The sequence below is a fragment of the Leopardus geoffroyi genome, chromosome E2, assembly GCF_018350155.1.
Source record: "Leopardus geoffroyi isolate Oge1 chromosome E2, O.geoffroyi_Oge1_pat1.0, whole genome shotgun sequence".
In the NCBI taxonomy this organism is placed as follows: Eukaryota; Metazoa; Chordata; class Mammalia; order Carnivora; family Felidae; genus Leopardus; species Leopardus geoffroyi.
This window is the reverse complement of record NC_059335.1, coordinates 5,014,066-5,153,998: the sequence shown is the minus strand read 5'-3', so window position 1 is coordinate 5,153,998 and position 139,933 is coordinate 5,014,066. Positions and strand designations below refer to the sequence as shown.

The following is a 139,933-nucleotide window of genomic DNA, read 5'->3' as shown; positions in this document are numbered from 1 at the left end:
TGCAATCCTTTTCAAAATAGTCCAGTTGATAAGGATAGCCAGTACTTTTTACCTTCAGTTGGGAGGAATGGCAATACACCTGTTGAGTAATGCCTCAGGGTTCCACAGAGGGTCCATTCTATATATGACAACCTTAAATGTTATACTACATGACAGTAAGTTTTCTGCAGGCTCTCCTTTGTTATAGTATGACATAATTTCATTCTCTGCTCCCCTTCTCAAGGTCTTTGCATGACACCAGCATACACTTGTGAAAACTTCTGGCTTTAAAGAGACATAAGGTGCCCAAAGAAAAATTGCAGTTGGCTCAAAACCAGCTTAGATATTTAAGTCACCTGCTGTCAGAACAAGGACTAGATTTCAAGACATCCTGGAAATCAAAAATCTGAAACTAAGTACCAATTCTGAGACTCTCTGGGACTGTTTGTTCATTTCTGAAGTTTGATTCCAAACTTCTCTCTTACAGTTGAAAGTGCATATGCTTTATTAAAACAGGACAAACCTTACTCAATTATTTGAAAAGAGGGGGATAACACAGTAAGTGAGACTTGAATGAAAAGTCTAAATCTATAAAAGCTTCTCAAAGTCAACACCCACAAATCAAGCAACCCAGGTAAGAAATGGGCAAAAGACATGAATAGACAGTTTTTGAGAGAAGATAGCCAGAATGCTAACCGACACATGTAAAGATGATCAACATCCCTCATCATCATGGCAACACAAATCAAAACGCGGACGAGATACCACTTCTCACCTGCCAAAATGGGTAAAATTAACAACAAAAGAAACCATGGGTGTTGGTGAGGATGAGGAGAAGGGGAACCCTGTTGCACTGTAGGTGGGAAAACAAAGTGGTGCAGCAGCCATTCAGGAGAACAGTATGAGGTTTTAAAATAACTAAAACTGGAATTAGAGGTGCTTGGGTGCCTCAGTTGGAAGAGGGTCTAACTCTTGATTTTTCTCAGGTCTTGGTCTCATGGGCAAGGCTCAAGCCCCACATGGGGCTCCAAAGTGAGCATGGAGCCTCTCTTCCTTTCTCTGCTACTCCCCCATTCACACTTGCTTACAATCTCCCTCAAATAAATAAACATTAAAAACAAAGAACAACTTAGTTTCAATCCATGGTGGCCAAAGGAAGATATTTGTATGATTTAACTCTTCCTACATTTCTTAAGACTTTTTTTTTTTTTGCAGGCTTGCACATCATCCATACTGGATGATGATCCTTATACTTCATATATTTTGTGTTTAGGACTCATTTATGGTTTCCATGCTTTGTGCATGCACAAGCTGAGGGGCCAACCTATTGATAGGAAGTAATCACAAGTAGATAGTGTCCTGAGATAACAGCTACCCCAAACATCCTTGTCCTAGGGAGCATCTTTGCAACTTTCTATACCCTGTCTTCCATCATTACAATTTTTCTCTTTTTCCGTAGGCCACCTGGAAGGAAGTAAACAACTGGGGCTTAATCAAGGCATTTTTCCCAACTCTCAGGACATTTATCCTGAGTGACAATCACTACGTGTTCACGCTCTTCTCTGTAGCCTGGAGAAATTACAAAACCTCCCATCTCATGAGAAAAATGTAGTCTGTTGTTCTTCCTGTCAACCATTTATATATTCATGCTTCCAAGAGTGTAATGGCCAATTACACATCAGTGACCTTGTAAGAAAAATTGTGACTAAAGTAATCTATTCTAGGGACGTTTGGGTGGCACAAGTCAGTTCAGCCTCAGAGTCTTGATCTTGGCTAAGGTCCTGTTTTCATGGTTTGAGTTCCAGCCCCGATCAGGCTGTGTGCTAAAGGCATGGGATTCTGTCTTCCCTTCCCTGCTCCTCCCCTTCTTGTGCTCTCTTTCTCACATACACACACACAAAATAAATTAGTTAATAAACTAACCAAAATATATCTATTCTAGTAATAAATAATAAATTACAGGCATAAAATGAACCCTTTTATAATTATCATATAAATAGCTGTTCAAATATGTTGTTAATGGCCCCAGCAAACAGGCCAGAATCTCATCAGTAATATAAGAATTTGTCCTGTAATATTGAAGACATACTTTAAATTATCTTTGAATGTGTATCTTTCAATATGAGAGATTATAGTTGTCCAACATATATCTGGGCATGAGGTTTGAAGACTGTTGCACAAAGACAGTTCAAAGGTCCTTCAAGAAATAGGGGTAAGGGAAACTGTTTCTGAATTTTAATGTGATTGACCACAGGTGAAGATGTAGGGAAAGCTAGGTTTTAGGGCATGCAGGCATTCGAGACCAAGTGTTGAACATTGTGCCTTGTGTCCTAGGAGAAATGTTGACGTCTTGATAGATGAAATGCTCAAGGAAATCCAAGAGCATATTTAAGTGTTTTCAGTCATAAGTGTAAGAGTGAACTGCCTGGGACAGAAGAAAATGCAGGTGGATGTGTCCGCTGATACATATAAAAAGAATGCTTGTAGGTAGTCAATAATGAATAGACATTTCCAGGCTGAGGCACTGAAATAGATAGATGTGCTGAAGTTCACTTGGTCTATATTGAGCTTCGATGTCAATTGATTCTTTTGTAAAGAAACAGGTTACAAGGATAGTCTTTGCCAGTCTCGATATTCTTAAAAATATTAGTTTATTGATTTTGAGAGAGAGAGAATTGGAAACTGAAAGAGAGAGAGAGAGCGAGAGAGCAAGTGAGAACCAGGGAGGGGCAGAGAGAGAGGGACAAAGAGAATCCCAAACAGGCTCTGCGCTGTCAGAGCGGAGCCTGATGTGCGGCTTGATCTCACAATCCCTGATCTCACAAACAAAACCAAGAGATGCTCAACCAACTGAGCCACCCAGTCTCATGTCAACTTCTTAGTTCAGCCTGAACATCCAGAAAGGGACAGGAGTTCTGACACCCCCAAAAGGGGATAGGACATTCTTGCTCCATGGGAGTTTCAGGAGCCAACCCATTCATCACCCTGTTTTCCATTTCTGAACATCTAGAGGTCAGTCAAGTGTTAAAAAGTAAACATACATAGACTTTGTGAAATGGAAAGAGGACCCGGCAATGCCTTCAAGTGTCTCTCTTTTGACGTTTGTCTGTACTTTCTAGCTGATTCCATTCCTCTTTCCAGGTCAGCATTTAGCTCAGGAAGAAGCCCCAGCAGGCAAAGCATCCCAGGATGGGAAAGGAAACTACCCCCTCCAGCAACAGGCACTGCCCTGAGCCAGCAAGACCCCACATGACTGACAGCAGTGCAGTGATTGGCCTGACCTTCACCACTTTCATGCACCACCACCCTTCGTCCTACATTTTCTTTATATAATCCTGGAAGAATTTTCAGCAGGTTGGGGACAGTGTTTGAGATGTTGGTCACCTCTCTTCTCAGTGTTGGCCTCCGTGAAGAAAATCTCCTTCTTGTTTTATCACCATTCATCTCGCTGGTGTTCTTGCCGACTCCGGGGGTCCCACACAGACCGGGTTTGGCCAGTTACCACTGACAAAATCCAAAGGCAGAGAGATGAGAGCTGGCGAAACAGGAGAGGAAGTTATTTCAGGGAGGCTGACACTGCAAAGATGGCTGAATAACGTCTCAAGGACTGTCTCTAAAGTGCTGGATACACTTCCAGGTGTATGGAAGGGAAAAGGGGAGAGGTGGGTGGAGGGGCAAAAGGAGTCAGGACCTGCAGGTAGACAGTGAAGTCTGTCATTGTCTAGGAGTCAGTCTAGGGTGGGGTCTTTCTGGCTCAGGGCAGTCTTTGAGGCGTGAGGGGTAGTTCCAGTTCCCCTGAGGGATACTTTGTCCTCAGGGTCTTCCTCCTGAGCCAGGAGACAAGCTGGAAGGAACCCAATGAGCAAGTTTGATGTCAACATTGAGGCAGCAAAAGTCCTCTGTCTTGCCCTTGGATTTGGTCAGCCATGAGTGGCAGAACTGGGTCTGTCTGGGGCCACTGGAACCAGGTGCTCCTGTACCCTTGGGTCCTGCTTACAAAGTCATTACCACAATCTATCCAATAAACATGTCCCTCATCTCCCATTGTTAATATGTGTGTGTGTACGCGTGTGTCTTGAGAACACTTCCGATAGCCTCTCTTAGCAAATCTCAAGGGTACAATACATTAGTATTAAGCACACTCACCGAGGTGTAAACATTCACTGCTCACACATCCTGCATTAGTAGTGCTTTTTGCCGTTTGACCAACATCTAAACATTTCCCCCATCCTCAGCCCCTGGCAACAAACTTGCTAATCTTTAATAATTTTGCCATTTTTAAGATTTGCGTGTATGTGATTTCATACAGTATATATTTTTCTGCATGTGGTTTGTTTAACTTAACAAAATATCCTCTAGCAACCTCTAAGTTGCTGGCAATGGAAAAATGTCCTTCTTTCCTGAGGCTGATACATATACCAAGAATAAATTAGATGAGGAACCTCTACTAGGAAGGAGTTAATAACAGAGATGAACATTTAATTTTTATTTTATTTTTTTATAGTTTATTGATTTATTCCAGAGAAACAAAGAGAGAATGACCAGGGGTGGAGCAGATAGGGAGACAGAGGATCTGAAGTGGGCTCTGTGCTGACAGCAGAGAGCCCGATGTGGGGCTCAAACTAACCAACTGCTAGTTCATGACCTAAGCCAAGGAGGGACACTTAACTGACTGAGCCATTCAGGTGCGCCTAGCGATGACCCATTTATAAAGAGTTATCTGCGTGGCAGTTAATGTTTGATAAACATTTGCTCTTTCCTTTTTCATTGAATGTAGATATAGTTCCTCCTTCTTGAGTTGTAAAGCCCCACCCCCTTCTCCTTCATTCCAAATGGCATATAAGCATTGATTGCCTGTCTTTGAGCCTCAAATCTATGAGGTTCCCATCATCAAGAAATTCTTTTTTTTTCTCTTTTGAACCTGCCTGATGTCAGTTTCATCGTTAGACTGGCCAAAGAATAGAGCACAGAGAAAGGAAAATGTTTCCTTCGCGTACACATTCATTCTGTTGTTGAAAACTGACGTCTGTTCTTCAGAGCTAAAATAGAATGTGAAGACAGAGTTTGGGCAAAAGAGGAATAAGAGCTTTATTGTTTTCCCAGGCAGAAGAGGCTGAAGCAGGTTAAGGCCTTCAACATTGCAAGCCCACCCAGAGGAAGGGGCTGGGGGTTTTTATAGGGAAAAACAGGATCCATCTTGTTTTGACAAGAATTGTTTTTGTGCTACAAACATTGGTCATCATATTTCCAGTTTGGTACTCTTTGGTTAAAAGAAAAAGGGGGGGTGGTGGTTAAGAAGGAATGATGGGAGGTTTCCCCCAGAGAAAAAAGGTTAGTAAGTTTAATAGGAAGCCTTGTTGATGTTTTAATGCCACCATTTTGAATTGCTCAACTTTATGCTTTTAAGTGGTTTCAGTTTCAGGCAGCAGCCCAACTGTCTTAGATCACTCTATATTTTACTGTGAGAAACCACTCAATATTTTCTAGAATGGCCAAAATAAGGAAAAGAGGATAACACCAAATTTCAGTGAAAATAATGAGGAATTAGAAATCTCAAATATTCCTGGAAGGAGTTAAAAAATGCATTCAGTTGGGAAACCTGTTTAGCGGTGACTTAGGAAAGTAAACTTTGCTACTGAATGGGAGCATTTTACCATTCCAAAATGTGTCTCTTTGGCATAAGGATTACTTTAAAGGAGCAGACAAAGGATAAGGTCTGAAACCCTTTTGAAAGAGGCATTTGCATGTAGAAGGGAAAGCTCCCTGGGGAAGGGTGTCTCCCACTGCATAGAAGAAAGAGGGGGGATGTGTAAATCTCCAGAAACTCTGATCAGTGGAGGAGTCATGGATTTAAGTCTGGACAACAAACATAGCTATGATCGTGCCTTTTGTCTGGTCACCTTCCCAAATACTTCCCAAATGGATCACTTGTGGAATTTCAAAAAATGATCATATCGCCCCCTCCCCCCCCCCCACCAGATTCTGTCAATCGGTGTTTGTTGAAACAATGGTGTTGTTTTAATTAAGCACTCCAGGTGATTCTAAGGGAATCCAGGATAAAGCACAAAGGTTTCCCAATAATTTAGGAAGGGTGAGTGCAGGCTTTGGCTCTAGGAGAGGTACCAGGGTCTCCTCTATAGGAGTTGGAGAGGATCAAGGCCGTATAACAAAGTGTGCCTATGGTGTAGCAGCATTTGCGGGGTGTAGTGGCATCTGTGGGAGGAGAAGCATCTGTGGAAAGGAGAAGAGGAAAACTCAGAGGTTGGCATCCAATTAGGAGCTCAAAAGGTTCTGAATAGCTTTTTACACAAAGGAGTAGGAAGTTGGGCCTTTTCTACATTTCAAAGTCTGGCCTGCAGGTGATCAGTTTACAGGTGTAGAGGCTGTGTTAGTGGCTTGGAAGACATTTTCTGCTGATGCAGCTGTGAGATCTCCAGCAAAATCTTGAGAGAAGAAACCCAGGGGACCAGGTGAAAGAAGAAATGGCCAGCTCTCAGGTAAGCTGTGCATTTGAGGGCAGAGACCGTGCCCTCTTTTTCTCTTGAAGGCCCATGCAAACTGAAATCACAAGTGTTGGTTTTTCTAGTTCTGAGATTTCTGCTTTATTTTTTCACCCAATTTTTTACCTTTTCGGATCATACTCAAGATTAGGTTTGTAGAACACTCTTCCCTTGTATCGCTGAGCCTTCTCCCCCTTCTCCAACTCCAAATTAAAGTTCTGGAAGTATTGAAAATATTCCCTTTGTGAACGATCCACAGGGGAAGGCGTTGAGTCCAAGATTCCTGTTGCTGGTGGAGTCTGGTCCTGCATAGCATTCAAGGAAAACAGTTCCCATTTAGGTCAGATCTGGATGCTTAATCACCTCTCTGGAGACCAGGATGAAGAAAATGCACAAATACACAGGATGGATATGAGGCCCAGATTAACTCCAAAGTTGTCAGATAAAAGGAAGACTCTTGCTGCTTAGAATGTTAAAAAGATACCCCATTTTCAGGTTGTTTCATTACAATTTCATTTCAATTTATTTCATTAGGTAGATTTACCGAGTGATATGCAGAAACCATCCCATTTCAACTGGAACAATCTTTCTTCTGGCAAAGTTTCTCTTTGCCTGTAGTTTCTGATGAAAGGAACAGAGGCAAAAGAAAAGTCGATAGGATTAAATTTTCTTACAGTTTGCCACCCATTGATAAACACTAGATATAGGCAGAGTATGACATTGCTCAAGGAATTCACAATTGCCTTCATGTGAATGCTTTGCCAGAGGCAAAAGGGAAGCTCAGCTTGAGGAGAGCCAGAATGCCAGTATCCTGTAAGTCTTCTTGACTATCTGAAAATGCTTTAGAAACTTCTTTTATCTCTATGCCTCCAACTTAAAGCATACCATAAAGCATATCATCGCAGAGCCCAATGTAGGGCGCATACACAGGAGCCTGGAGATCACAATCTCAGTCAAAATCAAAAGTCAGATGCTTAACTAACTGAGCCACCCAGGTGGTCCTCCACTCTATCACTTTTAATATGTATATAACTGCTTTCTAAATGTATGGGTGTGTGCATGAAGTGTAAAACAGGAGATCAATTTTGTGTGGACACTTTCTGGTTTCCATCATTCTTTTCAGCTTTCACACGTGTTACTAACGTTGCTTTAGGGTCCTGTCTGGATATTGACCACTGTGTCGTTTTAGATCAACTCTAGGTCAGATAACCCGGGTTAAAACGGAATCTCTTCCCTGTACTGGATGCTTGACAAAATATCCACAGAGAAATAGAATAACCTGTTTGCTCTCATAGATGATAATTGTTTATAATTATGATTGTTATTCATTTTCCATTAATTTATGAAAAATGAGTAGATGCTATCTACTAAGTAGGAAATGTTCAGAAAGGCTCCTTGTTGCCTTTTTTGCTATTCTAGTAGAACCTGTGGTTGTTATAAAACCCATGTAGTTCCAAATACTCCATGAGTTCCTGCCTTTGAATTCTGCTCTTTGTTATTCAAATATCTATTCCCTGGCCAATAGGCAGGCTAATGTCTTGTCAGCAATGCAGAATCTGGGGGCACTTGGGTGGCTCAGTCAGTTAAGCATCTGACTCTTGATTTCAGCTTAGGTCAGTAGCTCATAGTTCCTGAGATGGAGCCCCAAGTCAGGCTCTGCACTGTCAATGGGAAGTCTCCTTGGGATTCTCTCTCTCTCACTCTCTCTACCCCTCCCCCACTTGCTCTCTCTCTCACTCTCTCAAAATAAGCATATAAACTTAAAAAAAAATAAAGCTCGGGGCTCCTGGGTGGCGCAGTCGGTTAAGCGTCTGACTTCAGCCAGGTCACGATCTCGCGGTCCGTGAGTTGGAGCCCGGCGTCGGGCTCTGGGCTAATGGCTCAGAGCCTGGAGCCCGTTGCCGATTCTGTGTCTCCCTCTCTCTCTGCCCCTCCCCCGTTCATGCTCTGTCTCTCTCTGTCGCAAAAATAAATAAACGTTGAAAAAAAAATTAAAAAAAATAAATAAAGCTCTTCAATGCACCATTGTGAAATTGTAAATCATATTAGAATATGCTACGTACATTGTGACACACCCAGACTTTCCATCTAAGAAATAGACACCAGGGATACTACGTGATGTGAATATAGTATTTAAAAATGTGGATGCCTTTGTTGATGCCTTCACTTTATAAATTCGCTTGAATAAACACAATATTTACACTGGTTCTTACCTCAAAGTAAGAAAATAGATGAAAGCATATCATTGTGTTGAAAAAGGTCTTCCTGCAGAAAGCAGGAAACCCCTCTTAAGTCAGAACCAGTTTTCCTAAAGTACCTGAACAAACAGGAATTCACTTCTTGGTGAGTCACAGATAGAATCTATACCTGCTGGGGTTGTCACACAAAGGAAATGTGATTTTCAACAATTTAGGAGATCACAGGGAATCACTTCCAAAGCAGAGACCCCTGGAAGGGAAGGGTTTCATATATAGTCAGGGTGGAGAATTAGAGGGAGAGCCCATCACCTTATGTAGAGGTGCAGATCAGGTTACATTTGGGCCTGAAGAAAACAGTTGTATACAGGGGGGCCTGGGTGGCTCAGTTGGCTGAGCATCCAGCTTCAGCTCAGGTCATGATCATGCAGTCTGTGTGCTCGAGATCTTGCGGTTTGTGAGTTCGAGCTCTGCATTGGGCTCTGTGCTGGTAGCTCAGAGCCTGGAGCTGGCTTCCAATTCTGTCTCCCTCTGAAAAGAACAATCCAAATGACAGCCCTACCTTAGTTTAAAGCTAGGTTCTCTTTTCTGCTTATTACGGATCTTTGATAAGAAATACAATTGCTGAGAAGTCTGTTTTGCTTGCTGTTTGCTACGAGCATTGTGAGACCTTTCCTGAATGTAACCTGCTGTGTAGTAGAATGGGTTGTAAACCTTCCTAAATGTAGTCTGATATGTAATGGAATGAGTGATTGTACATAAATTAACCGGCATGTCTCGCTTCTGTAAACCTGCTTGCTTAGCACATTCCTCACCTACCCCCTTCCCCCTTTTTTTCCTCCTGCCACAAGTAAGGGACAAAGCCTTCCCGCCAAAGGACAGACAAAGGACGCCCAATCAGAGAACAACAAATGTCCTTACTTTAAAATCAACTAATCAGGCCCCTCATAATTTGAAACCTCCCCTGTGCTATTTGTCTCTGTCTATAAAAACGCTGTACCAACCCTGATCGTGGCCTCTTGCGTCACCAGCGACGAGTGCGCAGAGGACCAGGTTCGAACCTGCAATAAACGACCCTTGCCGCTTGGCTTTGACTTACGACTCTGGTGGACTTTTGTGGGAGGTTCCAGAACTTCGGGCATTACACCTCCCTGTCCTTCCCCTGCTCCTGCTCTGTCTCTCTCTCTCAAAGATAAATAAATACACATTGGAATGTTTACTTTTTGAAAGCAAGCAGTTCCATACCTACTCTGGATGTTACATAGTAAATGAGGTTTGTGCTTGCTCTTAGGTGGAGAGTTTAGTAGTATAATGAGGTCATGGTAACAATCCTCTCCCCGTGGTTGGCACCACTGTCTTCCTGCTTAGGACTGAGTCAGGGGATGAGCTCAGACTGGGTGGGTATAAGCTCTTTCTCAGATGACATACCTTTTGTTGTATACGTTCTGTTTCCATCACAAGAGACGATGGCCGTGGGCTGTTGTTGCCTGAAGTAACAGATAAGGTTGAAAGAAGAAGTGAAATAAAATGAGGGCCTAAGGGCAGTGGGTATCAACAAGTAAGCAGTGAAGGTCAGGTCTTGGGGTCCAGCTGGTGACATTAACTCCCTCCTGCATCTTAGGTACCATTACGAATGCTGCCTATGGCTACTTGGTAACTGTCGTATTTGTTGCAGGGACTGCTGACCTTCAGGGATGTGGCCATAGAATTCTCTCAGGAGGAATGGGGATGCTTGAACCAGAGTCAGCGAGAACTGTACAGCGATGTGATGTTAGAGACCTATGGACACCTCCTCTTCCTGGGTGAGGATAACTCCTACCAGACTTCCCAAACCACACTCGCGGGTTTGTTCCTTCCTTTGAAGACTGTCTCTTGGAAGCTTCCTCTTCCATGACTGGGATTCAGATCCCTGCAGTCAGAGAAAGCAGTAGTTTGTAGATATAGAGAAATATCTTCATGAGGTTTCCTTTCCAGCTGTAGATTCCCCTTGTTTACAGTGAGGTAAGAGCATCATCATCTGTAGATGAGTGGTAATTGTAAACATTGAGTGGCATAATATGGTACTGCACACTTAAGCTCCCAACTGCTACTCATTCCTGTAGTGGTAGTACTTGGATGTGAGGTCATGATGTGAACATTGGAAATTCCCTTCAAGTATACTAAAGGGGCTTTTGGGCAACAGCATTCAGAAATCATTTTCTGGAATTCTACAATGTCCTCTCTCGTGTACTGAGCACAGTATTGGGGTGAAAGAATCTGAGAAACAGGTATGTTCTGTTTTTTTTTTTCTTTTTTTTTCTGATAATCAGGCCTCATTGTGTCGAAACCACACCTGGTCATTTTTTTGGAACAAAAGAGGGAGCTCTGGGATGTGAAGAGAAAGAAGACGGTAGCCTCACCAGCAGGTAGGTGGACATGAACAAAACAAATGACAGTGGTGATATGCAAATATTTAAACTCTGGCTCAAGTAGCTCTCCTTGAATGGAAATTAGTTTGGAAGCCCAGTTTTATGTCTGTCCCACTCATAGCGGGACATCAGCTTTCCAACCCATCATGCCCTTACATTCTCGAAGGATTCTTTGTTCTGCTCCAGTGATGGTCCATCACATCCACAGTGAGTGCCAGGAGACTCCCCTTGCGCGTTGAGTATCTCCAAAGTCTGAAAGCTTCTCCTTTGCTTTGGAGGCCCTGGAGAATTCTCCATATTCTGAGAAACTCTATTGTAAGTCATTCCCAGTTTCTGTTTTCGTGAGAAGTGTGTCATAGTAGTGGTGGACAGAGTGGGTTTTGGTGTCCAAATCCCAGGAGCACTGGAGACAGGGATCACGTGATTCCTGGTTTATGCTTTCCAATGTTCCTGAGGGTATAATCTTTGTTTTTTATTTTAATGTTTCTTTTTGAGAGAGAGACAGAGTGGCAGACAGACAGAGCAATTGTGGGGGCGGGGCAGAGAGAGACAGAGTCATAGAATTTGAAGCAGCATCCAGGCTTTGAGCAGTCAGCACAGAGCTTGATGTCGGGTTCGAACTCAGAGACCACAAGATCATGACCTGAGCTGAAGTTGGATGGTCAACCAACTGAGCCACCCAGGCGGCCCACTGATGCTTTAGGCTTAATCATACAACACTGAGATTCAGTAATTCCCTCAGATAAAAAAGCATTTTCTAAAATGAGAAAATCTCATGCTCTATTTCACTTCAGAAGCTTATGTTTCTTACGAATGATAATAAGAAATTTCCAATTTATGTCTTCCATTCCTCAATGGTGAAATAATTTGTCCATGTGTATTCTAATACTCCTACCAACATTAATGCCACAGGGGAACTAGAACACTGAGAACATAGAACTCACAGCCTGTCATAAAGACTCAATGGGTACGTTATTTCTCAGTAACATCACAATTTTCATCTTTTTTCTTGTATAATAGAAACTCCTGTGCCTTTGCCATGAATGTTTTCACTTTCTGTGTGGCTCTTTATGAGATTCATTTCTGATTTATTAGATCAAAATTTTGACATGGCATGTGCATCATGAGGTATGAGGGAGATCATTTGGGTTGACGTGTTGGTGTTGCAGAGTTTTCCTGATATCATTTAGTTACCTGTTCTCTTCTTCCTCCATAAGTCTCTCTAAGATGATCATTTGAATTGTTTGCCATGGAATAGTGGCTTGATATTTGAATAAAATAGTTATTTTCCTTTTGGCTGTTAGACTGTGATTTACATATTTGTTCTGGACATTTATTTCACAGCTGTCGTTCTGTGTCCTTTGAAGAACATTAGCCACCTGATCCCAGTGTCACCCATTACAGGTTCCTTATTTCCTGTGTGCTCTCTGCTGGATCCCTCCACTAGAAGGTTGATATTTTTTCTCTGTTATCATTAAGTATCTTTATGGGAAGATGTGCACTAATCATCTCATTTATTCTGGAAGCTTCCTCCTTCATTTCACCTTGTTTGTTGTCTGCTTTGGAAAATGAAGGATTCCTCCTATGTTTGCTGTAGGAATTGCTGTTTAAAATAGAGATTGTGAATGAGAGTTCTGTCCTGTAAATTTCTATTTTATTCTGCCCCATGTCCCATAGATACTCTTCCTTATCTCTTTTCTGTTGCTGCAAATAAAATGTGTATCGCATTAGTTCAAATGCCTTAAAATTGTGAATGTAATCCAGCACAAAACATAAAGGAGACCTAGACTTTTAATGCTATAGAAGACTCAAAAACAATACCTATTGGTATTTCTTTTTTTTTTTTAATATGAAATTTATTGTCAACTTGGTTTCCATATAACACCCAGTGCTCATCCCAACAGGGGCCCTCCTCAGTACCCGTCACCCACCCTCCCCTCCCTCCCACCGCCCATCAACCCTCAGTTTATTCTCAGATTTAAGAGTCTCTTATGGTTTGCCTCTCTCCTTCTCTAACCTGTTTTTTATTTTCTTTCCCTCCCCCATGGTCCTAAGTTTCTCAGGATCCACATAAGAGTGAAAATACATGGTATCTGTCTTTCTCTGTATGACTTCTTTCACTTAGCCTAACACTCTCCAGTTCCATCCACGTTGCAACAAAAGGCCATATTTCATCCTTTCTCATTGCCAAGTAGTATTCCAGTGTGTATATAAGCCACAATTTCTTTATCCATTTGTCAGTTGATGGACATTTAGGCTCTTTCCATAATTTGGCTATAGTTGAGAGTGCTGCTGTAAACATTGGGGTACAAGTGCTCCTATGAATCAACACTCCTGTTTCCCTTGGGTAAAATCCTAACAGTGCTATCACTGAGTTATAGGGTAGCACTATTTTTAATTTTTTCAGGAATCTCCACACTGTTTTCCAGAGCGACTGCACCAGTTTGCATTCCCACGAACAGTGCAAGAAGGTTCCCGTTTCTCCACATCCTCGCCAGCATCTATAGTCTGATGTGTTCATTTTAGCCACTATGACTGGCGTGCGGTGGTATCTGAGTGTGGTTTTGATTTGTATGTCCCTGATGAGGAGCGACGTTGAGCATCTTTTCATGCGCCTGTTGGCCATCCGGATGCCTTCTTTAGAGAAGTGTCTATTCATGTTTTCTGCCCATTTCTTCACTGGATTTTTTGTTTTTCGGGTGTGGAGTTTGGGGAGTTCTTTATAGATTTTGGATACTAGCCCTTTGTCTCATATATCATTTGCAAATATCTTTTGCCATTCCGTTGGTTGCCTTTTCCTTTTGATTGTTTCCTTTGCTATGCAGAAGCTTTTTATCTTCATGAGGTCCCAATAGTTCATTTTTACTTTTAATTCCCTGGCCTTTGGGGATGTGTCAAGTAAGAAATTGCTGCGGCTGAGGTCAGAGAGGTTTTTCCCTGCTTTCTCCTCTAGGGTTTTGATGGTTTCCTGTCTCACATTCAGGTCCTTCATCCATTTTGAGTTTATTTTTGAGAATGGTGTAAGAAAGTGGTCTAGTTTCAATCTTCTGCATGTTGCTGTCCAGTTCTCCCAGCACCATTTGTCAAAGAACCGGTCTTTATTTCCATTGGATATTCTTTCCTGGTTTGTCAAAGATTAGCTGGCCATATTTTTGTGGGTCTAGTTCTGGGGTTTCCATTCTATTCCATTGGTCTAGGTGTCTGTTTTTGTGCCAATACCATGCTGTCTTGATGATGACAGCTTTGTAGTAGAGGCTAAAGTCTGGGATTGTGATGCCTCCGGCTTTGGTCTTCTTCTTCAATATTACTTTGGCTATTCGGGGTCTTTTGTGGTTCCATACAAATGTTAGGATTGCTTGTTCTAGCTTTGAGAAGAATGCTGGTGCAATTTTGATTGGGATTGCATTGAATGTGTAGATAGCTTTGGGCAGTATTGACATTTTGACAATATTTATTCTTCCAATCCATGAGCATGGAATGTTTTTCCATTTCTTCACATCTTCTTCAATTTCCTTCATAAGCTTTCTATAGTTTTCAGGATACAGATATTTTACATTTTGGTTAGGTTAATCCTAGGTATTTTATGCCTCTTGGTGCAATTGTGAATGGGATTAGTTTCTTTATTTGCCTTCTGTTGCTTCATTATTCGTGTATAAGAATGCAACTGATTTCTGTACATTGATTTTGTATCCTACGACTTTGCTGAATTCATGTATCAGGTCTAGTAGACTTTTGGTGGAGTCTATCACGGTTTTTCCATGTGTAGTATCATGTCATCTGCAAAAAATGAAAGCTTGACTTCATGTTTGTCAATGTTGATGCCTTCGATTTCCTCTTGTTTTCTGTGTGCTGATGCTAGCACTTCCAACACTATGTTAAAGAAGAGCGGTGAGAGTGGACATCCCTGTCGTGTTCCTGATCTCAGGGAGAAAGCTCTTAGTTTTTCCCCATTTTGGATGATATTAGCTGTGGGCTTTTCATAAGTGGCTTTTATGATGTTTAAGTGTGTTCTTTCTATCCTGATTTTCTCAAGGGTTTTTATTAAGAAAGGATGCTGAATTTTGTCTAATGCTTTTTCTGCCTCTATTGACAGGATCCTATGGTTCTTATTTTTTCTTTTACTAATGTGATGTATCACGTTGGTTGATTTGTGAATGCTGAACCAGCCCTGATGTTCAGGAATGAATCCTACTTGATCATGGTGAATAATTCTTTTTATATGCTGTTGAATTCGATTTGCTAGTATCTTATTGAGAATGTTTTCTTTCATATTCATCAGGGATATTGGGCTATAGTTCTCTTTTTTTACTGGGTCTTTGGTTTAGGAATCAATATAATGCTGGCCTCATAGAATGAGTCTGGAAGTGTTCCTTCCCTTTCTACTTTTTGGAGTAGCTTGAGAAAGATAGGTATTATCTCTGCTTTAAATGTCTGGTAGAATTCCCCTGGGAAGCCATCTGGCCCTGGACTCAATTTGTTGGGAGGTTTTTGATAACTGATTCGATTGCTTCGCTGGTTATGGGTCTGTTCAAGCTTTCAATTTCTTCCTCTTTGAGTTTGGAAGTGTGTGGGTGTTTAGGAATTTGTCCATTTCTTCCAGGTTGTCCAGTTTGTTGGCATTAGATTTTCATAGTATTCCCTGATAACTGCTTGTATTTCTGAGGGATTGGTAGTAATAAATCCATTTTCATTCATGATTTTATCTATTTGGGTCATTTCCCTTTTCTTTTTGAGAAGCCTGGCTAGAGGTTTATCAATTTTGTTTATTTTTTCAAAACACCAACTCTTGGTTTCATTGATCTGCACTACTGTTTTTTTAGATTCTATATTGTTTATTTCTGCTCTGATCTTTATTATTTGTCTTCTTCTCCTGGCTTTGGGGTGTCTTTGCTGTTCTGCTTCTGTTTCCTTTAGGTGTGCTGTTATATTTTTGGGGGGGAATTTTCTTGTTTCTTGAGATAGGTCTGGATTGCAATGTATTTTCCTCTGAGGACTGTGTTCGCTGCATCCCAGAGGGTTTGGATTGTTGTATTTTCATTTTCATTTGTTTCCATATATTTTTAAATTTCTTCTCTAATTGTCTGGTTGACCCATTCATTCTTTAGTAGGGTGTTCTTTAACCTCCATGGTTTTGGAGGTTTTCCAGACTTTTTCCTGTGGTTGATTTCAAGCTTCATAGCATTGTGGTCTGAAAGTAGGCATGGTATGATCTCAATTCTTGTATACTTATGAAGGGTACAGTGTTTAATTTAAAGTCTAGTTTGTCTGATATAAGTATGGCTACTGCAGCTTTCTTTTGAGTTCCAGTAGCATGATAGATAGTTCTCCGTCTCCTCACTTTCAGTCCCGAAGGTGTCCTTCGGTCTAAAATGAGTCTCTTGTAGATAGCAAATAGATGGGTCTTGTTTTGTTTTGTTTTATTTTGTTTTGTTTTGTTTTCCATTCTGTTACCCTATGTCTTTTGGTTGGAGCATTTAGTTCATTTACATTCAGTGTCATTATAAAAAGATATGGGTTTAGAGTCACTGTGATGTCTGTAGGTTTCATGCTTGTAGTGATGTCTCTGATACTTTCACAGGATCCCCCTTAGGATCTCTTGTAGGGCTGGTTTAGGGGTGATGATTTCCTTCAGTGTTTGTTTGTTTGGGAAGAACTTTATCTCCTTCTATTCTAAATGACAGACTTGGTGGATAGAGGATTCTCAGCTGCATATTTTTTCTGTTCACCACATTGAAGATTTCCTGCCATTTCTTTCCGGCCTGCCCAGTTTCAGTAGATAGATCCGTCACGAGTCTTATCGGTCTCCCTTTATATGTTAGAGCATGTTTATCCCTAGTTGCTTTCAGAAATCTCTCTTTATCCTTGTATTTTGCAGTTTCACTATGATGTCATGCAGAGGATCGATTTAAGTTACGTCTGAAGGGAGTTCTCTGTGCCTCTTGGATTTCAATGCCTTATTCCGTCCCCAGATCAGGGAAGTTTTCAACTATGATTTTCAAGTACACCTTCAGCACTTTTCCCTCTCTTCCTCCTCTGGAATCCCAATTATGCGTATATTATTGCGTTTCTTCATATCACTTAGTTCTGTAATTCTCCCTCATACTCCTGGATTTTTTTTTTTTTTATCTTTTTCTCAGCTTCATCTTTTTCCATAATTTTATCTGGTAGTTCACCTATTCTCTCCTCTGCCTCTTCAATCTGAGCTGTGTTCGCCTCAATTTTAATTTGCACCTCATTTATAGCATTTTTTAGCTCCTCCTGTTTCTTAGTCCCTTGATCTCTGTAGCGATAGATTCTCTGCTGTCCTCTATACTTTTTTCAAGCCCAACGATTAATTTTATGGCTATTATTTTATTTTATTTTATTTATTTATTTTTCAACGTTTATTTAATTTTTGAGATGGAGAGAGACACCATGAACGGGGGAGGGTCAGAGAGAGAGGGAGACACAGAATCTGAAACAGGCTCCAGGCTCTGAGCTGTCAGCATGGAGCCCACGTGGGGCTCGAACTCACAGACCCCGAGATCATGCCCTGAGCCTACGTCGCATGCTTAACCGACTGAGCCATGCAGGCACCCCTATTATTTTAAAAACATTTTCTATTATATTGCTTAAATCATTTTTGATCAGTTTGTTAGCTGTCACTACTTCCTGGCTTTTCTTTTGAGGAGAATTCTTCCGTTTTGTCATTTGGATTGTCCCTAGAGTGGCACAGAACTGAGCGCTCTTCCCCTGTGCTGTCTGGGGTAACTTGCGTTGGTGGGTGGGGTCGCAGTCAGACCCAATGTCTGCCCCCAGGCCACCGCTGGCCCACAGTCAGACTGGTGTGTACCTTATCTTCCCCTCTCCCAGGGGCAGGACTCACTGTGGAGTGGTGTGGCCCCTGTCTGGACTACTTCCACACTGCCAGGTTTGTGGTGCTTCCTCTGTGGGATCTGGCATATTAGCCAGGGTGGATCCGCCCGGTACACAAGGGCGGGAGGGGCAGGCTCAGCTCACCTGCCTTTGTGCTCCAAGGTCTGCTGCGGGAGGGGCCCTACAGCACTGGGAGGGAGGCCGACCCTTTGGAGGGATGGTTGCATAGAATCACAGTGTGGGTATTGTGCAGTTCAAGCAAGTTCTGTGATGTGAACTGGTTCCCTTTGGAATTTCAGCGGGTGGATGGGCGAGGGAGTTGGCGCTGGCCAGCACCTTTGTTCCCTGGTGAGCTGAGCTCTGTCCTCCAGGTTTCAACAACTCTTCCTCCCATTAACTTCTAGCCCTTCTGCTCTTCGAGCAGAGCTGTTGACTTATAACATTCCAGATGTTATGTCCCTCTTGGCTGTCAGAAAACACTCAGTACGGCCCCTCTGCATTTGCAAGTGAGACTGGGGGCTCTGCGTTGCAGGGCAGGCTACCCCTCCACTGCCCCGGCTCCCTCCCACCAGTCCATGTAGTGCGCACCGCCTCTCCGCCCTTCCTACCCTCTTCTGTGAGCTTCCTGTCTACACTTAGCTCCAGAGAGTCCATTCTGCTAGTCTTCTGGCAGTTTTCTGGGTTATTCAGGCAGATGTGGGTGGAATCTAAGTGATCAGCAGGACGTGGTGAGCCCAGCATCTCCTACACTGCCATCTTCCCCTCCTTCTGTCCTCCTCTGTATTTCTGAGTTTGTGTGTTTGTGGTGTATTTGCAAGTCACAAAAACCTTTCTCCACAAATAGATGTATAATCTGTATGTCACTGAAAACATTTTTTTTTTTTTTAAATTTTTTTTTCAACGTTTATTTATTTTTGGGACAGAGAGAGACAGAGCATGAACGGGGGAGGGGCAGAGAGAGAGGGAGACACAGAATCGGAAACAGGCTCCAGGCTCCGAGCCATCAGCCCAGAGCCCGACGCGGGGCTCGAACCCACGGACCGCGAGATCGTGACCTGGCTGAAGTCGGACGCTCAACCGACTGCGCCACCCAGGCGCCCCTGAAAACATTTCTTAGTTTCAGGGAGAGTAAACATTTTTCATTCTATCACTTTTATTCTTTTGCATTCAACTGGTAATTTTTGTATTTTATGTGGAATCTTCACTTTTCTCTTTATGTTACTCAGTTTCATGGTTTTAATATATTTGCATTACCTACACCACGTTGAAACTTTCGGTAAACTTATTTTTAGGATTGTCTCTGTCTAATGGTTGGTGTGTTCCTCGTAGATGAATTTAACGTCGGAAAATCTGGATAAAGACACATATTGTACTGTTATTGCAATTTTGCCATATATTCTTTTGGAAGATGAAAAACAACACTATTGTTCTCATAGGTTACTGGGATACATGGGTGAATTCATACAAAACTGTTAGAATGGTCTGTACTGTGTAGTAAGTGTTTAAGGAGAATGGTTGCTTCTGTTCATGATATGAGGCTTAGTAATTTCCTCATTATTCTTCAAGTTCAAGGTCCTCCATGATTTCTTCTTGTGTTTTTTTTTTTCTTGGAATATAGAAATGTGGCTCTTGAAGTGAAGATGTTGGCATGAGTTCCAGGTTTGTGAGAAATGTAGAAACTCAGACCCCACATAAAATTCGAAATCAGAATGTGAGTTTTAAGAAGATGCTCTGTTCGTTTTCACACGTCACACTGACAATGTCACATTGACATTGAAGTGCACGCATAGCTCACCATCACTTTTATTATTCTGTGTCTGTTTTCTTCTGTAGTACATTATTTTGACAGCTGATTTTGTCGTCTGTTGTAAATTAGGAAGATTGGTTCCACCAGAATACTCTTTATGTTTCAAGATTATTGTGGGTATATATTATCCTGCCATACCCATGCGAATGTTCCATTTGGTTGTGATCTTTCTGCCAAAAATGTCATTGGGAATTTGATGGAGGTCGCATGAAATCAGTAGATCACTTTGAGTATAGTGACAGTTGGATAATTTGAAGTATTCCAATGTAAGAACACGGATGTGTTTTCACTTACTTCTTCTTTTCAGTTCCTTCACAATATTTTATAGTTTTCTCTGCACCAGTTTTGACCTCTAGCATTATGTTGAGTCTTAAGTAGTTTATTCTTTTTGATGCTACTGTAACTGTAATTATATTTTGCGGGGGATTGTTCTTTGTCATGCATAAACCATGAATTCTTATTTGTTGGGTTTGTGATCTCCAATTTTGTAAAATTTGCTTGAGTTTTAGCAGGTTTTTCAAAATGAGGATTCTTTAGGGGCACTTGGGTGGCTGAGTTGGTGGAGTGTCTGACTGTTGATCTTGGCTCAGGTCATGATCCCAGGTCATGGGATCAAGACCTGCCTCAGGCTCCACACCTAACATGCAGCGTGCTTGAGAGTCTCTGCCTCCCTGTGCCCCTAACCTACTTGCACACAATCTCTGTCTCGAAAGATAATAATTTAAAATTAAAAAAAAAAATAGGGATTCTTCAGAGAAGAAGATAGTATCATGACAGACTAGGAGTACCCTACCCTCATCACATCCCACAGACACATCCAGCTAACCACCAACCCATCCTACATATCCCAAAAAGCAACGTTAAGACTGACAGAGGAATTACCCAGCTGATGAGAGAGAAGAGGCACATCGAAGATTGTAGGAAGTATAGAGATTTGGCTGGGGGAGCAACAGATTATAGTGCTGCTGAAAGTAGGGAACTGTGGTTGTGGAGAAGGATGACAGAGAGTGGAGCCCAAAGAAGAATGCACAAGGAGAACATTTCCCTAATATCATTGTCTTGGAAAAGGAGAAGGCCTGCATTTTGTGCTTTCTTACAAACAGTGTGGCTTCAAGCCTTGAGTTTTGATGCCGGCGGGCTTAGCTTGGAAAGATCCAGGAGGGTACTGCACTGTCCTAGACAGAAGGTAGGTTCACAACCTGGGGGTAGACAGCATGGAAACAGCGATGTGAAGAGCATTTGGGGTACAGATGAGTGAGATTATTTGATATTCTAGGGGCCCTTCAAGGAGGTGTATGATGGGGAACAAAGGAGCTGACTGGTTCCATTTCCTTCCCACGTTCCTCAGCATGAACACAGAGCACCCTGAGAGAAAGTGCTCAGCGGGGACACTGGCTGCCTGCCTTGCTTACAACAAGCCCCAAGCCCCTATGCTCTGGTGGAACTGCCCTTCTCAGTCAAGCCTGACTCAATCCCAGCAAGGTTGGCCCCTACCTCAGGGGACCTGCATAATCTGCTGCCCACACCACATGTGACCACACAGTTCTGCATGGCCTCAGTTCTGGTGGAGTTGATGTCCGGTCTCATCTCACAAGCAGACCACCGCATAACCAGTCAAAACTCGCCCCATTGAGGACAGGGTCCAAACACTGGCAGGAGAGCTTCTGTAGACCACTGGCGTCAAAGATAGAGCAGGAGACATAAGTGGCTATTTTAACATACAGAGGGTGGTGGAGATGTAGACAAAATGCCAAGATGGAAGAATTTATCCAAAATGAAGCAACAAGATATGGCCGTGGCCAGAGATTTCACTGAAACACCGTATCAGTAACATTCCAAATGGAAAATTGAAGGCAACTATCAAAAGGGATACTCACTGATCTTCTGAAAAGAAGACAGCAGTGAGGCTCTTACTACAGAGATAAGAGGCTTAGCAAAGGAAGAGTGACGTAAAATGCAATAAATGAGATGAGAAATGCACTTGACTCAATGAACAGCATGTTGGAAGAATGAGAGCAGCAAATTGGTGGCCTTAAAGACAAAATAATGGAAAATAGTGAAACTTAAGGAAGCGAGAGACAGAGAGACAGAGTAGAACTATGCAACATGAAATAGCCTTAGGAAATCAGGGACTCCCTCAAAAGTGATAAGATTTATATTACAGGGGTCACAGAACAAGATGAGAAAGGGGATCAGAAAAGTTACTTCAGGGAATAAGAGAAGAAAGCATCCCTAATCAGTTGAAGGAAACAGACCTGCAGATTCAGGAGGCACAGAACTCCATCGAAATCACCAAAAGGAGGCCAACACCAAGACATCTTGGAATCCAATTAGCAAACTATGGTGATAATGACAAAATCTTAAAAGCAGCAACACAGAGGAAGTATTTCACCCATCCTGAACAGCATAGGGTCAGCTCAAGATTTCTCAACAGAAACTTGGCAACCCTGAGGGAGGGACATGATAGATTCAAAATACTGAATGGGGAAAATAGGCAGCCAAGAACAGTCTATCCAGGGAGACTATCATTCAGACGAGAGGAGAGAGAGAGATTTCCAGTCAAACAGAAACTAAAGAAGTTTGTGACCACTGGAACAGCCCTCCAAGACATGTTTAAGGATAGCCTTTGACTTCAGAGGAGAGACCAAAAGTGAGAAAGACAAGAAAGTACCAGAAAAAAATCTCCAGAAACAATGCCAAAAGTAATAATAAAATGGCAGCAAATAGGTATCTAGGCAATAATTCCTTTGAAGGGAAATGTACTATGCACTCCAATCAAAACACATAGGGTGTCTGAATGGATTAAAAAAAAACCAAACCGATTTGGATTAATTAACCCAAACCTACAAAAGACTCAATTTAGACCTGAAGTTGTCTGCCATTTGAAAGTGAGGGGCTAGAGAAACGTTATCATGCAAATGGATGTCAATAGAAGGCCAGTGTAGCAATATTTATATTCGACAAACTAGCCTTTTTTTGTTCTTGTATTGTGGTTATCTCCTCTTGGCTACCAGGGAAATGCCTGCCACTGAGAATGATTTTCAATGGGTTCCCTGTATTCTATTATTTGTAGAATTTTGATGAATTTTATCAGCAATTTCTTTTAAAAAATATATATATAATGTTCTCCATTACCTTTTTAATAACTATTTATTTTGAGAGGAGAGATAAGAAGGAAGAGGTAAGGAGAGATAGAGATAGAGAGCATCCCAAGAAGGGTGCCCACTATCAGTGCAGAGCCCAGTGTGGGGCTGGAACTCACAAAGTGAGATCATGACCTGAGCCAAAACCAACAGTTGCATGCTAAACCAACTGAGCCACCGGGGCATCCAAGGAATTACTTGTTTAAAAGTTTGGTCCATTGACCAGTGAAGGCATGTGGTCTTGGTCTTTTCCAAATTGTCTAATATGTTAGTGTATGTTTGCTTTAGGAATCTTTTATCACACTATATGTTTCTGTGTGTAACTGTTGCCTCGTTTTCTTTTCCATTTTTCTTTTTCTTTGGTGGGTTTTTTTTTTTTCACTGTAAATATATTTAAAGTATTGTCAAGTTTGTTTGTTGTATTGGAGAAACGGAATTACTTTCAATGTTATGTTATTGTTTATTTGGGTCTTCATGTTACTTCTTTCTTATTTTTCTTTAGCATTTCCTTTTACAGAATTTTAGCTAAATTTCTTCATTCTTTTGTTGATTGAGGTGTAATAAAAGAAAAAGGTGAAATACAATAATTAACTCAATCATTTATAGCATAAAAATTTGAAAGTGGAGGGTCTAGTAGAAAAATTAGGAAAAAATGAATAATAATGATTACAAAAAAAAAAAAAGTTTCCTTGGATTTTGTATAGATAATGTCATCCTCTAACAGCGATAATTTTGCTTTTTCTCTTCAAATTTGTTTCCATTTTAGAATTGTGTTAAGTTTATTTATTTTGAGAGAGTGGGAGTCGGGAGAAGAAGAGAGAAAGGGAGAGAGAGAGAGACAGAGTGAACCCCAACAGGCTCTGTGCTGTCAGCATGGAGCCTGATGTGGGGCTCAAACTCACATAGTGCCAGGTTGAAAACCAAGAGTCAATTAAGTGAGCACACCTAGCGCGCCAATTTGGTTTCCTTTTATGTATTTTTTTCCTAATTGTTCTGAATAGTGCCAGTACTGTGTGGAATGGACATGGGAAAGTTGCTTCAATATCTTATTTGTGATCCTATAGGAGGAGCTTTTGGCCTTCTCATCGATTATGTTGGATTTCAGCTTTACACACATACATGATCTTTATTAGGATGAAGTAGTTTCCTTGGATTCTTCTTTATTGAGTATCTTTAATCATGAAATTGTGTCCAATCTGCTCATTTCCTGTCCCGTATCAATTAAGATAATCCTCTCTTTGTGATCTTTAGTCTGTAATGTGCAGTCCCAACTCGATAGTTTTCCATATGGTGAAACATTCTTGAATTTCAGGAAAAAATCCCAGTTGGTTATGTCATAAAATGGTAAAATGTGCTTTTGATTCAGTTTGTTTTTCATTTGTTTATTTGTTTTGAGAGGGAGAGGAAGGAAGAGGACAATGGGAGGGGCAGAGAGTGAGGAGGAAAGAGGATCCCAAGCAGGTTTTTCAGTTTGTGATGAGCTGGACATGGGCCTGATCTCACGACTGAAGTCATGACCTGAGCTGAAGTTAAGGGTCGGGTGCTTCACCAACTTAGGCTCCCAGGCTCCCTTATTTGCTTAGTTTTATGGTGGACGTTGCATGAACATTTCCCACGATGGTAATTCATAGTCTTCTATACTTGTAGCATCTTCCTTCAGCTTTGATAACCTGTTAAGGCCGGTATGATCAAGGGTTTTCATAATCTCCGTTCTCTTCACTCCCTAGAAATGTCCGGGGAGATTTCAAGTACTTTGTCATGTGTGTCTATGAATTATTCTGTGAATTCATCTGGCATAAGAGTTTTCCTTGCTGGGAGTTTATTTTTTTTATTTATTTTTAATTAAAAAACATTTTTAATGTTTTTATTTATTTTTGAGACAGGGAGAGACAGAAAGAGACAGAGCATGAGCTGGGGAGGGGAGGAGAGAGAGGGAGACACAGAATCCGAAGCAGGCTCAAGGCTCTGACCTGTCAGCACAGAGCCTGATGAGGGGCTCGAACTCACGCACTGTGAGATCATGGCCTGAGCTGAAGTCTGATGCTTACCCAACTGAGCCACCCAGGCGTCCCATTGGGACTTTATTTATTACAGTGTTAATGTACTTAGTATTTTTAGATCTGTTGACTTTTTTCTTTTTCTTTTTTCTTTTTTTTTTTTTTGAGTGTGAGAGTCAGTGAGTGGGAGAGAAAGCAGAGGGAGAGAGAGAGAGAATCTTAAACAGACTTCGTGCTTAGGGTAGAGCCTGATACGGGTGTCCATCACATGACCCCAAGATCATGACCTGAGCCAAAATCAAGAGTTGGATGCTCAACCGACTAAGCCACCCAGGTTCCTCTTTCATTACATTTTTTTCTCCATGATGATGTCAGGTAGGTTATACCTTATTTGAAATAGGTACTTTTTTTTTTTTTTTTTTGGATACGTATTTGTTAGCATGTAATTATCCTTTTTCCCAATTATGATTACTTTTATTTCTATGATATCACATGTACTGTGTCTTGTTTTAGTTCTTCACTTCTGACTTTAGGTGAACTTCAATTTTTCATCCTTACTTGACGGTGTTATAGGCCTGTCAAATTTTTGGGTTACTTCTGAAAACAAACTCGTCCTGTTGTTTTATTCCTACTTTTGCTATATCGTATTTTCATAATTTCTGTTTGACTTTTAAATTAAATGTGCTTCCTTCTAAATTTTGGCTCATAGGGTAATTTCCTGATTCTTTGTGACACAGGAATATGATTTGTGCTACACCATTAAACAAGTACAGAAAGATCTATTAGGCTACGTTTTCACGTTGTGTGTAATCTTCTGTGTCAAGAAAGAATGAAGTCCTGATGAATCCTTCTCAACCATCTTCCTGACATTCTCAGACTGATTTGAAGGTTGTATATTAGAAGTTGTCAGTACCTTCATGTGAGAGTAGTAATTGGAATGATGTTCCTTTTTTTGTTATTTGCTATCTTTCAGCTATATTTTCCCATGGCAGCCAGAGCCTCCTGCCAAAGCCATGCATAGAAGCCTCTTCCCAAAATATGTCACTGGGTACATGGAAACATCATGCCCTTGAGAATTTACACTTAATGATAAACTGGGACAGTGGTGGAAAGAATGAAGCACATCAGAAGTTTCATGAAGGACGTAGTCCAATTCAGACAACTGCCCATAATAAGAACCTCATGGCCCCAAGTGATGAAGGACATAAAACATCTTGGAAAACCGCCCTTTTTACATCCACTATTTGTGCAAAGCAGTGTGCATCTGTAAGCAGAAGTTCCAATCAAACATGCAAACATACATATTTGTGCAAAGAAAATTTGGAACATTTGGAAAGTTACCTCATCCACACTGAAAACAATGCTGTGAACCATTGTGAAAGTGGGATTGGATTGACTTTTCAGTCAAATATTTCTAAAACTCAGAGATTCAAAAATGAAGATAAAAAGCCTAGGACGTCTCAATTTGGGAGGTGCTTCACAGAGGAGGTGACCCTGCAACATTTCCAGAGCATTTTCAGGGGAGCTACACTGGCTCAATACAGTGAATCTGAGACACAGTCTAACCAGGGCTCTCATGTTAGCAAACGTCTGAGGACTCTGCAAGAAAACCATTTTGAATCTAATAAAGGTGAGGAAGTCTTTTACCCAAACTCCAAATATACCAATAGTAAGAGTACACAGAGGGGAGAAATTACTTCTAAATATGATGAATGTGGGAAAGCTCTGAAGCAGTCCTCCAGTATTGCTGATCATCAGAGGATTCATGGGGGTGGAAACCCATACACATATAGTGAATCTGGGAACATGTTTAATCAATCATTAAGCCTAAATACGTATAAGACAAGTGGTACTGGAGAGAAAAGGTACATTGGCAAGGAATGTGGCAAAACCTTTGACAGGCACTCGACACTATCTCAACATCAGCAAACACATACTGCAAAGAAAATTGACAAGTGTGAAGAAGGTCGTCAAACCTTTAAGGATGGGTCATCACTCTATGCAGACAGGCGAATCTGTACTGCACAGAAACCTTACAAATGTCAAGAATGTGGCAAGGCCTATAAGCATCAATCATCCCTTACTAAGCATCACAGAATACATACTGGAGAGAAACCTTACCAATGTCAAGAATGTGGCAAGGCCTTTAGCCACCGATCATCCCTTCCTCAGCATCACAGAATACATAGTGGAGAGAAACCTTACAAATGTCAAGAATGTGGCAAGGCCTTTAGCCACCGATCATCCCTTCGTCAGCATCGTAGAATACATAGTGGAGAGAAACCTTACAAATGTCAAGAATGTGGCAAGGCCTTTAGCCACCGATCATCCCTTCCTCAGCATCACAGAATACATACTGGAGAGAAACCTTACAAATGTCAAGAATGTGGCAAGGTCTTTCCTCAGCAATCATCCCTTAGTCGACATCACAGAATTCATACTGGAGAGAAACCTTACAAATGTCAAGAATGTGGCAAGGCCTTTAACCACCCATCATCCCTTACTCAGCATCACAGAATCCATACTGGTGAGAAACCTTACCAATGTCAAGAATGTGGAAAAGCCTTTAACTGTTCCTCCCAACTTACTGAACATCACAGAATTCATACTGGAGAGAAACCCCACAAATGTAAAGAATGTGGCAAGGCCTTTAAAGCGTACTCACAGCTTACTCAACATCACATAATTCATACCGGAGAGAAACCTTACAAATGTAAAGAATGTGGCAAGGCCTTTAGCAGATACTCAACCCTTTTTCTACATCGCATAATTCATACCGGACAGAAACCTTACCAATGTAACAAATGCAGCAAAACCTTTAATTTACCTTCAAGGCTTACTCAGCATCACAGAATCCATACTGGAGAGAAACCTTACCAATGTCAAGAATGTGGTAGAGCCTTTATGCGGCCATCATCCCTTACTCGGCATCACAGAATGCATACGGGAGAGAAACCTTACAAATGTCAAGAATGTGGAAAGGTCTTTAGCCAGCGAAGAACACTTACTCAGCATCATGTAATTCATACTGGAGAGAAACCTTACAAATGTCAAGTATGTGGCAAGGACTTTAGCCAGCAAGCATCCCTTAGTCAGCATCAGAGAATTCATAGTGGAGAGAAACCTCACAAATGTCAACAATGTGGCAAGACCTTTAGGTTGAAGTCAAACCTTAACTACCATCACAGAATTCATACTGGAGAGAAACCTTTCCAATGTCAACAATGTGGCAAAGCCTTTAGGATTAAGTCAAATCTTAAAGTCCATCACAGAATTCACACTGGAGAGAAACCTTACCAATGTCAGATATGTGGCAAGGGCTTTACCAAATGCTCAGAACTTCATCAACATCACAGAATTCATACTTGAGCCACCCTTAACAATGCACTGTGTGCAAAAGGCTTTAATCACCAATCAGCCTTTATTCCAGATTACAGAAATCATCTTGGAGCAAATGTTCCAGAGTTGAAGACTGTGAAGGAATTTTTCCCCCACTTTTTAAAAAGTTTTTCTTCGATAGAATGAGTGGGAGGGTGCAGAGGGAGACACACACACTGAAAAGCAGTTTCCAGGCTCTGAGGTTTCGGCACAGACAGCTCAGGGCCTGATGCAGGGCTCGAACCCATAAACTGCTATATCACGACATGAGGTGAAGTTGGATGCTCCACCAACTGAGCCACCCAGGCACCCCAAGACTGTGAGAGAACTTTTAAGGAGGGCTCAACGCTACTCCACATCACAGAATCCACATTGAGGATTAACGATACCCAAGTAAACAATGTGGCAAGACTTTAACCAATGCTGATCCCTGATTTCTTGTCAGAGAATGTGTTATAGAGATGATTTTACACAAAAAAAAAAGAATCTGGGAAGCCCTTTCATGGTGCTCAAGCCTCATTCCACACCACCACATTCATACTTGAGAGACAACTTACAATTGTAGAGAATGTGGTGAAACGTTTCACTTGGTTCAAGCCTTACTCACCATCACATTGTTCATACATAGGAGGAACGTTGCAAATGTGATGAATATGGCACACCCCTAGGTGGAAGTCCTAACTTATTCAACATCATAATTCCCATATCAGAGGAAATCTCTAAAATGTGAATTGAATGACAAAGCTTTCAGCTGGAATTGAATCCTTATTCAATATCTCTAAATGCATTCTGAGTTGAAACCATACAAACCTAATGCATGAGGAAAGCCCTTCTTCATAAATACACCATTTGGAAAACATCAGAGAGTACCAAAAGGAAAGTAAGTTGAAAGAAAAGTACGTTTAAAAACATATGTAACTGAACATAAAATGGCAACACGTGTCACAGGATTCACAGCAGAAAGCAATAAGTCAGTGTATTCAGACATTACATCAAAATACTTATTAGAAGGAATAATACAAAGTTAAACATTTAGATAATGTATATGCTATTATGCTTTAAATGATAAAAGGGATGGATTTTTGCATAGGTATAATCTCAGTGTTTTTACATTAACCTTTTTAAGATTTGTGACTAGTAAACATGAATATACTTCTTATTCTCAAATCACTTCAGAAAATTCATTTATTCCTAGTGGGCATGTGAATGTACGTGGCTGAGTGTTGCTACATCAATGATATGAGTTCCCTTCTTTCTTAGGTGGGACTCATACATATGTAATTTTCAATGGAAGGTGAAGAAGAGTTGAATCAAATCTAAATGGAGATACTTTCTGTGCCTCTCACCTTGCTGTACTTATCATGAAAGAGGTGTTCAGGACACCATTGTCCATTTATTTCTACTAAAAGTGTGTATTACAAATAAAAAGTTGTACTAAATGGTCTTTAAGGGAAAGAGGGTCAGTCCACTGAAAAACGTGATGCAGGTTCATGATAGCAATAGTTACAAGTACAGAATATCAACTGATGTGATTGAAAGGAAAAAATGTTCACAGATATCAGAAAGAGAAGAGCAAAACCTTCCTAAAATGGCTAGGATTCTACATTCATATGTTTGGAGAATCACCTCAGGCCTGAAAGAATTTCAGTAGGCAAAATTAAGCTGTACATAATTTAAAATAGACTGTCATGTCTTCTGAGTCCTCATGGTAACCACCAAGCAAAACTGTTAATTGATACCCAAAAGATAAAGAGAGAAGAATCAAGGTTTACTATTCTTGAAAATCATCAGATCACAAAGGTAAAGAGAAAATGGAGAAGAAAGGGAGCAAGAATTCTAAAGTGGCCAGAAAACCATGAGAAGAATGACAACAGTAACTCCATGCCTGGATCAATACTTCCTTTAAATATAAAGGGACTAAATTCCCCAATCAAAAGATAGAGATTGGCTGAATGGAAAGAAATCCAAGACCCAATGCTATGCTGCCTTCATGGGACTCCCATCTGCTTTCAGAACACACTCAGCCTGAAAGTGCAAATATTCAAAACGATATTGCATGCCATTGGAAACCCAAAGAACTGGGGTAGCTATCCTTCAGACAAAATAGACTTGAATGCAAGGACTGTAATAAGACACGGCAAAGGTCAGTATTAAACAAACGGGTCAGTTTGTGCAGAGTTTTTAGTTAGTGTGCTGTTTGGCAGAATGGCAACAAAGTTTGCCCCCGTTTTGGTTTTGGAGGACAGTAATAGTATGGTTCTTTAACTCACGTACTGACACATTGAAAAGAAACACCTTTTTCCGTAAGTGTGGGTGGTGTTTGTGCAGATGCCTGAATTGTAGTTTGTGTTATGTTTCTGAACATCCGTATCTTATGACTCCTCGAAATGGCTACTTGATATTCAAAAACCGATTGCTACCTTTAGATGGCTGGGAAAAAAAAAAATGCTAAATGACAATGTGAGAAAGATTATTGCTTCCAGATTTTGAAGTGTGTGGGAAAATACTGTTGCAATGACAATCTTGGTAATTTACTGCAAAAGCAGCCAATAGTTCATCAAAACCAACTTGTACAGGCTAATACATCTTTCCCAGATTATTCACTTTTCAAACATCACGCTATTATATCTTGCAGTTTTTTTTTCACTCACATGTTATATGATTTTCATTGACATGTGCTCTTTTAAACCCATCAAGCAAGTTATTTTTTATTTCAAGCATAATACCTCTCAGTAAGATTTCTGATATTTCTGGGCAGTTCTGTGTATACATTTGCAATGATGGGTTTTTTATGGGTCACCGTGTCAATATAGCAGATTTATTTCAAGTTGAGTTCTTTCTGAAATGTACATCTTCCCATAAGCTAACCTTACATTCCACTTGGGTCCCACATTTTAGATTACATTACATGTGACTAAGGTTTTGATACATCATATGTCTATTTACTACATAGAAGACATTCACTCCTTTAATGTAGGAGAAAGGTAGCTATCCCATGTACTTAGGATTTCTTTGTGTTGCATTACAGCTGTAGGTTTGTAAATGTGTGTAGCATTTGTATTGAGAAATCATTTAGTGGTGTCTTGCTTTTTGTTCCACGAGTTACATAATCGTCTTATTGTGCATTGAATTGTTGTGTTGATCTGGTCACATTTGGATACATAGACATCACTTATTTTTAAATCAATTTTCTTTTATAGATATATAGTCCACTTTTCTAGTTTTTTGAAATAAATATAAGCTGCTTTGGCTAAGAACAAAACTCCAAAAATAAAGGAATGAATTCCACCAAAGGATAGAACTTGTATAAATATTTATCCCCCACCCCCACCCCCCCACATAAAAGCACCTGTGCATGTATACAACAGGACTTCAGCACTTCACTTTCAATAATGGATTGAGTATTCAGACACAACATCAATATGGAAACATCGGATTTCAAGGACATTCAGCAGACAGACTTACAACATTGCATCCAACAGCAACAGAAAACACATTCTTCCCACACAGACACAGAACATTCTCTAGTATAGATTATATGTTGGCACACAAAGCAAGTCTTAATAAACTTATGAGTGAAATCCCATCAAGCAGCTTTTCAACCACAATGCCATGAAACTAGAGTCAGGTAAAACGACAAAACTAAAAAACTCACAAATATGTAAAAAACTAAGCAACATGCCCCATTATTCATAATAACCAAGACATGAAAATAACTTGTGTCCATAGTCAGTTGTGTAGATAATATGCTGCATATATACAATATAGGCTGGCTAAAATGAGCGATGCCGCATTGGTCTCTTAGTCTAAGCACACTGCGGAATTACTGTCTCACAGTTCTGGAGGTTCTTGAAGTCGGAAGCGAGCAGGTGGCAGGGCCACACTGTACCTCAAGAAGTGAGACTTTGCTCTTTCTAACTCCTGGGGACTGCCAGCTGTCCCTGGCCTGGCTTGTCGATGTGTCTCACTCCACCACTGCCTTCATCATCACACCTTGTTCTGTGTGTGTCTTCATTTTTCTTTTCTTATAAGGATACCAGTCATTGGAGTAAAATTGACCCATATCTAGCATGACCTCATTTTAACGTAAAGCCAAGAGCTTACTGCCCAATAAGGGTACTATTACAGGTACTGAGGGTTAGCACTCGGGCATATTTATTTGACGCACACTGTGTAACCCTCACTAAGGCAAAAGGCGCTAGGTTGTGAAATATGACTGAGGGGTTAAGGTGCACTACCAGTTTGAGGCTGGGAGTAGAGTGTAGGCAGGGACAGTAAGGCTGGGCTATATGGGTAGAGAGAATGAGAGGGCAAAAGAAATCCTGGGAAGGAGGGGGATAATGGATGACAAATTCATTGGCTAAAGGCAGTGAAGTGGCAAGATTGGGTTGAGACCATACAAGTGTTTTCTGCCTATGAAGGGTTAAAGAACATAGGGATGGAAAGGAGGTAGTTGCCTGTGAATGGAGTCTGGAGAGAATTCAGTGCTCAACCAGAGAAAGAGTGGAAAGAAAAGATGATGCCTAGGAAACATCATGGGCACAGGGAGTTAGCATGGGTGAATGGGGACCTTGAGAGCTGGGAGAACGGCATCAGGAGGCTAGAGGGATCATGAGAAAGAGGAAGTGTACGGTTGGGGATAAGTGTAGGGTCATGAGGAAACTAAGGACTCCTGATAAATGTTGGCTGGCATACGAGAGCAGTGGACATAAAAGACACAAGAAGTGGGCTGACGTATTGGCATGGGGAAGGAGGAAAGAATGGAGTATTTAGGGTCAGTGGAAGGGGAGGAAATTCGGGATGAGGGCTCTGGGATCACGTGAAACGTTCTTTTTTGGTATAGAGGTCTAAATACACCTGATGGCATAGGGCTCGCTGCTGTCATGCAGAGCCAGCTATGGATCCCCTGCCGCTCTCTCCTTTTGCCTGTCCCTTGCTCATGCTTTTCTCAAAAGCAAATGAACATGTTATTTTGTTTTTTAAATGAGAAAGGAATATAGGTGCCGGGGTGCCTCAGTAGCTGGAGTGTCCAACATCGGCTCAGGTTTTGATCTAACAGTTCATGGGTTTGAACCCCACGTCAGGGCTGAGCCCACTTCAGATCCTCTGTCCCCCTCACTCTCTGCCCCTCCTCTGCTCAAACTTTCTCAAAATTAAATAAACATAGACAAATAAAAAAAAATGCATCTGATGGACTGAGAAGAGGAGTGAAGACTAACAGTGTCATTTGCAGAGAAAGAGTCAGGTTTCATGGATATCTAGAGACTCCAGGAGTGGAGAGATTGAGGTCACAATGTGGGACACAGAGGAGAAGAGGGGTGGAGCTGGGGGAGATGACAATTGCAGGGTCCCTTTGTACATCATGGATTCATTCTCATTAAGTCTCTGATTTGTATTGATTCACAATTGTGAGTGGTGTCTAAGTTCAGCCCACAAGGCAAAAAACTTACTTCTATAAAACACCCAGTAATCCTTTCAACTGAATAGACAATAAAGGACCACAGTTGAAATCTTGAGTAAACAGTGAGACTCAACACTTTTTCTCTTCTTCGGACATAACCATGCACAAGGTGTGCCCTTGGAGATCATGTGGAAACCATGGTAACAAAATGGATTCTGCCAACAACCTGAATGGTCTTGGGAGTGACTGTGCTTGTAGAGGTTCCCAAGTAGATCCAATGCCTCATGAACCTTGATTTTATTTTATATTTTTTTATTTTTATTTTTTTAATATATGAGATTTATTGTCAGATTGGTTTCCGTACAACACCCAGTGCTCATCCTAAAAGATGCCCTCTTCAATACCCATCACCCACCCTCCCCTCCCTCCCACCCCCCATCAACCCTCAGTTTTGAACCTTGATTTTAACATCAGAGTGCGCTCCACAGAAAGCTGAGCCAAGTCCACTGAATTTCAGACTTATTAACGACAGAATTATGTTTTTATAGTTCCTAAATGCATGCAATTGATTGTGGTAGTGGTACAACACAACTACACCTAGGCATGTCATTAATTGTAAAATGAAAATGATAAACTCATAAAATATTTAAATCAAGTAAAAATCTCCATTAATTACATACATCAATAATAGATCGATCTTCAAACATAACAGTATGTCAGGTTGAGGTGGATCCTGCCTACTATGCAGTTTCACAGTGTATGTAAATTGCATTTGCAATTGTTTAACACAAAGACACTAAAATAGTTTGCACTTGGTTCAATGTTTACATAAGTATTGTCACATCGACTTAATCCAATGCTTTCCTTAACCATGCTACATGAAGGTGACATTTTCACACAGGTAGAGATGGATCTACTGCAACACAGAAACACCTCATATCCCAAGGTAATTGTAAAGAAAACCTCCATGTGGAAACATTCTTTTTTATACAACTGCGTGGTTGAATGTATCTGTCTTCTGTTATCACACACATCTTGAAATGTGGATGTTTGGTTTGTATATATGAATTAATATACTCTGTTAGCACAGAGCCCCAAGCAGCGCCCAAAGCCACCAACTGCTAAATCATGACTTGAGTCAAAGACAGATACTCAACTGACTGAGTCACTCAGACCCCCTTATCATACCAAGAGTTTTTGGGTGGTTCTGGGACATGGGGTTGTTTGGTTTGTATATATGAATTAATTGGGTGGTTCTGGGACATGGGATTGTTGTACCATAAGAACCATTCTTTTTTTTTTTTTTTTTTTTTTTTTTTTAATTTTTTTTTTTTTCAACGTTTATTTATTTTTGGGACAGAGAGAGACAGAGCATGAACGGGGGAGGGGCACAGAGAGAGGGAGACACAGAATCGGAAACAGGCTCCAGGCTCTGAGCCATCAGCCCAGAGCCAGACGCGGGGCTCGAACTCCCGGACCGCGAGATCGTGACCTGGCTGAAGTCGGACGCTTAACCGACTGCGCCACCCAGGCGCCCCAGAACCATTCTTATAATGGGTGGACAATTGCTAAATCACACTGGCAAATGTATTAAAAAACAAACAAACAAACAAGGTGCCCTAGTGTTTCAGTCAGATGAAAAACTCATTGGAATTTGGAGCCCAGCTCATATTCCCAGGGTTGTGGGATCCAGCCGTGAGTTGGGCCCCACTCTGAGCATGGTGCCTGTTAAGACTTTCTCTATCCTCTGCCGCTCTTCCCCTGCTTGCACTATCTCTCTCTCTCAAAAAAAAAAAAAAAAAAAAAAAAGAAAAGAAAAGAAAGAAAGAAAGAAAACGAAAAAAGAAAAGAAAAACAAAAAAACACAATGACAGCAACAACAAAAAACATAAATCTGGTAGTATCCTACCAAATGTGTTTCCACTGTGAAGTAAATTAAATAGGGAAGCCATAACCTGAGGAGGCTCTAATGCCATGGCAGCCTCTGTAATGAAACCACAACTTAATTCTCAGTCATTGCACTTGAATGGAAAAAAAATATATATAAGCAAATAATTGCAGTCAATTAGGACTCCCAAAAAGAAGGGAAATGCTTAAGATATATCCAATCAACCACTGCCCTTGCTTTGTCTCCACATGGTCTCTGTAAAAACCTTAACTACCATTTCCTACAGATGGAGCATGTCTATCTATTTGCATACAAATAAGAAAGACAAATTAAATGGTCAAATTAAGTCTTGAAGATTGGAATGTACATCAGTTCATCTTTTAACCCTACACAGTACCCCTTTTCATTTTGATCACTTTCCCCACATGGCTTGAACCCCTTGCCCCCTTGCAACTTGGGCAGAAGACTCAGCATGACACCTTTCCCAGCCTCTCACCATCCTCTTTGCACATGCACCTAGGACACCAGTGTGACTATGCCCTCCCTGGCCCAGATTTCACCCTTGGGTACCTCCTGCACAGACGCACAGAGGATGGGTGGCACCAATAGATCCTCCAGGGCCAAAACCTGCATTCCTGTGCTCCTTTTCCCACCATCCCAGGTCTCCAGGCACTAGCCTTGAATCCCATCTCAACCAAGCCCACACACCTGAGTTCACATTTTTGATAAACTGACACCAGAGTCTATGTCCAGACCAGTCAGTCCTCCCTCTGAACAATGTTGTAACCACACCCAGAGTTTTTCTTCTTCTTCTGTTTAATGTTTATTTATTTTTGAGAGAGACAAAGACAGAGTGCACGTGGGTTAGGGGCAGAGAGACAAGGAGACACAGAATCCGAATCAGGCTCCAGACTCTGAGCTGTCAGCACAGAGCCCCAAGCAGCGCCCAAAGCCACAAACTGCTAAATCATGACTTGAGTCAAAGACGGATACTCAACTGACTGAGTCACCCAGACCCCCTTATCATACCAAGAGTTTTTGATGCCCTCTCCCAATTCTGTCTTTCCTGTTGCCAAAACTTCCCACATGTGCACAGAGAGAATGCAGGTGAAGCCCTCCAGGACCCGGATGAGGCCCTTCCCGCAATGCACAGGACCACAGAGAAGGATGGGGAGTGGGATCTGGTTACCCAGCACCACACTGTGTAGTAGAAACTCATAAGCCAACCATCAGTCCCACCTCTCCAGTGGAGCTTTTCACGTCCCCAGTTGCTGGTTTCATACTTCAGGCTTAATGTTGTGGGTACACAGCTCAGCTGCCCCAGAATATGAATTGGGAATAGTACCTCTGCCTACATGGGGCTTACAGACCCTAACAGAGACTTCTCCCTTCAGATTCTGTCAAAAATTACCTCTTACACCACAAAATATATGTTGCATCTCATCTTCTGGTTCTGGGCTGTCCATTGACAGTCACACATTCAAATTGACCAAATACACAAATGCAAATGATTGACCCATCAAATTTTCCTCAGAGCCTCTATTGCAGCCTTCTTTACTATCTCCCACTCTGCTGTGTATACTTGTGCCCTCACCTCCAATATTATTCTTAATATTATTTTTAAGATAATGCAAAAGAAGAGAAACAATCTCTACTCCCAGGAAGGCTCACCCAGCCACCAAACTCTCCTCGATAAATGAACATATCATACTCCTTTCCCAGGTTTTGGAAGGAAGAACTCACATAAATAAGATTACCAACCCAAGGTAAAAAAAATTACCTTAAATTCAAAAACCTGCTTGCTTCTCAAAGAGAATATAAACTCACCCACAAATAGGTAAAGACAAGCATACCATATGACAGCCTACCCAGGATGAAACAACCTTTGACAAATTACCATGAAAAGAAACAAACAGGGTATGTCATATACCAAAAATGTACATTTAATATTGACACAACAAATACACATATAATGTTATTGACAATTGACATCTGACTGATTCCTATTTGGATTAAAACTGATACAGTCTTCTGGGTGCCTGGGTAACTCAGTTGGTTAAGCATCCCAAGTCAGCTCAGGTCATGATCTTAGAGTGTGTGCATTTCAGATCCACACCTGCATGCATGCTGAGAGCTCAGAGTCTGGATCCTGCTTTGGATTCTGTGTCTCCCTCTCTCTCTCAAAAGTAAATAAACAACAACAACAAAAAAAACCCCTACAGTTTCTTCAAAAGCACTCAGTTGAAAATTGTTATCCAAAAGCATAAAAAATAGTTGAAATCTAAAAATACAATTAATTAGTGTAGTGGCTACTATCATTAAAAAGGAAGGTTTATAGACAGGATTTGACAAAATATAGCATCCTTTCTTGATAAAAACCTTCAAGAAAGTAGGGATAAAAGGAACATACTTCAACAATCAGAGAGGCCATATATGAAAGGCCCACAGATAACGTCATCCTTCTGCGGAAAATCTGAGAGCTTTTCCCCTAAGGTCAGGAACACAACAGGGATGTCTACTCTCACCACTTGTTCAACATAGTACTGGAAGTCCCAGCCTCAGAAATCAGACCACAAAGAGAAATACAAGCCATCCAAATTGGCATGAAAGAAGTGCAACTATCACTCTTCACAGAAGACGTGATATTCTATGTAGAAACCCCCAAGACTCCACCAAAAAACTACTGGAACAGATGCATGAATTCATCAAAGTTGTAAGAAATAAGGTCAAAACACAGAAATCATTTGCATGACTATACACCAGTAATGAAGCAGCAGAAGAAGAAACTAAGAAATCACACAGACCAATTTATGCATAAGATGGAGAGGGTTTGAGAGGGAGAGAGAGAATCCTAAGCAGGCTCTGTGCTGCCAGTGCCGAGCCCAACTGGGGCTCAAATGCATGAAACTGTGAGATCACGACCAGAAATGAAACCAAGACTCAGACTCTTAACTGACTGAGCCACCCAGCTGCCCCACAAAAGGTTAGCTTAAAATGACGGAGCCTATCAAAAAGTTACATTTGAGAAGACTATGAAGGAAAATGTGAAATGTCTCTTGACTATGGTGCTTTCATTTTGGAGTGAGAGAAATAAAGCATCTGGCTGGAAGGACTCCCTTGGTAAAGAACTTTTTTAATTACTTGGTTGTTGTTTCATCATCAACTCATTTTCCTGAGGACTAGTCCTCTTCTGTTTATAGCAGGTTTAAGAATCTGAAATGTTTTCTCGTTCTGGTTCTCTCTGTGTGTTGTTTCAGTTTCTTCTTGGCTAGCAATGGGGAAGTGTTGCTGATCTAGCTCTCCTTGTGCAGCCTGTGAGGCTGCATGTTACACAATTGACTGGTGTTCAATTAAGACCCTTCTAAAAGAAAGATGATTTTCCTTTGTAATAGTCCATGGCCACAATACACTTTACAATCAGGAAAAGCAAAGATTGCAGGTCTGTGGCAGAAATGACTTTTCCTTTTGGAACTTAACATTCTTCAAAGTGTTTCCAACATAAATGCTTGATGCATTCTGTAGATGAGATTCTGACTGAATCCAAAGACAAAGGGCATTAGCTCCATCATTAGACGGGGGCAGAGTCAACACTCTGCCCAATAGCCCAATAGCCATCCCACAAGGATTTCCATTCACAACACAAATAATTTAGTTGCACTCTCGCAGGAACAAGAGACGAAAGAGCCCTTTAACATACATAACGCTGTGAATTTAGGCTGGCTAAGTCCAGAAAAAACCAAGACACAAAATACAATCCACCAACTCCAGAATGGTACCTGAGGGAACAAGATCATTCACAGGTGAAAATCCTTAACTAGTGCTGAACATCTAATTCCACTAGGATTCAAAATAAACCATCACAATGGGGAAAAAGGATGGAAAACCACCTTCCAACAATCTGGTGGGACTCGTGTTTAACACACACGGAGGACATGTTTGCAAAAACCTAAATAAATAGAAAAGGATGCTAAGGATGATTTCAATGCTCAAGTGGCCTAAGTGAGGTCCCTTGAAATACTTAATCTGTGCACTCATGCAACCCACCTTCAGAGAGCCATCTAATCAGCTAGACAAATGGAGCTGGATACATATTTTGAGTGCTCCTTAGAAACTTTTAAGGAAAACACTGACAAGATAGTATCCACACAGGTATTAAATAAGGAATCTGCTGAAATAGTGACAAAAACTTTCTCAAAAATATCAACCCCTGTGGAAGTAATTTCTACTGCCCCAACATCTTTTTATACGTGAAATGGAATGACAGGAAATGAGGCACAAAGTCAAACCCTGTGTCAGAGAACAAGAATTCTTGTCTCCCCAAAGGTCCTTCTAGCTGGATGGGAAATCAAATGGACATGAGACAGATTGACAGGAGAAAATCAAATTTAATACACATGTGTACAGGAAATCCACACAAACATGGAAATTCCAAAGACTGTCCAGCAACGTCAGGGCCAAATATCATGGTGAACTAAGGAAAAAGGGGTGGGGGCCTGAAGCTTCAGAGGAAAGCAATGCACTTCACAGGGCGATGAGAAGAGCACATTCTTGGTAATTAGATGTTTGTTCTACCTTACAGATGGGTCACTGAGATAACTTTGGCTCTGTTAATAACTCTTTTTCTGGGAAGACTCCCCAATTTAGACTCTTCTGGGTGGTTAAGGGGGAAAAGCTTCTCCTGAACCAGCAGGTTCTCAAGTACCTTCATGTCAAAGTATCTGCATGACGAAATGGCCATCCTGGGGGTGAGGGGACTGGAAAGGCTGTCCTAAACCCCTTCCATTCCCCCATATGAAACTTCCCTGGAAGCTGCACATAGTAAAAGTTGACCTACATTGTTTCATGTCATTGATCTAGCATTTTAGTTCTGACGGCAGATTTGTTTAGTCAAACTCATTTTAGGAGGCCTTGATGCAGGTGCCTTTTCAAAGTTAGCCCTGTGGTTCATGTAATTTTATTCAATGAGGCATTTCTGTGAAAACCAAAGGAGACAACCATGCTTCATGATGACATCAACTCTTAAGCCAATTTCTGACTTCTCAGGGTAGCCAGAGGCACAGACGTCTAGATGTCAGACTTGAATCATCTTCAGATACAGTGAGGGCAAGTAGGAGCAACCCGAAGGATCTTCCTGGTTTATAGTTCGAATGCCTCTGGTAATCTTTTCAGTGGCCCATACAGCCACAGCACAAAGATTCTCTATACGTGAGCTAATATGACGATTTCTTTCCATCAAGTACTTATATGAAGTTTCCAGAGCTTCAGGACAGAAGGCAGTTTTGTCCTCAAATGATTCCAAGACAGAAAAGTAGGAGAAAAATCAAAATGTTATTTTAGGAGGGTGGCAGGCTCATGGGTGGCCGAGTCCATTAAGTGTCCGAATCTTGATTTTGACTTGGATCATCACTGCACAGTTGCAGGGATTGAGCCAGCTTTGGGCTTTGCCCTGACTGACAGCAGGGAGACTGCTTGGGATTCTCCCTTTCGCTCTCTCTCTGCCCCTCCCTCACTTGTGCACCCTAACTCTCTCTCTCTAATTCAACACAGATTTAATAAAATGTTCTTCTCAGTATTTGTAGCCAGGCATTGGAGGACACAAGAAGAAATCAGGATCTGGTACAATTTATGATGAATACTATTAAAGTCTAAATCTACAAAGATGTGTTATTGAAACATTTTTGTCTATAATCATCCTCAGTTTACCAAGTAGAGCCAAGTTAACAGTAATTGGATTGCAAACTCAGTGTATTTGGAGAAAAAAACTTGACCTCCTTATTTATATAAGTGCAGCCACAATAGAGGTTTGACCGATAGATTCTTTAAAACCAGCTTTCCTGGAATTTTTCATAGGAAGTCACTACATTAAACTTTCAATAGCCTCTCAAGGGCAGAAACGAAGCCAAATACTTGCCATCAGGTTTTGCCTGCAACACTTAAAGATTTGGGTGACTTCTCTATTCTTGAGGTCTCCAAAACATCCCAAGACTATTGAACCTATTAGGGAATAAAGTTCTTGATTCACCTGGGAATGCTTCCAGGGATTCTGTAAGCAAGGAATCATGCTCATACTTCCAAGGGGGCTTTATTGGGTCCACGAAGTCCACCAGAGATCCTTATAGCTGTCTCCTCATTTCTGAATCGATTTCAGATTTTCTCAGCTATGATATTCTAGTCAAAGTCTTGGTTACCTAACAGTGTTTCCAACTGCGTCTTGTCATACAGAGAAAAGATACTTATTGAAATTATGCAAACACATGTATTGGAATAAACATATAAGAATAGGCACCGAGAGTTTCTGAGATCTGGAAGAACCAGGTAGGGAGAAAAGATAAATGTTTCCATTTGTTTACCAAGTTATATTCTGTGCACTTGCTGAAGTCAGTTAACCTAAGAGGAAAAGGTTCCTCAATCAGTAAACAACAAAACACTTCCCAGAGGTTTTTCTTTAACTTCCAGGTAGTTAACATACAGTGTAACATTACTTTCCTGCGGACAATATACTGACTCAACAATTCCATACAACACCCAGGTCTCAACTCACAAGGGACCTCATTATTCCCCATCACTTATTTAACCCATCTGCCTACCCATCTCCACTCTGGTAACCATCAGTTTCCTGTCTATAGTTAAGTGTCTTTTTCTTGGTCTGCCTCTCCCTTTTGTTATTTTTCTTTCCCTTTGCTCACTTGTTTTGTTTCCTGATTTCCACATGTGAGTGAAATCATATAGGATTTGTCTTTCTCTGACTCTTTTCAATTAGCCTAACACTCTGTAACACGACCCACTCATACAAAAGGCAAGATTTCAGGGGTGCCTGGGTGGCTCAGTTGGTTGAGCTTCTGACTTCAGCTCAGGTCATGGTTTTGCACTTCATGAGTTCAAGCCCCGTGTTGGGCTCTGTGCTAACAAACAGCTCAGAGCCTGGAACTTGCTTTGGATTCTGTCTCTCTCTCTCTCCCCCTCCTCTACTCATGTTCTCTGTCTCTCAAAAATAAACAAATGTTAAAAAATGGCAAGGTTTCATACCTTTTTATGCCTACTAACATTCACATACACATCAAATATTTGTTCATTTAGTCAGTGAACAGTTGTGCTAGACTGTTGGAATCAGAAAAGCTCACTGCTTGTCACTGCTGAACTGCTGCTCCAACAAATCTGGGCCATGGACAGAGCAAGAGTACAGGCCTATACTCATCATGGTGCTGACTGACGACAGGAAGGTCCCTCACAACAATGAATTGTCTTTCTTGAAAGGTCACCCATCTACACTGGATCTCACTTTCATTGGAGTTATATCCTGGGATATTAGTGCTTGAACGACCACAGCACATGTCCCACTGATCCCATTACAGCATCTAGAAATCTTCCTCATCTCCAAAATCTACTTGCCATTTTAAAGCTACGCCCAAAACATTTGCATCATCTAATACCCTCCTCCATCCACTGCCTCTGATCTAGGCCTGGGCAAACCAGTAATCATTTTCATCTGACAGCTTCTGGGCCTCAGTAAGACAAAGGAATTCAGTGCAATCATGGAGACAAAGGAGGACATCCCCAATATTCAGAAATCCACCACTTTTGCCAATTCCTTATCTCCATGACACTTATTCATCCAATGACACCAGCAAGAGCTGCCTAGACCCTGGGTGACTAAAGGGAACCACCTCCAGGTACTTCCCTGCATTGGAAAGAGTCCTTCACATTTTCTTTTCATAGGTCTTATCTTTCTCTCTGAGGATGATGGCTTCATCATATTTTACTTCTATTCCCATCCCACATTCCAGTGCTACAGGTCTGAATATCCACGGCCTTAAATCTCTCTCATCTCAACTAAGCAGCTAGTGAGGACACTCTCACCACAACACAGGCACAGAAGAATGTTTGTGATGTCTACAAATCTGGCACCAAAAATGAACAAACATAGCACCGGAGATATGGAGACAAATGGAAAATAACACAAGTAGAAATTGTTTTTCTATATGCATTCTCAGTTGTGCAACCTGAGACAGGTGTTTCCTCCACACGTAGAATCCACTATGCTAATTCTTTACCTTGTATATTTTCTATGTCTCATCTGGGGCTACATTATCACTACTATTGGAATTTGTTTCTCCTACTTATGGAGTATCTATTACACACCCAGTACTAGCAGATGTCCATGTTTGCTTCATATGCACGTCAAAACAACACCCCCCCCGGCACATAGCTGTCTTAGCTGTTACAGAGGCATGCTTTAGACCCCCTCCCTAAGCCCAGATTTCACCATTCAGACTAAAACACGTTTAAGCAACCTCTGTGCCTTCTGTAGGGGACCCAGAGGGGAAAGCACTGGAAGAAATTAGACCCGGTTGCTCACAAAGGCAGATTAAAAACATCTTATCAAAAGTTACATTATCTTGTGAGTCTGTAGGGTGTTGTCTAGGGAATGTACTAGTGAGAGGGGCTGGTGTCAGTCAAGGCCCTGTAAAACTCCTGGCTAGGGGCACTTGGCTGGCTCAGTAGGTTAAGCATGTGGCTCTTGATTCCATAGTTAATGGGTCTGAAGCCTGTGTCTGGCTGTGGGCTGACAGCACAGCCTGCTTGGGATTCCCTCCCTACTACATTGCCCCTCCCATGCTTATACTCTCTGTCTTTCAGAATAAATAAATAAACTTAAAAACAAATGGACTGGCTGTGCAAAATGAATGCCAAATAGCGTTTCACGGGGGACCTTAGGTAAAAGGTCAGCAGTACCCCTCTAGACTCCATAATATATCCATAATAATATCACAGTATTCACAAAGAGGAGAAAAATGGTATAATGGATAACTGAGGGGAAAAATAATGACACATTATGTAAATCCTAAGACCGCGGACAAAACTGATTACTGGGCATGTTAGGCCTTTGTGTTAGGAAATGAGTTAATGATTCCATCAGTTACCTACAACCTTAAATACAAGATGATGGGCTAACATTGCTGGGGGGATCACAGTTCATTCACTACACATCCATGTTAACACATTAAAAACCATTATGTTTTATTAATTAAAATATATTAAGTTCACACAGAACAATTTATGCATTTCAAATCCACTCGACTCAAATCGTTGTTCAAAATATAGAATACAAGTGCTAAAAAACCACTTATTTGTTGACGTAATGACATGGAAATAGTGATTTCCATAAGTGTCAGGCCGGAGACAAGTGTTGAGAGATGTGGATGTACAATTTATGCCATTTGGGGGAAGAGTTAGCTAGGCTCTGGCTGCCATCTGTGAAGATGTCTTCATTGCAGCCACATCAACTCATGCTCTCTGACTATTGCTGTTATAAAGATCTATCAGTTCACTGGACTGCCACCTCTTTTGCCTTTAAGACCTTAATGTAAAACATTTTCTTTCTAATATTCAGGAATTTTTTAGAGTTAATAAATGGACAATGGTGTTCTCAACACCTGTCTCATGACAACTTACATCAGTGGTATAACCACAAACAGCATCTCCATTTAGATTTGTTTCAGATGTGCATCATACTGTCCTTTATCTACTGTGGAAAATTAGACATGCCTGGGTCCCATCTAATAAAGAAGGGTATCTCATACCTTTGATGCAACAACAGTCAGCCACATGGTTTCACACACCCACTAGGAATAAATGAATATTCTGAAGTGATTTGAGAGTAGGAATACATTAATACTTGCTACTTACAAATCCCAAATAGGGTCAATGTAAAAAAAAAAAAAAAAGCACATTTTGAAATTAAGTATACCTATGCAAAACCCGATCCACTAGATCTTTTGAACCAGAATAGCATATATGTTTTCCAAGTGTCTAACTCTGTATTATTCCTTAAGTATTTCGAAGCAATGTCTGAACAGAGTGACTGATGTACTCCTTTCTACTTGATTTCTGTAACATTGACATTTGATGTTCAATGAAATACTTTTGTAAATCTACCTTTCCAGTTACTTTCTTATATGCATCTCTTGTGTTTCCTAAAGTGTATATTTAAAGTGAGGGTCTTTGTTCATCCATTAAATTTCTAGGGTTTGCATCTAGGGTGCCTTTGTGATATCGAGCACAGATTGAATCCCAGGTAAAGGCATGGCCACTTTCCATTTCACACTTTGGTTCCTATGTGATAACTAGAATGTGGAGTAAGATGTGACTTGCAGGGAGAGCTTGCACATTCTTTACACTTGTATGGTTACTCTCCAATAGGAATCCTCTGATGTCCTGTAAGGTCTGGGCACCACGTATAGGCACCGACTTACATTCTTTTTACATTATCAGGTTTCTCTCCAGTGTGAATTCTGTGATGTTGAGTAAGGATTTAGGGCTGGGTAAAGGCCTTGCCACATTCCTTACATTGGTAAGGTTTCTCTCCAGTATGAATTCTGAGATGTAGAGTAAGGATTGAGTACCTGGTAAAGGCCTTGCCACATTCCTTACATTGGTAAGGTTTCTCTCCAGTATGAATTCTGAGACGGCGAATTGGAATTGAATGCCTGGTAAAGACCTTGCCACATTGTTGACATTTATCAAGTCTTTCTCTAATATGGATTTGCCCAGATCTATTGAGCAATGAGCAGTCCTTAAAGGCTTTACCACATTCTTTACATTTGTATGATTTTTTTCCAGCATGCATTTGTTGATGTTGAGTTGGTGTTGACTGCCAATGAAAGAGTATGCCACAGTCCTTACAAGTGTACGTTTTCTCTCCAGTACCAATTGTCTCATGTGTATTTAGTCTTGGTGACTGACTAAACACACTTCCAGATTTATAACATGTGTATGGGTTTCTCTCCTCACAAATCGTCTGATGATCACCATCAGAGGACTGCTTGAGATCTTTCCCACATTCATTATATTTATAAGGATTTTCTCTCATATGTGTAGTCTTCTGTATAATACGTTTAGATCTTTGAGACAAGACTTCCTTACCTCTATTACATTCAAAATGGTTGTCTGGCAAATGAGTACGCAGACATTTGTTAACATTTGAGCCCTGGTTAAATGTTTTCTCAGATTCACTGCAAGGAGCAATTCTATGTCCATTGAAAATACTCTCGTAGTTTTGTAGGGTTGTTTTCTTTGTGACGTGCCCCTCAAATTGACACCCCTTAACACTTTCTTCTTTATTTTTAAATCTATGGTTTTCAGAAACAGTTGACGGAAAGGTCATTCCAATCCTATTTTCAAATTGGTTCAAATACTTATTTTCTACCTGAATGAGGTAACTTTCCAGATTTTCCAAATTTTCTATCGACAAATATTTATGTTTGAATTTTTGACTTGAGTGTTTGGTTACTGAAACACACTGCTTTGTAGAAGTAGCTAACTTACAAGGGGAGGTTTTGCAAAATGCTTTATAGCCTTCACCATATGGGGCAGTGAGATTCTTCTCATGGGCAGATGTCTCCATTTGGAAATGTCCATCATGATATGTTTGATGCCCTTCATTCTCCCCATCGTTGTCCCAGTCTATCATTAAGTGTAAATTCTCATAGGTACTATATTCACCCACTGACACTTTTTGGAGAGAAGGTTCTAAGAACAGCTTTGGCAGGAAATTCTGGGTGCATTGTGAAGATACAGCTGAAAGATATCAAATAACAGAAAAGTAAAATCATCCCACTTACTACTCTCAGATGAATATACTGAAGACTTCTATTATGCAACCTTAGAGTCAATCAGAAAACGTCAGCCAAATGTTTGAAAATGAATCATCAGGACTTCATTCCTCCATGGACACATAAACTTGCACACAAGACACTGACCATATAGCCTAATAGATAATTCTGTAGTATTGTCATGCTATCGTGCAAATCATTTTCCTATACCTTGAATAATCAAGAAGAGTACCACATGAGCCCAAAATCACCACAGAAGGAAACTTAAACATAAAACTGAAATCCTTAAGACAGGATACAGTAAAACTAAGACCATATCTACCATAGGAAGTGTTGGCTTTCAGAAAAGATGAACAAAATTGATAGACCTTTCACTCAAGTCAGAATTAAAGAGAAAAGACCAACTAAAGGCAGCAGTGAAGTGAAAGCAGACACATTATAACTGATACGACTGAAATAAAAATAATTATGAGAGGCAATAATGGATACTTATATGCCCACAAATATATACCAAGAAAGGAGAATGAATTCAAAAAATGGTAGAAGCACCTGTACTCCATCCTGAAAAAAAAAAAATCACTATTGCTGACAACTATGTAGACTTAAAGAGTAATAAAAAACATGCAAAACAAACGAAAAACAAAAAAATCAAACTAACTCCAAATAAGGAAAAGTCCTATGTCCAATGAATTCATTGGAGAATTCAAACAAACAGTTCATGAGAAATTACTTTAAATATCTTCAAGTATTTCCAAGGAGTGAAAAGAGAAAATATGAAAATACTCTGTGGTACCAGCATTGCCAGTTACCAAATCAAAGGAATACACTACTGTAAAGAAGGCTACAAACTCCTAAGGAAAAAAAAAAAAAATCTCTGTTCACAGATGATATGATCTTTAGAAAACTCTAAAGAATCCTTATTTTTATTTTATATTATTTTGGTCATTGCTTGTTTTATTTCTGGTAAGTTTTTCACTACTTTCGATTTTCCTATTTTTTAAAGTTTTAAATTTAAAAAATTCATTTTTTAAACAAATGCTTCAAATAACGAAAACATTGAAGTCAACAACATTACACCAAAAGGATCGAGAAAAGGAAGACTCTTAGCTGAAATTTACTAGGAGAAGAAATAACAAACGGAAATCTGAAATTATTTTATTTAGAAAGATAAATCAGAACTAAATAAAATAGTGACCAGAATTAAAAATAACATAACATTGAAAGTAATGCCCAGTTTAACCAGAAAAATAACAAATTGATAATGCTTCGACTATATAAACAATTGTATCCTAACAAGTAACTTAGAAAAGAAATCCTCTGGGGCTCTTGGGTGGCTCAGTCAGTTGGGCATCCAACTTCAGCTCAGGTCCTGATCACAGGGTTAGTGAGTTTGACCCATGGGTCAGGCACTGTGTTCAGAGCTCAGAGTCTAGAGCCTGCTTCTGATTCTGTGTCTCCCTCTTTCTCTGCCCCTTCTCTGCCTGCTCTCTCTCTCTCTCTTTCTCTCAGAAGTAAATGAACATTAAAAAAAAATCCACTTAATTCCTAAAAATGTTACTAAGATTAAATTGTGAACCTTAAACCTACAAATTTAGAAATCTTCTTATAGGTAAAAGAAGAATGAAAGTTGAATTCAGAGTCAAAAATCTCTCAGCACAGAAAAGCCCAAGATCACATGCATTCCATGGTCAATTCTAACTGACATTAAAAAAAATAATAACTAAAGGTAATCTTTTCAAAATCCTATAAAGCTTGGAAGATCAGGAACACATTCAAAACTATCCTGTGAGGCCAGCATTACTATGACACCAAGCAGGATAAACACAATAGAAGAACAAAAAAGTCTTGTTTGTCTGATAGAAGTATTGCCACTCTGACTTTCTTTTGACATCCGTTGCATGCTATGTGTTTCTTCATTTCCTCATTGTCAATCTGCAGGTGAGTTATGTCTGAATGAGTCTCCTAGAGGAAGCATATAGTTTTTTGTTTTTATCCATTTTGCTACTCCTGGATCTGGAAGTCTCTTTCCTTCCAGGATTACCAAGATTTCTGCTATTATTTCTTGAAAGTAAGATTCTTCCCCCTTTTCTCCTTTTCTTCTGACTGCCATAATACAAATATCATAACATTTGATGGTGTCTCTGAGTTCCCCAAGTCAATACTGTTGCATGATTCTTCTCCTGTCTTTTGCTTAGAGTCATTATTTTTCTTTATTATTTTTCTTCTAGGTGACATAGTCATCCCTCTGTTACTTCTAGCCTGCTGCTCACTGCTAAGCCTGTTTCCAGTCCTTTTTTTTTTTTTTACTGAAAAAAAAAAACCTGTTTATTTTTTTGAGAAGGATACAGAGAACGAGAGCAAAGAGAGGGAGGGAGAGAGGGAGAGAAAATCCCTCTCAGCCTCCATGCAGTCAATGCAGAGAACAAGTTGGGGATCTGTCTCCCAAACTGTGACATCATGACCTAAGCCAAAATCAAGATTTGGATGCTTAATTGAATGACCCACCCAAGTGTCCTTCAATCTTATTCATTGCACTGTTCTTCTCTGGTTCTTTTTTAGTTGTTTTAGCTCCTTGGTAAGGTTCTCATTATTCTTTTTTCAACCCAGAGAGTATCCTTATGAATTTTCCTTCAATTCTCCATCAAGCATGTTACTTATAACTGTCTCACTTAAGTCTCTCTTCACGGCCATATCTTATTCTTTGACTTTGGCTAAATTCTTCCATCTTGGCATTTTGTCTAAGGCTCTGCCTTCCTCTGTATGTTAGAAAACACAGTTAAGTCTCCCATAGATCATTTAGGCCAGTGGCCTGCAGATGCTCTCCTTGACTGCTATGGACAGTGTAGGGTCCCTGGTCTGAACATGGTAAGTCATAGCTAGATGCGCTGCGGTCTTCTTGTGAATTGAGACCTGACATCAACTTCACCAGAACTGAGGCCCTGCAGAACTGTTTGGTTAGGAAATGTGGTGTGGGCAGCAACTTGTGCAGGTCTCTTGGAGCAGGGAGCTTACTGAGAATGAAGCAAGCTTGGCAGAGAAGGGCAGTCCCACCAGAGCATAGGGAGGTGGGGGCTTAGTGTAAGGAAGGCAGACATTCAGTGTCCCTAATGAGCAACTTCCTACAGGCTGCTCTGTGTTTATGCTGAGGGGCAGGGGAGAGAAGGAGCTCCAGCTAGGTCTTTAGTTCCTCTACAGGTATCTCAGTGAATGTTGTGTGTCCAGGAAGTGCTTCTAGTGCAGTGAATAATCCCACCCTGTGGGCTCCAGGCATTCTTCAGATGGTTTTGCAACATTGATTGATCCCAGGATGTTTGTCTGCCTTCTTTCCAGAAAAATAACAGTACCCTCTAGGCTCTATCCCAGCCAAGCTGATGATGTTTAAAACTCCAGACTTGAAGACAGTTAGCTGCCAGAGCTCATGAAATTCAGCCCTTCTCATTTTCCCAGCCAATGGTTCTGTGGAAATGTTCTCCTTATGCTTTCCCGTGTGTGTTTCTGTCTCACATGACCTTCTCCTTGACCATGGCTCCCTGCTCTGTGCAGCACTGCAATCTTATTCCCCCTAAACTATGACTTTAAACTTTCTACTGTCTTCAATGTGGCCTCTTCTCTCCCTTAAGTTGGGGACTTTGTTCTGTCAGTGTTCAGACACACATCTGGGAATTTTGGAATCATTTGTCAGTTATCTAGTCATGTTTGTGATATGTGAAGAGCCTAGGGTCCTGCTACTCCGCTGCCATTTTTCTCCACTCTGAACAATCCCTATATATGAAATTCATACACCGTTTACAAATTTGGAGAAGACAAACACAAACATAAAACGTAGTTGTGTTTCTACACAACAAAGAACAATCCCCAAAATATGGATATAATACATTTATAGTAGTATCGCCAAATATAAAACCCTTACAATTTGACATAATGAAAGAAGTCAAACCTAGTTTACACTATACAATATTGTGTAGGAATAGAAACAACATATGGAATCACATCCATGTTCTTGGACTGGAATACTTAATATTATTGAGTTGTCGATAGTACTCAAAGTGCTCTACTCATTTAATGCAATCTCTATCAAAATCCCAAAGTCATTCCTGGCATATCTATTAAAATCCACCCAAACATTCATATGGATATCACAGTGTAACATTCACCCAGAATAAACCCAGAAATGAAAGGCACCTTGGTGGCAAATGCTTCCTAATTTAAACCATATTATGGAAGATGGAGACATAGGAGGGCACTGGGCTCACCTCATCCTGCTGATCACTTAGATTCCACCCACACCTGCCTAAATAACCCAGAAAGCCACCAGAAGACTAGCAAAATGGCCTCTCCAGAGCCAAGCATAGACAAGAGGCCCACAGAAGAGGAGAGGAAGGGTGGAGAGTCAGTGCATATTACACGGACTGGCAAGAGGGAGCCTGGGCAGTGGAGGGGCAGCCTGCCAGGCAAGGCAGAGCCCCCGAAGTCTGGCTTGCAAAAGCAGAGGGCCCGGACTCCATAAGTTCTGACAGCCAATGGGACTTAACATCTGGAATGTTAAAAGTCAACAGCTCTGCTCTCGGCGAGCAGTAGGGCAAGAGGACACAGGAAGGGAGTGTTGTTGAGCCGCAGAAGACAGAGCTCAGCTCGGCAGGGGAACAAAGGCACTGGCAAGCGCCATCTCCCTCTCCCATCCCGCAGTAAAATTCCAAGGGGAACCACTTCCCCTCACTGAACTTGCTTGCACTGTGCAAACACCCAATGCTGTGCTTGTGTGGGTCCATGCTTCTAGGGTCCTGCCTCCCTCCGGTGCTTCAGGACCCCTCCCGCAGGGGACCACCCAAGACAAAGTGAGCTAAGCCTGCCCCTCCTGCCCCTGTGCACCTTGCAGATCCACCCCAGCTAATATGCCAGATACCATCAAAGCAGCGCCACAAACCTGACAGTATGCAAGTAGCCCGGACAGGGTCACACGACTCCACAGTGAGTCCTACCCCTGGGAGAGGGGAAGATAAGGTACACACCAGTCTGACTGTGGCCCCAGCAGTGGGCTGGGGACACACATCATGTCTGATTATGGCCCTGCCCACCAACACAAGTTACTCTGGACAGCACAGGGGAAGTGCCCTGCAGTTTGGAGCTACCACACGGACTACCCAAAATGATGAAACGAAAGAATTCCCCTCAAAAGAAACTCCAGGAAGTAGCGACAGGTAACGAATTGATCAAACACTAAGCAATATGACGGAACAAGAATTTAGAATAATAGTCATAAAATTAATCACTGGGCTTGAAAAAAGCATAGAGGACAGCAAGAATCTATTGCTACAGAGATCAAGGGACTAAGAAATAGTCACGAGGAGCTAAAAAATGCTATAAATGAGGTGCAAAAGAAAATGGAGGTGGCCATAGCACAAATTGAAGAGGCAGAGGAGAGAACAGGTGAATTAGAAGATAAAATTATGGGAAAAGAGGAAGCTGAGAAAAAGACAGAGAGAGAGAGAGAGAGCACAATTTCTTACTTGAGGAAGCTGAGAAAAAGACAGAGAGAGAGAGAGAGAGCGAGCTATTTCTTACTTAACACATCCCCAAAGGCAAGGGAATTAAAAGCAAAAATGAACTATTGGGACCTCATGAAGATAAAAAGCTTCTGCACCGCAAAGGAAACAATCAACAAAACTAAAAGGCAACCAACGGAATGGGAAAAGATATTTGCAAATGACATAATCAGACAAAGGGCTAGTATCCAAAATCTATAAAGAACTCACCAAGCTCCATGCCTGCCTGAAAAACAAAAAAATCCACTGAAGAAATGGGCAGAAAACATGAATAGATACTTCTCTAAAGAAGACATCCAGATGGCCAACAGGCACATGAAAAGATGCTCAATGTCGTTCCTCATCAGGGAAATACAAATCAAAACCACACTCAGATATCACCTCACGCCAGTCAGAGTGGCCAAAATGAACAAATCAGGAGACTATAGATGCTGGAGAGGATGTGGAGAAACAGGAACCCTCTTGCACTGTTGGTGGGAATGCAAACTGGTGCATCCGCTCTGGAATACAGTGTGGAGGTTCCTTAAAAAATTAAAAATAGCGCTACCCTATGACCCAGCAATAGAACTGCCTGGAATTTACCCAAGGGATACAGGAGTGCTGATGCATAGGGGCACTTGTACCCCAATGTTTATAGCAGCACTTTCAACAATAGCCAAATTATGGAAAGAGCCTAAATGTCCATCAACTGATGAATGGATAAAGAAATTGGGGTATATATAAACAATGGAATACTGTGTGGTAATGAGAAAGAATGAAATCTGGCCTTTTGTAGCAATGTGGATAGAACTGGAGAGTGTTATGCTATGTGAAATAAGTCATACCGAGAAAGACAGATACCATATGTTTCCACTCTTATGTGGATCCTGCGAAAATTAACAGAAGTCCATGGGGAAGGGGAAGAAAAAAAAAGAGGTTAGAGAGGGAGACAGCCAAGGTATAAGAGACTGTTAAAAACTGAGAACAAACTGAGAGTTGAGGGGTGGTGGGAGGGAGGGGAGGGTGGGTGATGGGTATTGAGGAGGGCACATGTTGGGATGAGCACTGAGTCTTGTATGGAAACCAATTTGACAATAGTTTAATAATAAAATAATAAAATAATAAAAGGATCGGTCTTCTAAAAAATAAAAATTAAAAAAATAAACCATATTACGAAGCCATAGTTATCAACATAACATCCTTCAGACATAATGACAGGCATGGAATAACGGACAAGTGTTGGTGAGCTAGACCTGACTTCTCCAATGTTAATGTTTATGACAATGAACTGAAGATTTCATTAAATTCATATTGTGACTTGGATTTCTGGCTGAGGTGTGAGTTTCCATATTTCACTCAAATTGTAAGTGACACTACATAGTCATTTCAAGAGACATGATTTTAATTCCAAAAGAAAACAAAAAGGGAAAAAGAAAAGAAAAAAGGAACAAATCATGATGACTTTGAAATTTAAGATTATTGTGGAAAGTACAAATTGTAACCTTGGGAAAAATAACCACAATTTTTCTTGAACATTTCTTACACAGTACAAACCATTCTAACACTTTTTCATAAATTCCCCCATGAATCCACGGTGACCGATGAGAACATTAGATGTGATTTTCATCTTTCACAATAATATCTTGGAAAAACTGTAGTCCTAGTGGAGCTTGAGTTTTAGCTCAGATTTTCTGACTTTGAATTTGTCTAATGGAACACACAGACCACTATACAGAGGAAACCCTAAAAGAAGGTTCAGAGTAGGTTTCAAAGTGAAAGAGGTTAACACAAACACGACTGAACCACAGAACTCATCAACCACAAGAGCAGAGCAAGGATACAACAGAAAATATGAAAATTACAAATCAAATAAAAAAAAAAAACAAATGTGATAGAATTAAACTGTTTTGGTCACTGAAACCAAAAAATGTTTTCAGGGGCTTAAAACGCACAGATCTATTTGTGGTGGAAGCTTTTTGTGTCTAAGTGTGTTTACAAAATGAAATAAAACCACACAATACTTCTATAATCAGAAGCACACTGCACCTTCTAGGCTGTAGAACGTAAGCTCCAGATAAAATTCCAGGCCTGCATCACAGGAAATGAACAGTTTCAAAGGATGATTAAACATGGGGAAGAGGACAAAATAGGTGAGCCTAAGGCCCTTCTCTTTCCTCTTTTCATTCAAGCTGCCTCCACCCTTGCATGGAGAATTTGGTCATCCACTTTTATTTCTCCTCCTTCTAGTCACCATGCCAAACATATTCTTGGAAATAGTTGCCTCTTTTACCCAGTAATGCAGGTACAACTGCTTCTGAATGCAATGTTGCATTTCTTAGCTTGGAGACTATAAATTCCATAGCCTTTAAAAATATCAAGTTTTCCCTGTCCTTTTAATAATTCCCACAGCTTCATGCTACAGGATGTCTTGTGTTTTCAACTCAGGTTTCTTCCCAAAATCTGACTAAAATGAGCATGGACACAAAGTTTAGTTGCACTTTGGTATTTTCCCAAAAGAATTCACTTATACAGAACAGCCTTCAGAAGACATGTGCCCATTAGTACAGGCACGTTAGGAGAGGAGAGATGAGACAGAGCACACGTCAGGGCAAGCGGTTTGAGAAGCTCTCACAGAAATTACTGTTCTTCATGTATCTCCTGGGCTGATCAGCCAATGAGGACTCCAGACTCCTAAGATGTTCCTATTCACTTTTCCACTCAGCTACGCACACTCTCCCCTCTCCGATGTCCTACCTGTCCTCCAGCAATTTACCTTTATCTCCATTTTGATAAAGAGAAATTAGCCTTCCTAAGTCTGCATCTTACTATGAACACCTAGGAGGAGCATGATTTGGAGAGTAAGTTAGCTTTCATTATAGACAACTTCTTAACAAAATGGTTTAACCTATACATGTACATGTGGATTGGTATCTACTTTGTTTTCTCTTTTTTCTCTTCAAGTATACTTGACTCACAATGTTACATCAGTTCGATGTACAGCTTTGTCATTTGACAACTCTACGTGGTTAATTATGCTCACCACAAGCGAGCTACCATCTGTCATCATACACTGCTGTTATAATACCACTGAATGTATTCCCTGTGTTGTATCTTTTATCACCATGACTTATTAATTCCCTAACGGGAAGCCTATCCTTCGCTATCCCATTTACCCATTTTGCCCATTCTCCCTCTCTGTTCCACCATGGTAACCAGATGTTTCTGCTTTTGTTGTCCTTTCTTCCCATTTGTAACAATGTACATAGACCTAGAATGTATTCTGCTATGTAACATAAGTCAAAGAATGAATAATATGTGATATCACATAAATGTACTAATAAATAACAAAACAAATGCACGAACAAGAGGAGAAGCCAACACATGAATATCTACTTTGTTTGATAAAGACCATGGATATCTCAAGACCTATTAAAATTGCATGATTCCACACATTCCATAAGGTAACAAGCTGGTCTGTAACTATTTTCCAATCCTGGCTGAAGATAGGAGACTCCTAGATCAAGATCTAAGAATTGTATGGCTCATGACAGCAAACACCATAAACATCTTGATCACTCTAATATCACCTGTCAGCCCCCACCCCCAACTCCTACAGGTAGATGCTGCACATACCATGGGTTTGTGAGACCCTGGGCATAGGAAAACCCGGTATCTTCAAGGAATATCTAGCTCCTTCCAACCAGGTACCATAGAGCTAATCTGAATGCTCTGGAAATCACCCAAAATGCACATTGTAGCACAAGGGATACACTCCTAACCACTCTACAAAGATACCAAAATTTGTGCATCCAAAATCATGGCAGACGTCGTTTAGTCCAAAAGCTATCACTGTGGTTTAGATTCCTTTAGAGACAGTGATGAATGAGTTGTCTATACTCGTGTTTGGCACTAAAGTCTGTAGAACTTAACCATTCTGCTATGGAAATAGAGGAATAAGCATTCATGTCAGCAAGGAGGCACCTTGTACGTTTTTGAGTTCAAAACTGATATTGAGAATGTAGTCTCGTGAGATTTGTAATCACTACTAGAGGCAGAAAAAGAGAACTAACAGAAGTCTCTTCCAAGATGACACTGATGTTAATCTATGTGAAGAAATTACTTGTTCAAGCAAATGAAGAGAGCACGCTAGAACATTTTCAGAATACACTGCAATTTGTTAGCCACGTTGGAGGAAAAAAAAATAAAGATAGAAAATCTCTGACCGTACATAAACCACATAACATGGTTATTTTGAATACATTTCTGATTGAAATTGTAAAGATAATGATATGCTTTGAAAAAGAAAAATTTTGTGCCTGTGGTCTCTATATAAGAGAGGATTTCTAAAAAAGATTTTAAAAAACCCACTAGCCAACAAAAGGAATTACAGAGGACCAACATTTTTTTTTTTTTTCAACGTTTATTCATTTTTGGGACAGAGAGAGACAGAGCATGAACGGGGAGGGGCAGAGAGAGAGGGAGACACAGAATCGGAAACAGGCTCCAGGCTCTGAGCCATCAGCCCAGAGCCTGACGCGGGGCTCGAACTCATGGACCGCGAGATCGTGACCTGGCTGAAGTCGGACGCCTAACCGACTGCGCCACCCAGGCGCCCCAAGAGGACCAACATTTATGTTTCTTGATGTCAGGGGCTTACAGATATGTGATCAGTTTGTGAAATTCCATTGAGATGTTCCTTTATGATATGCACATGTGACTTCATTGAGAACAACAAACTCCTCATCAAAAAATAGAAGTCAATAGATAAGTATCAATGTACACACAATGACACATTGAAATTAAATGTAGAAAGTAATGTCACACCGTGACTAGATTTTAAAGGCTTGCTTCAAAAAAGGGATGTTTTTATTTCTACCTAAAGTAATATGTTGCTGAGTACACAATGCCCATAGAAATAGAATGATACGTAGATCTATTTTCTGAATGTGAATACAGGAAAACACAACAAACAAATAATAAGTAGATAAGGTGTAAGGAAAAAGCAAACATGGTAAATCCAAACCCCAATATTTTCAGTAGAATATGAAACATAAATAAACAATATGTTCCTGGTAACACAAAACCTTGCTTGAAGATACTGCATTGAAAATTTCCTAGAACTATACCTAAAAGAGGATGATAAAATTGGAAAAATAAACAAAAAACAAAACAAACTATGTAGTCATAACCAATCAAACAAGCAGCAAGGCAATATATCATATAGAATAATCTTTAAAAGGAAGGAGTTTGTCCCCGTATTATTACTGTTCTTTTTCAATATCAAGTTACACTCTTTCAATATTCTACTCCATGGATAACAAACAATCTTCGTGTATGTGTGCATATTTATACACACACATACATTTGTATTAAGCATACAAATATAAATACATGTATACATGGAAACCTTTCTTTTCTTAGCTCATAAGACATAAAAACATTCGTCATAAAGGAGTGACATCACAAAAACGGTGACAGAGCTAGTTCCCACTCAGTACTTTTCAGAGTAAGCTCAGCTGCCAACTATTCACATTAGACATCACTGGGGAAATCTCAATACCCAAAATAACAGGTATTGAAAAGAAATTCTTGTCCTTCCATTGAACCAATGCGAAATGTGAGTAGAATATGCTACCCTACTTTATTTTATTGGTTTCTACAACTGATAGATATCCTCTTCCCACTCAGGTCCGAATGGGTGTAAGGACAGCCCAGGCTGTGAAACATCACAGGGACATCTAGCCTAAAAACTGGGTAAGCTGTTTACAGCAGAGATATGCTCAGTGCCAGTGACTGGTGACCAGCTTCCCAAGGAATCAGTGCTCTGAACATGGTTCAGAGCATAGACTAGACTCAACACAGGGCTGAGTGGATGTGAAGGAGGTCTCTGCCAGCTGTGGGTCAGGATCCTTGGAAGGTCACCCATCAACAATGGATGAGACCTATGTTGGGCTTATATACCTGGGATGCCAGTGCTTTGAGGAACTACCCACATGCCTTGCTGGTTCTATTAGTGTCCAGTAGCCTTTTGCATCTTTAACACCAACTCTGTCATGTGACATCTTCAAGCTATGCCCACAATGTTCCCCACTCCATCAACCTCCACAAAACTGGGCCTGGGAAAGTGCAGTTATCTATGGCATCCAACAGCATCTGCTCCACAGTACCACTAGAAAATTGCTTAATCATGAGTAAAGAATCTGACATCCCTCGATCCCAGAAAACCACCAGGCTGGTTCCCAAGTTCCCTTCTAGGTCACATTTGTTCATCACAAGAATTGTCCTATGACCTTGCAGTGATCAAAGGGAGCTTCTTGTCAGAGCTTTCATCACATTTCAGGAGTTTTCCATATTTGTTTTTGTAGGATCTATCTTCCTCTCAAAGCATACTATCCTCATGTTTTATCTGTCCTCATAACTCTCTCCATACCAGTTGCCTGAAGTAATCCTGTAGACAATTGATTGTTTTCCTGTTCCTTCCATTCAAGTGGTGATAAGATTGTACTGAAATATTAGAGATGGCTCAATTGATCCAATTAGCAACCACTTCCCATTATATTGAAAAATTCTAGAGGTGCCTGGGTGGTTCAGTCAGTTTAGCACCTGACTTCAGCTCATGATCTCATGGTTTGTGAGTTTGAGCCCTGCATCAGGTTAGGTGCTGACAGTGCAAATCCTGCTTGGGGTTCTCTCTCTTCCCTACTCTGTCCCTTCTCCATTCTCTCTTTTTGTCTCCCTAAGATGACGAAATAAACTTAAATTTTTTTGAAAACTATAAGTTACTAAGAAACAAGAAGAGCCTGCATGGATTTCATGGCAGGGGGAGAATCTATCTAACACAGGAAAGGAAAGTTGTGATGGCTACATCATTGGAATGGAGATGAGGAGACAGACAAACCGGAGCAGATTTGGAAAGAAAATGAGTAAAATTTATCCTTCTATAATTCAGAGTCACTTGTGCAGCCTAGGTCAGATGTCCTTCCCCATAAGAAGAATTTATGCCAATGCTTCAGCCTAGATGTTTTTTTTAACCTCTTATCTTGGGCTGCATCATCACTCTTAACAGAATACTGTTTTCTTCCTATATTTAGAACATCTACTAAGCCCTCAGCACTGTGCATGGTTGTTTCCTTCAAATAAAGGTGAACACAACCCATGACTCATGAATCTCCAAGTTTTCACCTCATCAATTTTTTTTTCACAAAAGTGAGTATCTTGGATGATGAGGTCACTCCCAAGAAGGGAAAGGAATAGTAACTAAAGAAATCTTGATGCTAGGGGCGCCTGGGTGGCGCAGTCGGTTAAGCGTCCGACTTCAGCCAGGTCACGATCTCGCGGTCCGTGAGTTCGAGCCCCGCGTCGGGCTCTGGGCTGATGGCTCAGAGCCTGGAGCCTGTTTCCGATTCTGTGTCTCCCTCTCTCTCTGCCCCTCCCCCGTTCATGCTCTGTCTCTCTCTGTCCCAAAAATAAATAAATGTTGAAAAAAAAAATTAAAAAAAAAAAAAGAAATCTTATTCAGTGTTCCTCTCCCATTGAGTAGGAAGGAAATGTATCAAATAAATTACATGGAATTTAATATACTCCCTGTAGAATTACTCCGTATTCAAATTAACATTTGAACACCATGTCATTTCATGCAAGAGAATCTTAAAATCCCTGTGCCACTCATAGAAGCAAAAGTTCATGAACATTGGAACGTGGAAATAGAATACATTCTACAAGAATATTAACCAGGTAGACAAGACAGGATTTGCATGGGGAGATTCTCAAACCAAGATACGCAGAGATTTAGGAGACATAAATTCATCACCAAAAATGTAGAGAAGTATTCCTGTTTTTATAAATCCATAACATTTTTGGTTGTCAGGAAATTATCAGTTTTGAGATTTAAAATATTCTCATTTGAAAAAATATTCCCATTCCTTCTGAAGATCTTGGTTTGCATACACATGCATTCTTCTTCCTTATTAGTACTGCTATTCCAAAATCCATCTTTAGCTAACATAATATATTGCATTCTGTGCATTTCAAAACTGTGAAAATCTGGGTTCAATATGTTCACAAAAACTACACAGACACAAAAAAAAACAGAACAAAATATATAGGTTAAGACTTCAAATAGTGACCAAGAATCTGTAGAGAGGTCTTAGATTTGTAGTGAATTTGTTTAATTAGCAGTTGTTAAGTAGAACCGCTGTGCATTATTTTGTGAGCCAAGGATCAATAAACAAAAAAAACAATTTACTACTCATAGGCCATGGAGGATGTGTACAATATGTCATGAGGGGCAAGATGTAGAGGTTAAGGTTGAGTGCAGGCAGAGAGAATGTCAGGAACTGGGCAGATGCCTTTTTGGGGGCGCATGGTTGGAGGACTGTGGAGCTCCTGGGCTAAGTCTAGAATGTACAGTTGACCTCAAAATCAGTGGAGAATGGCAGATGCTCTCTGCAGGGGTCCTCTCCAAAGGATGTGCAAGGTGAATGAATATACTGAGAGTGGACACTCTTATACAAATGATTAGAGAATTCCTATCAGGAGCTTCTGTTTGCTTGTGACTGTGGGGCTCTTATCTAGTGAGTTTGCTACTGGGTGGAGCTAGAGTCAGTTCAAACCCACCTCCTGCAGCCAGCCTGTTTATACAAAGTGGATTGCAAGGCAGCAGTATCAGGGAATAGTTCAGCTACATTATCGATAATACTCTTATATGATCCTTATTAAAAGCTCCTAATGCCCCATCACTTACAAAAAGGAAGGTATAATATGTAAACTTTGGGAAAATTAAGTTCAAATAATTTGAGGTTTAAGGCCACTAGGCAAAGAGATCATTCGTGATAGCATCCCACTGCTGAAACAAGTACCAATGACTCTTGAATAATACAGGGGTTCAGTGTACCCACCACCCACGCAGTTGAAAATCCGTGTACAAGTTTGACTCCCCAACACATCGATTTAATAGCCTACTACTGAGAAGAAAAGTAGTCAATGAAAATATACTTCACATTTTATAGGTGTTCATTATGGTATTCCTACCATCAAGGAAACTCATCAAAAGAAAATATTAGGGAAATCAAAAGGAAGAGTACATACATTTACACTACTGTACTATAAATAAATCTTCCTGTAAGTTGGACTCACACAGTTCAAACCCATGTTGTACAAGGGCCAAGTGTACTTTGTGTTCCTGTTTACCTGCAACCTTGATGAAGATGGGGCAGGCTAAGGTTGCAGCAGGACACCACTACTTTCATTATAAATCAGAGTTAACATCTTAAAATCCATTCTGGCTTATTAATGAAGAGATATTAATTTCAAATGTACTCTTAAGAAACCACTGCAAAATCACTGTATGATCCTTGGTCAAAATGCACATTAAAGTCTTTCAAGAGCCATTCTTTTTCCCCATATGTATTGATTTGTGAGTTGTACTTTCCATGATGTTCGAATTAAGGCTGATTATTGAGTAAAAGTAGATTGATAATCATCTTTCATCCCTTTACAGAAGACTTAGCTATACTTTCCTCAGATATCTGAAAATCTCTTTATTTGAACTACATAACTAATATTCTTCATTTATAATAAATGCTATTATAAAGATACACTCAGATCTTTATGAGCTGCTACTGTATTTTTTCTATACACTAACTGGCAAAACATTTAAATTCAGAATGTTTCTGCCTCACTTGAATGCAAAGAACAATGCCCTGAACACTTCTTGGTGAGTGATATCATTGTTACATATCAATCCCAAAAAGCATCCCCATGTAGACTTCCTTCACATTTAGTACCAAACAGTGTTCTTTTTCTTTTTTCTTTTGCTATCATTTGCTTCAGGTATTTTTTTTTTTTATAAAGTTTATTGTCAAATTGGTTTCCATACAACACCCAGTGCTCATCCCAAAAGGTGCCCTCCTCAATACCCATCACCCACCCTCCCACCCCCATCAACCCTCAGTTTGTTCTCAGTTTTGTTTTTTTTTTTTAATTTTTTTTTCAATGTTTATTTCTTTTTGGACAGAGAGAGACAGAGCACGAACGAGGGAGGGGCAGAGAGAGAGGGAGACACAGAATCAGAAACAGGCTCCAGGCTCTGAGCCATCAGCCAAGAGCCCGACGCGGGGCTCGAACTCACGGACCGCGAGATCGTGACCTGGCTGAAGTTGGACGCTTAACCGACTGCGCCACCCAGGCGCCCCAGTTTGTTCTCAGTTTTTAAGAGTCTCTTATGCTTTGGCTCTCTCCCACTCTAAGCTCTTTTTTTGTTTTCCTTCCCATCCCCCATGGACTTCTGTTAAGTTTCTCAGGATCCACATATGAGTGAAACCATATGGTATCTGTCTTTCTCTGTGTGGCTTATTTCACTTAGCATCACACTCTCCAGTTCCATCCATGTTGCTACAAAGGGCCATATTTCATTCTGTCTCCTTGCCACGTAGTACTCCATTGTGTATATAAACCACATTTTTTTTTTATCCATTCATCAGTTGATGGACATTTAGGCTCTTTCCATAATTTGGCTATTGTTGAGAGTGCTGCTATAAACATTGGGGTACAAGTGCCCCTATGCATCAGTACTCCTGTATTCCTTCGGTAAATTCCTAGCAGTGCTATTGCTGGGTCATAGGGTAGGTCTATTTTTAATTTTTTTAGGAAACTCCACACTGTATTCCAGAGTGGCTGCACCAATTTGCATTCCCACCAACAGTGCAAGAGGGTTCCTGTTTCTCCACATCCTCTCCAGCATCTATAGTCTCCTGATTTGTTCATTTTGGCCACTCTGGCTGGCATGAGGTGATATCTGAGTGTGGTTTTGATTTGTATTTCCCTGATGAGGAGCGACGTTGAGCATCTTTTCACGTGCCTGTTGGCCATCTGGATGTCTTCTTTAGAGAAGTGTCTATTCATGTTTTCTGCCCGTTTACTCACTGGGTTATTTGTTTTTTGGGTGTGGAGTTTGGTGAGCTCTTTATAGATTCTGGGTACTAGCCCTTTGTCTGATATGTCATTTGAAAATATCTTTTCCCATTCCGTTGGTTGCCTTTTAGTTTTGTTGGTTGTTTCCTTTGCTGTGCAGAAGCTTCTTATCTTCATAAGGTCCCAGTAGTTCATTTTTACTTTTAATTCCCTTGCCTTTGGGGATGTGTCAAGTAAGAAATTGCTACAGCTGAGGTCAGAGAGGTTTTTTTCCTGCTTTCTCCTCTAGGGTTTTGATGGTTTCCTGTCTCACATTCAGGTCCTTCATCCATTTTGAGTTTATTTTTGTGAATGGTGTGAGAAAGTGGTCTAGTTTCAACCTTCTGCACGTTGCTGTCCAGTTCTCCCAGCACCATTTGTTAAAGAGACTGTCTTTCTTCCATTGGATATTCTTTCCTGCTTTGTCAAAGATTAGTTGGCCCTACTTTTGTGGGTCTAGTTCTGGGGTTTCCATTCTATTCCATTGGTCTATGTGTCTGTTTTTGTGCCAATACCATGCTGTCTTGATGATGACAGCTTTGTAGTAGACGCTAAAGTCTGGGATTGTGATGCCTCCCGCTTTGGTCTTCTTCTTCAAAATTACTTTGGCTATTCGGGGCCTTTTGTGGTTCCATATGAGTTTTAGGATTGCTTGTTCTAGTTTCGAGAAGAATGCTGGTGCAATTTTGATTGGGATTGCATTGAATGTTTAGATAGCTTTGGGTAGTATTGACATTTTGACAATATTTATTCTTCCAATCCATGAGCAGGGAATGTCTTTCCATTTCTTTATATCTTTTTCCATTACCTTCATAAGCTTTCTATAGTTTTTAGCATACAGATCGTTTACATCTTTGGTTAGATTTATTCCTAGGTATTTTATGCTTCTTGGAGCAATTGTGAATGGGATCAGTTTCTCTATTTGTCTTTCTGTTGCTTCATTGTTAGTGTATAAGAATGCAACTGATTTCTGTACATGGATTTTGTATCCTGCAACTTTGCTGAATTCATGTATCAGTTCTAGCAGACTTCTGGTGGAGTCTATTGGATTTTCCATGTATAATGTCATGTCATCTGCAAAAAGCGAAAGCTTGACTTCATCTTTGCCAATTTTGATGCCTTTGATTTCCTTTTGTTGTCTGATTGCTGATGCTAGAACTTCCAGCACTATGTTAAACAACAGCGGTGAGAGTGGACATCCCTGTCGTGTTCCTGATCTTAGGGGGAAAGCTCTCAGTTTTTCCCCATTGAGGATGATGTTAGCTGTGCGCTTTTCATAAATGGTTTTTATGATGTTTAAGTATGTTCCTTCTATCCCGACTTTCTCATGGGTTTTTATTAAGCAAGCGTGCTGAATTTTGTCAAATACTTTTTTCTGAATCGACTGACAGGAACATATGGTTCTTTTCTTTTATTAATGTGATGTATCATGTTTATTGATTTGCGAATGTTGAACCAGCCGTGCAGCCCAGGAATGAATTCTGCTTGACCATGGTGAATAACCCTTTTTATATGCTGTTGAATTAGATTTGCTAGTATCTTATTTAGAATTGTTGCATCCATATTCATCAGGGATATTGGCCTGTAGTTCTTTTTACTGGGTCTCTGTCTGGTTTAGGAATCAAAGTAATACTGGCTTCATAGAATGAGTCTGGAAGTTTTCCTTCCCTCTCTATTTTTTGGAATAGCTTCAGAAGGATAGATACTATCTCTGCTTTAAACGTCTGGTAGAACTCCCCTTGGAAGCCATCTGGTCCTGGACTCTTATTTGTTGGGAAATTTTTGATGACTGATTCAATTTCTTTGCTGGTTATGGGTCTGTTCAAGCTTTCTATTTCCTCCTGATTGAGTTTTGGAAGCATGTGAGTGTTTAGGAATTTGTCCATTTCTTCCAGGTTGTCCAGTTTGTTGGCATATAATTTTTCATATTATTCCCTGATAATTGTTTGTATCTCTGAGGGATTGGTTGTAATAATTCCATTTTCATTCATGATTTTATCTGTTTGGGTCATCTCCCTTTTCTTTTGAGAAGCCTGGCTAGAGGTTTATCAATTTTGTTTATTTTTTCAAAAAACCAACTCTTGGATTCATTGATCTGCTCTACAGTTTTTTTAGAGTCTATATTGTTTATTACTGCTCTGATCTTTAATATTTCTCTTCTTCTGCTGGATTTAGGCTATCTTTGCTGTTCTGCTTCTATTTCCTTTAGGTGTGCTTCTAGATTTTGTATTTGGGATTTTTCTTGTTTCTTGAGATAGGCCTGGATTGCAATGTATTTTCCTCTCAGGACTGCCTTCGCTGCATCCCAAAGCGTTTGGATTGTTGTATTTTCATTTTCATATATTTGTTTCATGTTCATATATGTTTCCATATATTTTTTTTATTATATGAAATTTATTGTCAAATTGGTTTCCATACAACACCCAGTGCTCATCCCAAAAGGTGCCCTCCTCAATACCCATCACCCACCCTCACCTCCATATATTTTTAAATTTCTTCTCTAATTGCCTGGTTGACCCATTCATTCTTTAGTAGGGTGTTCTTTAACCTCCATGCTTTTGGAGGTTTTCCAGACTTTTTCTTGTGGTTGATTTCAAGCTTCATAGCATTGCGGTCTGAGAGTAGGCATGGTATGATTTCAATTCTTGTATACTTATGAAGGGCTGTTTTGTGACCCAGTATGCGATCTATCTTGGAGAATGTTCCATGTGCACTTGAGAAGAAAGTATATTCTGTTGCTTTGGAATGCAGAGTTCTAAATATATCTGTCAAGTCCATCTGATCCAATGTATCATTCAGGGCCCTTGTTTCCTTATTGACCGTTAGTCTAGACGAGCTATCCATTTCTGTAACTGGAGTGTTAAAGTCCCCTGCAATTACCACATTCTTATCAATAAGGTTGCTTATGTTTGTGATGAATTGTTTTATATATTTGGGGGCTCCTGTATTCGGCGCATAGACATTTATAATTGTTAGCTCTTCCTGATGGGTAGACCCTGTGATTATTATATAATGCCCTTTTTCATCTCTTGTTACAGCCTTTAATTTAAAGTCTAGTTTGTCTGATATAAGTATGGCTACTCCAGCTTTCTTTTGACTTCCAGTGGCATGATAAATAGTTCTCCATCCCCTTACTCTCAATCTAAAGGTGTCCTCAGGTCTAAAAGGAGTCTCTTGTAGACAGCAAATAGATGGGTCTTGTTTTTTTATCCATTCTGATACCCTATGTCTTTTGGTTGGTGGGGCATTTAGTCCATTTATGTTCAGTGTTATTATAGAAAGACATGGGTTTAGAGTCACTGTGATGTCTATAGGTTTCATGCTTGTAGCGATGTCTCTGGTACTTTGTCTCACAGGATCCCCCTTAGGATCTCTGGTAGGGCTGGTTTAGTGGTGACGAATTCCTTCAGTTTTTGTTTTTTTGGGAAGACCTTTATCTCTACTATTCTCAATGGCAGACTTGCTGGATAAAGGATTCTCGGCTGCATATTTTTTCTGTTCATCACATTGAAGATTTCCTGCCATTCCTTTCTTGCCTGCCAAGTTTCAGTAGAGAGATCAGTCACGAGTCTTATAGGTCTCCCTTTATATGTTAGAGCACGTTTATCCCTAGCTGCTTTCAGAATTTTCTCTTTATCCTTGTATTTTGCCAGTTTCACTATGATATGTTGTGCAGAAGATCGATTCAAGTTACGTCTGAAGGGAGTTCTCTGTGCCTCTTGGATTTCAGTGCCTTTTTCCTTCCCCAGATCTGGGAAGTTCTCAGCTATTATTTCTTCAAGTACACCTTCAGCACCTTTCCCTCTCTCTCCCTCCTCTGGAATACCAATTATGCCTATATTATTTCTCTTTAGTGCATCACTTAGTTCTCTAATTTTCCCCTCATGCTCCTGGATTTTTTTATCTTTCTCTCAGCTTCTTCTTTTTCCATAATTTTATCTTCTAGTTCACCTGTTCTCTCCTCTGCCTCTTCAATCCGAGCCGTAGTTGTCTCCATTTTATTTTGCAGCTCATTAATAGCATTTTTTAGCTCCTCCTGGCTGTTCCTTAGTCCCTTGATCTCTGTAGCAATAGATTCTCTGCTGTCTTTTATACTGTTTTCAAGCCCAGAGATTAATTTTATGAGTATTATTCTAAATTCACTTTCTGTTATATTGTTTAAATCATTTTTGATCAGTTCGTTAGCTGTTGTTATTTTCTGGACGTTTTTCTGAGGGGAATTCTTCTGTTTCGTCATATTGGGTAGTCCCTGGAGTGGTGCGGGACTACGGGGCACTTCCCCTGTGCTGTCTTGAATAACTTGCGTTGGTGGGCGGGGCCGCAGTCATACCTGATGTCTGCCCCCAGCCCACCGCTGGGGCCACAGTCAGACTGGTGTGGCCTTCTCTTCCCTCTCCTAGTGGTGGGATTCACTGTGGGGTGGCATGGCCTGTCTGGGCTACTTGCACACACACTGCCAGGTTTGTGGTGCTGGGGATCTGGCGTATTAGCTGGGGTGGATTGGCAAGGTGCACAGGGGCGGGAGGGGCAGGCTCAGCTCGCTTTTCCTTTGGAGTTCTCCTTCCGGAGGGTCCTGTGGCACTGGGAGGGAGTCAGACCCACTGGAGGGATGGATCCGCAGAAGCACAGCATTGGGTGTTTGTGCGGTACAAGCAAGTTCCCAGGCAGGAACTGGTTCCCTTTGGGATTTTGGCTGGGGGATGGGCGAGGGAGATGGCACTGGCCAGCGCCTTTGTTCCCCACCAAGCTGAGCTCTGTCATCCGGGGCTCAACAACTCTCCCTCCCATTGTCCTCCAGCCCTCCCGTTCTCTGAGCAGAGCTGTTAGCTTATAACCTTCCAGATGTCAAGTCCCGCTTGCTGTGGGGACACACTCCATCCGGCCCCTCCGCTTTTGCCAGCCAGACTCGGGGGCTCTGCTTGGCCGGTGGGCTGCCCCTCTGCCCCGGCTCCCTTCCGCCAGTCCGTGGAGCGCACACTGCCTTTTCGCCCTTCCTACCCTCTTCCTCGTCTGCGCTTGGCTCCAGAGACTCCGTTCTGCTAGTCTTCTGGCGGTTTTCTGGGTTATTTAGGCAGGTGTAGGTGGAATCTAAGTGATCAGCAGGATGCGCGGTGAGCCCAGCATCCTCCTACGCTGCCATCTTCTCAGGTCCCTAACAGTGTTCTTAATCTTCCAAGTAAAAGTAGGTCAGCATGAATTTCCATCATAAAAGAGCCCCTTGTGTCTGTGAGACAACAGTCAAATCATTTTGCATGACATAAGCAATAAAGCCATAGCATGAGATGATCTATGAGTAAAACTAATAAAATATGCCATGCAGGGGCACCTGGGTGGCTCAGTCAGTTGAGCGTCTGACTTCGGCCTAGGTCATGATCTTGCCATTTGTGAGTTCAAGCCCCGCATCTGGCTCTGTGCTGACAGCTCCGAGCCTGGAGCCTGCTTCAGATTCTGTGCCTCCCTTTCTCTCTCTGCCCGTCCCCTGCTCACACTCTGTTTCTCTCTGTCTCAAAAGTAAATAAACATTAAAAAATTTTTTTAAAAAATTGATAAAATATGACATGCAAAAAAACCACACAAAAAACCTCAGATATGGTCAAGAGAAAAAAAGAGAATAATTATCCTTCTCCAGATGTCCATTACCCCTTGATCCTTTCAGGCATCTTCAAAATATAGCTGACCATTCAAGAACATGGGTCTAAACAGTGTGCATCCATTTAGACAGAGATTATTTTAAATATAAACCCAATGAACTACTGTATATATGTTTTCATTATAGGTTCCTTAATCTTTTGTTTTCTCAAGCTTACTTACTTATAACAATACCATTTATAATACGGACAACAAAGAAATGAATGGGGTGATTCACTGGCAATGTTCTAGCTATTTTCATGGAAAAGTAGGTATGGATTTAAGCTCTGGAGACTCAAGAGATACCCACAGATTTTCCATCGGGGGAGGGGTTGGTTAGGGCCCCATATGCTCACACTGATGTAAGTGTTCTCGGTGTTTAAACTTTGGGTTTTCCTCTAAATAAACACTGTGATTTAGAATCATGTGTGAAAAGTGGTATTGACTTATTGCTTCCTGCTGTGAATTCTGACTTTCTTAGATTTGCCTTTTCATTCCATAGTTTGCCAAATGTCTACATCTGTAAAGTGTTTATCCTTTATAAAGACACTGGTATTTACTGAAGTGTATGTTAAAACCAAAAGTCCTTCCTCATTCATTACATTTCTAGGGTTCCCATCCAGTATATTTTCTCTGATGTTAAGTAAGGGTTCAGTTCAGGTCAAGACTGCCAATATTCTTGACATTTGTAAGTCATCTCCCCAGGACGTATTATCTCATGTTGAATAGTTTTGCTTACAAACTAAATGCTTCATCACATCCTTTGTATTTGTAGGGTTTCATTCAGTGTGCTCTCCCTGAGGTTCAGAAAGTTTGTAGTTGGGCTTAACAATTTTGCTCATATTTAAATATTTTTATTTAGCCTTCTCCCCAATATGTATTTCCTTAAGTTGTAAGTTTTGAGTGGTAAGGACTTTGTCTCAGTGTATAAATTTGTTAGATTTCTTCCCATTATGAAATCTCTGTTGAGTGAGCTTTGAATACTAGTTAAAAGCTGTCCCAGAGTTACTACATTTTTAAAAATTCTTTTTGCAGTGTTTTAATCCATGTAGGTATGCAACTATCATAATTTAAAGGATACTGCTTAGTGCTTAGTAATTAATTAGACTGTAAGAAAAAACTCTACCACAAAATTACATCTCTAAGTGATCAGGGTCCTCAGAATCTCTACATTTTTAAGTCTTCTCTCTAGTCAGGATACAATGATGTACAAGAAGATTCGAGCTTACATAGAAGACTTTCTCACATTTCTTACTTTTATACTGGTTCTCTGGAGATGGAGTTCTCTCATGCTTATTAGCATTTCACCCTCAATTCATGTTTTCCCCACACTCATTGCTTTTGTAACTTCTGTCTCCATTATAAACACCTCAGTAATTACGGAAGCTAGAGTCCTCAACTAAAGGCCTTTGTAACCAACACACACATAAACAGTTGTCCCAAATCAAGTGTTGTATTGTAACTACTGAACAGTGATGTTTGGATAAAACCCTCCTGTGTTTATCAAAATCAGAGCCTTGGGAACAGGGGGATTATGTGTTGGTGGAAGAATAATGAGACCTCCAAGCAGGACTTCTCAAATCAATCACATTTAGAATTTTTATCTCCCCTTTCAAATATTTAACTCACAGAATTGTTTCAGTGAGTGGTTAATCCAATTTTATATTTGGAATATTTTCAGTATGGGCTAAGTGACTTTTCAGAATTTCCAAATGTCTTTCCAGAGAATATTTATCTTTAAAAACTGGATTTTTGACTTTTGCTCCAAAGACATTGTTCTCCAAATATAATGAGTTAAGGTGAGGTTTTCCCCAGAAGGTTTTTTATCCTTGATCTCTTCTAGCAGTAGCATTTCATTACCAGTAATTGTGCCTGTTTGGTTATATCCATCATAGTAAACATTCTGCATTTCCCTACACCCCATCACCTTCCTCATCATCCCTTAAGTTTAACTACTCAGGGCCACACTGTCTACTTTTTCCCATATCACTGTACCAAAGGACTCTTCTTGGTTGTCGACCAACAAGCCTAGGGTGTTACGGGAAGACACAACTAAAAGATACAAAAGAAGTCATCACACTTACTACATTGCATATATGTAAGTATGCTAATGTGCAAAAGTAATATCCATGATAGGACATCAGTAGAATGAAGAAATAGGAAGCACCAGGACTTTGCTCCTTCTTGGAGACACAAATAGACCAAAGGACTTTTTCACGACTCCAGAAGCACATTAGGAGAATACAGCACACCCAGGCAAGTACAAAGGAAGAAGAGCCACAGTGAAAAGACAAAGAACGTTTAGGACACTTGCCTACAACAGATGCCCACTCTCCCTGACACTCCAAGGCAACACAGTGACAAAAGTCTTCCCTCTGTCGAGGAGAGAAACAAATGTATGTTCAACGATCTGGTTTCTTTGTTGTCTTGAGGGACTTGTTTCTGTCATGCATGGCATGGGAAGCAGAAGGAATGAGAGCACCCTCTGGATACACTATAGTGGGTGCTCAGACAAAAGGTGAGCATTTGTTCAAACACTGGAGAGACTACAGAGCTGAAGAACAAGAGGGGAAGGTATCACGGTCTCCAAAGAGTAACTACACTTTTTAACTCTAGCAGTTACAGAAATTCAGACATGACAAATGCCCAGAACATGTGTCACTGTACCTAGAATTACTGTATTTTTGTGTTCCTCTGTACAAACCAAGTCCATAATCCTGGGCCCAGAGGCTGTTATTTTCACTTTTGTGTTTTGTTTTCATTGTTTTTGCGGGTTTTTGTTTCTTTGCTTTTTAATTTCCAAATGTCAACCAAAGATATAAAAGGATGCAAAGAAATAGGATTTTGTGTTCCAATTGGAGGAACAAAATACATCTCCAAAAGTGGCCCTAAATTAATCAAGTACTATTAATTGACTGACAAGGAATTCCAAATAACCGTCATAAAGATGCTCATGGAGGAAGAAGAAAAATAGGTAGGTAACTAAATGATAGCAGGATAACTATTCATGATCAAAATGTAAAGCCAAGGAAACAGAACATATCACCAACAATGAACAAGAAATTGGGAGATAAAGAGTACAATTGCTGTATTTAAAAATACACTAAGGGGCCAACAACAGACTTGATCAAGTAGAAGAAACAATCAGACAACCTCAAGTACTCTTGTGTTCAATTACCTGCTAAGAATCAAAGGACAGGGTCTAGGGACTCATGGGACACCAACAAGCCATCCAATATGTATATTAAGGGAACCGCTGAGGAGAGGGGAGGGAAAGGGGGAAGAGCATTGAAATGAAGAGCTCAAGTCTTGTGTGTGGAAAGAAGAGACAAATGTAACAAGCGCAGCGAATTCACAGCAGGGTAAATGTCAAGACGTGAACACGATGACACCTTATAATTAACCTATCAAAACTCACAGGCGAGAAGAGAAATTTGAACCAGCATGGCAAAAGCCACTCATCTCGTCCAAGAGAGCTCCTGTAAGCTCAGTGGGATGATTAGCAGATCTTATAGGAAGAAGCGCACGGGCCCATGTATTCAGGTATTGAAAGTTCAAAACATACCCACTGAGAACACCGTACCTGGCCAAACTGTTTTTCATGAATGTAGAAATGGAGACTTTCCCAAGTAAGAACCCCTCTAAGTTTCCAAGTAGACCTCTCCTACAAGAAACATTAAAGGAGGTCCTTCTGGTTGAAATAATAGGATTCTAAACAATAACTAAAACCACATGAGAACAAAAAGCCCTCTGCTTAATGTAAAAATTTCTACAATTGGGGAGCCTGGGCGACTCAGTTGGTTAAGTGACTGACTTTGGCTCAGGTCAGGATCTCAAGGTCCATGAGTTTACCCCCACATTGGGTTCTGTGCTGACGGTCAGAGTCTGCAGTCTGCTTCGGTTCTGTGTCTCTGTCTCTCTGCCTCTCCCCCATTTGCAATCTCTGTCTTTGTCTCAAAAATAAAAACTCACTAAAAATTTATAAAAAATACACAAATCTGTCATGTTGTAATGAGGTAGCACAAGTCACTTTAGTTTCTGCAACAGTATCTTTTTCACTGACAGTATAAAAAATCAGCGGTGCCTGGGTGGTTCAGTATGGTAAGCAACAGACTTCAGCTCAGGTCATGATCTCACAGGTTATGAGTTTGAGCCCCACATCAGGTTCTGTTTTGTCAGCACAGAGCCTACTTCTGATCCTCTATCCCCACCTCTCTCTGCCCCTTCCCTGCCGATTGTCTCTAAATAAACAAATTAAAAAAAAAAGAGTACAAAAATCATAAATCTAGTTAAGTACATATTAAAAGACAGAAATTGTGTTATCAGTAATTTAAGGTGGGTGCAGGGGTGGAGGTGATATGTAGAATAATTTTGTATGCAATTGAGAATATCAGTTTAAAATGTGTTTGTATACCTTCAAGGTGTGTTATGTAATCTCTATGTAAACCACAGACAAAATACTACAGAAGATGGAAAAGTTGAAGAGAACGGTACCAAATCATGTCATGGGTATAAGACCACAAATAAGGATAAAAAAAAAATCTAAATTTGATACAGAGGTACAGAATATGTGTGTGTGTAAATATACACACATACATACATGAGAGAGAGGGAAAGCAGGAGAAGGGCAGAAGGAGAGAAGGAGGGAGGAAGCGTGCGCGCGCGTGCGAGAGAGAATCCCAAGGGCATTCCATTCTCAGCTCATAACCTAACATGGGGCTCAATCTCATGACCGTGAGTTCATGACCTGAGCCAAAATCAAGACTCAGATCCTTAACAGACTGAGTCACCCAGGCACCTTGGAGGTATAGAATGTTGAAAAATGACTTTCAATGCACAAAAGTAATTCTCTCACGCAAGAAGAATATAAGGTCACCAATAAATACATGATGAAATTATTTATCTGTTATGATGACTCACCAAGACATTAGTTGTCTATTATTATGACAATTCACTTAGACATGATAAAACATTTACTGACCACTAACCAAGAAAGAAAGAAGATGAATACCAAAGTATGTGTGGGTCATATTTATACCAAGAAATGCATACATAAATGTATTGGTAAAGGGCTTGGTTGATTCATAATTGACTTAAACTCACATTGTCTTAAAATGCACTCGATGAACATTGTCATCCTGTAACAAGATACACAGGTAAATGAAACTACAACCACTCGTGGGAAAAGTCCCATACAAAAGAAAGTACATTATTATAGAATGCAAAACCAGAATAAGACAAAATTTAACCGCAGTCTACATATAAATAAATAGATTAATCCTTTCAAAGGAAACCTACTATATAACTATAATTTGAACTGTGACTACGTACCCATGAAAAAGGAGCATTGGGATTGTTGGCATGTCTTCATTGACAGTAAACCAGGAAAGGTATTTTTTTTATATCAAGCATAAAATGCTCTAATGAAAAATTTTACAAATGAGCACTTAAAACACATTAAAAATGTATTATTTTCTTAATATATTCCTCCTCTTACACAGAGTGTAAGGGTATAATCCATTGTTTAGAACCAAGCTGACTAGCACAAAACTTTCCTTTCTAAATCAACAAACACTGCCAAAGTTGGAAAATATCCTGACAATCACTTTATAAACAAATCAATATTTGAGATGAAATTCAGATACGTTCTGAGAAAGTAGAAGAATAATCTTGTGATTAACTTTTTTGTGAAGTAAAATTACATTTATGAACAATCCTTTTTTATATGGAATTTCTTCTTTAAATGTATATTTATTATTGAGAGAGAGAGAGAGAGAGCGCACACGGGCAAAGGAGGGGCAAAGGGAGAAGGGACAGGTGATCTAGAGCAGGCTCCACACGGACAGCAGACAGCCCCATGCTAGGCTCTAATTCCCCAACTGTGAGATCATGAACTGAGCCAAAGTCCAATGCTCAATCGACTGAGCCATTCAGGCACCCACTAACTCATTTCTTATACGGCACATACCCATATCATATAAAACTTTTGATTCAAAAAATTTCGAGATGTGTCTCATATACAAATTATTTGAAAGTACAAACACCTATGAAAAAGTCACAGGAACTTCCTACTAAAAGTATAAAATGATGCAATTACTAGGAAATAAGGTAAACATTGAGACTTTATTATAGGCTGTGAGATCTAACTTCTAAATGATATAGCTGCTTTATGGCATCAATATGCAAACATGCTAGGAGACACAGAGATGTGTTAAATTATTTCATCATTGAGCAATGGAACACACAGAGTGGAAATGTCAAGTGTTGGTTAATACAAAGACAAGTGAAATTTTGGTGTGAAATAAAGGATTAGATTTTCTCATTTGAGGGAGGTGTTCTGTGATCTCATGAAATTACTGAGCCTCAGTTGTGTACAATTAAGATAAAATCCTCTGGAACTTTGGAAAGCATAAACCAGAAAACATGTGATCTCTGTCTCCAATGTTCCCCACATTTCTGCATCAAAACCCAATATGCCCACTGCTACCTTGACACACTTGTCACAAGAAGCAAAACAGAATTCAGAAATGGCTTAGCATAGAGTTCCTCAGAAATACAGAGAGATCCTGTAGGGCTCTCACAGCAATGGAGAAGCTCTCAGATTATGGAGGTCCTCACCGGGGATGTGGTGGACCTTCACTGGAGCTGAAGGAGAATCCTTGGAGAATCAAGGAACATGATGTGTTAGAGAGCAGATGTCCCTCTGTGAGAGGGAAAGACATCAAACTCGGCTTCACAAATGAAATTCCATTCAAGGAGAGCTACCTGAACAAATTTTAAGATCAATTTCCTCCTTCACATTTGGACCTCACGTGTGTCATGTGCTTCGCTCCCACCTACCTGAGTGTGAGGCTACTGTCTCCTTTCTCTTCACACCCCACAGCTCCTCCTCTTGCTCCAAAACGATGACCAGGTCTGGTTTTGATACAATGAGACCTGTTTATCAGAAGAAAGGAATAGAAATACTGCTGGAGATTCTACCTTTCAACTCAGTATTGTACTCAGCAGACAAGAGAGGACATTGAAGAATTCTAACAAATGATTTCTCAAACACTCTTGTGCAACAAAGAGCCCCTTAAACATGCAGGAGGAGTTTCAAATATTCACATCATGACCAGCCTTCCAAATACTACCAATACAATAAGCAGTAAAAGTTGGAGTTTAAGATGTGGGCCATACCGTCTTTTGCCACTCAATGTTTAGAATTGCCATCAATCTACAGAAATGGTGATGGCATCTTAAAAAAGGGAGGCTGAAGCTGAAAAGGAAACCTCATGAAGATACTTCTCTACATCTACAAATCCCCATTTCCTTCCTTGCTGCAGGGATCTGAATCCCAGTCATACAAAGAGCAAACTTCCAAGAGACAGTCTTCAAAGGAACGAACAAAACCCGAGCTGGGTTTGGGAAATCTCGAAGGAGATATCCTCACCCAAGAAGAGGAGGTGTCCATAGGTCTCTAACATCACATCCCTGTGCAGCTCCCGCTGACTGTGGTTCAAGCATCCCCATTCCTCCTGAGAGAATTCTATGGGCACATCCCTGAAGGTCAGGAGTCCCTGAAATGAATACAACAGTCATCCAGTGGCCATTGGCAGTGTTCATAATGGTACCTAAGATGAAAGGGAAATGAATGTCATCAGCTAGACTATAAGAACTGACGTTCACCGCTTACCTGCTTGTACCCAATGACCATACTCCCTCATTTTACTTAACCTCTTTCTTCTACTTCTGGAAAAACACCCTGTGGACACAGTCTCCTGTCATGGAAACAGAAAACATTCAACAAAATGGAATGACCGCCCCAAGGAAGAGCTTGGGCAGGCCACGTTGAGCTTAACCCCTATGCAGATGGATGATGGAGTGAACTCAGGGAGGACAGTTACCTTGACCTCCTTGTAATAGCAAAATCTCCACCCAAGGGGGAAAACAAACCTTACGTAACACACAGCATATGTATGGAAGTGTCCTCTAAGGCACTTGTGCCACCTTATGCCCAGTTTGGGTAAAATGACAAGACTCCACTTCCTAATTGTCCATCGCCCACCCCCCTTGCTCTGTGAGTCTCTCCTTTGGAGGTTATTCCCTCTGATCTCCTTATTGGCTGAAATCAAGCTTCCTGTGTGTGACAACCCCAGCTGCTGCACTATGACTCTATTATATTTCAGGATGAAGACACACAAATATGTCAATTTTTTTATTCTTGTTTTCATTTTCTGAAAATATAAAGCAATAAATAAAAGAGTATTTCTGTGACAAGACTGTGGAGGAAAATAAAAATTTATTTTGGCATTTTTTTTTCATTTTGTCCTTTATCATGTTTTGCTGTTTTCTTTTTCTCTCCATCTGGTGATGAGACTCTTTCAGTGACACAACTTCAAGGGGACAGATGATTCATTCTCCTCAAGGAAACTCCCACATTTTATCAACGCTAAAGACAGCTGCCTTAGCCTTCCTAACTCCTACTAAATTCCCAACTGACTAATCTTCACTCATAGGTAGGAACCGATTCATCAGGAAGAAGTTAAGGAAGCGGAAACCTTCCACTTTAACAACCTTAAAGATGTAAGGGTCTACGTTGTTCAAGGGGGGCAATGATGAAGGACACAAAGTCAAGAGTCATGTAGCTTTAAGTTCCCTTACACTTTGCAACCCAATGACAGGATATGCCCTTCCTCACGTAAATCATAGCTGCTTTCATACCTTAATGTTTAATTTTATTAAATACTTGAGACAGGCAGAGTATGACATCCTTTATCAATGGGCTCCAAGGTGTAAGGAAATTTAATTGAAGCTACACTTCTTTTGCCTTAGTTCTCCCCACCAGAAACTACAAGCAAAGATAAACTCAGAAGAAAGAAGTTTCCAGCTGAAATGTGATGGCTTCTGCACATTGCTCAGTAAATCTAAGATCCTTAGCAAAGGTCGGGGTGGGGGGGGGGGGAAGGGGGAAGGATGAACGTTATAAGGGAGAGATCTGGCAGAGAGAACCAGGCCAGTTAAAGAAGTGAACACGAAGTTTAAGGAAACAAATTGCTATCAGTGCCTAAGACACACCAAAGGACACATGATCCCTGGTGTGTTCTGTTGGCCCCCAAACAGTGAATCTGATAGTCAGTCTAATTATGAGAGAATACAGTGGATTTATACAAACATCAATCACATACACTTTCAGTAGAGGCTGCTTTGAGGCAAACAGGCTTGAGCACCAGGTAGTAGAGGAGTCCACAGGGCCCACCTGGCTGAAGAGAGGCAGGCCCAGCAGGTGACCTGCCTCAAAATATGTAGAGGCCCTAACTAACTGACAAGTGGGTACTTACAACCAGGCAGAATTACCACATGTGGGCAATTCCATTAAGTTACCATACGTACTCATCTTCCCCCGTCAAAATCAGCCCCAAGTCACTGCTCACAGCAGGAGCCTCTCATCTGCTGTCCTGGCCACCACTCCTTTGGGGTGTTTTCATCAATCTAATGTCTTATTCTGCCACAGATGAATTCTTTTCCCCACTCATGCCCTCAGCTTCCACAGGATCATCGGCCCCTATTTGGCAGCCCCATCTGGATGGGAGAAACACCACTTTTAGATGGCTGTTTCCCTGTCCTGTCATGTCTAGTATATTTTAAAGAGTAACTTTTTCACATTTTACAAAGCAAGACTGCTCTCCCCCTGCTTTTTTAACTTTCCAAGTTATTCAGGCCTCATATCCATTCTCTGGTTTTTTGCATTTATTATTTGGTGCATAAAGGTCGTTTTATTATAACACAAAGAGAGGACCTGTGGGCACCAAGATCCACAGTGGGGTTGTGAAGAGTGACTATGCAGCCAGGGGAGGGAAAGGCAAAAGGGAGGTCTCCAGAAAGATTCCCATATGCTTAAGAGGACTCCTAAGATACTGGGGGCCTTGTATTTTTCATTTTCTTCATCCTGCTCTACAGAGAGGTACTAAATGGGGGCACTAAAGGGGAACAGTTCTCCTTGACTGAAATCCCACCACCAGACCCCATCAGCAACAGGAATCTTGGACTCAACAACTTCCCTTTTGGATCTGTGCTAACGGGAATGTTTGCAATACTTGCAGGACTTTACCTCAAAGTGACAAGTGTTGACGTCCTAGTGAAAGCCTTGTTTGAGAATGTAGAGAAGATTCCTCTTTATAGGGGGGAAGAGTTCTAAGGACCTAACCTTGAGTATCCTTCCTGACAAGGTTGTAAAACGTTGGCGAAAACATAAGGCAGAAACACCAAACACAGAGAAACCAACATTTGTGATTTCTAAATGCATGGAATTTTAGGGGGAAAAGATGACACGGCCTCCGACCTGGAACACCAGGCTTACCTGAGAGCTGGCCACTTCTTCTTTCCCCTTGTCCTCTAGATTTCTTTCTCAGAAGGTATTTGTGAACAAATCACAGCTGCATCAGAAGAAAATGCCCTTAAAGGCACCAACAAAACGTCTTCACCAGTAAAGTGCTCACTGGCAGGCGGGACTTTGGAAGGCAGAAGGACAAAACTTCCTAGTTTTTTGTGTCAGGAGCTTTTCAGAAACGGAGACTATGTACTTGGGCCCAATTCTGAGTTTTTCTTCTATAGTTTCAGTGGCTTCCACTCCCACAGACACCCGCAAATTCTGCTACAGCATAGGAACGGTGTGCTGCGCAGACTTAATCCTCCCACACTCACGTAGAGGAGTTACCTCTCCTTGAGCAGAAGCCTGCACTCAAATCTCATAAATTAATGGGAAGCCTTGCCAACTGACTCTGGCCTCAGAGAGAATCACCTGGAGCACTTAATTAAGCCAACACTGTTGTTTCGATCCACACCAATTGACAGAATCTGAGGAGGGGGGCAACAGCAAGGGTCGGTTTTGAAACTCCACACGGGATCCCTTTGGGAACCATTTAGGGAAGTAAGGAAGGCTGTGGTTATTATCCAGGTTTAAACCCATTTCTTCTCCAGTGATCAGAGTTTCTGGACATTGGAAAAAAGAGACTTACAAATTTAAGAGCCAAACACACCTTCAGCTCTTTAGCCGACCTTTTCCATGTCTCCCTCATTCCCAATGACAGGACTCCAAGGAACCACAGGCATCTTCCTAGTCCTCCCTGTCAACTGGCTTGGAGAAACTACTCTCTGCACTGGGAATAAAACTGTTTGTGTCCTTACAGCTGAGCTACACTTTTAGTGCTCAAACCCAGTGCTACCAGCAGCCCCTGCCTCAGAGAGCTAAAACAGTTAGAAAAATATGGGTCTCCCATAAATAACAATGGGTCCCTGTCTATGAATTTATTCCTTTGTGTCTAGGCCTTTTGAGCATTACACACCCATTTCTCCTTAGTTCATCTGCCCCAATTCATTTACTGGACTGAGATTTCTTTGAAAAATGTCATGCCAGAAATTCTTTTTCGTGCAAAGGGGAAAATATCTAGATTTTGACAGTAGTAACCACATTTGGAAACAAGGGGAAATAAATGACATTTCAATGTGTTTTCTATGCTCTGTCTCTGATGGCACTATAGCTGGGGTTAGTGGTACTGATCAAATGATCAGTCCTATTGGATGAGCTACCAACCTTCTTGTGAGGCAAATGTTCAACTGATACTGGCACACTCCACAGTGCATCACTCATCAAGCTTCAAATAGATCCGTCAGAATCTCTGCCCTGAGTTAATCATTGCCCCATAAATAAGGAAACCCAACAGGGCAGCAAGCACATAATAGAGGAATACAAGGCTTAGGCCCTAGATCAATGGTCATGCTCAAGCCATCTTGGGCCACAGCTGCATCGAAGGCCAGGACTTTGGACCATGGCAGCCATGGGTGGCAGGGGCTGGAGAGCATGGGGTGGAGGTTCCAGGGGATAGGAAGTTCCTGGGAAGGAGAGTCCTGGCAAGGGAAGGGGATACTAGTCCCTGTATGACCCCTATTGTACCTGAGAGAAAACCTAAAGGCTGAGGATGGAAGTTTGATTAGGACCCCTGAGCAAAAAATAACATTGCTATCTGTCTTTATCTTTTGTTGCCAACGTTCATCCACTAGTGATGTCGATTCCCACTGAAAACTGATTGTTCCCTGAAACACCCATGCAGTCCTTTTCAAAATAGTCCAGTTGATAAGGATAGCCAGTACTTTTTACCTTCAGTTGGGAGGAATGGCAATACACCTGTTGAGTAACGCCTCAGGGTTCCACAGAGGGTCCATTCTATATATGACAACCTTAAATGTTACACTACATGACAGTAAGTTTTCTGCAGGCTCTCCTTTGTTATAGTATGACATAATTTCATTCTCTAATCCCCTTCTCAAGGTCTTTCCATGACACCAGCATACACTTGTGAAAACTTGTGGCTTTAAAGAGACATAAGGTGCCCAAGGAAAAATTGCAGTTGGCTCAATATTTAAGTCACCTGCTGTCAGAACAAGATATTTAAGTCACCTGCTGTCAGAACAAGGACTAGATTTCAAGACATCCTGGAAATCAAAAATCTGAAACTAAGTACCAATTCTGAGACTCTCTGGGACTGTTTGTTCATTTCTGAAGTTTGATTCCAAACTTCTCTCTTACAGTTGAAAGTGCATATGCTTTATTAAAACAGGACAAACCTTACTCAATTATTTGAAAAGAGGGGGATAACACAGTAAGTGAGACTTGAATGAAAAGTCTAAATCTATAAAAGCTTCTCAAAGTCAACACCCACAAATCAAGCAACCCAGGTAAGAGATGGGCAAAAGACATGAATAGACAGTTTTTGAGAGAAGATAGCCATAATGCTAACCGACACATGTAAAGATGATCAACATCCCTCATCATCATGGCAACACAAATCAAAACGCGGACGAGATACCACTTCTCACCTGCCAAAATGGGTAAAATTAACAACAAAAGAAACCATGGGTGTTGGTGAGGATGAGGAGAAGGGGAACCCTGTTGCACTGTAGGTGGGAAAACAAAGTGGTGCAGCAGCCATTCAGGAGAACAGTATGAGGTTTTAAAATAACTAAAACTGGAATTAGAGGTGCTTGGGTGCCTCAGTTGGAAGAGGGTCTAACTCTTGATTTTTCTCAGGTCTTGGTCTCATGGGCAAGGCTCAAACCCCACATGGGGCTCCAAAGTGAGCATGGAGCCTCTCTTCCTTTCTCTGCTACTCCCCCATTCACACTTGCTCACAATCTCCCTCAAATAAATAAACATTAAAAACAAAGAACAACTTAGTTTCAATCCATGGTGGCCAAAGGAAGATATTTGTATGATTTAACTCTTCCTACATTTCTTAAGACTTTTTTTTTTTTTGCAGGCTTGCACATCATCTATACTGGATGATCCTTATACCTCATATATTTTGTGTGTAGGACTCATTTATGGTTTTCATGCTTTGTGCATGCACAAGCTGAGGGGCCAACCTATTGATAGGAAGTAATCACAAGTAGATAGTGTCCTGAGATAACAGCTACCCCAAACATCCTTGTCCTAGGGAGCATCTTTGCAACTTTCTATACCCTGTCTTCCATCATTACAATTTTTCTCTTTTTCAGTAGACCATCTGGAAGGAAGTAAACAACTGGGGCTTAATCAAGGCATTTTTCCCAACTATCAGGACATTTATCCTGAGTGACAATCACTACGTGTTCACGCTCTTCTCTGTAGCCTGGAGAAATTACAAAACCTCCCATCTCATGAGAAAAATGTAGTCTGTTGTTCTTCCTGTCAACCATTTATATATTCATGCCTCCAAGAGTGTAATGGCCAATTACACATCAGTGACCTTGTAAGAAAAATTGTGACTAAAGTAATCTATTCTAGGGACGTTTGGGTGGCACAAGTCAGTTCAGCCTCAGAGTCTTGATCTTGGCTAAGGTCCTGTTTTCATGGTTTGAGTTCCAGCCCCGATCAGGCTGTGTGCTAAAGGCATGGGATTCTGTCTTCCCTTCCCTGCTCCTCCCCTTCTTGTGCTCTCTTTCTCACATACACACACACAAAATAAATTAGATAATAAGCTAACCAAAATATATCTATTCTAGTAATAAATAATAAATTATAGGCATAAAATGAACCCTTTTATAATTATCATATAAATAGCTGTTCAAATATGTTGTTAATGGTCCCAGCAATCAGGCCAGAATCTCATCAGTAATATAAGAATTTGTCCTTTAATATTGAAGACATACTTTAAATTATCTTTGAATGTGTATCTTTCAATATGAGAGATTATAGTTGTCCAACATATATCTGGGCATGAGGTTTGAAGACTGTTGCACAAAGACAGTTCAAAGGTCCTTCAAGAAATAGGGGTAAGGGAAACTGTTTCTGAATTTAAAAGTCCTCTGTCTTGCCCTTGGATTTGGTCAGCCAGGAGTGGCAGAACTGGGTCTGTCTGGGGCCACTGGAACCAGGTGCTCCTGTACCCTTGGGTCCTGCTTACAAAGTCATTACCACAAACTATCCAATAAACATATACCTCATCTCCCATTGTTAATATGTGTGTGTGTACGCGTGTGTCTTGAGAACACTTCCGATAGCCTCTCTTAGCAAATCTCAAGGGTACAATAAACTAGTATTAAGCACACTCACCGAGGTGTAAACATTCACTGCTCACACATCCCGCATTAGTAGTGCTTTTTGCCATTTGACCAACATCTAAACATTTCCCCCATCCTCAGCCCCTGGCAACAAACTTGCTAATCTTTAATAATTTCGCCATTTTTAAGATTTGCGTGTATGTGATTTCATACAGTCTATATTTTTCTGTATGTGGTTGATTTAACTTAACAAAATATCCTCTAGTAACCTCTAAGTTGCTGGCAATGGGAAAATGTCTTTCTTTCCTGTGGTTGATACATATACCAAGAATAAATTAGATGAGGGACCTCCACTTGGAAGGAGTTAATAGCAGAGATGAACATTTAATTTTTATTTTTATTTTTTAACAGTTTATTGATTTATTCCAGAGAGAGACAGAGAGAGAATGATCAGGGGTGGAGCAGATAGGGAGACAGAGAATCTGAAGTGGGCTCTGTGCTGACAGCAGAGAGCCCGATGTGGGGCTCAAACTAACCAACTGCTAGTTCATGACCTAAGCCAAGGAGGGACACTTAACTGACTGAGCCATTCAGGTGCCCCTAGCGTTGAACCATTTATAAAGAGTTATCTGCCTGGCAGTGCACACATGTTTGATAACCATTTGCTCTTTCCTTTTTCATTGAATGTAGATATACTTCCTCCTTCTTGAGTTGTAAAGCCCTACCCCCTTTTCCTTCATTCCAAATGGCATATAAGCATCGATTGCCTGTCTTTGAGCCTCAAATCCTTGAGGTTCCCATCATCAAGAAATTCTTTTTTTTCTCTTTTGAACCTGCCTGATGTCAGTTTCATCGTTAGACTGGCCAAAGAATAGAGCACAGAGAAAGGAAAATGTTTCCTTCGCGTACACATTCATTCTGTTGTTGAAAACTGACGTCTGTTCTTCAGAGCTAAAATAGAATGTGAAGACAGAGTTTGGGCAAAAGAGGAATAAGAGCTTTATTGTTTTCCCAGGCAGAAGAGGCTGAAGCAGGTTAAGGCCTTCAACATTGCAAGCCCACCCAGAGGAAGGGGCTGGGGGTTTTTATAGGGAAAAACAGGATCCATCTTGTTTTGACAAGAATTGTTTTTGTGCTACAAACATTGGTCATCATATTTCCAGTTGGTACTCTTTGGTTAAAAGAAAAGGGGGGGAGGGTGGTTAAGAAGGAATGATGGGAGGTTTCCCCCAGAGAAAAAAGGTTAGTAAGTTTAATAGGAAGCCTTGTTGATGTTTTAATGCCACCATTTTGAATTGCTCAACTTTACTCTTTTAAGTGGTTTCAGTTTCAGGCAGCAGCCCAACTGTCTTAGATCACTCTATATTTTACTGTGAGAAACCACTCAATATTTTCTAGAATGGCCAAAATAAGGAAAAGAGGATAACACCAAATTTCAGTGAAAATAATGAGGAATTAGAAATCTCAAATATTCCTGGAAGGAGTTAAAAAATGCATTCAGTTGGGAAACCTGTTTAGCGGTGACTTAGGAAAGTAAACTTTGCTACTGAATGGGAGCATTTTACCATTCCAAAATGTGTCTCTTTGGCATAAGGATTACTTTAAAGGAGCAGACAAAGGATAAGGTCTGAAACCCTTTTGAAACAGGCATTTGCATGTATAAGGGAAAGTCCCTGGGGAAGGGTGTCTCCCACTGCATAGAAGAAAGAGGGGGGATGTGTAAATCTCCAGAAACTCTGATCAGTGGAGGAGTCATGGATTTAAGTCTGGACAACAACCATAGCTATGATCGTGCTTTTTGTCTGGTCACCTTCCCAAATACTTCCCAAATGGATCACTTGTGGAATTTCAAAAAATGATCATATCGCCCCCTCCCCCCCACCAGATTCTGTCAATCGGTGTTTGTTGAAACAATGGTGTTTTAATTAAGCGCTCCAGGTGATTCTAAGGGAATCCAGGATGAAGCACAAAGGTTTCCCAGTAATTTAGAGGGGTGAGTGCAGGCTTTGGCTCTAGGAAAGGTACCAGGGTTTCCTCTATAGGAGTTGGCCGTGTAACAAAGTGTGCCTACGGTGTAGCAGCATTTGCGGGGTGTAGTGGCATCTGTGGGAGGAGAAGCATCTGTGGAAAGGAGAAGAGGAAAACTCAGAGGTTGGCATCCAATTAGGAGCTCAAATGGTTGTGAATAGCTTTTTATGCAAAGGAGTAGGAAGTTGGGCCTTTTCTACATTTCAAAGTCTGGCCTGCAGGTGATCAGTTTACAGGTGTAGAGGCTGTGTTAGTGGCTTGGAAGACATTTTCTGCTGATGCAGCTGTGAGATCTCCAGCAAAATCTTGAGAGAAGAAACCCAGGGGACCAGGTGAAAGAAGAAATGGCCAGTTCTCAGGTAAGCTGTGCATCTGAGGGCAGAGACCGTGCCCTGTTTTTCTCTTGAAGGCCCATGCACGCTGAAATCGCAAGTGTTGGTTTTTCTAGTTCTGAGATTTCTGCTTTATGTTTCACCCAAGTTTTAACCTTTTCAGATGATACTCAAGGTAGGGTTGGAGAACACTCTTCCCTGGTATCGCTGAGCCTTCTCCCCCTTCTCCAACTCCAAATTAAAGTTCTACAAGTATTGAAAATATTCCCTTTGTGAACGATCCACAGGGGAAGGCGTTGAGTCCAAGATTCCTGTTGCTGGTGGAGTCTGGTCCTGCATAGCACTCAAGGAAAACAGTTCCCATTTAGGTCAGATCTGGATGCTTAATCACCTCTCTGGAGACCAGGATGAAGAAAATGCACAAATACACAGGATGGATATGAGGCCCAGATTAACTCCAAAGTTGTCAGATAAAAGGAAGACTCTTGCTGCTTAGAATGTTAAAAAGATACCCCATTTTCAGGTTGTTTCATTACAATTTCACTTCAATTTATTTCATTAGGTAGATTTACCGAGTGATATGCAGAAACCATCCCATTTCAACTGGAACAATCTTTCTTCTGGCAAAGTTTCTCTTTGCCTGTAGTTTCTGATGAAAGGAACAGAGGCAAAAGAAATGTCGATAGGATTAAATTTTCTTACAGTTTGCCACCCATTGATAAACACTAGATATAGGCAGAGTATGACATTGCTCAAGGAATTCACAATTGCCTTCATGTGAATGCTTTGCTAGAGGCAGAAGGGAAGCTCAGCTTGAGGAGAGCCAGACTGCCAGTATCCTGTTAAGTCTTCTTGACCAGCTGAAAATGCTTTAGAAACTTCTTTTATCTGTATGCCTCCAACTTAAAGCATATCACCAGTGTCTCCTCACAATCCTACTGCAGCCCTTGGCACCCACAATTCCTCTCCCTGTGCTTTCATGAAAACAGCTTTTTTGACCAAAGAGGTCTCCAGAATCCTTTCTTGACCACTTGCTCCCAACCCACATCCCACCCGTTGCCACTGGACAATGAAGGCTCTCACCTTTGTGTAGTAGAGATAATGACTTCTGGGAGTGGAGGTTCTAAATCACTCGGACCTCCATCCTGTAGATTCTTAGTTTACTCCACATTCTTGATGCAAATCTATTCTTCTATTTAGTTTGTATTTTCAGAACAAGAAAAGAAGAATCCCATAGTTTACATGCTTGCACCTTCGAATCTTGAAACAGAATAGAGCAGAAATGAGGATTGAAACAAAAACTTTCATTGAAACAGTATATGGTGGGATCATCAAGCACAATGGTCAAGAAACAATTCTGGAGATGTTGGATGATGCAAGATAGCTTATTGGAGTAGCACAGAGACTGGACCTGTGGGCAGAGAGAGCCATACGGTGGCTTCATGAAGCTTATATGTCCTGGTTGGGAAGGGAGCTGCACGCAGTATTAGATCACAAATGTTCCTTTTATTTTTTTTTTAAGTTTATTTACTTATTTTGAGAAGGAGACAGAGTACGTGAGGGGGGGAACGGGGAAAAATTGGGAGAGAAAGAGAATCGCAAGCAGGCTCCACATACTCAGCAGCATGGAGCCCTACTGGGGGCTCAAACTCATGAACTGTGAGATCATGACCTAAACTGCAACCAAGAGACAGAGGCTTAACCCGCTGAGAAACTCAGAAGGCTGTTCCTTTGAATTTCTGAGTGTAAAACTGCTTCTGCAGGATTTCTCTGGTGATTACCATTCAGTTCAACGTTACTTATTGAGATGTATAGGCAGTCAGGAGACCCCTTAAGAATGTAGCAACCAGCACTTACTTGATGCTTATTAAAACTCTGCAGGCTCTAGGTCAGCCTTCTCTGGTGAAGGTGCACATTTTCCTGTTTGTATCCCTCATCATACTAGATTCAGAAATAATAGCTGGTTTATGTATATCACTCAATGTGTTTGTGTTGACAGTGTGACTAAAAGACCTAAGCGTCATTATCCAAAACTAGATTCATGAGTGTAATGTCATTGAAGATGTTTCTTAGTTTCCACGACCATTTTCTGCTCTTCCCTTGTTTTGTGTAGTTTGTGTGAGAGGTGGGGAGATCGAGAGAACAAGTAGAGAAGGCAGAGAGAGGGAGGAAGAGAGAGACCATTTAAAAGCAGGCTCTCTGTTATCATCGCAGAGCCCAATGTAGGACACATACACAGGAGCCTGGAGATCACAATCTCAGTCAAAATCAAAAGTCAGATGCTTAACTAACTGAGCCACCCAGGTGGCCCTCCACTCTATCACTTTTAATATGTATATAACTGCTTTCTAAACGTATGGGTGTGTGTATGAAGTGTAAAACAGGAGATCAATTTTGTGTGGACACTTTCTGGTTTCCATCATTCTTTTCAGCTTTCACACGTGTTACGAACGTTGCTTTAGGGTCCTGTCTGGATATTGACCACTGTGTCGTTTTAGATCAACTCTAGGTCAGATAACCCGGGTTAAAACGGAATCTCTTCGCTGTACTGGATGCTTGACAAAATATCCACAGAGAAATAGAATAACCTGTTTGCTCTCATAGATGATAATTGTTTATAATTATGATTGTTATTCATTTTCCATTAATTTATGAAAAATGAGTAGATGCTATCTACTAAGTAGGAAATGCTCAGAAAGGCTCCTTGTTGCCTTTTTTTGCTATTCTAGTAGAACCTGTGGTTGTTATAAAACCCATGTAGTTCCAAGTACTCCATGAGTTCCTGCCTTTGAATTCTTGCTCTTTGTTACTCAAATATCTATTCCCTGGCCAATAGGCTAATGTCTTGTCAGCAATGCAGAATCTGGGGGCACTTGGGTGGCTCAGTCAGTTAAGCATCTGACTCTTGATTTCAGCTTAGGTCAGTAGCTCATGGTTCCTGAGATGGAGCCCCAAGTCAGGCTCTGCACTGTCAGTGGGGAACCTCCTTGGGATTCTCTCTCTCTCCCTCTCTGTACCCCTCCCCCAACTGCTCTCTCTGTCACTCTCTCAAAATAAGCATATAAACTTAAAAAAAAATAAAGCTCTTCAATGCACCATTGTGAAATTGTAATTCATATTAGAATATGCTACGTACATTGTAACACACCCAGACTTTCCATCTAAGAAATAGACACCAGGGATACTACGTGATGTGAATACAATATTTAAAAATGTGGATGCCTTTGTTGATGCCTTCATTTTATAAGTTCGCCTGAATAAACACAATATTTACACTGGTTCTTACCTCAAAGTAAGAAAATAGATGAAAGCATATCATTGTGTTGAAAAAGGTCTTCCTGCAGAAAGCAGGAAACCCCTCTAAGTCAGAACCAGTTTTCCCAATATACCTAAACAAACAAGAATTCACTTCTTGGTGAGTCACAGATAGAATCTATACCAGCTGGGGTTGTCACACAAAGGAAATGGGATTTTCAACAATTTAGGAGATCACAGGGAATCACTTCCAAAGCAGAGACCCCTGGAAGGGAAGGGTTTCATATATAGTCAGGGTGGAGAATTAGAGGGAGAGCCCATCACCTTATGTAAAAGGTGCCGATCAGGTTACATTTGGGCCTGAAGAAAACAGTTGTATACAGGGGGCCTAGGTGGCTCAGTTGGCTGAGCATCCAGCTTCAGCTCGGGTCATGATCATGCAGTCTGTGTGCTCGAGATCTTGCGGTTTGTGAGTTCGAGCTCTGCATTGGGCTCTGTGCTGGTAGCTCAGAGCCTGGAGCCTGCTTCTAATTCTGTCTCCCTCCCAGTCCTTCCCCTGCTCCTGCTCTGTCTCTCTCTCTCAAAGATAAATAAATACACATTGGAATGTTTACTTTTTGAAAGCAAGCAGTTCCATACCTACTCTGGATGTTACATAGTAAATGAGGTTTGTGCTTGCTCTTAGGTGGAGAGTTTAGTATTATAATGAGGTCATGGTAACAATCCTCTCCCCGTGGTTGGCACCACTGTCTTCCTGCTTAGGAGTGAGTCAGGGGATGAGCTCAGACTGGGTGGGTATAAGCTCTTTCTCAGATGACATACCTTTTGTTGTATACGTTCTGTTTCCATCACAAGAGACGATGGCCCTGGGGTGTTGTTGCCTGAAGTAACAGATAAGGTTGAAAGAAGAAGTGAAATAAAGTGAGGGCCTAAGAGCAGTGGGTATCAACAAGTAAGCAGTGAAGGTCAGGTCTTGGGGTCCAGCTGGTGACATTAACTCCCTCCTGCATCTTAGGTACCATTACGAATGCTGCCTATGGCTACTTGGTAACTGTCGTATTTGTTGCAGGGACTGCTGACCTTCAGGGATGTGGCCATAGAATTCTCTCAGGAGGAATGGGGATGCTTGAACCAGAGTCAGCGAGAACTGTACAGCGATGTGATGTTAGAGACCTATGGACACCTCCTCTTCCTGGGTGAGGATAACTCCTACCAGACTTCCCAAACCACACTCGCGGGTTTGTTCCTTCCTTTGAAGACTGTCTCTTGGAAGCTTCCTCTTCCATGACTGGGATTCAGATCCCTGCAGTCAGAGAAAGCAGTAGTTTGTAGATATAGAGAAATATCTTCATGAGGTTTCCTTTCCAGCTGTAGATTCCCCTTGTTTACAGTGAGGTAAGAGCATCATCATCTGTAGATGAGTGGTAATTGTAAACATTGAGTGGCATAATATGGTACTGCCCACTTAAGCTCCCAACTGCTACTCATTCCTGTAGTGGTAGTACTTGGACGTGAGGTCATGATGTGAACATTGGAAATTCCCTTCAAGTATACTAAAGGGGCTTTTGGGCAACAGCATTCAGAAATCATTTTCTGGAATTCTACAATGTCCTCTCTCGTGTACTGAGCACAGTATTGGGGTGAAAGAATCTGAGAAACAGGTATGTTCTGGTTTTTTTTTCTTTTTTTTTCTGATAATCAGGCCTCATTGTGTCGAAACCACACGTGGTCATTTTTTTGGAACAAAAGAGGGAGCTCTGGGATGTGAAGAGAAAGAAGACAGTAGCCTCACCAGCAGGTAGGTGGGCATGAACAAAACAGATGACAGTGGTGATATGCAAATATTTAAACTATGGCTCAAGTAGCTCTCCTTGAATGGAAATTAGTTTGGAAGCCCAGTTTTATGTCTGTCCCACTCATAGCGGGACATCAGCTTTCCAACCCATCATACTCTTACATTCTCGAAGGATTCTTTCTTCTGCTCCAGTGATGGTCCATCACATCCACAGTGAGTGCCAGGAGACTCCCCTTGTGCGTTGAGTATCTCCAAAGTCTGAAAGCTTCTCCTTTGCTTTGGAGGCCCTGGAGAATTCTCCATATTCTGAGAAAATCTATTGTAGGTCATTTCCAGTTTCTGTTTTCGTGAGAAGTGTGTCATAGTAGTGGTGGACAGAGTGGGTTTTGGTGTCCAAATCCTGGCAGCACTGGAGACAGGGATCACGTGATTTCCGGTTTATGCTTTCCAATGTTCCTGAGGGTATAATCTTTGTTTTTTATTTTAATGTTTCTTTTCGAGAGAGAGACAGAGAGGCAGACAGACAGAGCAATTGTGGGGGCGGGGCAGAGAGAGACAGAGTCATAGAATTTGAAGCAGCATCCAGGCTTTGAGCAGTCAGCACAGAGCTTGATGTCGGGTTCGAACTCAGAGACCACAAGATCATGACCTGAGCTGAAGTTGGATGGTCAACCAACTGAGCCACCCAGGCGGCCCACTGATGCTTTAGGCTTAATCATACAACACTGAGATTCAGTAATTCCCTCAGGTAAAAAAGCATTTTCTAAAATGAGAAAATCTCATGCTCTATTTCACTTCAGAAGCTTATGTTTCTTATGAATGATAATAAGAAATTTCCAATTTATGTCTTCCATTCCTCAATGGTGAAATAATTTGTCCATGTGTATTCTAATATTCCTACCAACATTAATGCCACAGGGGAACTAGAACACTGAGAACTTAGAACTCACAGCCTGCCATAAAGACTCAATGGGTACGTTATTTCTCAGTAACATCATAATTTTCATCTTTTTTCTTGTATAATAGAAACTCCTGTGCCTTTGTCATGAATGTTTTCACTTTCTGCGTGGCTCTTTATGAGATTAATTTCTGATTTATTAGATCAAAATTCTGATATGGCATGTGCGTCATGAGGTATGAGGGAGATCATTTGGGTTGACGTGTTGGTGTTGCAGAGTTTTCCTGATATCATTTAGTTACCTGTTCTCTTCTTCCTCCATAAGTCTCTCTAAAATGATCATTTGGATTGTTTGCCATGGAATAGTGGCTTGATATTTGAATAAAATGGTTATTTTCCTTTTGGCTGTTAGACTGTGATTTACATATTTGTTCTGGACATTTATTTCACAGCTGTCGTTCTGTGTCCCTTGAAGAACATTAGCCACCTGATCCCAGTTGCACCCATTACAGGTTCCTTATTTCCTGTGTGCTCTCTGCTGGATCCCTCCACTAGAAGGTTGATATTTTTTCTCTGTTATCATTAAGTATCTTTATGGGAAGATGTGCACTAATCATCTCATTTATTCTGGAAGCTTCCTCCTTCATTTCACCTTGTTTGTTGTCTGCTTTGGAAAATGAAGGATTCCTCCTATGTTTGCTGTAGGAATTGCTGTTTAAAGTAGAGATTGTGAATGAGAGTTCTGTCCTGTAAATTTCTATTATATTCTGCCCTCATGTACCATAGATACTCTTCCTTATCTCTTTTCTGTTGCTGCAAATAAAGAAAATGTGTATCGCATTAGTTCAAATGCCTTAAAATTGTGAATGTAATCCAGCACAAAACATAAAGGAGACCTAGACTTTTAATGCTATAGAAGACTCAAAAACAATACCTATTGGTATTTCTTTTTTTTTTTTAATATGAAATTTATTGTCAAATTGGTTTCCATATAACACCCAGTGCTCATCCCAACAGGGGCCCTCCTCAGTACCCATCACCCACCCTCCCCTCCCTCCCACCGCCCATCAACCCTCAGTTTATTCTCAGATTTAAGACACTCTTATGGTTTGCCTCCCTCCTTCTCTAACCTCTTTTTTATTTTCTTTCCCTCCCCCATGGTCCTGAGTTTCTCAGGATCAACATAAGAGTGAAAATACATGGTATCTGTCTTTCTCTGTATGACTTCTTTCACTTAGCCTAACACTCTCCAGTTCCATCCACGTTGCAACAAAAGGCCATATTTCATCCTTTCTCATTGCCAAGTAGTATTCCAGTGTGTATATAAGCCACAATTTCTTTATCCATTCGTCAGTTGATGGACATTTAGGCTCTTTCCATAATTTGACTATTGTTGAGAGTGCTGCTATAAACATTGGGGTACAAGTGCTCCTATGAATCAACATTCCTGTATCCCTTGGGTAAATTCCTAACAGTGTTATCCCTGGGTCATAGGGTAGCGCTATTATTAATTTTTTCAGGAATCTCCACACTGTTTTCCAGAGCGACTGCACCAGTTTGCATTCCCACCAACAGTGCAAGAAGCTTCCCGTTTCTCCACATCCTCGCCAGCATGTATAGTCTCCCGATGTGTTCATTTTAGCCAGTATGACTGGCGTGCGGTGGTATCTGAGTGTGGTTTTGATTTGTATTTCCCTGATGAGAAGCGACGTTGAGCATCTTTTCATGTGCCTGTTGGCCACCTGGATGTCTTCTTTAGAGAAGTGTCTATTCATGTTTTCTGCTCACTTCTTCACTTGAGTTTTTGTTTTTCCGGTGTGGAGTTTGGGGAGTTCCTTATAGATTTTGGATACTAGCCCTTTGTCTCATATATCATTTGCAAGTATCTTTTGCCATTCCGTAGGTTGCCTTTTCGTTTTGTTGATTGTTTCCTTTGCTGTGCAGAAGCTTTTTATCTTCCTGAGGTCCCAATAGCTCATTTTTGCTTTTAATTCCCTGGCCTTTGGGGATGTGTCAAGTAAGAAATTACTGCGGCTGAGGTCAGAGAGGTTTTTCCCTGCTTTCTCCTCTAGGGTTTTGATGGTTTCCTGTCTCACATTCAGTTCCTTCATCTATTTTGAGTTTATTTTTGTGAATGGTGTGAGAAAGTGGTCTAGTTTCAACCATCTGCATGTTGCTGTCCAGTTCTCCCAGCACCATTTGTCAAAGAGCCGGTCTTTTTTTCCATTGGATATTCTTTCCTGGTTTGTCAAAGATTAGCTGGCCATATTTTTGTGGGTCTAGTTCTGGGGTTTCCATTCTATTCCATTGGTCTAGGTGTCTGTTTTTGTGCCAATACCATGCTGTCTTGATGATGACAGCTTTGTAGTAGAGGCTAAAGTCTGGGATTGTGATGCCTCCCGCTTTGGTCTTCTTCTCAATATTACTTTGGCTATTCGGGGTCTTTTGTGGTTCCATACAAATGTTAGGATTGCTTGTTTTAGCTTCGAGAAGAATGCTGGTGCAATTTTGATTGGGATTGCATTGAATGTGTAGATAGCTTTGGGTAGTATTGACATTTTGACAATATTTATTCTTCCAATCCATGGGCATGGAATGTTTTTCCATTTCTTCACATCTTCTTCAATTTCCTTCATAAGCTTTCTATAGTTTTCAGGATACCGATATTTTACATCTTTGGTTAAGTTTATTCCTAGGTATTTTATGTCTCTTGGTGCAATTGTGAATGGGATCAGTTTCTTTATTTGTCATCCTGTTGCTTCATTATTCGTGTATAAGAATGCAACTGATTTCTGTACATTGATTTTGTATCCTACGACTTTGCTGAATTCATGTATCAGGTCTAGCAGACTTTTGGTGGAGTCTATCACAGGTTTTCCATGTGTAGTATCATGTCATGTGGAAAAAGCGAAAGCTTGACTTCATCTTTGTCAATTTTGATGCCTTTGATTTCCTCTTGTTTTCTGTGTGCTGATGCTAGCACTTCCAACACTATGTTAAACAACAGCGGTGAGAGTGGACATCCCTGTCATGTTCCTGATCTCAGGGAGAAAGCTCTCAGTTTTTCCCCATTGAGGATGATACTAGCTGTGGGCTCTTCATAAATGGCTTTTATGATGTTTAAATGTGTTCTTTCTATCCTGACTTTCTCAAGGGTTTTTATTAAGAAGGGATGCTGAATTTTGTCTAACGCTTTTTCTGCCTCTATTGACAGGACCCTATGGTTCTTATTTTTTCTTTTACTAATGTGATGTATCACATTGATTGATTTGCGAATGCTGAACCAGCCCTGATGCTCAGGAATGAATCCCAGTTGATCATGGTGAATAATTCTTTCTATATGCTGTTGAATTCGATTTGCTAGTATCTTATTGAGAATGTTTTCATTCATATTCATCAGGGATATTGGGCTGTAGTTCTCTTTTTTTTACTGGGTCTCTGGTTTAGGAATCAATGTAATGCTGGCTTCATAGAATGAGTCTGGAAGTGTTCCTTCCCTTTCTACTTTTTGGAGTAGCTTGAGAAAGATCGGTATTATCTCTGCTTTAAATGTCTGGTAGAATTCCCCTGGGAAGCCATCTGGCCCTGGACTCATATTTGTTGGGAGGTTTTTGATAACTGATTCGATTGCTTCGCTGGTTATGGGTCTCTTCATGCTTTCAATTTCTTCCTGTTTGAGTTTTGGAAGTGTGTGGGTGTTTAGGAATTTGTCCATTTCTTCCAGGTTGTCCACTTTGTTGGCATATAGTTTTTCATAGTATTCCCTGATAATTGCTTGTATTTCTGAGGGATTGGTTGTAATAAATCCATTTTCATTCATGATTTTATCTATTTGGGTCATCTCCCTTTTCTTTTTGAGAAGCTTGGCTAGAGGCTTATCAATTTTGTTTATTTTTCCAAAACACCAACTCTTGGTTTCATTGATCTGCTCTACTGTTTTTTTAGATTCTATATTGTTTATATCTGCTCTGATCTTTATTATTTGTCTTCTTCTGCTGGGTTTGGGTTGTCTTTGCTGTTCTGCTTCTGTTTCCTTTAAGTGTGCTGTCAGATTTTTTATTTGGGAATTTTCTTGTTTCCTGAGATAGGCCTGGATTGCAATGTATTTTCCTCTTAGTACTGCCTTCACTGCATCCCAGAGGGTTTGGATTGTTGTATTTAATTTTCATTTGTTTCCATATATTTTTTAATTTCTTCTCTAATTGTCTGGTTGACCCATTCATTCTTTAATAGGGTGTTCTTTAACCTCCATGCTTTTGGACGTTTTCCAGACTCTTTCCTGTGGTTGATTTCAAGCTTCATAGCATTGTGGTCTGAAAGTAGGCATGGTATGATCTCAATTCTTGTATACTTATGAAGGGTACAGTCTTTAATTTAAAGTCTAGTTTGTCTGATATAAGTACGGCTACTCCCGCTTTCTTTTGAGTTCCAGTAGCATGATAGATAGTTCTCCATCTCCTCACTTTCAGTCTGAAGGTGTCCTTAGGTGTAAAATGAGTCTCTTGTAGATAGCAGATACATGTGTCTTGTTTTGTTTTGTTTTGTTTTGTTTTGTTTTGTTTTGTTTTGCTTTCTTTTCCATTCTGATACCCTATGTCTTTTGGTTGGAGCATTTAGTTCATTTACATTCAGTGTCATTATAAAAAGATATGGGTTTAGAGTCACTATGATGTCTGTAGGTCTCATGCTTGTGATGTCTCTGGTACTTTGTTTCACAGGATCCCCCTTAGGAGCTCTTGTAGGGCTGGTTTAGTGGTGATGATTTCATTCAGTGTTTGTTTGTTTGGGAAGAACTTTATCTCCTTCTATTCTAAATGACAAACTTGGTGGATAGAGGATTCTCAGCTGCATATTTTTTCTGTTCACCACATTGAAGATTTCCTGCCATTCCTTTCTGGCCTGCAAGTTTCAGTAGATAGATCCGTCACAAGTCTTATCCGTCTCCCTTTATATCTTAGAGCATGTGTATCCCTAGCTGCTTTCAGAATTCTCTCTTTATCCTTGTATTTTGCAGTTTCACTATGATATGTCATGAAGAAGATCGATTTAAGTTACATCTGAAGGGAGTTCTCTGTGCCCCTTGGATTTCAATGACTTTTTCCTTTCCCAAATCAGGGAAGTTTTCAGCTATGATTTCTTCAAGTACACCTTCAGCAATTTTTCCTCTCTTCCTCCTCTGGAATCCCAATTATGCGTATATTATTGCATTTCTTCATATCACTTAGTTCTGTAATTCTCCCTCATACTCCTGGATTTTTTTTTTTATCTTTTTCTCAGCTTCCTCTTTTTCCATAATTTTATCTTGTAATTCACCTATTCTCTCCTCTGCCTCTTAAATCTGAGCTGTGGTCGCCTCCATTTTAATTTGCACCTCATTTATAGCATTTTTTAGCTCCTCCTGTTTCTTAGTCCCTTGATCTCTGTAGTGATAGATTCTCTGCTGTCCTCTATACTTTTTTCAAGCCCAACGATTAATTTTATGGCTATTATTTTATTTCATTTTATTTATTTATTTTTCATTGTTTATTTAATTTTTGAGATGGAGAGAGACAGCATGAACGGGGGAGGGTCAGAGAGAGAGGGAGACACAGAATCTGAAACAGGCTCCAGGCTCTGAGCTGTCAGCATGGAGCCCACGTGGGGCTCAAACTCACGGACCCCGAGATCATGCCCTGAGCTGAAGTCGGATGCTTAACCGACTGAGCCATGCAGGCACCCCTATTATTTTAAATTCATTTTCTATTATATTGCTTAAATCGTTTTTGATCAGTTTGTTAGCTGTCACTACTTCCTGGCGATTCTTTTGAGGAGAATTCTTCCGTTATGTCATTTTGGATAGTCCCTGGAGTGGCACAGAACTGCAGGGCTCTTCCCCTGTGCTGTCTGGGGTGACTTGTGTTGGTGGGCGGGTGTCAGCCAGACCAAATGTCTGCCCCCAGCCCACCGCTGGGGCCACAGTCAGACTGGTGTGTACCTTATCTTCCCCTCTCCCAGGGGCAGAACTCACTGTGGAGTGGTGTGGCCCCTGTCTGGACTACTTCCACACTGCCAGGCTTGTGGTGCTTCCTCTGTGGAATCTGGCATATTAGCCAGGGTGGATCCGCCCGGTATACAGGGGCGGGAGGGGCAGGCTCAGCTCACTTTGCCTTTGGTGCTCCAAGGTCCCCTGCGGGAGGGGCCCTACAGCACTGGGAGGGAGGCAGACCCTTTGGAGGGATGGTTGCATAGAAGCACATTGTGGGTGTTTGTGCAGTTCAAGCAAGTTCCGTAATGGGAACTGGTTCCCTTTGGAATTTCAGCGGGTGGATGGGCGAGGGAGTTGGCGCCGGCCAGCAACTTTGTTCCCTGCTGAGCTGAGCTCTGTCCTCCAGGGTTCCACAACTCTTCCTCCCATTATCTTCTAGCCCTTCTGCTCCCCGAGCAGAGCTGTTGACTTATAACATTCCAGATGTGATGTCCCCCTTGGCTGTCAGAAAACACTTGGTACAGCCCCTCTGCATTTGCAAATCAGACTGGGGGCTCTGCGATCAAGGGCAGGCTACCCCTCCACTGCCCCGGCTCCCTCCCACCAGTCTATGTAGTGCGCACCGCCTCTCCGCCCTTCCTACCCTCTTCTGTGGGCCTCTTGTCTACGCTTGGCTCCAGAGAGTCCATTCTGCTAGTCTTCTGGCGGTTTTCTGGGTTATTCAGGCAGATGTGGGTGGAATCTAAGTGATCAGCAGGATGTGGTGAGCCCTGCATCTCCTGCACTGCCATCTTCCCCACCTTCTGTCCTCCTCTGTATTTCTGAGTCTGTGTGTTTGTGGTGTATTTGCAAGTCACAAAAACCTTTCTCCACAAATAGATGTATAATCTGTATGTCACTGAAAACATTTCTTAGTTTCAGGGAGAGTAAACATTTTTCATTCTATCACTTTTATTCTTTTGCATTCAACTGGTAATTTTTGTATTTTATGTGGAATCTTCACTTTTCTCTTTATGTTACTCAGTTTCATGGTTTTAATATATTTGCATTACCATCACCACGTTGAAACTTTCGGTAAACTTACTTTTAGGATTGTCTCTGTCTAATGGTTGGTGTGTTCCTCTTAGATGAATTTAAAGTCGGATAATCTGGATAAAGACACATATTATACTATTATTGCAATTTTGCCAGATATTCTTTTCAAAGATGAAAAACAACACTATTGTTCTCATAGGTTATTGGGATAGATGGGTGAATTCATGCAAAACTGTTAGAATGGTCTGTACTGTGTAGTCAGTGTTTAAGGAGAATGGTTGCTTCTGTTCATGATATGAGGCTTAGTAATTTCCTCATTATTCTTTTTTTTTTTTCCAACGTTTATTTATTTTGGGGACAGAGAGAGACAGAGCATGAACGGGGGAGTGGTAGAGAGACAGGGAGACACAGAATCGGAAACAGGCTCCAGGCTCTGAGCCATCAGCCCAGAGCCTGACGCGGGGCTCTAACTCTCGGACCGTGAGATCGTGACCTGGCTGAAGTCGGACGCTTAACCGACTGTGCCACCCAGGCGCCCCTCCTCATTATTCTTCAAGTTCAGAGTCCTCCCTGATTTCTTCTTGTTTTTTTTTTTTTTCCTTGGAATATAGAAGTGTGGTTCTTGAGGTGATGATGTTGCCATGAGTTTCAGGTTTGTGAGAAATGTAGAAGAAACTCAGACCCCACATAAAAATCGAAATCACAATGTGAGTTTTAAGAAGATGCTCTGTTCGTTTTCACACGTCACACTGCCAATGTCACATTGACATTGAAGTGCACGCGTAGCTCACCATCACTTTTTTTATTATTCTGTGTCTGTTTTCTTCTGTAGTACATTATTTTGACAACTGATTTTGTCGTCTGTTGTAAATTAGGAAGTTTGGTTCCACCAGAATACTCTTTATGTTTCAAGATTATTGTGGGTATATATTATCCTGCCATACCCATGCGAATGTTCCATTTGGTTGTCATCTTTCTGCCAAAAATGTCATTGGGAATTTGATGGAGGTCATATGAAATCAGTAGATCACTTTGAGTATAGTGACAGTTGGATAATTTGAAGTATTCCAATGTAAGAACATGGCTGTGTTTTCACTTACTTCTTCTTTCAATTCCTTCACAATATTTTATAGTTTTCTCTGCACCAGTTTTGACCTCTAGCGTTATGTAGAGTCTTAAGTAGTTTATTCTTTGTGATGCTACTGTAACTGTAATTATATTTTGCGGGGGATTGTTCTTTGTCATGCATAAACCATGAATTCTTATTTGTTGGGTTTGTGATCTCCAATTTTGTAAAATTTGCTTGAGTTTTAGCAGGTTTTTCAAAATGAGGATTCTTTAGGGGCACTTGGGTGGCTCAGTTGGTGGAGTGTCTGACTGTTGATTTTGGCTCAGGTCATGACCCCAGGGTCATGGGATCAAGACCTGCCTCAGGCCCACACCTAACATGCAGCTTGCTTGAGAGTCTCTGCCTCCCTGTGCCCCTAACCTACTTGCACACACACTCTGTCTCAAAAGATAATAATTTAAAATTAAAAAAAAAAATAGGGATTCTTCAGAGAAGAAGATAGTATCGTGACAGACTAGGAGTACCCTACCCTCATCACATCCCACAAACACATCCAGCTGACCACCAAACCATCCTACGTATCCCAAAAAGCAACCTTAAGACTGACAGAGGAATTACCCAGCTGATGAGAGAGAAGAGGCACATCGAAGATTGTAGGAAGTATACAAATTTGGCTGGGGGAGCAACAGATTATAGTGCTGCTGAAAGTAGGGAACTGTGGTTGTGGAGAAGGATGAGAGAGAGTGGAGCCCAAAGAAGAATGCACAAGGAGAACATTTCCCTTATGTCATTGTCTTGGAAAAGGAGAAGGCCTGCATTTTGTGCTTTCTTACAAACTGTGGCTTCAAGCCTTGAGTTTTGAGGCCGGCGGGCTTAGCTTGGAAAGATCCAGGAGGGTACTGCACTGTCCTGGACAGAAGGTAGGTTCACAACCTGGGGGTAGACAGCATGGAAACAGCGATGTGAAGAGCATTTGCGGCAGAGATGAGTGAGATTATTTGATATTCTAGGGGCCCTTCAATGAGGTGCATGATGGGGAACAAAGGAGCTGGCTGGTTCCATTTCCTTCCCACGTTCCTCAGCATGAACACAGAGCACCCTGAGAGAAAGGGCTCAGCGGGGACACTGGCTGCCTGCCTTGCTTACAGCAAGCCCCAAGCCCCTATGCTCTGGTGGAACTGCCCTTCTCAGTCAAGCCTGACTCAATCCCAGCAAGGTTGGCCCCTACCTCAGGGGACCTGCATAATCTGCTGCCCACACCACGTGTGACCACACAGTTCTGCATGGCCTCAGTTGTGGTGGAGTTGATGTCCGGTCTCATCTCACAAGCAGACCACCGCATAACCAGTCAAAACTCGCCCCATTGAGGACAGGGTCCAAACACTGGCAGGAGAGCTTCTGCAGACCACTGGCGTCAAAGATAGAGCGGGAGACATAAGTGGCTATTTTAACATACAGAGGGTGGTGGAGATGTAGACAAAATGCAAGATGGAAGAATTTATCCAAAATGAAACAACATGATATGGCCGTGGCCAGAGATTTCAGTGAAACACTGTATCAGTAACATTCCAAATGGAAAATTGAAGGCAACTATCAAAAGGGATACTCACTGATCTTCTGAAAAGAAGACAGCAGTGAGGCTCTTACTACAGAGATAAGAGGCTTAGCAAAGGAAGAGTGACGTAAAATGCAATAAATGAGATGAGAAATGCACTTGACTCAATGAACAGCATGTTGGAAGAATGAGAGCAGCAAATTGGTGGCCTTAAAGACAAAATAATGGAAAATAGTGAAACTTAAGGAAGAGAGAGACAGAGAGACAGGGCAGAACTATGCAACATGAAATAGCCTTAGGAAATCAGGGACTCCCTCAAAACTGATAAGATTTATATTACAGGGGTCACAGAAGAAGATGAGAAAGGGGATCAGAAAAGTTACTTCAGGGAATAATAGAAGAAAGCATCCCTAATCAGTTGAAGGAAACAGACCTGCAGATTCAGGAGGCACAGAACTCTATCGAAATCACCAAAAGGAGGCCTACACCAAGACATCTTGGAATCCAATTAGCAAACTATGGTGATAATGACAAAATCTTAAAAGCAGCAACACAGGGGAAGTATTTCACCCATCCTGAACAGCATAGGGTCAGCTCAAGATTTCTCAACAGAAACTTGGCAACCCTGAGGGAGGGACATGATAGATTCAAAATACTGAATGGGGAAAATAGGCAGCCAAGAACAGTCTATCCAGGAAGACTATCATTCAGACGAGAGGAGAGAGAGAGATTTCCAGTCAAACAGAAACTAAAGAAGTTTGTGACCACTGGAACAGCCCTCCAAGACATGTTTAAGGATAGCCTTTGACTTCAGAGGAGAGACCAAAAGTGAGAAAGACAAGAAAGTACCAGAAAAAAATCTCCAGAAACAATGCCAAAAGTAATAATAAAATGGCAGCAAATAGGTATCTAGGCAATAATTCCTTTGAAGGGAAATGTACTATGCACTCCAATCAAAACACATAGGGTGTCTGAATGGATTAAAAAAAACCCAAACCGATTAATCTGCTGCCTACAAAAGACTCAATTTAGAGCTGAAGTTGTCTTCCAGTTGAAAGTGAGGGGCTAGAGAAACGTTATCATGCAAATGGATGTCAAAAGAAGGCCAGTGTAGCAATATTTATATTCGACAAACTAGCCTTTTTTTGTTCTTGTGTTGTGGTTATCTCCTCTTGGGTACCAGGGTAATGCCTGCCACCTAGAATGATTTTCAATGGGTTCCCTGTATTCTATTATTTGTAGAATTTTGATGAATTTTATCAGCAATTTCTTTTAAAATATATATATATAATGTTCTCCATTACCTTTTTAATAACTATTTATTTTGAGAGGAGAGATAAGAAGGAAGAGGTAAGGAGAGATAGAGATAGAGAGAATCCGAAGAAGGATGCCCACTATCAGTGCAGAGCCCAGTGTGGGGCTGGAAATCACAAAGTGAGATCATGACCTGAGCCAAAACCAACAGGTGGATGCTAAACCAACTGAGCCACCGGGGCATCCAAGGAATTACTTGTTTAAAAGTTTGGTCCATTGACCAGTGAAGGCATGTGGTCTTGGTCTTTTCCAAATTGTCTAATATGTTAGTGTATGTTTGCTTTAGGAATCATTTATCACACTATATGTTTTTGTGTGTAACTGTTGCCTCATTTTCATTTCCATTTTTCTTTTTCGTTGGTGGGTGTTTTTTTTTTCACTGTAAATATATTTAAAGTATTGTCAAGTTTGTTGTATTGGAGAAACGGAATTACTTTCAATGTTATGTTATTGTTTATTTGGGTCTTCATGTTACTTCTTTCTTATTTTTCTTTAGCATTTCCTTTTACAGAATTTTAGCTAAATTTCTTCATTCTTTTGTTGATTGAGGTGTAATAAAAGAAAAAGGTGAAATACAATAATTAACTCAATCATTTATAGCATCAAAAATTGAAAGTGGAGGGTCTAGTAGAAAAATTAGGAAAAAATGAATAATGATTACCAAAAAAAAAAAAAGTTTCCTTGGATTTTGTATAGATAATGTCATCCTCTAACAGCGATAATTTTGCTTTTTCTCTTCCAATTTTTTTCCATTTTAGAATTGTTTTAAGTTTATTTATTTTGAGAGAGTGGGAGTCGGGAGAAGCAGAGAGAAAGGGAGAGAGAGAGAGACAGAGTGAACCCCAACAGGCTCTGTGCTGTCAGCATGGAGCCTGATGTGGGGCTCAAACTCACATAGTGCCAGGTTGAAAACCAAGAGTCAATTAAGTGAGCACACCTAGCGCGCCAATTTGGTTTCCTTTTATGTATTTTTTTCCTAATTGTTCTGAATAGTGCCAGTACTGTGTGGAATGGACATGGGAAAGTTGCTTCAATATCTTATTTGTGATCCTATAGGAGGAGCTTTTGGCCTTCTCATCCATTATGTTGGATTTCAGCTTTTCACACGTACATGATCTTTATTAGGATGAAGTAGTTTCCTTGGATTGTTCCTTATTGAGTACCTTGAATCATGAAATGGTGTCCAATATGCTCACTTCCTGTCCCGTATCAGTTAAGATAATCCTCTTTGTGATCTTTAGTCTGTAATGTGCAGTCCCAACTCGATAGTTTTCCATATGGTGAAACACTTTTGAATTTCAGGAAGAATTCCCAGTTGATTATGTCGTAAAATGGTAAAATGTGCTTTTGATTCAGTTTGTTTTTCATTTGTTTATTTGTTTTGAGAGGGAGAGGAAGGAAGAGGACAATGGGAGGCGCAGAGAGTAAGGCGGGAAGGGGATCCCAAGCAGGTTTTTCAGTTTGTGATGAGCTGGACATAGGGTTTGATCTCACGAATGAAGTCAGCTGAAGTTAAGGGTCGGGTGCTTCACCAACTTAGGCTCCCAGGCTCCCCTATTTGCTTAGTTTTATGGTGGACATTGCATGAATATTCCCCACAGATGGTAATTCATAGTCTTCTATACTTGTAGAATCTTCCTTCAGCTTTGATAACCTGTTAAGGCTGGTATGATCAAGGGTTTTCATAATCTCCCTTCTCTTCACTCCCTAGAAATGTCTGGGGAGATTTCAAGTACTTTGTCATGTGTGTCTATGAATTATCCCTGGAATTCATCTGGCATAAGTATTTTCCTTGTTGGAAATTGTTTTTTTTTTTATTTTTTTAATGTTTATTTATTTTTGAGACAGAGAGAGACAGCATAAATGGGGGAGGGTCAGAGAGAGGGAGACAGAATCTGAAACAGGCTCCAGGCTCCGAGCTGTCAGCACAGAGCCCGATGTGGGGCTCGAACTCACGGACCACGAGATCGTGACCTGAGCTGAAGTCGGCTACCCCACCGACTGAGCCACTCAGGCGCCCTGGAAATTTATTTTTATATTTATTTTTAATTAAAAAAATTTTTTTAATGTTTTCATTTATTTTTGAGACAGAAACAGACAGAAGGAGACAGAGCATGAGCAGGGGAGGGGAGGAGAGAGAGGGAGGCACAGAATCTGAAGCAGGCTCAAGTCTCTGAGCTGTCAGCACAGAGCCTGATGCGGGGCTCAAACTCATGGACTGTGAGATCCCGACCTGAGCTGAAGTCACATGCTTACCCAAGTGAGCCTCCCAGGCGCCCCATTGGGAGTTTATTTATTACAGTTTTAATCTACTTAGTAGTTGTAGATCCGTTGATATTTTTCTTTTCTTTTTTTTTTTTTTTTTTTTTAGTGTGAGAGAGTCAGTAAGTGGGGGAGAAGACAGAGGTATATATAGAGAGAATCTTAAGCAGGCTTCTTGCTTAGGGTAGAGCCTGATACGGGGGTCCATCACATGACCCTCAGATCATAACCTGAGCCAAAATCAAGAGTTGGATGCTCAACCAACTAAGCCACCCAGGCTCCTCTTTCATTATGTTCTTTTCTCCATGATGATGTCAGGTAGGTTTTACCTTTTTTTGAAATAGGTACTTTTTTTTTTTTTGATACCTATTTGTTAGCATGTAATTATTCTTTGTGCCAATTATAATTATTTTTATATCTATATCACATGTACTGTGTCGCGTTACTTCTTCACTTCTGATTTTAGGAGAACTTCAATTATTCATCCTTACTTGATGGTGTTATAGATCTGTAAAATTTTTGGGTTATTTCTGAAAACAAACTCGTCCTGTTGTTTTATTCCTACTTTTGCTATATCGTATTTTCATCATTTCTGTTTGACTTTTAAATTAAATGTCCTTCCTTCTAAATTTTGGCTCATAGGATACTTTCCTGATTCTTTGTGGCACAGGGATGTGATTTGTGCTACACCATTAAACAACTACAGGATGATCTATTAGCCTATGTCTTCAACACGTTGTGTGTAATCTTCTGTGTCAAGGAAGAATGAAGTCCCGATGAATCCTTCTCAACCATCTTCCTGACATTCTCTGACTGATTTGAAGGTTGTATATTAGAAGTTGTCAGTACCTTCATGTGAGAGTAGTAATTGGAATGATGTTCCTTTTTTTGTTATTTGCTATCTTTCAGCTATAGCTTCACATGGCACCCAGAACCTCCTGCCAAAGCCATGCATAGAAGCCTCTTCACAAAATGTGTCACTGGGTACATGGAAACATCATGCCCTTGAGAATTTACACTTGATAAACTGCGACAGTGATAGAAAGAATGAAGCACATCAGAAGTTTCATGAAGGAAGTGGTCCAATTGAGACGAGTGCCCATAATAAGAACCTCACGGCTGCAAGTGGTGAAGGACATAAAACATCTTGGAAAACCGCCCTTTTTACATCCACTATTTGTGCAAAGGAGTGTGCATCTGTAAGAACTTCTAATCAAATACACAAACATACATATTTGTGCAACGAAAATTTGGAACATTTGGAAAGTTACCCCATCTACACTGAAAACAATGCTTTGAGCCATTGTGAAAGTGGGATTGGATTGACCTTTCAGTCAAATATTTCTAAAACTCAGAGACTCAAAAATGAAGATAAAAGGCCTAGGACGTGTCAATTTGGGAGGCGCTTCACAGAGGAGGTGACCCTGCAACATTACCAGAGCATTTTCAGTGGAGATACACTGGCTCAATACAGTGAATCTGAGACACAGTCTAACCATGGCTCCCATGTTAGCAAACATCTGAGAACTCTGCAAGAAAACCATTTTGAATCTAATAAAGATGAGGAAGTCTTTTACCCAAACTCCAAGGGTACCAAGAGTAAGAGAACACAGAGGGGAGAAAATACTTCTAAATACAATGAATGTGGGAAAGCTCTGAAGCAGTCCTCCAGTATTGCTGATCATCAGAGGATTCGTGTGGGGAGAAACCCATACACAGGTAATGAATCTGGGAACATGTGTAGTCAATCGTTAAGTCTAAATATGTATAAGACAAGTGGTACTGGAGAGAAAAGGTACATTGGCAAGGAATGTGGCAAAACCTTTGACAGGCACTCAACACTATCTCAACATCAGCAAACGCATACTGCAAAGAAAATTGACAAATGTGAAGAAGGTGGTCAAACCTTAAAGGATGGGTCATCACTCCATGCAGACAGGCGAATCCGTACTGCACAGAAGCCTTACAAATGTCAACAATGTGGCAAGGCCTTTAGCCAGCAATCATTGCTTACTCAGCATCAAAGAATCCACACTGGAGAGAAACCTCACGAATGTCAAGAATGTGGCAAGGTCTTTAAATGTCACTCATACCTTATTAAACATCACAGAATGCATACTGGAGAGAAACCTTACGAATGTCAAGAATGTGGCAAGGCCTTTAAATGTCACTCATACCTTATTAAACATCACAGAATACATACCGGAGAGAAACCTTACAAATGTCAAGAATGTGGCAAGGCCTTTAGCCACCGATCATCCCTTACTCAGCATCACAGAAGGCATACTGGAGAGAAACCTTACAAATGTCAAGAATGTGGCAAGGTCTTTGCCCAGCAATCATCCCTTAGTCGACATCACAGAATTCATACTGGAGAGAGACCTTACAACTGTCAAGAATGTGGCAAGGCCTTTATCCACCCATCATCCCTTACTCAGCATCACAGAATCCATATTGGCGAGAAACCTTACCAATGTCAAGAATGTGGAAAAGCCTTTAAGTGTTCCTCACGACTTACTGAACATCATAGAATTCATACTGGAGAGAAACCCCACAAATGTAAAGAATGTGGCAAGGCCTATAAAGCGTACTCACAGCTTACTCAACATCATGTAATTCATACAGGAGAGAAACCTTACAAATGTAAAGAATGTGGTAAGGCCTTTAGCAGATACTCAACCCTTTTTCTACATCGCATAATTCATACCGGACAGAAACCTTACCAATGTAACAAATGCAGCAAATCCTTTAATTTACTTTCAAGGCTTACTCAGCATCACAGAATCCATACTGGAGAGAAACCTTACCAATGTCAAGAATGTGGTAGAGCCTTTATCCAGCAACCATCCCTTACTCGGCATCACAGAATGCATACGGGAGAGAAACCTCACAAATGTCAAGAATGTGGCAAGGTCTTTAGGTTGAAGTCAAACCTCAATGACCATCACAGAATTCATACTGGAGAGAAACCTTTCCAATGTCAACAATGTGGCAAAGCCTTTAGGTTGAAGTCAAACCTTAATGGCCATCACAGAATTCACACTGGAGAGAAACCTTACCAATGTCAGATATGTGGCAAGGGCTTTACCAAATGCTCAGTACTTCGTCAGCATCACAGAATTCATACTTGAGCCAACCTTACCAATGCACTGTGTGCAAAAGGCTTTAATCACCAATCATCCTTTATTCAAGATTACAGAAAACATCTTGGAGCAAATGTTACAGAGTTTAAGACTGTGAAGGAATTTTCCCCCCATTTTTTAAAAAGTTTTTCTTCGATAGAATGAGTGGGAGGGTGCAGAGGCAGACACACACACAGAATGAAAAGCAGGTTCCAGGCTCCGAGGTTTCGGCACAGACAGCTCAGGGCCTGATGCAGGGCTCGAACCCATAAACTGCTATATCACGACATGAGGTGAAGTTGGATGCTCCACCGACTGAGCCACCCAGGCACCCCAAGACTGTGAGAGAACTTTTAAGAAGGGCTCAACGCTACTCCACATCACAGAATCCACATTGAGGATTAACGATACCCAAGTAAACAATGTGGCAAGACTTTAACCAATGCTGATCCCTGATTTCTTGTCAGAGAATGTGTTATAGAGATGATTTTACACACACAAAAAAAAAAAGAATCTGGGAAGCCCTTTCATGGTGCTCAAGCCTCATTCCACACCACCACATTCATACTTGAGAGACAACTTACAATTGTAGAGAATGTGGTGAAACGTTTCACTTGGCTCAAGCCTTACTCACCATCACATTGTTCATACATAGGAGGAACGTTGCAAATGTGATGAATGTGGCACACCCCTAGGTGGAAGTCCTAACTTATTCAACATCATAATTCCCATATCAGAGGAAATGTCTAAAATGTGAATTGAATGACAAAGCTTTCAGCTGGAATTGAATCCTTATTCAATATCTCTAAATGCATGCTGAGTTGAAACCATACAAACCTAATGCATGAGGAAAGCCCTTCTTCATAACTACACCATTTGGAAAACATCAGAGAGTACCAAAAGGAAAGTAAGTTGAAAGAAAAGTACGTTTAAAAACATATGTAACTGAACATAGAATGGCAACACGTGTCACAGGATTCACAGCAGAAAGCAATAAGTCAGTGTATTCAGACATTACTTCAAAATACTTATTAGAAGGAATAATACAAAGTTAAACATTTAGATAATGTATATGCTATTATGCTTTAAATGATAAAAGGGATGGATTTTTGCATAGGTATAATCTCACAGTTTTTACATTAAACTTTTTAAGATTTGTGACTAGTAAACATCAATATACTTCTTATTCTCAAATCACTTCAGAAAATTCATTTATTCCTTGTGGGCGTGTGAATGTACGTGGCTGAGTGTTGCTACATCAATGATATGAGTTCCCTTCTTTCTTAGGTGGGACTCATACATATGTAATTTTCCATGGAAGGTGAAGAAGAGTTGAATCAAATCTAAATGGAGATACTTTCTGTGCCTCTCACCTTGCTGTACTTATCATGAAAGAGGTGTTCAGGACACCATTGTCCATTTATTTCAACTAAAAGTGTGTATTACAAATAAAAAGTTGTACTAAATGGTCTTTAAGGGAAAGAGGGTCAGTCCACTGAAAAACATGATGCAGGTTCATGATAGCAATAGTTACAAGTACAGAATATCAACTGATGTGATTGAAAGGAAGAAATGTTCACAGATATCAGAAAGAGAAGAGCAAAACCTTCCTAAGATGGCTAGGATTCTACATTCATATGTTTGAAGAATCACCTCAGGCCTGAAAGAATTTCAGTAGGCAAAATTAAGCTGTACATAATTTAAAATAGACTGTCATGTCTTCTGAGTCCTCATGGTAACCACCAAGCAAAACTGTTAATTGATACCCAAAAGATAAAGAGAGAAGAATCAAGGTTTACTATTCTTGAAAATCATCAGATCACAAAGGTAAAGAGAAAATGGAGAAGAAAGGGAGCAAGAATTCTAAAGTGGCCAGAAAACCATGAGAAGAATGACAACAGTAACTCCATGCCTGGATCAATACTTCCTTTAAATATAAAGGGACTAAATTCCCCAATCAAAAGATAGAGATTGGCTGAATGGAAAGAAATCCAAGACCCAATGCTATGCTGCCTTCATGGGACTCCCATCTGCTTTCAGAACACACTCAGCCTGAAAGTGCAAATATTCAAAACGATATTGCATGCCATTGGAAACCCAAAGAACTGGGGTAGCTATCCTTCAGACAAAATAGACTTGAATGCAAGGACTGTAATAAGACATGGCAAAGGTCAGTATTAAACAAACGGGTCAGTTTGTGCAGAGTTTTTAGTTAATGTGCTGTTTGGCAGAATGGCAACAAAGTTTGCCCCCGTTTTGGTTTTGGAGGACAATAATAGTATGGGTCTTAACTCACGTACTGACACATTGAAAAGAAACACCTTGGGGCGCCTGGGTGGCGCAGTCGGTTGAGCGTCCGACTTCAGCCAGGTCACGATCTCGCGGTCCGTGAGTTCGAGCCCCGCGTCGGGCTCTGGGCTGATGGCTCAGAGCCTGGAGCCTGTTTCCGATTCTGTGTCTCCCTCTCTCTCTGCCCCTCCCCCATTCATGCTCTGTCTCTCTCTGTCCCAAAAATAAATAAAAACGTTGAAAAAAAAAAATTTAAAAAAAAAAAAAAATAAAAAAAATAAAAAAAAAAAAAAAAAAAAAGAAACACCTTTTTCCGTAAGTGTGGGTGGTGTTTGTGCAGATGCCTGAATTGTAGTTTGTGTTATGTTTCTGAACATCCGTATCTTATGACTCCTCGAAATGGCTACTTGATATTCAAAAACCGATTGCTACCTTTAGATGGCTGGGGAAAAAAAAATGCTAAATGACAATGTGAGAAAGATTATTGCTTCCAGATTTTGAAGTGTGTGGGAAAATACTGTTGCAATGACAATCTTGGTAATTTACTGCAAAAGCAGCCAATAGTTCATCAAAACCAACTTGTACAGGCTAATACATCTTTCCCAGATTATTCACTTTTCAAACATCACGCTATTATATCTTGCAGTTTTTTTTCACTCACATGTTATATGATTTTCATTGACATGTGCTCTTTTAAACCCATCAAGCAAGTTATTTTTTATTTCAAGCATCATACCTCTCAGTAAGATTTCTGATATTTCTGGGCAGTTCTGTGTATACATTTGCAATGATGGGTTTTTTATGGGTCACCGTGTCAATATAGCAGATTTATTTCAAGTTGAGTTCTTTCTGAAATGTACATCTTCCCATAAGCTAACCTTACATTCCACTTGGGTCCCACATTTTAGATTACATTACATGTGACTAAGGTTTTGATACATCGTATGTCTATTTACTACATAGAAGACATTCACTCCTTTAATGTAGGAGAAAGGTAGCTATCCCATGTACTTAGGATTTCTTTGTGTTGCATTACAGCTGTAGGTTTGTAAATGTGTGTAGCATTTGTATTGAGAAACCATTTAGTTGTGTCTTGCTTTTTGTTCCACGAGTTACATAATAGTCTTCTTGCGTATTGAGTTGTTGTGTTGATCTGGTCACATTTGGATACACAGACGTCACTTATTTTTAAATCAATTTTCTTTTATAGATATATAGTCCACTTTTATAGTTTTTTCAAATAAATATAAGTTGCTTTTGCTAAGAACAAAACTCCAAAAATAAAGGAATGAATTCCACCAAAGGATAGAACTTGTATAAATATTTATCCCCCACCCCCCGCATAAAAGCACCTGTGTATGTATACAACAGGACTTCAGCACTTCACTTTCAATAATGGATTCAGTATTCAGACACAACATCAATATGGAAACATCGGATTTCAAGGACATTCAGCAGACAAACTTACAACATTGCATCCAACAGCAACAGAAAACACATTCTTCCCACACGGACACAGAACATTCTCTAGTATAATTATATGTTGGCACACAAAGCAAGTCTTAATAAACTTATGAGTGAAATCCCATCAAGCAGCTTTTCAACCACAATGGCATGAAACTAGAGTCAGGTAAAATGACAAAACTAGAAAACTCACAAATACGTCAAAACTAAGCAACATGCCCCATTATTCATAATAACCAAGACATGAAAATAACTTGTGTCCATAGTCAGTTGTGTAGATAATATGCTGCATATATACAATATAGGCTGGCTAAAATGAGCGATGCCGCATTGGTCTCTTAGTCTAAGCACACTGCGGAATTACTGTCTCACAGTTCTGGAGGTTCTTGAAGTCGGAAGCGAGCAGGTGGCAGGGCCACACTGTACCTCAAGAAGTGAGACTTTGCTCTTTCTAACTCCTGGGGACTGCCAGCTGTCCCTGGCCTGGCTTGTCGATGTGTCTCACTCCACCACTGCCTTCATCATCACACCTTGTTCTGTGTGTGTCTTCATTTTTCTTTTCTTATAAGGATACCAGTCATTGGAGTAAAATTGACCCATATCTAGCATGACCTCATTTTAACGTAAAGCCAAGAGCTTACTGCCCAATAAGGGTACTATTACAGGTACTGAGGGTTAGCACTCGGGCATATTTATTTGACGCACACTGTGTAACCCTCACTAAGGCAAAAGGCGCTAGGTTGTGAAATATGACTGAGGGGTTAAGATGCACTACCAGTTTGAGGTTGGGAGTGGAGTGTAGGCAGGGACAGTAAGGCTGGGCTATATGGGTAGAGAGAATGAGAGGGCAAAAGAAATCCTGGGAAGGAGGGGGATAATGGATGACAAATTCATTGGCTAAAGGCAGTGAAGTGGCAAGATTGGGTTGAGACCATACAAGTGTTTTCTGCCTATGAAGGGTTAAAGAACATAGGGATGGAAAGGAGGTAGTTGCCTGTGAATGGAGTCTGGAGAGAATTCAGTGCTCAACCAGAGAAAGAGTGGAAAGAAAAGATGATGCCTAGGAAACATCATGGGCACAGGGAGTTAGCATGGGTGAATGGGGACCTTGAGAGCTGGGAGAACGGTGGGCATCAGGAGGCTAGAGGGATCATGAGAAAGAGGAAGTGTAGGGTTGGGGATAATAAGTGCAGGGTCATGAGGAAACTAAGGACTCCTGATAAATGTTGGCTGGCATACGAGAGCAGTGGACATAAAAGACACAAGAAGTGGGCTGACGTATTGGCATGGGGAAGGAGGAAAGAATGGAGTATTTAGGGTCAGTGGAAGGGGAGGAAATTCGGGATGAGGGCTCTGGGATCACGTGAAATGTGCTTTGTTGGTATAGAGGTCTAAATACACCTGATGGCATAGGGCTCGCTGCTGTCATGCAGAGCCAGCTTTGGATCCCCTGCCACTCTCTCCTTTTCCCTGTCCCTTGCTCATGCTTGCTCAAAAGCAAATGAACATGTTATTTTGTTTTTTAAATGAGAAAGAAATATAGGTGCCGGGGTGCCTCAGTAGCTGGAGTGTCCAACATCGGCTCAGGTTTTGATCTAACGGTTCATGGGTTTGAACCCCACGTCAGGGCTGAGCCCACTTCAGATCCTCTGTCCCCCTCACTCTCTGCCCCTCCTCTGCTCAAACTTTCTCAAAATTAAATAAACATAGCCAAATAAAAAAATGCACCTGATGGACTGAGAAGAGCAATGAAGACTAGAAGTGTCATTTGCAGAGAAAGAGTCAGAGTTCATGGATATCTAGAGGCTCCAGGAGTGGAGAGATTGAGGTCACAATGTGGGACAAAGGAGGAGAGGGGTGGAGCTGGGGGAGATGACAATTGCAGGGTCCATTGTATGTCATGAATTCATTCTACCCATTAATTCTCTGATTTCACAATTGTCAATGGTTTCGAATTTCAGCCCATGAGGCAAAAACCTTACTTCTATAAAACACCCAGTAATCCTTTCAACTGAATAGACAATGAAGGACCACAGTTGAAATCTTGAGTAAACAGTGAGACTCAACACTTTTTCTCTTCTTTGGACATACCATGCACAAGGTGTGCCCATGGAGATCATGTGGAAACCATGGTAACAAAATGGATTCTGCCAACAACCTGAATGGTCCTGGAAGTGACTGCTCTTGTAGACGTTCCCAAGTAGATCCAATGCCTCATGAACCTTGATTTTAACATTAGAGTGTCCTCCACAGAAAGCTCAGCCAAGTTCACTGAATTTCAGGCTTATTAACAACAGAATTATGTTTTTGTAGCTCCTCAATGCATGCAATGGATTATGGTAGTTATAGAAATAACTACATATGTACATGTCATTAATTGTAAAATGAAAATGATAAACTCATAAAATATTTAAATCAAGTAAAAATCTCCATTAATTACCTACATCAATAATAGATCGATCTTCAAACATAACAGTATGTCAGGTTGAGGTGGATCCTGCCTACTATGCAGTTTCACAGTGTATGTAAATTGCATTTGCAATTGTTTAACACAAAGACACTAAAATAGTTTGCACTTGGTTCAACGTTTACATAAGTATTTTCACATCAAACTTAATCAAATGCTCTCCTTAACCATGCTACATGAAGGTGATATTTTCACACAGGTAGAAATGGCTCTACTGCAACACAGAAACACTTCATATCCCGAGGTAATTGTAAGGAAAACCTCCATGTGGCAACACTCTTTTTTATACAACTGCATGGTTGAATGGATGTCTTCTGTTATCACACACACGTTGCAATGTGGATCTTTGCTTTGTATACATGTGACTTAATTGGGTGGTTCTGGGACAGGGATTGTTGTACCATAAGAACCATTCTTACAATGGGTGGACACTTGCTAAATCACCCTGGTAAATGGATTCAAACAAACAAACAAACAAACAAACAAACAAGGTGACCTAGTGGTTCAGTCAGATGAAAACTAATTGGAATTTGGAGCCCAGCTCATATTCCCTGGGTTGCGGGATCCAGTCGTGAGTTGGGCCCCACTCTGAGCATGGTGCCTGGTAAGACTCTCTCTGTCCTCTGCTGCTCTTACCCTGCTTGCACTTTCTCTCTCTCTGCCTCTCAAAAAAAAAAAAAAAAACAATGAAAAGAAAAGAAAAACTAAAAACACAATGACAGCAACAACAATAAAAAACATAAATCTGGTAGTATCCTACCAAATGTGTTTCCACTGTTAAATAAATAGTTAAGCCATAAACTGAGGAGGCTCTAATGCTTTGGTAGCCTCTCTATGGAAACCACAACTTAATTCTCAGTATTGCACTTTAATGGAAAAAAATATGAACAAATAATTGCAGTCAGTTAGGACTCCCAAAAAGAAGGGAAATGCTTAAGATATATCCAATCAAACACTGCCCTTGCTTTGTTTCCACATCGTCCCTGTAAAAACCTTACCACAACTTCCTACAGATAGACCATGCCTATTTGAATAGACAAATCAAAGAGCCAAATGAAGTCTTGAAAACTGGAATGTACATCAGTTCATCTTTTAACCCTACACAGTACCCCTTTTTAATTTTAATCGCTTTTCACACGTGGCTTGAACACCTTGCCCCCTTGCAACTTGGGCAGAAGACTCAGGATGACACCTTTCCCAGCATCTCACCATCCCCTTTGCACAGGCACCTAGGACACCAGTGTGACTCTGCCCTCCCTGGCCCAGACTTCACCCTTGGTAAAGGCTCTCCACACCTCCTGCACCGACAGTTTCCCCAACAAATGTTGTACATGTGCAGAAAGGATGGGTGGCACCAACAGTTCCTCCAGGGCCAAAACCTGCATTCATGTGCTCCTTTTCCCACCATCCCAGGTCTCCAGGGCACCAGCCTTGAAACACATCTCAACCAAGCCCACAAAACTGAGTTCATATTTTTGATAAACTGACGCCAGAGTCTATGTCCAGACCAGTCCTCCCTCTGAACAGTGTTGTAACCACACCCAGAGTTTTTCTTCTTCTTCTTTTTAATGTTTATTTATTTTTGAGAGAGAGAAAGACAGAGTGCACGTGGGTTAGGGGTAGAGAGACAAGGAGACACAGAATCTGAAGCAGGCTCCAGACTCTGAGCTGTCAGCACAGAGCCCAAGCAGCCCCCAAAGCCACAAACTACTAAATCATGCTTGAGTCAAAGACGGATACTCAGCTGACTGAGTCACCTAGACACCCTTATCACACCAAGAGTTTTTGATGTCCTCTCCCAATTCTGTCTTTCCTGTTGCCAAAACTTCCCACATGTTCACAAAGAGATTGCAGGTGAAGCCCTCCAGCACCCGGGTGAGGCCCTTCCCACAATGCACAGGACCGCAGAGAAGGATGGGGAGTGGGGTCTGGCTACACAGGACCACCCTGTGCAGTAGAAACTCATAAGCCAACCATCAGTCCCACCTCTCTAGTGGAACTTCTCACGTTCCCAGTTGCCGGGTTTCATACTTCAGGCCTAATATTGTGGGTACACAGCTCAGCTGCCCCAGAATATGAATTGGGAATAGTACCTCTGCCTACATGGGGCTTGAAGACTCTAACAGAGACTTGTCCCTTCAGATTCTGTCCAAAATTACCTCTTACTACACAAAATTGTTCTCCACATCTCCACTGCTAGTCTCTGATCTTCCCTTCTGAGAATAGAGTTCCTGACTTCTACCTGCTGGGCAGCCCAAATTGGCATTCATACTTTCCTGACATTCAGACTCACATAGAGGAGAGAAAGGACTTACAGTTTGGGGAGTCAGTTTCACCTTTCTGGTTCAAAGTGTGCCTCCAAGGTAATATGTCACATGTCATCTTCCGGTTCTGGGATGTCCATTGACAGTGTACACATTCAAATTGACCAAATACACAAATGCAAATGATTGGCCCATCAAATTTTCCTCAGAGCCTCTGTTTCAGCCTTCTTTGCTATCTCCTACTCTGCTGTGTACAGTTGTGCCCTCACTTCCAATATTATTCTTAATATTATTTTTAAGATAATGCAAAAGAAGAGAAACAATCTCTACTCTCAGGAAGGCTCACCCAGCAACCAAACCCTCCTCGCTAAAGAACATCTCATACTCATTTCCCAGGGTTTTGGAAGGAAGAACTCACATAAATAAGATTACCAACCCAAGGTAAAAAAGATTACCTTAAATTCAAAAACCTGTTTGCTTCACAAAAAGAATACAAATTCACCCACAAATAGGTGAAGACAAGAATACCATATGACAGGCTACCCAGGGTGAAATAACCTTTGACAAATTACCATGAAAAGAAATAAACAGGATAAGTCATATACCGAAAATGTATGGGTAATATTGACACAACAAATACACATATAATGTTATTGACAATTGACATATGACTGATTCCTATTTGAATTAAAACTAACACAGTCTTCTGGGTGCCTGGGTGGCTCAGTTGGTTAAGCGTCTGAGGTCAGCTCAGGTCATGATGTTATAGTGTGTGTGTTTAAGATCCACGTCTGGATCCATGCTGAGAGCTCAGAGCCTGGATCCTGCTTTGGATTCTGTGTCTCCCTCTCTCTCAAAAGTAAATAAACAACAACAACAAAAACCCTACAGTCTCTTCAAAAGTACTCAGTTGAAAAGTGTTATCCAAAAGTATAAAAAAAATGTGAAAATCCAAAAATTCAATTAATTAATGCAGTGGCTACTATCATTACAAAGGAAGGTTTTTAGAGAGCAGTTGACAAAATATAGCAACTTTTCTTGATAAAAACCCTGAAGAAAGTAGGGATAAATGGAACATACTTCAACAATCAGAAAGGCCATATATGAAAGACCCGCAGCTAATATCATCCTTACTGCGGAAAATGTGAAAGCTTTTCCCCTAAGGTCAGGAACAAAACAGGGATGTCCACTCTCACCACTTGTTCAACATACTACTGGAAGTCCTAACCTCAGAAATCAGACCACAAAAAGAAAAACAAGGCATACAAATTGGCGTGAAAGCAGTATAACTATTACTCTTCACAGAAAACATGATATTCTATGTAGAAAACCCCAAAGACTCCACCAAAAACCTGTTATAACAGATACATGAATTCATCAAAGTTGTAAGATATAAAGTCAAAACACAGAAATCATTTGCATAACTATACACTAGTCCTGAAGCAGGAGAAGGAGAAACCAAGAAATCGATTCCAGAGCCCAAATATCCATTGACGCGTGATTGGATAAATAAGATGTGGGGTGTGTTTACACACGCGCGCGCGCGCACACACACACACACACACACACACACACACACACAATGGAGTATTATTCAGCAACCGCAAAGAATGAAATCTTGCCATCTGCAACTACAAGGACGGAAGTAGAGGGTATTATGCTCAGCAAAATTTGCCAGTCAGACAAAGGCAAATATCATATGACTTCACTCATAGGAGGCATTTAAGATACGAAACAGATGAACATCAGGGAAGGGAAGCAAAAATAATATCAAAACAAGGAGGGGGGGAAACATAAGAGACTCTTACATGCAGAGAACAAATTGAGGATTGCTGGAGGGGTTGCAATGTGGGCATGCGCAAAATGGATAGTGAACATTATGGAGGACACTTGCTGGGAGGAGAACTGGATTTATCATAGCGGATGAATCACTGGAATCTACTCCTCAAATCACTAGAACACTATATGCTAACTAACCTGGATGTAAATTAAAAAAAGAATTTAAAAATAAAGAAAGAGATCAATTCTATTTATAATTGCCACAAAAACCGCATGAAACCTAGGAATAAAGTAAACCAAAGAGGTAAAATATTTGTACTCTAAAAAGTGTAGAAAACTTCTGAATGAAGCTGAAAATGACACAAAGAAATGGAAAAGCATTGCAGGCTCATGGCTTGGAATAACAAATATTCTTCAAATGTCTATACTCTGCAAAGCAATGTATGCACTCAATGCAATCCCTAGGAAAACAACACTGATATTTTTTTTTCAGAGCTGAAAGAATCCATTCTAAATGTGCATGGAACCAGAAGAAAACATAAATAGCCAAAGTGTTGTTGAAAATGCAAAGAAAACAGGAAGACCCACAATTCTGGACTTCAAGCTATGTTGCAAAGCTGTAATCAGCAAGACAGTATGGAATTGGCACAGAAACAGACAAGTAGATCAATGGAACAGAATAGAAAACTCAGAAGGGGACCCACGGCTATATAGTCAAGAAATCTTTGACAATGCAAGAAAGAATATTCAAGGAAAGAAGACAGTCTCTTCAACAATTGGTGTTGGGGAAAGGACAGTGACATGCAGAAAAATGAAAGTAGACCATCTTCTGGGGTACCTGATTGGGCATCTGAATCTGGATTTCAGCTCAGGTCATGATCTCGTCATTTGTGGGTTGTGGCCTTGTGTCAGGCTCTGTGCTGTTGGCATGGATGATCCCTTTTGGAATCTTCTCTCTCTCCTTCTCACTTTCCCTCCCTCTCACCGCTCCCCTGCTTACGCTCCCTCTCTCTCAAAATAAATAATTAAACTTAAAAAGCAAAGAAACTGGACCCCTTTCTTATACCATACACAAAAATAAATTCAATACAAATGAAAGACCTAAATGTGACACAGGACGGGGCGCCTGGGTGGCGCAGTCGGTTAAGCGTCCGACTTCAGCCAGGTCACGATCTCGCGGTCCGGGAGTTCGAGCCCCGCGTCGGGCTCTGGGCTGATGGCTCAGAGCCTGGAGCCTGTTTCCGATTCTGTGTCTCCCTCTCTCTCTGCCCCTCCCCTGTTCATGCTCTGTCTCTCTCTGTCCCAAAAATAAATAAATGTTGAAAAAAAAATGTTAAAAAAAAAAAATGTGACACAGGAAACCATCAAAATCTTACAGGAGAACACAGGGAACAACCTCTTTGACCTCGGCCACAAAAACGTCTTACCAGACACGCTGGCAAAAGCAAGGAAAACAAAAGCAAAAATGAAGTATTATGACCTCATCAAGATAAAACCTTCTGCACAGCGAAAGAAACAATCAGCAAAACTGAAAGACAACCTAGAGATTAGAAAAGATATTTGGAAATGACATCTCAGATAGTGGGCAAGTAAACCAAGTCTATACACAGGTTATCAAAACCAACACTCCAAAAATAAATAACGCAGGTAAGAAATGAGAAGACACGAGTAGACATTTTTCCAAAGACCCCATCCAGATGGCCAACAGACATATGAAAAGATGCTCAACATCCCTCATCATCAAGGAAATACAAGTCAAAACCACAGTGAGCTGCCACCTCACACCTGTCAGAATGGCTAAAATTAAGAATTCAGGAAACAACAGATGTTGGTGAAAATGCCAAGAAAGGGGAACCCTCCTTCACTCTTGGTATGAATGCATTCTGGTGCAGCTAGTTTGGAAGACAATATGGAGTTTCCTCAAAAAGGGAAAAATAGAACCCACCTATGACACAGCCATTATACTGCTAGGATGTATCCAAAGAATACAAAAATACAGATTGGGAAAAAAAAATACAGATTCGAAGGGGCACATGCACCCCCATATTTATAGCAGCCCTATCAACATAGCGAAATTATGGAAAGAGTCCAAATGTCCATGGAGGGTTGAATGGATAAAGAATATGTGGTACATATACGCAATGGAATATTATGCAGCCATCCAAAAGAAGGACATCTTGCCATCTGCAATGGTGTGGGTGGAACTAGAGTGTATTAGGATAAGTAAATTCAGTCAGCCAGAGAAAGACAAATGAATTCCCTCATATGTGGAATTTCGGAAACAAAACAGATGAACATAGGGGAAGGAAAAGAAAAGTAAAATACAATAGGAACAGAGAAAGAGGCAAATCTAAAAAGACTCTGAAGGGGCGCCTGGGTGGCGCAGTCGGTTGAGCGTCCGACTTCAGCCAGGTCACGATCTCGCGATCTGTGAGTTCGAGCCCCGCGTCGGGCTCTGGGCTGATGGCTCGGAGCCTGGAGCCTGTTTCCGATTCTGTGTATCCCTCTCTCTCTGCCCCTCCCCCATTCATGCTCTGTCTCTCTCTGTCCCAAAAATAAATAAACGTTGAAAAAAAAAATTAAAAAAAAAAAATAAAATAAAAATAAAAAAAAATAAAAAAAAAAAAAATAAAAAGACTCTGAAGTATAGAAAACAAACTGAGGGGTCCTGGAAGGGAGGTGGTAGCAGGCTGGGCCATATGGATGATATGCATTAAGGAAAGAACCTGTAATGAGCACTGGGTGTGCTTACTGGGTATGTAAGTGAGGAACCACTGAATTCAACGTGTCAAACTAATACTATACTATATGTTCTGTAACTTTTTAAATAAAAACTTGGGGGAAAAAAAGATATTTTAAAATAAAGCTATTTTGCATTCACAAAAAAGGAAGCTTTTTTAGTGAAACACAAAACAAGAATAAGAGGAGTTGTAAGAAAAATCTGAATAAAACATATATGATTTTAAAAGGATCCTTTCATACAAGTACAAACTGAGACTGTATACTCAAAAAGCCCATGCATTTGACGCACTAGCGTATTTTATGTGACAGGAATTGCTCAGAATGGACAGCCTGGGTGGCTCAGTAGGTAAAGTGTCGAACTCTTGGTTTCTGCTCAGGACATGACCTCGCGGTTCCAGGGATTAAGCCCCACAGCAGGGTCCTTGCTGAGATCCAGGAGTCTCCTTGGGATTCTCTCTCCCCTACTCCATCTACCCCTCCCTGTCCTCTCTCTTAAAACAAAGAAACATTAAAGAAATAAATTTCTCAGACAATCCATTATTACTGAGCAATGGGTTGTAATAACTGAGACCGAAGTTGGAAGTAAAGAAAAAGGGCAGTAAGAAAAATTTTATGGTAAGTCTTTAAAGGACATGAGAGAATTTTTTATTAAGAGATAATGTCACTTTTACACAAAATGCCAAGGGTGTTATTCATCCTTTGCACGCAACGGCAACAACAGTAAGAAATTTCTGCATAGAGAAACACTATGATGTTAAATATGCTGAGTAATATATGTAGAACACAGTAACAGGAACTTCATACAAATAAAACTAGAATATCCTACTTGTTAAGAAATATGGTAAGAAGTGACGTCTGTCATGAGAGCAAAATGGAACTTAGAAAACGGCTTAGTGTCGAGTTCCTTAGAAAATTGCGCAAATTTCCCCAGACCCCCAAGAGCCATAGAAAAATAGATCCTGCAGGCCCTCACTGGTTATGGAAAGTTCTTTGCCCCTCACTTTGAATATGATGGACGAGCAGGAGAGAAGAACGAGAATGTCACAGGATGTAAAAGCTTGGTAAGTGTTAGTATTTTCTGCTGGTTTCTGTAAGATCAATGAACTGAAGCTTCTCGAAATCATTTCCATTCAAACCACATGGCAAGGTGCAGTCTCCTCCTTCACCTTTGGACTGAACCTGTGTCATCTGCTGATTCATTCTCACCTACCTGGATGTAAAACACTTTGTCTTTACATCCCAGGGCTCCTTCTTTGCTCCAAACTGGTGACCAGGTATGGTTTGGATAGAACAAAATCCATTTATTCTAAAAATAGGAATATGAGTTGTGTTGGAGATTCTCAAATTTCCAGTCCAGCCTTGCCCTCAGTAGATAGAGGAGAGAGGACAATTCTCAGAAATTATTTCCTAAGAAAACAATTACTCGAGGAATTTGAACCGAATGTTTTTTATGGCAAGTACAAGTTCTACTGAAATCTGAATTATGACAACAATCCCTTTAAGCATTAACTAGTCACTAAATAGCCTTGTAACAATTCTTTATAAGTTAATGCAAAACAATAAACACCAAAATAATTTGAGACCAAATATGTAATTCCTTTCACTTTTATGACAGTATGTTGCCAAACAACCAATAAATGGAAAACAAGCTTTTACCAAGGTTATCTGACCTAGAGTTTATCTAACATGATACACAGCTCTGTATGCAGAGAATGCCTTAAAGCAACGTTCCCTCGGGGATGAGGATAGGTTGCCCCAAGATGAGTAACTCTGGCATGAAGGTTTTTTGGGCTAAAGGCAAGTGATACACTGTAGGCCCAAGAGAATGTGTGTGTGTGTGTGTGTGTGTGTGTGTGTGTGTGTGTGTGTGTGTGTGTTTGTGTTTAAGTAGAGGCCCAATATGTGGCTTGGACTCACCACCCAGAGACCAGGACCTGAGCAGAGAATGCACGCTACAGGTCATATTGCCCCCAGCCACAGCCGTGCCAGTCAAGGATTATGTAGTTTAGGCTCAAAAGATAGCAATGTAAACTCACTACCTTACAAGCAGTTAATCAGCACTACCCTACAGATTGAGCTACCAGATGCACCTATAAAACCTTTCAGAAAAAGAAGACAGATATTTTTGTAACTCAAAGTCTTTTGAGATGGAATACACCTCTGGGGTATCAGGTAAAACGGCACCAGAAGTTATCAAGTAGCATCTGCTAACATGGCCTCACGGGTGTGCAGTCTAGGACATCCAGTTTCTCAGTGATCCTCAACCAAACCACGTCCTTGAGCTCTCTAAGCAAAAGAAATTGCTAACAAAGGAAATCAGAGTTTCAGGAAAGTTTGTTTTTTTCCTTAGTGTCAGCAGGCTAGGATTATTCTGTTTCTCAGATGTTCTTGAAAAGACTTCATGTTTTCCCAAATATTCAAGAGAAATGTATTGCACCTCTGAGCTCTACACAAGCATGCATGTGCTTTGCTCTTGAATGCAGAAGAATGGTCAGTTTTGAAGATTTATTTTACAAATTTATACCATCTGCACAGTATTGGCCTGAAGAGAAGTCACCAACCTAAACAATATTTGGTATTAAACATGGACTCAAGAAAACTTACTATGAAATGCCGACACACTCTGTATACATTGTTTTTTAAGTATATCCCGTTTTACCAAGAACCAGAAGTAATGCATTTATAATGCAAGGAGTTTTTAGGACGCTAATATTTGTGACCCTTCTACATTTGTTGTGACATAGACACATCACAAATGTCACCTGTCCCAAACTTTATGCATCTGTTTTCAACCTAAAAATATATACATCAGGAAAATTTGTGTCAAAACAATTGTTCTATATTAAAGGCACACAAAAAAATTTAGAATTAGGCTGTGATGAACACACTAACACACAAACACTCACAACACAACACACACACACACACACACACAAAGGGTAGTTTGTTTTTATTTTTATCATTTTTTAAAATTCATTTCTTTATTTTGAGAGAGACAGAGACAGTGCAAGTTGGGGAGGGTTTGAGAGGGAGAGAGAGAATCCTAAGCAGGCTCTGTGCTGCCAGTGCCAAGCCCAACTGGGGCTCAGATGCATGAAACTGTGAGATCACGACGAGAGATGAAACCAAGCGTCAGACTCTTACTCACTGAGCCACCCAGCTGCCCCACAAAAGGTTAGCTTAAAATGACGGAGCATATACAAAAGTTACCTTTGAGGAGACTATGAAGGAAAAAATGAAATGTCTCTTGACTATGGTGCTTTCATTTTGGAGTGAGAAATAAGGGGTCTGGCTGGAAGGACTGTCTTGGTAAAGAACTTTCTTAATTACTTGGTTGGTGTTTCATCATCAACTCATTTTCCTGAGGACTGGCCCTCTTCTGTTTATAGCAGGTTTCAGCATCTGAGATGCTCTCTGGTTCTGGTTCTCTGTGTGTGATGTTTCAGTTCCTTCTTGGCTAGCAATGGGCAAGTGTTGCTGATTTGGCTCTCCACATGCAGCCTGTGAGGCTACATGTTACACAATCAATGGTGTTCAACTGGGACTCTACAAAAAGAAAGACAAATTTGCTGGTAATACTGCACGACCACAATAAACTTTATGGTCAGGAAACCAGAGATTGCAGGTCTGTGGCAGAAATGACTCTTCGTCTTAGAAACTTAAACTTCTTCACAGTGTTTCCAATGTAAATGCTGGATACATTCTGTAGATGAGATTCTGAATGAATCCAAAGACAAAGGACATTGGCTCCATCATTAGGGGCAGAGTCAACAGCATCCAAAAGCCATCTCACAAGGATTCCCATTCACAACACAAATAGTTTCGTTGCACTCTCACAGGAAGAACAGACGAATGAGGCCCTTAAAATTCATAACGCTGTGAATTTAGGCAGGCTAAGTCCAGAGAAAACCAAGCCACAAAATACATCGAACCAACTCCAGAATGATGCCTGAGGAAGCAAGATCATTTATAGATGAAACTCCTTAAGTAGTGCTGAGCATCTAAACCCACTAGGAATCAGAATAAACCATCACAATGAGGAAAAAGGATGGAGAACAACCTTCCAACAATCTGGTGGGACTCGTGTATAACACACACCGAGGACATGTTTGGAAAAAATCTAAATAAATAGAAAATGATCCTAAGGATGATTTCAATGCTCAAGTGGCCTAAGTGAGGTCCCTTGAAACATTTAATCTGTGTGCTTAATCACCCACCTTCAGAGAGCCATCTAATCAGCTAGACAAATTGAGTGGGATACATATTTTGAGTGCTCCTTAGAAGCTTTTATTTATTTTTTTTAATTTTTTTTTCAACGTTTATTTATTTTTGGGACAGAGAGAGACAGAGCATGAACGGGGGAGGGGCAGAGAGAGAGGGAGACACAAAATCGGAAACAGGCTCCAGGCTCCGAGCCATCAGCCCAGAGCCTGACGCGGGGCTCGAACTCACGGACCGTGAGATCGTGACCTGGCTGAAGTCAGACGCTTAACCGACTGCGCCACCCAGGCGCCCCTAGAAGCTTTTAAGGAAAACACTGACAAGCTAGTGTCCACACTGATAATAAATAAGGAATCTGCTGAAATACTGACAAATACTGTGCTCAAAAATATGAACTCCTGTGGAAGTACTTTCTACTGCCCCAGCATCTTTTTATACGTGAAATGGAATGACAGGAAATGAGGCATTAAAGTCAAACCCTCTGTCAGAGAACAAGAATTATTGTCTCTCCAAAGGTCCTTCTAGCTGGATGAGAAACCAAATGGACATGAGACAGATTGACAGGAGAAACTCAAATTTAATACGCATAGGTACAAGAAATCCACACAAACATGGAAATTCCAAAGAATGTCTAGCAAGATGAGGTCCAAATATCATGGTGAACTAAGGAAAAAGGGGTGGGGGCCTGAGGCTTTAGAGGAAAGCAGTGCACTTCGCGGGGTGGTCAGAAGAGCACACACTTCGCAATTAGATGTTTGTCCCACCTTACAGATGGGTCACTGAAGTAACTTTGGCTCTGTTAATAACTCTTTTTCTGGGAAGACTCCCCAATTTAGACTCTTCTGGGTGGTTAAGGGGGAAAAGCTTCTCCTGAACCAGCAGGTTCTCAAGTACCTTCATGTCAAAGTATCTGCATGACAAAGTGGCCATCCTGGGGGTGAGGGGACTGGAAAGGCTGTCCTAAACCCCTTCCATTCCCCCATATGAAACTTCCCTGGAAGCTGCACATATTAAAATTGGCCTACATTGTTTCACATCACTGATCTAGCATTTAGTCCTGACGATAGATCTTTTTAGTCAAACTCGTTTTAGGAATCCACGATGAAGGTGCCTTTTCAAAGTCAGCCCTGTGGTTCATGTAATGTTATTCAATGAGCCATTTCTATGAAAACCAAAGAAGACAACCATGCTTCATGATGAGATCAACTCTTAAGCCAGTTTCTGACTTCTCAGAGTAGCCAGAGGCACAGACCTGTAGATGTCAGACTTGAATCATCTTCAGATACAGTGAGGGCAAGTAGGAGCAACCCGAAGGATCTTCCTGGTTTATAGTTCGAATGCCTCTGGTAATCTTTTCAGTGGCCCATACAGCCACAGCACAAAGATTCTCTATACATGAGCTATTATGACGATTTCTTTCCATCAAGTACTTATATGTAGTTTCCAGAGCTTCAGGACAGAAGGCAGTTTTGTCCTCAAATGATTCCAAGACAGAACGGTAGGAGATAATTCAAAATGTTACTTTAGGGGGGTGGCGGGCGCATGGGTGTCCGAGTCCGTTAAGCACCCGAATCTTGATTTTGGCTTGACACATCACTGCACAGTTGCTGGGATTGAGCCAGCTTTGGGCTTTGCCCTGACGGACAGCAGGGAGACTGCTTGGGATTCTCCCTCTTGCTCTCTCTCTGCCTCTCCCTCACTTGTGCACCCTTTCTCTCTCTCTCTCTCTCTCTCTCTCTCTCTCTCTCTCTCTGTCTCAAATTCAACACCGGTTTAATAAAAATGTTCTTCTCAGGATTTGTAGCCAGGCTTTGGAGGACACAAGAAGAAATCAGGATCTGGTACAATTTATGATTAATATTATTAAAGTCTAAATCTACAAAGAAATGTTATTGAAACATTTTTGTCTATAATCATCCTCAGTTTACCAAGTAGAGCCAAATTAACAGTAATGGGATTGCAAACTCAGTGTATTTGGAGAAAAAAATTTGAGCTCCTTATTTACATAAGTGCAATCACAATAGAGGTTTGAGTGAAAGACTCTTTAAAACCAGCTTTGCTGGAATTTTTCATAAGATGTCACTAGATTAAACTTTTAATAGCCTCTCAGGGGCAGAGATGAAGCCAAATACTTGCCATCAGGTGTTGCCTGCAACACTTACAGTTTTGGGTGAATTCCTATATTCTTGAGGTCTCCAAAACATCCCAAGATTATTGAATCTATTAGGGAATAAAGTTCTTGATTCACCTGGGAAGGCTTCCAGGGATTCTGTAAGCAAGGAATCATGCTCATACCTCCAAGGGGGCCTTATTGGGTCCATGAAGTTCATCAGAGATCCTTACAGCTGTTTCCTCATTTCTGAATCGATTTCAGACTTTCTCAGCTATGATATTCTAGTCAAAGTCTTGGTTACCTAACAGTGTTTCCAACTGTGTCTTGTCATACAGAGAAAAGATACTTATTGAAATTACGCAAACACATGTATTGGAATAAACATATAAGAATAGGCACCGAGAGTTTCTGAGATCTGGAAGAACCAGGTAGGGAGAAAAGATTAATGTTTCCATTTGTTTACCAAGTTATATTCTGTGCACTTGCTGCAGTCAGTTAACCTACGAGGAAAAGGTTCCTCAATCAGTAAACAACAAAACACTTCCCAGAGGTTTTTCTTTAACTTCCAGGTAGTTAACATACAGTGTAACATTAGCTTCATGTGGACTATATACTGACTCAACAATTCCATAGAACACCCAGGTCTCAGCTCACAAGGGACCTCATTATTCCCCATCACTTATTTAATCCATCTGCCTACCCATCTCCACTCTGGTAACCATCAGTTTGCTCTCTATAGTTAAGTGTCTTTTTCTTGGTTAGCCTCTCCCTTTTGTTATTTTTCTTTCCCTTTGCTCACTTGTTTTGTTTCCTGATTTCCACATGTGAGTGAAATCATATAGGATTTGTCTTTCTCTGACTCTTTTCAATTAGCCTAACACTCTGTAACACGACCCACACATACAAAAGGCAAGATTTCAGGGGTGCCTGGGTGGCTCAGTTGGTTGAGCTTCTGACTTCAGCTCAGGTCATGGTTTCGCACTTCATGAGTTCGAGCCCCGTGTTGGGCTCTGTGCTAACAAACAGCTCAGAGCCTGGAACTTGCTTTGGATTCTGTCTCTCTCTCTCTCCCCCCCTCCCCTACTCATGTTCTCTGTCTCTCAAAAATAAATAGATGTTAAAAAATGGCAAGGTTTCATACCTTTTTATGCCTACTAACATTCACATACACACCAAATCTTCTTTATTCATTCAGGAGCGATCCAGTACGTGTATTAAGGGAACCCCTGAGGAGAGGGGAGGGAAAGGGGGAAGAGCATTGATATGAAGAGCTCAAGTCTTGTGTGTGGAAAGAAGAGACAAATGTAACAAGCGCAGCGAATTCATAGCAGGATAAATGTCAAGACATGAACAGGGTGGCACCTTATAATTAACCTATCAAAACTCACAGGGAGAAGAGAAATTTGAACCAGCATGGCAAAAGCCACTCATCTCGTCCAAGATTGCGCCTGTAAGCTTAGTGGGATGATAGGCAGAACTTACAGGAAGAAGTGCACAGGCCCATGTATTCATGTATTGAAAGTTCAAAACATATCCACTAAGAATACCGTACCTGGCCAAACTGTTTTTCATGAATGTAGAAATGGAGACTTTCCCAAGTAAGAACCCCTCTAAGTTTCCAAGTAGACCTCTCCTACAAGAAACATTAAAGGAGGTCCTTCTGGTTGAAATAATAGGATTCTAAACAATAACTAAAACCACATGAGAACAAAAAGCCCTCTGCTTAATGTAAAAATTTCTACAATTGGGGAGCCTGGGCGACTCAGTTGGTTAAGTGACTGACTTTGGCTCAGGTCAGGATCTCAAGGTCCATGAGTTTACCCCCACATTGGGTTCTGTGCTGACAGTCAGAGTCTGCAGTCTGCTTCGGTTCTGTGTCTCTGTCTCTCTGCCTCTCCCCCATTTGCAATCTCTGTCTTTGTCTCAAAAATAAAAACTCACTAAAAATTTATAAAAAATACACAAATCTGTCATGTTGTAATGAGGTAGCATAAGTCACTTTAGTTTCTGCAACAGTATCTTTTTCACTGACAGTATAAAAAATCAGCGGTGCCTGGGTGGTTCAGTATGGTAAGCAACAGACTTCAGCTCAGGTCATGATCTCACAGGTTATGAGTTTGAGCCCCACATCAGGTTCTGTTTTGTCAGCACAGAGCCTACTTCTGATCCTCTATCCGCACCTCTCTCTGCCCCTTCCTGACGATTGTCTCTAAATAAACAAATTAAAAAAAAAAAGAGTACAAACATCATAAATCTAGGTATGTACATATTAACAGACAGAAATGGTATTATCAGTAATTTAAGGCAGGTGCAGGGGTGGAGGTGATATGTAGAATAATTTTGTATGCAATTGAGAATATCAGTTTAAAATGTGTTTGTGTACCTTTAAGACATTCTATGTAATCCCTATGTAAACCACAGAGAATATACTACAGAAGATGGAAAAGTTGAAGAGAACGGTACCAAGCATGTCATGGGTATAAGACCACAAATAAGGATAAAAAAAATCTAAATTTGATACAGAGGTACAGAATATACGTGAGAGAGAGGGAGAGCAGGGGAAGGGCAGAAGGAGAGAGGGAGGGAAGAAGCGAGAGAGAGAGAGAGAGAAAGAGAGAAAAGAGAGAGAGAGAGAGAGAGGGAATCCGAAGGACGTTCCATTCTCAGCTCATAGCCTAAATGGGGCTCAATCTCATGACCCTGAGTTCATGACCTGCACCAAAATCAAGACTCAGATCCTTAACAGATTGAGTCACCCAGGCACCCTGAAGGTATAGAATGTTGAAAAATGACTTTCAATGCACAAAAGTAATTCTCTCACGCAGGAAGAATATAACGTCACCAATAAATACATGATGAAATTATCTGTTATGATGTCTCACCAAGACATTAGTTGTCTATTATTATGACAATTCACCTAGACACGATAAAACATTGACTGACCACTAACCAAGAAAGAAGATGAGTCCCAAAGTATGTATGGGTCATATTTATAGCAAGAAATACATCCATAAATTTATTGGTAAAGGGCCTGGTTGATTCATAATTGACTTAAACTCACATTGTCTTAAAATGCACTAGATGAACATTGTCATCCTGTAACAAGATACACAGGTAAATGAAACTCCAACCAGCTCGTGGGGAAAGTCCCATACAAAAGAAAGTACGTTATTATAGAATGTAAAACCAAAATAAGACAAAATTTAACCGCAGTCTACATTAAAAAAAATAGATTAATCCTGTCAAAGGAAACCTACCATATAACTATAATTTTAAACTGTGACTACGTACCCATGAAAAAGGAGCATTGGGATTGTTGGCATGTCTTCATTGACAGTAAAACAGGAAAGGTATTTTTTTTTATATCAAGCATAAAATGCTCTAATGAAAAATTTTACAAATAGCACTTAAAACACATTAAAAATGTATTATTTTCTTCATATATTTCTCCCCTTACACAGAGTGTAAGGGTATAATCCATTGTTTAGAACCAAGCTGACTAGCACAAAACTTTCCTTTCTAAATCAACAAACACTGCCAAAGTTGGAAAATATCCTGACAATCACTTTATAAACAAATCAATATTTGAGATGAAATTCAGATACGTTCTGAGAAAGTAGAAGAATAATCTTGTGATTAACTTTTTTGTGAAGTAAAATTACATTTATGAACAATCCTTTTTTATATGGAATTTCTTCTTTAAATGTTTATTTATTAGTGAGAGAGAGCGCACACGGGCAAAGGAGGGGCAAAGGGAGAAGGGACAGGTGATCTAGAGCAGGCTCCACACGGACAGCAGACAGCCCATGCTAGGCTCTAATTCCCCAACCGTGAGATCATGAACTGAGCCAAAGTCCAATGCTCAATCGACTGAGCCATTCAGGCACCCACTAACTCATTTCTTATACGGCACATACCCATATCATATAAAACTTTTGATTCAAAAAATTTCGAGATGTGTCTCATATACACATTATTTGAAAGTACAAACACCTATGAAAAAGTCACAGGAACTTCCTACTAAAAGTATAAAATGATGCAATTACTAGGAAATAAGGTAAACATTGAGACTTTATTATAGGCTGTGAGATCTAACTTCTAAATGATATAGCTGCTTTATGGCATCAATATGCAAACATGCTAGGAGACACAGAGATGTGTTAAATTATTTCATCATTGAGCAATGGAACACACAGAGTGGAAATGTCAAGTGTTGGTTAATACAAAGACAAGTGAAATTTTGGTGTGAAATAAAGGATTAGATTTTCTCATTTGAGGGAGGTGTTCTGTGATCTCATGAAATTACTGAGCCTCAGTTGTGTACAATTAAGATAAAATCCTCTGGAACTTTGGAAAGCATAAACCAGAAAACATGTGATCTCTGTCTCCAATGTTCCCCACATTTCTGCATCAAAACCCAATATGCCCACTGCTACCTTGACACACTTGTCACAAGAAGCAAAACAGAATTCAGAAATGGCTTAGCATAGAGTTCCTCAGAAATACAGAGAGATCCTGTAGGGCTCTCACAGCAATGGAGAAGCTCTCAGATTATGGAGGTCCTCACCGGGGATGTGGTGGACCTTCACTGGAGCTGAAGGAGAATCCTTGGAGAATCAAGGAGCATGATGTGTTAGAGAGCAGATGTCCCTCTGTGAGAGGGAAAGACATCAAACTAGGCTTCACAAATGAAATTCCATTCAAGGAGAGCTACCTGAACAACATTTTAAGATCTATCTTCCTCCTTCACATTTGGACTTCACGTGTGTCATGTGCTTCGCTCCCACCTACCTGAGTGTGAGGCTACTGTCTCCTTTCTCTTCACACCCCACAGCTCCTCCTCTTGCTCCAAAACGATGACCAGGTCTGGTTTTGATACAATGAGACCTGTTTATCAGAAGAAAGGAATAGAAATACTGCTGGAGATTCTACCTTTCAACTCAGTATTGTACTCAGCAGACAAGAGAGGACATTGAAGAATTCTAACAAATGATTTCTCAAACACTCTTGTGCAACAAAGAGCCCCTTAGAACATGCAGGAGGAGTTTCAAATATTCACATCATGACCAGCCTTCCAAATACTACCAATACAATAAGCAGTAAAAGTTGGAGTTTAAGATGTGGGCCATACCGTCTTTTGCCACTCAATGTTTAGAATTGCCATCAATCTACAGAAATGGTGATGGCATCTTAAAAAAGGGAGGCTGAAGCTGAAAAGGAAACCTCATGAAGATACTTCTCTACATCTACAAATCCCCATTTCCTTCCCTTGCTGCAGGGATCTGAATCCCAGTCATACAAAGAGCAAACTTCCAAGAGACAGTCTTCAAAGGAACGAACAAAACCCGAGCTGGGTGTGGGAAATCTAGAAGGAGATATCCTCACCCAAGAAGGGGAGGTGTCCATAGGTCTCTAACATCACATCCCTGTACAGCTCCTGCTGACTGTGGTTCAAGCATCCCCACTCCTCCTGAGATAATTCTATGGCCACATCCCTGAAGGTCAGGAGTCCCTGAAATAAATACAACAGTCATCCAGTGGCCATTGGCAGTGTTCATAATGGTACCTATGATGAAAGGGAAATGAATGTCATCAGCTAGAGTATAAGAACTGACGTTCACCGCTTACCTGCTTGTACCCAATGACTATACTCCCTCATTTACTTAACCTCTTTCTTCTACTTCTGGCAAAACACCCTGTGGACACAGTCTCATGTCATGGAAACAGAGAACATTCAACAAAATGGAAGGAACGCCCCAAGGAAGAGCAGGCCACGTTGAGCTTAACTCCTATGCAGATGGATGATGGAGTGAACTCAGGGAGGACAGTTACCTTGACCTCCTTGTAATAGCAAAATCTCCACCCAAGGGGGAAAACAAACCTTACGTAACACACAGCGAATGTATGGAAGTGTCCTCTTAAGGTACATGTGCCACCTTATGCCCAGTTCAGGTAAAATGACAAGGCTCCACTTCCTAATTGTCCATCGCCCACCCCCCTTGCTCTGTGAGTCTCTCCTTTGGAGGTTATTCCCTCTGATCTCCTTATTGGCTGAAATCAAGCTTCCTGTGTGTGACAACCCCAGCTGCTGCACTATGACACTATTATATTTGAGGATGAAGACACACAAATTTGTCAACTTTTGTATTCTTGTTTTCATTTTCTGAAAATATAAGGCAGTAAATAAAAGGGGATTTCTGTGACAAGACTGTGGAGGAAAATAAAAATTTTATTTTGGCATTTTTTTTGCTTTTGCCCTTTATCATGTTTTGCTGTTTTCTTTTTCTCTCCACCTGGTGATGAGACTCTTTCAGTGACACAACTTCAAGGGGACAGATGATTCATTCTCCTCAAGGAAACTCCCACATTTTATCAACTCTAAACACAGCTGCCTTAGCCTTCCTAACTCCTACTAAATTCCCAACTGACTAATCTTCACTTATAGGTAGGAACTGATTCATCAGGAAGAAGTTACTGAAGTGCAAACCTTCCACTTTAACAACCTTAAAGATGTAAATGTCTACGTTGTTCAAGGGGGGCAATAATGAGGGACACAAATTCAAGAGTCATGTAGCTTCAATTAAATTTCCTTACACTTTGCAACCCAATGACAGGATATGCCCTTCCTCAAGTAAATCATAGCTGCTTTCATGCCTTAATGTTTAATTTTTATTAAATACTTGAGACAGGCAGAGTATGACATTCCTTTATTAATGGGCTTCAAGGTGTAAGGAAATTTACTGGAAGCTACATTTGTTTTGGCTTGGTTCTCCCCACCAGAAACTACAAGCAAAGAGAAACTCAGAAGAAAGAAGTTTCCAGCTGAAATGTGATGGCTTCTGCACATCGCTCAGTAAATCTAAGATCCTTAGCAAAGATCGGGGGGTGGAGGGGGAAGGATGAATGTTATAAGGGAGAGATCTGGCAGAGAGAACCAGGCCAGTTAAAGAAGTGAACACGAAGTGTAAGGAAACAAATTGCTATCAGTGCCTAAGACACACCAAAGGACACATGATCCCTGGTGTGTTCTGTTGGCCCCCAAACAGTGAATCTGATAGTCTAATTATGAGAGAATACAGTGGATTTATACAAACTTCAATCATATATACTTTCAGTAGAGGCTGCTTTGAGGAAAACAGGCTTGAGCACCAGGTAGTAGAGGAGTCCACAGGGCCCACCTGGCTGAAGAGAGGCAGGCCCAGCAGGTGACCTGCCTCAAAATATGTAGAGGCCCTAACTAACTGACAAGTGGGTACTTACAACCAGGCAGAATTACCACATGTGGCCAAATTCCATAAGTCACCATACATACTCATCTTCCCCCATCAAAATCAGCCCCAAGTCACTGCTCACAGCAGGAGCCTCTCATCTGCTGTCCTGGCCACCACTCCTTTGGGGTGTTTTCATAAATCTAACGTCTTATTCTGCCACAGATGAATTCTTTTCACCACTCATGTCGTTGGCTTCCAAGGATCATCGGCCCCTATTTGGCAGCCCCATCTGAATGGGAGAAACACCACTTTTGGATGGCTGTTTCCCTGTCCTGTCATGTCTAGTATATTTTAAAGAGTAACTTTTTCACATTTTACAAAGCAAGACTGCTCTCCCCCTGCTTTTTTAACTTTCCAAGTTATTCAGGCCTCATATCCATTCTCTGGTTTTTTGCATTTATTATTTGGTGCATAAAGGTCGTTTTATTATAACACAAAGAGAGGACCTGTGGGCACCAAGATCCACAGCGGGGTTGTGAAGAGTGACTATGCAGCCAGGGGACGGAAAGGCAAAAGGGAGGTCTCCAGAAGGATTCCCATATGCTTAAGAGGACTCCTAAGATACTGGGGGCCTTGTATTTTTCATTTTCTTCATCCTGCGCTACAGACAGATACTAAACAGGGAACTAAGGGGGAACGGTTTTCCTTGACTGAAATCCCACCACCAGACCCCATCAGCAACAGCAATCTTGGACTCAACAACTTCTCTTTTGCATCTGTGCTAACGGGAATGTTTGCAATACTTGCAGGACTTTACCTCAAGGTGACAAGTGTTGACGTCCTAGTGAAAGCCTTGTTTGAGAATGTAGAGAAGATTCCTCTTTATAGGGGAGATGAGTTCTAAGGACCTAACCTTGAGTATCCTTCCTGACAAGGTTGTAAAACGTTGGCGAAAACATAAGGCAGAAACACCAAACACAGAGAAACCAACATTTGTGATTTCTAAATGCATGGAATTTTAGGGGGAAAAGATGACACGGCCTCCGACCTGGAACACCAGGCTTACCTGAGAGCTGGCCACTTCTTCTTCTTTCCCCTTGTCCTCTAGATTTCTTTCTCAGAAGGCATTTGTGAACAAATCACAGCTGCATCAGAAGAAAATGCCCTTAAAAGCACCAACAGAACGTCTTCACCAGAAAAGTGCTCACTGGCAGGCGGGACTTTGGAATGCAGAAGGACAAAACTTCCTAGTTTTTTGTGTCAGGAGCTTTTCAGAAACGGAAACTATGTACTTGGGCCCAATTCTGAGTTTTTCTTCTATAGTTTCAGTGGCTTCCACTCCCACAGGCACCCGCAAATTCTGCTACAGCATAGGAACGGTGTGCTGCGCAGACCTAATCCTCCCACACTCACGTAGAGGAGACCCCGTTACCTCTCCTTGAGCAAAAGCCTGCACTCAAATCTCATAAATTAATGGGAAGCCTTGCCAACTGACTCTGGCCACAGGGAGGATCACCTGGAGCACTTAATTAAGCCAACACTGTTGTTTCGATCCACACCAATTGACAGAATCTGAGGAGGGGGGCAACAGCAAGGGTCGGTTTTGAAACTCCACACAGGATCCCTTTGGGAACCATTTAGGGAAGTAAGGAAGGCTATGGTTATTATCCAGGTTTAAACCCATTTCTTCTCCAGTGATCAGAGTTTCTGGACATTGGAAAAAAGAGACTTACAAATTTAAGAGCCAAACACACCTTCAGCTCTTTAGCCGACCTTTTCCATGTCTCCCTCATTCCCAATGATAGGACTCCAAGGAACCACAGGCATCTTCCTAGTCCTCCCTGTCAACTGGCTTGGAGAAACTACTCTCTGCACTGGGAATAAAACTGTTTGTGTCCTTACAGCTGAGCTACACTTTTAGTGCTCAACCCAGTGCTACCAGCAGCCCCTGCCTCAGAGAGCTAAAACAGTTCGAAAAATATGGGTCTCCCATAAATAACAATGGGTCCCTGTCTATGAATTTATTCCTTTGTTCTAGGCCTTTTGAGCATTACACACCCATTTCTCCTTAGTTCATCTGCCCCAATTCATTTACTGGACTGAGATTTCTTTGAAAAATGTCATGCCAGAAATTCTTTTTCGTGCAAAGGGGAAAATATCTAGATTTTGACAGTAGTAACCACATTTGGAAACAAGGGGAAATAAATGACATTTCAATGTGTTTTCTATGCTCTGTCTCTGATGGCACTTTAGCTGAGGTTAGTGGTACTGATCAAATGATCAGTCCTATTGGATGAGCTACTAACCTTCTTGTGAGGCAAATGTTCAACTGATACTGGCACACTCCACAGTGCATCACTCATCAAGCTTCAAATAGATCCGTCAGAATCTCTGCCCTGAGTTAATCATTGCCCCATAAATAAGGAAACCCAACAGGGCAGCAAGCACATAATAGAGGAATACAAGGCTTAGGCCCTAGATCAATGGTCATGCTCAAGCCATCTTGGGCCACAGCTGCGTCGAAGGCCAGGACTTTGGACCATGGCAGCCCAGGGGGACAGGGGCTGGAGAGCATGGGGTGGAGGTTCCGGGGGATAGGAGGTTCCTGGGAAGGAGAGTCCTGGCAAAGGAAGGGGATACTAGTCCCTGTATGACCCCTATTGTACCTGAGAGAAAACCCAAAGGCTGAGGATGGAAGTTTGATTAGGACCCCTGAGCAAAAAATAACATTGCTATCTGTCTTTATCTTTTGTTGCCAACGTTCATCCACTAGTGATGTCGATTCCCACTGAAAACTGATTGTTCCCTGAAACACCCATGCAGTCCTTTTCAAAATAGTCCAGTTGATAAGGATAGCCAGTACTTTTTACCTTCAGTTGGGAGGAATGGCAATACACCTGTTGAGTAACGCCTCAGGGTTCCACAGAGGGTCCATTCTATATATGACAACCTTAAATGTTATACTACATGACAGTAAGTTTTCTGCAGGCTCTCCTTTGTTATAGTATGACATAATTTCATTCTCTAATCCCCTTCTCAAGGTCTTTGCATGACACCAGCATACACTTGTGAAAACTTGTGGCTTTAAAGAGACATCAGGTGCCCAAAGAAAAATTGCAGTTGGCTCAAAACCAGCTTAGATATTTAAGTCACCTGCTGTCAGAATAATGACTAGATTTCAAGACATCCTGGAAATCAAAAATCTGAAACTAAGTACCAATTCTGAGACTCTCTGGGACTGTTTGTTCATTTCTGAAGTTTGATTCCAAACTTCTCTCTTACAGTTGAAAGTGCATATGCTTTACTAAAACAGGACAAACCTTACCCAATTATTTGAAAAGAGGGGGATGACACAGTAATTGAGACTTGAATGAAAAGTCTAAATCTTAAAAGCTTCTCAAAGTCAACACCCACAAATCAAGCAACCCAGATAAGAAATGGGCAAAAGACATGAATAGACAGTTTTTGAGAGAACATAGCCAGAATGCTAACAGACACATGTAAAGATGATCAACATCCCTCATCATCATGGCAACACAAATCAAAACACGGACGAGATACCACTTCCCACCTGTCAGAATGGGTAAAATTAACAACACAAGAAACCACAGGGTTGGTGAGGATGAAGAGAAGGGGAACCCTGTTGCACTGTAGGTGGGAAAACAAAGTGGTGCAGCAGCCATTCAGGAGAACAGTATGAGGTTTTAAAATAACTAAAACTGGAATTAGAGGTGCTTGGGTGCCTCAGTTGGAAGAGGGTCTAACTCTTGATTTTTCTCAGGTCTTGGTCTCATGGGCATGGCTCAAGCCCCACATGGGGCTCCAAAGTGAGCATGGAGCCTCTCTTCCTTTCTCTGCTACTCCCCCATTCACACTTGCTCACAATCTCCCTCAAATAAATAAACATTAAAAACAAAGAACAACTTAGTTTCAATCCATGGTGGCCAAAGGAAGATATTTGTATGATTTAACTCTTCCTACATTTCTTAAGACTTTTTTTTTTTTTTGCAGGCTTGCACATCATCTATACTGGATGATGATCCTTATACCTCAGATATTTTGTGTTTAGGACTCATTTTATGGTTTTCATGCTTTGTGCATGCACAAGCTGAGGGATCAACCTATTGATAAGAAGTAATCACAAGTAGGGGCGCCTGGGTGGCGCAGTTGGTTAAGCGTCCGACTTCAGCCAGGTCACGATCTCGCGGTCCGTGAGTTCGAGCCCCGCGTCAGGCTCTGGGCTGATGGCTCAGAGCCTGGAGCCTGTTTCCGATTCTGTGTCTCCCTCTCTCTCTCTGCCCCTCCCCCATTCGTGCTCTGTCTCTCTCTGTCCCCAAAATAAATAAAGGTTGAAAAAAAAATTAAAAAAAAAAAAAAAAAAAAAGAAGTAATCACAAGTAGATAGTGTCCTGAGATAACAGCTACCCCAAACATCCTTGTCCTAGGGAGCATCTTTGCAACTTTCTATACCCTGTCTTCCATCATTACAATTTTTCTCTTTTTCAGTAGACCACCTGGAAGCAAGTAAACAACCGGGGCTTAATCAAGGCATTTTTCCCAACTGTCAGGACATTTATCCTGAGTGACAATCACTACGTGTTCATGCTCTTCTCTGTAGCCTGGGGAAATTACAAAACCTCCCATCTCATGAGAAAAATGTAGTCTGTTGTTCTTCCTGTCAACTATTTATATATTCATGTCTCCAAGAGTGTTAAGGTCAATTACACATCAGTGACCTTGTAAGTAAAATTGTGACTAAAGTAATCTATTCTAGGGACGCTTGGGTGGCACAAGTCAGTTCAGCCTCAGAGTCTTGATCTTGGCTAAGGTCCTGTTTTCATGGTTTGAGTTCCAGTCCCACATCAGGCTGTGTGCTAAAGGCATGGGATTCTGTCTTCCCTTCCCTGCTCCTCCCCTTCTTGTGCTCTCTTTCTCACATACACACACACAAAATAAATTAGATAATAAGCTAA

The 139,933-nt window shown here is 40.9% G+C and overlaps 2 protein-coding genes across 3 annotated transcripts; one reads left to right on the top strand and one right to left on the bottom strand.

Annotated features, from left to right (window-relative positions):
• The first annotated feature begins 26,522 nt into the window (after window positions 1-26,522).
• LOC123578631 (zinc finger protein 420-like) lies at window positions 26,523-108,692 on the top strand. 2 transcript variants are annotated; one of them, XM_045441627.1, is made up of 2 exons: window positions 26,523-28,246; window positions 107,069-108,692. In XM_045441627.1, exons 1-2 carry the CDS (start codon window positions 26,691-26,693, stop codon window positions 108,417-108,419), a joined length of 2,907 nt encoding a protein of 968 aa, XP_045297583.1. In that variant the 5' UTR covers window positions 26,523-26,690; the 3' UTR covers window positions 108,420-108,692. The 2 variants fall into 2 exon arrangements, with proteins under 2 accessions (XP_045297583.1, XP_045297584.1); XM_045441628.1 differs by lacking the exon at window positions 107,069-108,692 and having other exon boundaries at window positions 26,607-26,809; window positions 26,894-28,253.
• LOC123578435 (putative protein ZNF720) lies at window positions 76,081-76,959 on the bottom strand. Its single transcript, XM_045441317.1, has 3 exons — window positions 76,939-76,959; window positions 76,696-76,840; window positions 76,081-76,199 (listed from the first exon to the last, which is right to left on the bottom strand). The coding sequence occupies exons 1-3, from the start codon at window positions 76,957-76,959 to the stop codon at window positions 76,081-76,083; spliced, it is 285 nt and encodes a 94-aa protein (XP_045297273.1).
• Window positions 108,693-139,933: the final 31,241 nt, after the last annotated feature.

Excerpts from the sequence above, each read along its gene's own strand:
- LOC123578435 (XM_045441317.1), bottom strand. The coding sequence starts at position 76,959 with ATGGTCATTGGGTACAAGCAG. Across the intron at positions 76,841-76,938 it reads TGGTCATTGGGTACAAGCAG|CTGTTGTATTCATTTCAGGG; the intron begins GTAAGCGGTGAA and ends GCCACTGGATGA. Across the intron at positions 76,200-76,695 it reads TGGACACCTCCTCTTCTTGG|GTCTCATTGTATCAAAACCA; the intron begins GTGAGGATATCT and ends TCTGATAAACAG.
- LOC123578631 (XM_045441627.1), top strand. The coding sequence starts at position 26,691 with ATGTTTAATCAATCATTAAGCCTAAATACGTATAAGACAAGTGGTACT. Across the intron at positions 28,247-107,068 it reads CATCAACATCACAGAATTCA|TACTGGAGAGAAAAGGTACA; the intron begins TACTTGAGCCAC and ends TAAGACAAGTGG.